This window comes from Lentinula edodes (assembly GCF_021015755.1).
Source record: "Lentinula edodes strain Le(Bin) 0899 ss11 chromosome Unknown C8R40scaffold_28, whole genome shotgun sequence".
Classification (NCBI taxonomy): domain Eukaryota; kingdom Fungi; phylum Basidiomycota; class Agaricomycetes; order Agaricales; family Omphalotaceae; genus Lentinula; species Lentinula edodes.
This window is the reverse complement of record NW_025764334.1, coordinates 67,357-188,458: the sequence shown is the minus strand read 5'-3', so window position 1 is coordinate 188,458 and position 121,102 is coordinate 67,357. Positions and strand designations below refer to the sequence as shown.

General features: G+C 45.9%; 29 protein-coding genes and 1 non-coding gene across 30 annotated transcripts; 14 read left to right on the top strand and 16 right to left on the bottom strand.

Annotated features, from left to right (window-relative positions):
- Positions 1-13,682: 13,682 nt before the first annotated feature.
- On the top strand, positions 13,683-16,625 carry C8R40DRAFT_1254522 (DnaJ-domain-containing protein). The gene is made up of 11 exons (XM_046233745.1): positions 13,683-13,909; positions 13,976-14,081; positions 14,132-14,246; positions 14,294-14,346; positions 14,394-14,480; positions 14,535-14,706; positions 14,759-15,098; positions 15,152-15,475; positions 15,523-15,758; positions 15,807-16,037; positions 16,096-16,625. Exons 1-11 carry the CDS (start codon positions 13,804-13,806, stop codon positions 16,309-16,311), a joined length of 1,986 nt encoding a protein of 661 aa, XP_046084019.1. The 5' UTR covers positions 13,683-13,803; the 3' UTR covers positions 16,312-16,625.
- Positions 16,626-17,177: 552 nt separating this feature from the next.
- On the top strand, positions 17,178-19,091 carry C8R40DRAFT_1199202 (ribosomal family S4e-domain-containing protein; the record flags this gene model as incomplete). Its single annotated transcript, XM_046233108.1, has 6 exons — positions 17,178-17,315; positions 17,587-17,673; positions 17,848-17,925; positions 17,978-18,158; positions 18,212-18,611; positions 18,666-19,091. The coding sequence occupies 6 exons, from the start codon at positions 17,178-17,180 to the stop codon at positions 18,790-18,792; spliced, it is 1,011 nt and encodes a 336-aa protein (XP_046084018.1). The 3' UTR covers positions 18,793-19,091.
- Positions 19,092-19,192: 101 nt separating this feature from the next.
- On the bottom strand, positions 19,193-20,491 carry C8R40DRAFT_1050901 (CRAL/TRIO domain-containing protein; the record flags this gene model as incomplete). The annotated part of the gene is made up of 7 exons (XM_046224671.1): positions 19,193-19,390; positions 19,448-19,545; positions 19,605-19,681; positions 19,739-19,804; positions 19,871-20,029; positions 20,089-20,237; positions 20,309-20,491. The coding sequence occupies 7 exons, from the start codon at positions 20,489-20,491 to the stop codon at positions 19,193-19,195; spliced, it is 930 nt and encodes a 309-aa protein (XP_046084017.1).
- A 124-nt stretch (positions 20,492-20,615) lies between these two features.
- On the top strand, positions 20,616-22,767 carry C8R40DRAFT_406077 (uncharacterized protein). Its single transcript, XM_046234956.1, has 2 exons — positions 20,616-21,044; positions 21,098-22,767. The coding sequence occupies exons 1-2, from the start codon at positions 20,808-20,810 to the stop codon at positions 22,529-22,531; spliced, it is 1,671 nt and encodes a 556-aa protein (XP_046084016.1). The 5' UTR covers positions 20,616-20,807; the 3' UTR covers positions 22,532-22,767.
- Positions 22,768-23,971: 1,204 nt separating this feature from the next.
- C8R40DRAFT_1114835 (triose-phosphate transporter family-domain-containing protein) lies at positions 23,972-25,708 on the top strand. Its single transcript, XM_046228530.1, has 2 exons — positions 23,972-24,352; positions 24,408-25,708. The coding sequence occupies exons 1-2, from the start codon at positions 24,056-24,058 to the stop codon at positions 25,458-25,460; spliced, it is 1,350 nt and encodes a 449-aa protein (XP_046084015.1). The 5' UTR covers positions 23,972-24,055; the 3' UTR covers positions 25,461-25,708.
- A 42-nt stretch (positions 25,709-25,750) lies between these two features.
- C8R40DRAFT_1172986 (armadillo-type protein) lies at positions 25,751-32,678 on the top strand (the record flags this gene model as incomplete). Its single annotated transcript, XM_046231945.1, has 18 exons — positions 25,751-25,789; positions 25,834-25,923; positions 25,983-26,206; positions 26,257-26,305; positions 26,355-26,414; positions 26,471-26,626; positions 26,677-28,455; positions 28,505-28,879; positions 28,942-30,198; positions 30,255-30,486; positions 30,530-30,822; positions 30,873-31,303; positions 31,361-31,464; positions 31,552-31,638; positions 31,694-31,862; positions 31,915-32,071; positions 32,127-32,355; positions 32,410-32,678. The coding sequence occupies 18 exons, from the start codon at positions 25,751-25,753 to the stop codon at positions 32,676-32,678; spliced, it is 6,000 nt and encodes a 1,999-aa protein (XP_046084014.1).
- Positions 32,679-36,022: 3,344 nt separating this feature from the next.
- C8R40DRAFT_1051006 (uncharacterized protein) lies at positions 36,023-36,513 on the bottom strand (the record flags this gene model as incomplete). Its single annotated transcript, XM_046224679.1, has 2 exons — positions 36,023-36,328; positions 36,382-36,513. Coding segments are annotated over 2 exons (438 nt in total), but the record flags the coding sequence as incomplete, so codon positions are not given.
- Positions 36,514-36,517: 4 nt separating this feature from the next.
- C8R40DRAFT_1051204 (uncharacterized protein) lies at positions 36,518-37,230 on the bottom strand (the record flags this gene model as incomplete). The annotated part of the gene is given in 3 exon segments (XM_046224693.1): positions 36,518-36,834; positions 36,853-36,946; positions 37,006-37,230. Coding segments are annotated over 3 exon segments (636 nt in total), but the record flags the coding sequence as incomplete, so codon positions are not given.
- Positions 37,231-37,886: 656 nt separating this feature from the next.
- Positions 37,887-38,978, bottom strand: C8R40DRAFT_1051029 (uncharacterized protein; the record flags this gene model as incomplete). The annotated part of the gene is made up of 2 exons (XM_046224682.1): positions 37,887-38,530; positions 38,585-38,978. 2 exons carry the CDS (start codon positions 38,976-38,978, stop codon positions 37,887-37,889), a joined length of 1,038 nt encoding a protein of 345 aa, XP_046084011.1.
- Positions 38,979-41,457: 2,479 nt separating this feature from the next.
- Positions 41,458-41,831, top strand: C8R40DRAFT_1051196 (PIN domain-like protein; the record flags this gene model as incomplete). The annotated part of the gene is made up of 2 exons (XM_046224692.1): positions 41,458-41,655; positions 41,703-41,831. Coding segments are annotated over 2 exons (327 nt in total), but the record flags the coding sequence as incomplete, so codon positions are not given.
- Positions 41,832-52,029: 10,198 nt separating this feature from the next.
- On the bottom strand, positions 52,030-52,218 carry C8R40DRAFT_1050952 (uncharacterized protein; the record flags this gene model as incomplete). The annotated part of the gene is made up of 1 exon (XM_046224675.1): positions 52,030-52,218. A coding segment is annotated over one exon (189 nt), but the record flags the coding sequence as incomplete, so codon positions are not given.
- Positions 52,219-53,086: 868 nt separating this feature from the next.
- C8R40DRAFT_405771 (uncharacterized protein) lies at positions 53,087-53,648 on the bottom strand. The gene is made up of 2 exons (XM_046234955.1): positions 53,301-53,648; positions 53,087-53,237 (listed from the first exon to the last, which is right to left on the bottom strand). The coding sequence occupies exons 1-2, from the start codon at positions 53,509-53,511 to the stop codon at positions 53,197-53,199; spliced, it is 252 nt and encodes an 83-aa protein (XP_046084008.1). The 5' UTR covers positions 53,512-53,648; the 3' UTR covers positions 53,087-53,196.
- A 373-nt stretch (positions 53,649-54,021) lies between these two features.
- On the bottom strand, positions 54,022-54,524 carry C8R40DRAFT_1161878 (ribosomal protein L37ae; the record flags this gene model as incomplete). The annotated part of the gene is made up of 5 exons (XM_046230179.1): positions 54,022-54,058; positions 54,116-54,225; positions 54,286-54,369; positions 54,426-54,470; positions 54,522-54,524. 5 exons carry the CDS (start codon positions 54,522-54,524, stop codon positions 54,022-54,024), a joined length of 279 nt encoding a protein of 92 aa, XP_046084007.1.
- A 161-nt stretch (positions 54,525-54,685) lies between these two features.
- On the top strand, positions 54,686-56,349 carry C8R40DRAFT_1266550 (short-chain dehydrogenase). Its single transcript, XM_046233938.1, has 6 exons — positions 54,686-55,170; positions 55,227-55,413; positions 55,479-55,682; positions 55,733-55,764; positions 55,826-56,136; positions 56,198-56,349. Exons 1-6 carry the CDS (start codon positions 54,960-54,962, stop codon positions 56,270-56,272), a joined length of 1,020 nt encoding a protein of 339 aa, XP_046084006.1. The 5' UTR covers positions 54,686-54,959; the 3' UTR covers positions 56,273-56,349.
- On the bottom strand, positions 56,350-59,038 carry C8R40DRAFT_1114811 (DNA repair metallo-beta-lactamase-domain-containing protein). Its single transcript, XM_046228529.1, has 7 exons — positions 58,054-59,038; positions 57,668-57,997; positions 57,517-57,598; positions 57,275-57,468; positions 57,188-57,222; positions 56,905-57,133; positions 56,350-56,851 (listed from the first exon to the last, which is right to left on the bottom strand). Exons 1-7 carry the CDS (start codon positions 59,007-59,009, stop codon positions 56,515-56,517), a joined length of 2,163 nt encoding a protein of 720 aa, XP_046084005.1. The 5' UTR covers positions 59,010-59,038; the 3' UTR covers positions 56,350-56,514.
- Positions 59,039-59,141: 103 nt separating this feature from the next.
- On the top strand, positions 59,142-61,951 carry C8R40DRAFT_1150372 (glycoside hydrolase family 47 protein). The gene is made up of 10 exons (XM_046229544.1): positions 59,142-59,763; positions 59,822-59,997; positions 60,053-60,121; positions 60,169-60,214; positions 60,266-60,359; positions 60,410-60,508; positions 60,558-61,084; positions 61,137-61,201; positions 61,273-61,401; positions 61,463-61,951. The coding sequence occupies exons 1-10, from the start codon at positions 59,275-59,277 to the stop codon at positions 61,596-61,598; spliced, it is 1,830 nt and encodes a 609-aa protein (XP_046084004.1). The 5' UTR covers positions 59,142-59,274; the 3' UTR covers positions 61,599-61,951.
- A 99-nt stretch (positions 61,952-62,050) lies between these two features.
- On the top strand, positions 62,051-63,811 carry C8R40DRAFT_1051303 (tRNA-guanine(15) transglycosylase-like protein; the record flags this gene model as incomplete). Its single annotated transcript, XM_046224701.1, has 3 exons — positions 62,051-62,271; positions 62,337-62,529; positions 62,594-63,811. 3 exons carry the CDS (start codon positions 62,051-62,053, stop codon positions 63,809-63,811), a joined length of 1,632 nt encoding a protein of 543 aa, XP_046084003.1.
- A 130-nt stretch (positions 63,812-63,941) lies between these two features.
- On the bottom strand, positions 63,942-65,564 carry C8R40DRAFT_1051226 (uncharacterized protein; the record flags this gene model as incomplete). The annotated part of the gene is made up of 9 exons (XM_046224695.1): positions 63,942-63,995; positions 64,054-64,165; positions 64,230-64,555; positions 64,615-64,636; positions 64,691-64,751; positions 64,802-65,068; positions 65,134-65,155; positions 65,214-65,358; positions 65,479-65,564. 9 exons carry the CDS (start codon positions 65,562-65,564, stop codon positions 63,942-63,944), a joined length of 1,095 nt encoding a protein of 364 aa, XP_046084002.1.
- A 133-nt stretch (positions 65,565-65,697) lies between these two features.
- Positions 65,698-66,243, top strand: C8R40DRAFT_1050959 (ERV/ALR sulfhydryl oxidase domain-containing protein; the record flags this gene model as incomplete). The annotated part of the gene is made up of 1 exon (XM_046224676.1): positions 65,698-66,243. The coding sequence occupies one exon, from the start codon at positions 65,698-65,700 to the stop codon at positions 66,241-66,243; it is 546 nt and encodes a 181-aa protein (XP_046084001.1).
- Positions 66,244-66,485: 242 nt separating this feature from the next.
- Positions 66,486-67,243, bottom strand: C8R40DRAFT_405205 (uncharacterized protein). Its single transcript, XM_046234952.1, has one exon. The coding sequence runs from the start codon at positions 67,051-67,053 to the stop codon at positions 66,862-66,864; it is 192 nt and encodes a 63-aa protein (XP_046084000.1). The 5' UTR covers positions 67,054-67,243; the 3' UTR covers positions 66,486-66,861.
- C8R40DRAFT_404700 (uncharacterized protein) lies at positions 67,105-68,459 on the top strand. The gene has a single exon (XM_046234950.1). The coding sequence runs from the start codon at positions 67,335-67,337 to the stop codon at positions 68,280-68,282; it is 948 nt and encodes a 315-aa protein (XP_046083999.1). The 5' UTR covers positions 67,105-67,334; the 3' UTR covers positions 68,283-68,459.
- A 468-nt stretch (positions 68,460-68,927) lies between these two features.
- On the top strand, positions 68,928-69,920 carry C8R40DRAFT_405077 (DnaJ domain-containing protein). Its single transcript, XM_046234951.1, has 4 exons — positions 68,928-69,162; positions 69,266-69,369; positions 69,423-69,467; positions 69,520-69,920. The coding sequence occupies exons 1-4, from the start codon at positions 69,108-69,110 to the stop codon at positions 69,808-69,810; spliced, it is 495 nt and encodes a 164-aa protein (XP_046083998.1). The 5' UTR covers positions 68,928-69,107; the 3' UTR covers positions 69,811-69,920.
- C8R40DRAFT_405530 (Oxo-4-hydroxy-4-carboxy-5-ureidoimidazoline decarboxylase) lies at positions 69,798-70,858 on the bottom strand. The gene is made up of 2 exons (XM_046234954.1): positions 70,024-70,858; positions 69,798-69,970 (listed from the first exon to the last, which is right to left on the bottom strand). Exon 1 carries the CDS (start codon positions 70,639-70,641, stop codon positions 70,030-70,032), a length of 612 nt encoding a protein of 203 aa, XP_046083997.1. The 5' UTR covers positions 70,642-70,858; the 3' UTR covers positions 69,798-69,970; positions 70,024-70,029.
- On the bottom strand, positions 70,786-74,185 carry C8R40DRAFT_1051083 (glycoside hydrolase family 2 protein; the record flags this gene model as incomplete). The annotated part of the gene is made up of 6 exons (XM_046224683.1): positions 70,786-71,033; positions 71,093-71,306; positions 71,362-72,130; positions 72,196-72,213; positions 72,270-72,487; positions 72,557-74,185. The coding sequence occupies 6 exons, from the start codon at positions 74,183-74,185 to the stop codon at positions 70,786-70,788; spliced, it is 3,096 nt and encodes a 1,031-aa protein (XP_046083996.1).
- A 388-nt stretch (positions 74,186-74,573) lies between these two features.
- Positions 74,574-76,046, bottom strand: C8R40DRAFT_1071260 (Zinc/iron permease; the record flags this gene model as incomplete). The annotated part of the gene is made up of 7 exons (XM_046226318.1): positions 74,574-74,941; positions 75,000-75,070; positions 75,119-75,383; positions 75,440-75,548; positions 75,607-75,690; positions 75,759-75,789; positions 75,889-76,046. 7 exons carry the CDS (start codon positions 76,044-76,046, stop codon positions 74,574-74,576), a joined length of 1,086 nt encoding a protein of 361 aa, XP_046083995.1.
- Positions 76,047-78,413: 2,367 nt separating this feature from the next.
- On the bottom strand, positions 78,414-81,531 carry C8R40DRAFT_405229 (uncharacterized protein). Its single transcript, XM_046234953.1, has 10 exons — positions 80,756-81,531; positions 80,560-80,694; positions 80,330-80,509; positions 80,185-80,269; positions 79,909-80,124; positions 79,749-79,851; positions 79,535-79,693; positions 79,395-79,464; positions 78,886-79,342; positions 78,414-78,829 (listed from the first exon to the last, which is right to left on the bottom strand). Exons 1-10 carry the CDS (start codon positions 81,370-81,372, stop codon positions 78,653-78,655), a joined length of 2,199 nt encoding a protein of 732 aa, XP_046083994.1. The 5' UTR covers positions 81,373-81,531; the 3' UTR covers positions 78,414-78,652.
- Positions 81,532-81,574: 43 nt separating this feature from the next.
- C8R40DRAFT_1114778 (Pkinase-domain-containing protein) lies at positions 81,575-83,779 on the top strand. Its single transcript, XM_046228528.1, has 8 exons — positions 81,575-81,678; positions 81,737-81,786; positions 81,859-81,992; positions 82,059-82,238; positions 82,374-82,492; positions 82,607-82,793; positions 82,865-83,014; positions 83,091-83,779. The coding sequence occupies exons 1-8, from the start codon at positions 81,635-81,637 to the stop codon at positions 83,400-83,402; spliced, it is 1,176 nt and encodes a 391-aa protein (XP_046083993.1). The 5' UTR covers positions 81,575-81,634; the 3' UTR covers positions 83,403-83,779.
- A 694-nt stretch (positions 83,780-84,473) lies between these two features.
- Positions 84,474-90,338, bottom strand: C8R40DRAFT_1238733 (uncharacterized protein; the record flags this gene model as incomplete). The annotated part of the gene is made up of 5 exons (XM_046233471.1): positions 84,474-86,776; positions 87,152-88,977; positions 89,119-89,503; positions 89,639-89,947; positions 90,204-90,338. The coding sequence occupies 5 exons, from the start codon at positions 90,336-90,338 to the stop codon at positions 84,782-84,784; spliced, it is 4,650 nt and encodes a 1,549-aa protein (XP_046083992.1). The 3' UTR covers positions 84,474-84,781.
- A 599-nt stretch (positions 90,339-90,937) lies between these two features.
- Positions 90,938-92,133, top strand: C8R40DRAFT_1051251 (NADH-ubiquinone oxidoreductase complex I, 21 kDa subunit-domain-containing protein; the record flags this gene model as incomplete). The annotated part of the gene is made up of 5 exons (XM_046224698.1): positions 90,938-91,082; positions 91,241-91,345; positions 91,477-91,641; positions 91,877-91,889; positions 92,025-92,133. The coding sequence occupies 5 exons, from the start codon at positions 90,938-90,940 to the stop codon at positions 92,131-92,133; spliced, it is 537 nt and encodes a 178-aa protein (XP_046083991.1).
- An 816-nt stretch (positions 92,134-92,949) lies between these two features.
- C8R40DRAFT_t172 lies at positions 92,950-93,056 on the bottom strand. Its single transcript has one exon. It is a non-coding gene; the product is annotated as a tRNA-Gln (tRNA).
- Positions 93,057-121,102: the final 28,046 nt, after the last annotated feature.

The window sequence follows — 121,102 nt, the reverse complement described above, 5'->3', positions numbered from 1 at the left end:
TGAGGAGGTGGGTCACGAGGAGATTCAGAAGCAGCACAACATTGGGGTTGTTTCCCCGTACGGCGGGCGATGGCTTGGAGAATTGGAGAATCAATTCGAGTAATAGACCGGCCCCGAGCCGGAGCGACCACGGGGGGTTGTCCACGGCGAGGGGTCAGGACTTGGACAGGTTGTCCGTCACCAGTGTACAAGGTACTGTATTCGAATTGTTGTTCCTCTTCCATGGCTTCAGGAAGAGTCGACGTAGTAGGGACTGTAGCTGGACCGAAACTGCGATTACGGCGACGTGGTTGACCAATTGCAGAGATAGAGTCGGAGAATGGGGCAAATGATTGGGCTGTAGTGAAGAAAGTGTTTTCTTCGGAGTTAGCTCTAGATTGAGCTCGAGTTTTCGGAGGCATAAAAAATGATATGTCAGTACGACGTTAACGGATTGAGTTTAATTATACTGTTAAGATCATGTACACCGTGTAACCGTGCCAGAGCCACAGGGTGTCTAAGTGCGGAAGACGAGTGGGACAGTAGTGAAGTTATTAACAACACCGCCGTTACGCCGTTAGTCCCCGGAGATCGAGAGTAGAGAAGGGAGGAACTGAGAAGCAGCCAAGTCGGAGTGGCGGTATCACCGGTGACGAGGAGCGAGCCAGAGGACGTCTAGTCCTAAGGTAGCGTAGAGAGTACTTCAAGGCGTTGAGCCTAAAGACTTAGAGAGCACAGAGTGTAAGAGGGAATCTAAGTCGATCTAAGTCGATAATTAAACTGAGGAACTACAGTAGCGTACAGACAGTATTTATATCTACGGAACGGCGCATCGGTGCGGAGCGCTAGACTAACTACTAGGAGCTATACGAGTAGTACCTGCAGGGTAGAGTAAAAGACAATAAGGAGAGACTAGAACGAAAGAGTAAAAGACAATAATGAGAGACTAGAACGAAAGGATATGTGTAGCGAGAAAGAACAATAGGAGAGAGATTACAATAAAGAGCAGATCTTCGGAGTACCGAGTGGCGGAATGGAGGCCCGCGGCATGGACTTGACAGTTACTTAGCGAAGACTCGATCATGGGCGCTACAGTATGGGGGTGGACACCGTAACGACCTAATCAAAACCCTTGGAATTGATTCCGACATGTTGGCCCTAACTGACGCCGACTGGGGAAGCAATTCCATTGATCGAAAATCAATCTCAGGATTCGGAATCTTTTTATTCGGAGGATTAGTGGCATGGTCTGCTTCGAAGCAGAAGAGTATTGCTCTTTCGTCGACTGAAGCTGAATATATGGGCATGACGCATGTTCTTAAAGAACTCCTTTGGATTCGGCCAATTCCCATTCTGTATCCAACCGATCCAAACATATCGACATTCATTATCATTTTATCCGCTCCCACATTGAAGATGATTCTATTACGACGATTTGGTGTTCTTCACTCGACATGATTGCCGATATTTTCACCAAGTCTTTACCTACCGATCTACACTACAAATATTCACATTCCCTTGGACTGGTCCCACTCCCTGATATACCATGATTTTTCCTTCTTTCATCGGTGGGGGTGTGTTGGGAGATATCTTCCCTTTTGTTGCCGATTCATTCCGGATGCACGTGATTCAACGTACTTATAGTCTTTTTCACACGTTCATCACCCTCAGCTGTTAACACCTTATTGGTTCCACACTGAGGGTGAGTATTTTCTATTTTATACCTATACTCGTTGATACTTACTAGCTAGTTAGACTTGTCTCATTTTGCTCTTCGTACAGGTATAAAACTCAGCTGTTAACACCTTATTGGTTCCACACTGAGGACTTGTCTCGTTTCGCTCTTCGTACAGGATACTTGACCTCTAAGACCTACCTATGTTTGGAGGTATACTAGAATCTTGGAACCAATATGGACCAAATGAGGACAAATTGATTCAAATTAAATGGTGTATGACCTATTGTAGAAGTCTCCTTATGGTTCTGAACATTTATTTTATTAAATTAATTGTACTGTACAATTCTATATTCTGTATGTATAAATAGTGATCAGATGTATCTGGAATACAAGTGATTTTGGGACAATGTTGCAGTGCTAATCCGTAAAAAGGAAAGACACACTCCTGCCAGACTGAAGCCTCTTCGCTAGCAGCCATTCGGGCCCAGCACTTGTGAGTATAGGAACATTGTGTTCTGCTCCTTGTGACTGCAAGAAGTTATATTCAGTTGTTGGGTATTCTTCAAACTTAGGATCAGTTGTTGGTCTTAAGGGCAAATCATACTGTGTGATTGTGCCAGCACATAGTTCTAGCCCTCCTGTTAAGATCATGTACACCGTGTAACCGTGCCAAAGCTACAAGGTGTCTAAGTGCGGAAGACGAATGGGACAGTAGTGAAGTTATTAACAACACCGCCGTTACGCCGTTAGTCCCCGGAGAGCGAGAGTAGAGAGAGAGGAGCTAAGTAGCAGCCAGGTCGGAGCGGCGGTATTGCCGATGACGAGGAGCTTCGCAGAGAACGTTCAAGTCCTAAGGTCGAAGGGAACGTACTTCAAGGCGTTGAGCCTGAAGACTTAGAGAAGAGTTAAGTTGAGAAGGTGTCAAGTCCATGCCGCGGGCCTCCATTCCGCCGCTCGGTATTCCGAAGATCTGCTCTTATTGTAATCCCTTCCTATTGTTCTTTCTCGCTACACATATCCTTTCGTTCTAGTCTCTCATTATTGTCTTTTACTCTTTCGTTCTAGTCTCTCCTTATTGTCTTTTACTCTACCCTGCAGGTACTACTCGTATAGCTCCTAGTAGTTAGTCTAGCGCTCCGCACCGATGCGCCGTTCCGTAGATATAAATACTGTCTGTACGCTACTGTAGTTCCTCAGTTTAATTATCGACTTAGATCGACTTAGATTCCCTCTTACACTCTGTGCTCTCTAAGTCTTTAGGCTCAACGCCTTGGAGTACTCTCTACTATAACCCTAGGACTTAGACGTCCTCTGGTTCGCTCCTCGTCATCGGCGATACCGCCGCTCCGACCTGGCTGCTACTTAGCTCCTCCCTCTCTACTCTCGCTTTCCGGGGACTAACGGCGTAACGGCGGTGTTGTTAATAACTTCACTACTGTCCCACTCGTCTTCCGCACTTAGACACCTTGTGGCCTTGGCACGGTTCCACGGTGTACATGATCTTAACAGTATAATTAAACTCAATCCGTTAACGTCGTACTGACATATCATTTTTTATGCCTCCGAAAACTCGAGCTCAATCTAGAGCTAACTCCGAAGAAAATACTTTCTTCACTACAGCCCAATCATTTGCCCCATTTTCCGACTCTATCTCTGCCATTGGTCAACCACGTCGCCGTAATCGCGGTTTCGGTCCAGCCACTGTTCCTACTACGTCGACTCTTCCTGAAGCCATGGAAGAAGAACAACAATTCGAATACAGTACCTTGTACACTGGGGACGGATAACCTGTCCAAGTCCTGACCCCTCGCCGTGGACAACCCCCCGTGGTCGCTCCGGCTCGGGGCCGGTCTACTACTCGAATTGATTCTCCAATTCTCCAAGCCATCGCCCGCCGTACGGGGAAACAACCCCAATGTCGTGCTGCTTCTGAATCTCCTCGTGACCCACCTCCTCACTTCGATCTGGACGCTGGTGATCACGATGATCAAGACCCTCCTGTCGACCCCGACGATCCGGGTGCCGACAATAACAACGACGATCTGGATGACGATTCCGGCGGTTTACCGCGTGGTGAACCTGGTGACCCCAGTGGTCCCGGCGGTCCCGGCGGTCCCGGTGGACCTGGTGGACCTCGTTCTCCCATATCTCCTGACATTCCCAACGAGCAACGTGCTATGTTGGAACTCCTCTCGGGGTTCAAGGGTTCCATTGAGACCCTTGGTACCGTCCTCGCCGCTCTCGGCCGTCCCTCTGACAGCTCTGAATCCAAGAGCAAGGTCAAGGAGCCAGAGGTATTCGACGGTTCGGATCCCCGAAAACTCAAGACGTTCTTCGTCAATCTCGCCCTGGTCTTTAATGACCGTCCCAAGTACTTCACCGACCAACGGAAGGTGAATTATACTCTTTCTTATCTCAGTGGGTCAGCCAAAGAATGGTTTGTCCCTGATATCCTCGACCCGGACCTCGACTCGCTGCCGGCCTGGACGTTGTCCTTCATGGCCCTTGTAAAGGAGCTACAGGACAACTTCGGCGTTTACGACGCCCAAGGCGAGGCCGAGGACGCCCTTGGTAACCTTAAGATGAAGGAAACCGAGAATATCCGGAAGTACAACATCCGGTTCAACACCCTGGCTGCTAGCACCAACTGGGATTCTGCCGCCCTGAAATGGGCTTATGGACGAGGCCTGGCTGAACGTATCAAGGATGAAATGGCGCGGTTGCCCGAACCGGCGACGCTCACCGCTTATCGTCTGGAAGTTCTTCGCATTGACAACCGTTATTGGAAGCGCGAAGAAACCAAGAAGCGTGAGGCTGGTAAGCCTTTTATTGCTCGGAACCCGAAGAAGGGTTCCTCGGACTTCAAGACTGGTTCTACTAACCAGCACAACAATTCTCAGCCTTCGAGTTCTTCGGCGCCGTTCACGCCGAAACCTAAACCCTTCTCTGGTGGTAAGCCTAACAATAATGGTAAGCCCCAGAACTCTTCGAATTCCGGCCAATCCGGCGGTCAGTGCCCCGCGTTCAACCATCTAGGAGCAGATGGTAAGGTACTTCCCTCCGAACGGGAAAGAAGGATGAAGAACAATCTTTGTCTCTTCTGCGGTGGTAAGCATCAGATTGCTGACTGCAACAAGCGAAAGGCCCGAGAATCGAAGGGCCGCGCTGCCGAGGTTGAAGAAACCCCCGAAGCAACCATTGAGGTTGTTGAAGAGGATTCGGAAAACTAATCCGCAGCTCTTGTTCCCCGGTACGAAACGGGAGCTGCGTTGATCAGGTTCGTACCTCACCTGGGGAGTTATATCTCAACGCGTCCGCTCTTTCTTCCATTGATCGATCTCTTGTAATATCTTTGACTACTGAATTTCCTTTGTCCGATTCGGCCACGCCGGCCGAACCTATCTCTGCTCTTCTCAAATTCCCTACTCTTGTTGATTCTGGTTCTACTGACTCTTTCATCGATACTCGTTATGTTTCACAAAATTCTATTCCTACAACCAAAATCTCTCCTGTTAATCTTCGTCTCTTCGATGGTTCATTATCTTCTAAACCCATTACCGATATGGCGAATATCGCCGTTCGGTTCCCTTCCGGCGAGCTGCTTCTATTACCCTTTTATGTTACACATTTAGATTCATCTTGTAAAGCAGTATTAGGTTACAGTTTCTTATCCCGCTACAATCCGTTAATTGACTGGGCATCTCGAAACATTACGTTCCGTAACACTTCACATCCTGATTCTCCACAGACGTCTGTACCTTCTGCCATCAACCCCATTGTTGCAAAGGTCGCTGTTCCGCTACCGGAACTTTCGCCGTCGGTTTCACCGACAATTCTGGAGACCCCTCCTGGGGACTCACTTCGCTCTCGCTCCCGCTCTCGGACTTTACGGGCCAAGCCCCTTTCGTCCAAATTTCCCTTTGAACCCATCTATTCTTATCCTACGGTCTCTCAATTCGCTGCTCAACTGGAAACTCCCGAGGTCGACATTGCACTCGTCAGTGCTGCAGTCTTTAACAGGGCTTGCAAGGACGCTGGTATGGAACCTATCCTACTTCGTGCTATCCACTCAGAGGTCGCGGCCCGCGCCGCCGACCGCTCTTCCACCACTCCATCCTTCTATCCCAGAAGAGTACGCAGAGTTTGCAGACGTCTTCGACGAGATTGCTGCAGATTCACTTCCTGAACATAGACCTTACGATCTGAAGATTGACTTGGAAGAGGGCGCTTCGCCGCCTCTCGGCCGTATTTACCCTTTGTCTGAAAAGGAGCTAGTCGCCCTTAAAGACTTTATTGACAAACAGCTGGCTACTGGTGCCATCACCCCATCATCCTCTCCTCACGGCGCTCCGGTCCTTTTTGTCCCGAAGAAAGACGGCAAACTTCGCCTTTGCGTCGATTTCCATGGACTCAATCGTATCACCAAAAAGGATCGTTACCCACTCCCACTCATTTCAGATCTTCTCGACGCTCCGAAAAGAGCTAAAATATACACCAAATTGGATCTCGCTCACGCTTATCATCTGGTCAGAATCGCTGAAGGTGATGAATGGAAAACCACCTTTCGGACCCGCTACGGCTCCTACGAATGGAAGGTCATGCCGTTCGGCCTTACGAACGCCCCTGCGGCTTTCCAGCGGTTTGTTAATGACATCTTCTCTGACATGCTCGATGTTTGTGTCATCGTCTATCTTGACGATATTCTAATCTACTCTGATACGCCAGAAGGACACCGAGAACACGTTAAGGAAGTTCTTCGGCGGTTACGGAAACATCGGCTTTACGCCAACCCCGACAAGTGCGAATTCAATATGGATACTGTTGAGTATTTGGGTTATATTCTTTCTCCCGACGGATTGACTATGTCCAAGGAGAAAGTACAGACAGTTCTAGAGTGGCCGGTCCCGAGGAAGGTTAAGGACATTCAGTCCTTCTTGGGTTTTGCAAATTTCTATCGTCGTTTTATCTATAATTATAGTGATATCGTTGTGCCAATGACTCGGCTTACCCGAAAAGGCGCTTCCTGGATCTGGGACAGCAGCTGTCAAGAGGCCTTCGAAAATCTCAAGACTGCTTTCACTTCTGCGCCGATACTGGCCCATTGGGAGCCGAATCGCCCACTTATCGTGGAAACCGACGCTTCCAATTATGCCATTGCGGCTATTCTTTCCATCCAATATGCTGACGGTGAAATTCATCCTCTAGCCTTCCTTTCAAGAACGCTTCATGCGGCGGAACTCAACTACGATACCCATGACAAAGAGCTACTGGCCATCTTCGAGGCCTTTAAAGCTTGGCGTCACTATCTGGAAGGTTCGGGTGATCCGGTGGACGTCGTCACCGATCACAAGAATCTTGAGTATTTCTCTACTACCAAGGTTCTTACACGCTGACAGGTCCGATGGTCTGAATTTTTACATCAATTTAATATGGTCATTCGCTTCCGACCGGGGAAACTCGGCGAGAAACCTGATTCGATAACTAGACGCTGGGACGTCTACCCTAAAGAGGGGGATATCGGCTACGCCCAAGTGAACCCTCATAACTTTCGTCCTATCTTTACTAACGAACAACTCACTGCGTCTCTTCGAGCTACCTTCCTGGAAGGTCCGGCTTTACAAGCCTCGATTATCATGGATATTGAAGCCCTACACCAAGCAATCATCCTCGCCCTTCCCGCCGATCTGAGCTCCGTTGCTGGTTTGGAACTTGCAAAAGATCCTTCCAATGAACGTTGGAGCTTAGGTAGTGACAAGCTACTACGCCTTGATGACCGTATTTATGTTCCGAATCACGGCGATCTGCGCCTTCAAGTCCTCCGTTATTTCCATGATCATCCACTCTCCGGCCATTTCGGCCAGAACCGCACTTTAGAAGCTGTACGTCGTCAATACACCTGGCCCAAGGTCAGAGACTTTGTTCGTGACTACATTACCTCCTGCACTATCTGTGGTCGCAATAAGCCCCGCCGTCACCGGCCTTACGGCTTGTTGAAACCTCTGCCGGTTCCGGTCCGACCATGGGACTCCATCTCTATGGACTTCATTGAGCAACTGCCAATGTCGAATGGCTATACAGCTATCCTCGTCGTCGTGGATCGATCTTCCAAACAAGCTATATTTATTCCAACTCACGACACCATTACTTCCGAACAACTAGCTGAGCTTTTTGTTATTCACGTCTTCTCTAAGCATGGTGTTCCTAATCATGTTACTTCCGATCGTGGTTCCGAATTTGTTTTGGCGTTTTTCCGGGCTCTCGGTAAAGCGCTCTCCATGGAACTTCACTATACCTCTGGATATCATCCGGAAGCCGACGGGCAGTCCGAGCGTGTCAATCAGACTCTCGAACAGTACATCAGGATCTACTGCTCCTACCAACAAGATGACTGGTCGCCTTTACTCCCGATCGCCGAGTTCGCTTATAACAACGCTCCCAATGCTTCCACAGGTATTACTCCATTCTTCGCTAACAAAGGATACCATCCCAACATCACCGTTCGGCCCGAGGTCGACATGAAGTCTGATCTAGCTAGAGACTTCGTCGTCAACCTTGATGAACTCCACGCTTTCCTTCGAGAGGAAATTCTTTTAGCTCAGTCTCGTTACAAGGAACAAGCTGACAGGAAAAGAATCTCGCACCCGGAGTTCCCGATCGGCTCCGAAGTATTTGTTCTTGCTAAGCACATTCGCTCTACCCGTCCTACTGAAAAATTCTCTGAAAAATATCTTGGTCCTTTCAAGGTCATAAGTCGACCTGGTACTTTGTCTTATGAGCTCAAGCTCCCGGATTATCTTCGCCGCATTCACCCGGTTTTCCACGTCTCACAGCTGGAGCCGGTTACGCCGAATCCTTTCCCGAATCGTACTCAATCTCCTCCACCTCCAATTGAAGTTGATGGTGAAGAGGAGTACAACGTTGCCGAAATCCTCAACTCCAAGCTGGACAGAAGGTATAAACGTTGTCCTCTACGTTATTATATTCGGTGGGCCGGTTACGAAGGTACCGACGATGAATTCTCCTGGGTTGCTGCTGATGAACTACATGCTGATGAACTGGTACCCGCATTCCACACTCGATACCCTTTGAAACCTGGACCTTGATCACACAAAATCATTTTATTCCTTTTCCCCGTTTTTCCGCCGCGCTCCGCCGAAGTTTACTTTGTGCGTTTAGAGGGTAAACACGATGATAGTAAATTGAGTGTTTACCCCTCTCTCTTAATTGTTAATCTCATCCTTTTATCTACTATTTCACATATAATTCTTTCACACTTATACTACTTATACTAAACTAATTTACTTCTTATGCCGCCTCGCGGCCCATTCGCTTTTCGACTTCAAAATTGCGTTGAACATTTTTTTTTTATATACAAAAGGTCCAAAAAACAAAAGCATACAACGAAGGCAAGGCAACAAGAAGACTACAAGAAGTACAAGAAGAGGCTGAAGGCCGATTTCCGATGTCCGATGATACACTACTCTACCACCTCCTTTCCCTTCCCCTTCACCGATTGCGCCTCGGTCGGCGCCGTCTCCTCCTCAATTACCTCCTCCTCCTCTCCTTCTCCATCCTTCTCCGTCTCCTTCTCCTCCACTCCTCTATCTTCCTCTTCTTCCCCTTCCTCCTCACTCTCCTCTACGACCCTCCGTCGCTTCAGCGGTCGTCGCCGCTCGGTAGTTCTCCTCGACGGTCCCGCCGTCGCCGGTCCTTCTCCCATGCCCATCATCGTCACCCTAGTGTCCAGTGAGATAAGTCGGGCATGATCATCCTCCTGCCTTCTCAGTAGCTGGCGGAGGTACTGGTGGGACTTTGAGTTGGCCTCTCGCAGAGCCCGATTGTCGGCGAGAACCTGCGCCATCTGACTTTCGAGAACGGCCAGTCGTTCGCCGCTCGGACTTGCGCCTCCCTCCCTCTTGACGGTGTATGGACGACCCGAGTACGAACATCGTACTTTAGAGTCGTGGCAGGGCTTACAGATGACGCTACTCCGCTTGCCAGCCTGCTTCAGGCAAGGGATTTTCTTCGCCTTGCACCTTTCGCAAGGCTCCCGGTCTTCTTCATCATCGTCGTCCTCATCGCCATCATCGCCGTCGTCGGGGTCTTCACCAACAGGCTGGAGGAAACTACGTTAGTAGAATACTCCACGATAAGGAACAAAAAAGACTCACCTGGGCTTTGGCTTTTCCCTTGCCCTTCACCCTTGGAATCTCCACTACCGGCCTCCTCGGTGATACGGAGGTCTCCCCAGTAGAAGTCCCTCCTTGACTCCTGGCAGTGGCAGCCGCCACCAATTTCCTCCTCCGCTCGACGACCCCGTCCTCCTGCTCCTGCGCCCGATTGGCCCTATCCCGAGCATCTTGGGCAGCTTGGCGTCTCGCCGCTGCCGCCTGCGCCGCCGCTCGTTTCTTCCTCTCCGCCTCCTCTGCCGCCTTCCTTGCAGCCGCCTCCTCCGCTGCCTTCTTCTTCGCAGCCTCTGCTGCTTTCCACGCTTTGACTCTCTCGACCCTCGCCAGGGCCTCCCTGATAATCTCGTCTTCGTCCTCGTCGATGGGAGCGCCGGGACTCGGGGGATTGGCGGGGCGGGATGAGGTGCTAGCAGTTGGTTGGGTGGTAGTGGTAGTGGTAGTGCGGCTTGCCGACATGTTGGACTTAAAAAAACTCGAGGAAAAGTTAGGGCCTTAGCGGCAAAACCCTGGGCCTTTTATACGGCAAAACTGCGCACGGACCAGCGAAAATTTTCCTTCGAATTGTACTTGGTGTACGGTGAACCGAAAATTTTCACTGATGACTAACGCCATTTCCCGGTACTAACGGCTTTTGCAAATTTTCCTGCTGACTGATGGGCCAAATTCCCGATCCTGACGGCCTTTGAAATTTTTCCTTGGTGACTAACCAACTCCCGGTATTAATGGCTTTCGAGGGCTCAAGCCTAAGAGGGGGATACTGTCAAGTCCATGCCGCGGGCCTCCATTCCGCCGCTCGGTATTCCGAAGATCTGCTCTTATTGTAATCTCTTCCTATTGTTCTTTCTCGCTACACATATCCTTTCGTTCTAGTCTCTCATTATTGTCTTTTACTCTTTCATTCTAGTCTCTCCTTATTGTCTTTTACTCTACCCTGCAGGTACTACTCGTATAGCTCCTAGTAGTTAGTCTGGCGCTCCGCACCGATGCGCCGTTCCGTAGATATAAATACTGCCTATACGCTACTGTAGTTCCTCAGTTTAATTATCAACTTAGATCTCCCTTCTCAACTCAACTCTTCTCTAAGTCTTCAGGCTCAACGCCTTGGAGTACTCTCTACTATAACCCTAGGACTTAGACGTCCTCTGGTTCGCTCCTCGTCATCGGCGATACCGCCGCTCCGACCTGGCTGCTACTTAGCTCCTCCCTCTCTACTCTCGCTTTCCGGGGACTAACGGCGTAACGGCGGTGTTGTTAATAACTTCACTACTGTCCCACTCGTCTTCCGCACTTAGACACCTTGTGGCCTTGGCACGGTTCCACGGTGTACATGATCTTAACAGAAGGGAGATCTAAGTTGATAATTAAACTGAGGAACTACAGTAGCGTACAGGCAGTATTTATATCTACGGAACGGCGCATCGGTGCGGAGCGCCAGACTAACTACTAGGAGCTATACGAGTAGTACCTGCAGGGTAGAGTAAAAGACAATAAGGAGAGACTAGAACGAAAGAGTAAAAGACAATAATGAGAGATTAGAACGAAAGGATATGTGTAGCGAGAAAGAACAATAGGAAGAGATTACAATAAGGAATGGATCTTCAGAATCCCGAGCGGCGGAATGGAGGCCCGAGGCATGGACTTGACACCTCCGTAGGGGCCTGTGTGTTCCGGTTTTAATTTACTTTGATTCAAAACCCCAATTCTTGATATACCCATATCAATACCACTAAAGCACAGATCGTGCTGAATATACTGAATCCTTGAAATGATTCAAATTGATTGATTGAAGCTTTATGGAACCTTTGATAACACTACCCCTTGCTATTAAATAAATTTGATAGCAGTGAACTCACATATTGTGTATTAGATTGGTTGGTTGGAGTGCCCATTTGATTTCTTCCTTTCTCTTTCACACAAAAACAAGGCAAGCTCATTACCGGGTTCGTCAACTCCTGCCTGTTATTGTCCCAGGGACCTCCCTGTACCTCTCAGGAACCTCCCCAAGGGTCACACCTTACATTCCTGTACTACTACTAAGTCATTTTAGTCCTTGGTCATGGTTCCCATAGCTCCCTTCAAGCTCCAGCTTGCTCCTAGCACTACAATGTAAACTACTTATACCACCTCCACCTTAAGACCAATTCTGACCCAGGTCTTACAGTAGATGTTGTGGAGAGCTTCAACATTACTTAGACTTAAGGTCCCAGTACTTGTGGAACAAGTAGGGAGCTTAGGGGAGGTGTTGAAGAGGTTGGCTCGCAGAATGGTAGATGTTTGGGGAGCTTTAGAATTGGTAAAAGGAGGTTGGGTACTCACCCAGGATGCTTGAACATAGTGTAGAAGCATGTATATTGGATCATTTAGACAATCATAGAGATGAGAGATTGAGACAATGGGACTGAGAGTAGAGAAACAGAGAGTAAAGGAAAATCCATATAGGTAGCAGGTACAAAGGAACAGGGACTGGACCTGTGTTAAAGGGTGTGTGATCAAAATATACCAAGCTAGGGCTGGGGGATATTGCAAGACTACTTAAACAGGTACGGGAAGTGAACAAGAGAACATTAGGAACTCTGATAGTTGGGTTTGGCATAAGATCTCAATCTATGTGTCCATCAAATGTAGACATGTTAATGAAGGTCTTGGGCATGTTGATGGAGGTTCTGATGAGGTGTGGAGGTCCTGGCTGTGTTCTGGCGAGATAGGGGAGGGTTTACTGGGTCCTGGGGAGGTAAAGATTGTGAGACAGGAAGTGCAGGAGCAAGCAGTCAATATTAGGGTTTGGCCTGGTTGTAGTCAAGACATGACAGCAATCCAGTCATTCTCTTTCAGACATGTCAATTTACCATTGAATCAGAGCCTTTGACAAGACTGTGCCTACAGGTCAATAACCATAGAGGTTCTGAGGCCGGATATGGCCCGGGAATGGCCCGGGATAATTCCAAGGTCCAGAACTGAGTATTGGCCTGTAGTACACACTGGGAGTCGCTAATCTATTATATTTTATGTACGTGGGACATCGGTGAAGCTATTAGCAACACCCTTCACACACTGTTGATGTCCCTGGGAATATAATGGCAAGAGTGCAAGATTGGGATGAGCAGCCTAAATGGGGTTCCTGATGATCCAGGAGTCCGGAAGCAAAGGGTAAAGAAGATATTAAAGACTGGGATAAGATGGTACACTTGATTTCAAGCTTGACTACAATGTACAAAGTATTCTAGCTTATATACATCCCAAATACAGTCAGAAGACCTCAATGAAAGCTCGGAACAATAAATAAATACAATGACGGTCACAAGGTTATTATTCTGAAGTCTGGCCGGTCCAGGAAGTGTATCAGGTGAATTGCATGCATATGACAGCCTTGAGGAAGCATTAAGCAAGCACTGTGGGGATGAAACCCTAATGTTGTAGTGAATATGAAGAGATTAGGTACAAAATTCTTCATCAGAGTTTGCTGAGACTTTTCAAAATTTTCTCCATGAAACAATCATCTGCAAAACCTGTATTTTTGGCTTAGGGTCTGAAAGCAGTTGAGAGCACTTCCCAGAAGTGAAAGCACCCAGAGCATGTTGCTTTTGGTGCTTTCAACACTGGGATCTGCTGGGATCTGCTCTCAGCCCTTAGCTGAATATCTAGGTTTTGCAGATGATCATGAACATGGCAGGAAACATGGTTATTTTGAATATTCCTATTTCAGCCTAATCCTTAGCAGATTGTTCCAAAATAATCTCAGCTACAATTTTTTACAAAATTCTCAAAATTCTCAAAATTTTCAACCTATTCTTCGCAAGAAAAGTCCTTTATCCCTGCAGTGAAGCCTAAAACGGGATGGTAAGCTTGCATAAGAATGTCTCGATCCGGCCCGATAAACAGGCGCGTTGCCACGTATAATTATAATCTTTATTCTTTCTTCCATCTGCTACTCCCTGTCGTCGAATACGACGCGCCACAATGGCCAACTACAGCTACGATGAAGGCGGGAATATGGCCGCATACTTTATAATCACCTTCCTCGCCTTGATTCTCATCCCTTTAACACTTTCCATCTCTACTTCTCGTAAGCTGAACCCAGAAAAAATATAAACAATTCGAAACTGACTATGTTCTCTCATTTGAAAAATAGACAAGAAAACCTTAGATGGATGCCAATGCAGTCTCTGTGGTGAACAACGCTTGCGCATTGCCAAACGGGAAAAGGGCTCGATATTCACCCCTAGGTTTTCAGCCAAGTGGGTTTTGGTTTCGTGATCTGGCCACGGTCTTACCCTTCCTACGGCAGAACTATATTTATCATTGGTGGCTGGGCTGTCTTCGCATTCCTTTCCTACAAAGTTGCGAACGCAAAGATGGACAACAAAGTTTACGATCCTTTCGAAATTCTAGGATTATCGATTGTACGTCAGATTTATTCGTGTTATGGGTTAGTCTCATCGATTTCTAGTCAGCCACTGAGAAGGAAATCAAGTCTCACTACAAAAAACTGTCAAAGATCTAGTAAATACTCGTTACAAAGTATAGCGTTCCTTCTAACCTTCTGACAGTCACCCGGACAAAGTCAAAGCCTCGGTCAATCAAACAATCGAGGAGATTCAAAACAAATTTGTCGACCTCACAAAAGCGTACAAGTCGTAAGTTGAATCTCGTTCCGAACTAGAAGCAATCCATAATGCAGTTTTCTACAGGCTTACCGACGAAAGTATCCGAGAGAATCTACGTAAATACGGCAACCCCGATGGTCCACAGCAGACTTCTGTGGGGATTGCTTTACCCAAATGGATTGTAGAGAGTAAGAATAACGTCTGGGTTCTGGGTGTTTATGGTTTGATATTTGGTGGTGCATTGCCGACTTTGGTCGTGAGTGTTCCTCTTCTTGTGCTTTTCTTTCTCTCAAAAACGAAAATTATAGGGACGTTGGTGGTTCGGCTCTCGACAAAAAACCAAGGATGGTGTCAAAACTAGTTCTGCTGCCGCGTTCTTCAAGTCGTTGAAAGAGGACTCCACGATGGATGATGTTGTCGGAACTCTTGGCCAAGCATACAAATGGGAATTCCGATCAAAGACCAAGATGGAGGATGCTGCAGAACTCAACCGTCTAGAAAAGAATATCGCTCTGACTGCGCCAAAACAATGGGAGACGCTGCGAACAGTTATAGATGCCGGGAAAAATGCGAATCAACGCAAAGCCACGATACTGTTATACGCACATCTTCTACGGCTCAATGTGGAAAAACCGAACCTGCAGAAAGGTATGTATTGTTGGTACCGCACACAAATAGCACATTAAATTCCTTTATCATAGAACAAACCCGAATTCTCCTCCAGACGCCTGTACTCTTGAACGCCCTGTTGAATATCTCGATTTCTCGCAACTGGTTGATTCCAACTATTTATGTCATGCGATTACATGCATATCTCGCCCAGGCGCTTCTTCCGCGCGCTTCGCCTGCCAAACAGGACAGAGTTTCGCAACTTCCGGGGATTACGGGCGAGGATACCTTGAAGGCGGATGATCTAGCTGGCGTGGTTGACGAGCTTGAACGAAATGGTGATAGCAGGGCTGAAGATGTGAAGAAGGCAATAGCACGATGGGGTAGGCTTGAACTTGTAGATGCTGCATACAAAGGTGTGGCTGCTGTTATCTGACGTGTCAGTGTCTCATGTATCTTCTAGTTATCGGCGAACGCATCGTAGTTCCATCCTCCATTGTCTATCTCACGGTCAAGCTGCGACTTGTACCTCCTTCATCGAGTTCGGCCGTGATTGCGGAGAAAACCTCGAGTGTAGAGGAGGTCAAAAAGAGCATTAAGGCTAACGACCAAAAGGATGAGGAGTTTCTTATGGGTCGTAATGATGCCGAGCCCATAGAGGGTGAAGGTGCGTGGGCGCACGCTCCTTACTGGCCAGAAGTAAGACTTGCATGTACCTTCTTCTACTTGTATTAATCTTCCTTAAAGAATCGGAAACCAGGCTGGTGGCTTATCCTCGCAGATGACAAGAATTCTAGGGTGGTAGTCCCTCCGATGAAGATTACTAATGTGCCCTTTTCCAATCCTACCGCTGGCGATAGAAATTACAGGACGTACAAACTTCAGTTCCAGGCACCTCAAGCTCCCGGGATGTACACTTGGAAAATATACCTTGTTAGCGACACGTTTGTGGGCGAGGAAGTTTCTAGGAATATGACTGTCTGTGCTATCTGTTTTGATACTTTTTTTCACTGGTTGATATCCATATCTGTTCTAGCTTAAAATCGACGATGTATCTGCATTGAATGCGGACGAACAACCTTCAGAGGATGAGATATCCGATCCTGACGAGGACTCTCTTGCAGGGCAAATGACTGCAATGAGGGGCGGCAAAGTGAAGAAGGGTGCACCGCGGGACGAGGAGAGTGACGAGGAGAGTAGCACGGATGATGACCAAGAGAGTGGAGACGACAGCAGCAGCGATAGCGATTAGTGTCCATCTGTGCGAGCACTTACTGTATCATACTTACTAATGCCGGTTGCTGTTTATTTATGGGCTCGTTTCTGAGACTGGCTAGCTTCAAGGGACATACATATGTCGCTCAAAGTTGGTAGGGGATTGGGCATGACTAACGGGCGAAAAACTTCGAAGGAACAAAGCAACAACCCAAAAAACTGACACTGTTAAACTGATTAAATTGTCCCTCTATAAGGGATACTTCGATAGAGTCTGGGCACATTTTTTCACTGATCATTCCTCCTAGAGGGCTTGGTCATCAAGTTACAGTGCTTTGCGTTATTCTTGAGTCATCATGTATAAGTTTAGACAAAGTTATGAAAGGATTGGGTACCGGTGCATCTGGTTTATTGTAAACGGGTTCTGGCGGGAGGAAGTAGCGACATGACTTGTTTGTGGATATTTCGACGACTTCAGAAAGGACGCTTATATTTTGGTCTGACTCACCTCATTTGAGGCTTGAGCAGGTATCTGGTTGCCGGTGTCAGTTGCAGAGTTTGACTCCCTTGTTTAAGATTGGTTCGGACTCATGCCATTTGGGCTTGGGTGCTGGACATTCACTTAGAAACTGTAAACACACCACAGTTACTGCAGAAGAATACATTTCTGGGTAGAAAGGTATCGACGACAGATTGTTGGTGACGCTGTCGAGCTAGACAATTATGAACTAGAATTATGTGAGGGGATATCATGAAAAAAGGTGCGCCTCACTGCGAGTGATGTTAGGTAGCGGATGAGAGTTTGGGGATATAGTATGTGAAGTAGGAGAGCACACAGGCATGCCATAGTCAGGTCCATAGTGATCATAAGACCATGTTTGAACAACGGGGGCTTGATGAAGTATGTCAGATTGGGACTCTAGCGCCGACTCAGCCATCATTGGCAAAAACTCGACGATCACGAATTGGATAAGGATAGGTATGGAGATCAGATTCCTCTTCAAACGAGCGATAATTATGATTGGTCCAAGGACGATAGAGGTAAGTTCGTTTGGCTACCAGAAGCCACTGGGTCTGGGGCTCTTTCATTTCAAGTTATTCACTGCAAAATATGGAAGTTAAGTGGATATATGATCACGCAGGCGCTACTGAGATACATGCGCCCGCAAGGTTCTGTTTAGAGTTTTTATGTTCGGGATCGCATCGCACGAAATGGCTGTTCTTTATTGAAAGCGTATAAGAGGGTAAAGGGGGAAGGGAAGTAAACAAAGTTGTAGCATTAGCGCCTATAGTGCTTATCTTATCTTATCAGCACACCTCCGATGGGAAAAAACTTGGCCTTCATTTCAAGACCCTTCGCGCAACCCCGCAAGTCCAAGCAAAAGACGATACCAATATGGTCAGTAACATCCCAGAATGCTGCTCAAGGTCCATACCGACGTATATATGATGAATTTTAATGGTTAAATGGGCTGGAATGGGCTGGTTGGATAACTTAGGCTCCGGATGACCTTTTGCGACAGGCGATTTTCTATCTCAGTATCAACGCTGACTTTTCCTATTCTTTTATCAGGCCCGAGGACCCAAAAAGCATTTGAAGCGTCTCGCTGCACCTTCCTCATGGATGCTGGACAAGCTGAGCGGTACCTACGTATGCAACCTCAAAACCATCTAAACAAAATGTCTGATAACGGTGTATTTAGGCTCCCCGTCCATCTCCTGGTCCTCACAAACTTCGTGAATGTCTACCTCTCACAGTTTTTCTTCGAAACCGTCTAAAATATGCCTTGACTGGCCGTGAGGTCACCTCAATCGTCATGCAGCGCTTGATCAAAATCGACGGAAAGGTCCGAACTGATCCCACCTATCCTGCTGGTTTTATGGGTGCGTTGTCTTCGCCTCTGAAGAAACCCGTTGACTTACTCTGGTAATATTAGATGTCATATCTATTGAAAAGTCAGGAGAACATTTCCGTCTCTTATACGACGTCAAAGGTCGATTTGCCATTCACCGTATAACCCCCGAGGAGGCCACATATAAGCTCCTCAAGGTTAAGAAGGTCGCGATCGGTGCTCGCGGTGTTCCTCACGTTGTCACTCACGATGGACGTACCATCCGTTACCCCGATCCCCTCATCAAAGTTAACGATACCATCAAGTTCGACATTGAGCAGGGAAAAATCACCGATTTTGTCAAGTTCGACACTGGTAATCTTGTCATGATCACAGGCGGTCGTAACATGGGTCGTGCAGGTGTCATTGTGCACAGGGAGAAACACATCGGGGACTGGGATATCGTGCACGTCAAGGACTCGTTGGACCGAACTTTTGCTACTCGGTGAGTTTGCATGTCTTTTGCCTTTCCATGGCCGTTACTCATAATTCAACGTAGTATCTCCAACATCTTTGTCATCGGCGAGGGCAGCAAGCCATGGATATCCCTTCCTAAGGGTAAGGGTACCAAGCTTACAATTTCTGAGGAGAGAGATCTTAGGAGAAAACGAGCCGCCGAGCAGTAATTCCATCCACCACTCCGGTATCACTATCTGTTGTCTTTCTATGCATCTATGATTGTATGATGGTCAGCCCAAGTTTCGAAACATTCATGTTATCCAAGCTGTTCAAGACTGAGTCTTTTGCATACCGGTCCTGATAAAACGTGGGATACTAATCGAGTCGTGATCCCCTAAGTACTTCAAATACAGCAGTACTTAGGCAACATCATAAGTGACGACTGGGTAACGACGGATGACTATTATGTATACATAGGTGATTTTCCTGTATAGGGTATGGTTCTACATACTTATTGAACGGACAAATAGCAGAAAAAGTTGATTACATGTGGGTATATGTACACGACAAGATTGACAAGACATTCGCAATGTATACTGGACGACCGATAGTAGGGGGATATCAATATCAGAATGCTTCTGCTTCACCCCCGTAACGGGTCGGAAGTTGCTTGGCATTGACTTCGGCCAAAAGCGCCTTGCCAATAGTCGAAGCTCCGGATCCGACAACTGACATCTTCGCTAACGTAGCTGATGGCATGAGAGGTTTGAATAGCCAAAATATCCAAGTCATATACGAAGGGACGTTGACGAAGTACTTCTTGTGCTGAACGAGTCAATCATCGTCAGTGTCAACAAGTGTGAAGAGGCGAGAAGGGCATACCAAGAGTTCGGGATAATGGCTAGAGAAGATACTACTTGCTTCCGATGCAGCGTTCTTGGAGTTAGTATCGCGACTTGTCATGGAAACTCCTGCGTAGTCTAACGAGAGATTCAAAAAAAGAATTGCATTTTTCAAAGGGCATTCAGTAAGTACTTACCATGCACTTGAATCATCTGATCGGTAGTTTCGAAGTCGAGCAACTCTATGCTCTTCTCCATGAATGCCACACGCCATCTACGGTTGAATATGATTAGACTTGCGTCACAACAAACTTGATATAAGTATTCGCACCTCAAGAAACGCTGTATGTCCCCAAAAACAGCTTTAAGGTCTTGGTTACCGCCATATACATTGTATCTGGAAGAGTGAATATTAGCTAAGACTTTTGGACAAGACAGGCTGAGGATAGCTGAGGATGTTTACACGACTGGTCGCCCTGCCTTGTCCTGTCCATAAATGTGACCTAACTGTCCGAACACGTCTTGAGGAAATTCTTCCTTGCAAGCAGCTTCGACGTTGAACTGGTCCCTCCAGCGCAGCGTAGCAATGAACATAGTTTTCCCTTCGCTCACACTGAGATTTCTACAGGAAACATACATTTGAATATCAAGTACGACGTGGAGTAAACAAACTTTCTATACCTGGCTCGTAGAAATTTCATGAGAACAACACTCACTTTAGCGTCAAGAAGATTAGAGGGCTCTATAGTAACGCCCCATAACTTTACAGCAGCGGTCTTCGCGTTGTTCTTGTCGGGATAAGCAGAAGCCAACGCATCAGGAATTTCAACCTAGGTCAAGTTTGATTAAGGTGAAGAAATTTGAGCTCCTTCATAGCATCGAGGATCATGAATCTACTTACCCGGAAGGCCTTCAAAGCATCCCACTCCTTTGGTGTGAATTGGTCGGTCAAAGCAGTCTTGGGCTCAATTGGTTCGACAGCAAGACCTTCAGGAGCTGATTCTTGTATTACCCCGTACGAAGTCTCTTGAGGCTCCGAGTCCGCAGGAGCAACGGCAGTCTGCGTTGCTTCTGTTTCCGACATGGAGGTCGTGTCGAGTAATGCGGCGACTGCGCGGGTATCTTCACCCTGCCGTCTTATCTAGGCGCCCACAGATATATCTTATCAGATGCATCATTTTCGAGTGGTCGACCAGGTTAAAGCTCGCCACTTGAAGACTTCCTTCAACTCTCCCGACAAATCACGCCGAAAAACTCCTTTGTCCTGGTCCAAGTTCTGAATCTAAGCCAACAATGCTAGAGGTTTCATATAAAAGGCACACTCTCTCCAACCCAACATGCGTCTTCACCTGAAGTCCTTTTCGCTCTACTTTCCTTTCTGTATCTAATAATTTATCGCCATGTCTCAGCAACATACCTCAAAATCCGGTACTTACTTCGCAGCTAACGCACGAAGTACTATTCCGTGTACCAACGCGTTGAAATTGACGAGGAGTCCGCCACCGCCGCTACGTTTTGCTCGCCCCACTCAGTATCAGCACGACCTTGATTCGCAGCAGAATGACGGTTGTGGCAAAGAAAACCACCCATCTGCCTATCTCAAACAGGTTGAGCCCCCTCGAACTCAGATGCTTAAGGTATGTGGTCTTGCATCGTGTCGCGCTCGGCTAAATAATGTCATGTATCGTAGACGGGACCTGCCGTGCTGCAAAACTCGATAGTGAGCAACGTCCATCACGAGGACCCTGTTCCAGCCATTGAAGCAATGGTTGGCCATGTCCCAAAACACCCTACACCTCAAGATTTTGTCTCCGCATCGTCCGATGACAATGCGTGCACGCCGGTCGCACAACGGTTTACTGTACCGGTCCTCAGTTATCAGAGTACCCTTTCTAATTCACGACAAGGCTGCTCTGCATCGATTTCTGGCGCACAGAATCCTAAGACATCTTCAATTCCGTCTTCCACTCAACCGCATGTGTATAGAACCGTTCCACTTGGTGGTAGCATCGGATACGCAGCGCGCGCCACTCACACTCAAGCCAGCGCTGACGCCAATTTGGACCCTCGAAATTCTACACATATTCGTTCATTTCGTGCCTCCGAGTCTCAACTTTCAACAAGTGTCGTCCGACCAAATGCTTCTGGGGCTAATGGGACTTTTCAGGACCACGATCAATCGTATTTGCCTACTGCTTGTCCTCCACCATCGCCGGAGGTACAGTGCTTTGTGTCTCCCGAGGCCTACATACCTTTGATCACTGGAAATACCGCTTCTTCTACCATCTCTTACGCGCCTGGTATGATACCCACAAAGGGCACCCGAGTGACAAGTGTGGTTCCTCGCTCGCCTCTTTGGCGTCCTTCATCTTCTACTGCCAGCGATATTTCAGGCCGACTTCAGTACTCGTCTCACACCGGGGCACGAGGCGATGGTCATTCCAACGGTACTCCAGCTGCTGTCGAATCAGTTGCTCAATTTTCGCCCGACGAGGGCATCACTAATAACACCCTGACGCCGAAGCCACCTGCTTATCGTTATACCTTATCTACTCATCCACATCATCGTGAAGGTAGCATAACACCCACTCAGGCTTCTGTCTCTGCTCAGCAGGAGTCAAAGGAACCCTTCCCTCACTCCATATCAAATGGACTACCCCAAGGCTCATTAGTATATGGTCCTCGACGAGGTGACGCCGTTCCACAGACTCTCTCCAAACATGGTCTTAACCGGAAAATGGTTTCTCAAGTGTGGTTATCGAACGATCATAGCCACAACAGTTGTAGTCCAAAAGAGTTGACCTCACATGCGAGTCATTCCGTTGCTCATATACACCCCTCCAATGAAAGCGAGAGGATTGGATCCCGCCCTCGAGGGAGTTCTCTAAATGAGCACGCTGCTCCATTTATACCTGGCCAAGGTCTTCTTTCAACCCCTTTGCCACCTCCTTGCTTGAAAGAAAACGTGTTAGATTTGAACAGTGGATTCGAGGCCCCTGACGAGGACTTCGATAATGATCTAGAACATTTCCTCGACGCTGTCTTGAATCTGGAAAATATAGCGCAAGAGTCAATACTCCCGGAACCCATAGCTCATGAGGATATCACAACATATTATCGGTAAGTATCAGCTATCCAAACACTTTTGTTTACTTTGATATGGACTTCCTGTAAGCGGGCTTGTACGTCAAGATTTATTGCCCCTTCTGAATTCTGCCGACACCTGTCGTTCAGCTGAAGGCTGCATCAGCTGGCTCGAATTTCAGGAAAATAGCCCCGCGGCCCTCGTATGTCTTTCCAGATACCTGACGGTGTCTTTATGCAAGGCGAATAGCTACTTTCGTGGATTCGAGTCCAAACACTGCTACTACTTGCTCAATTTATTAATCGAGGGCTTGACCGATCACGAAATTCGCGAACGCTTTGGTGCTGACTTGTTTTCGGCGTCTGGGCTTGTTGTTCAAAGGCTCTTAAAATTAGTGAGCGTCGAATATCTTGTTATTGCTGGTTATTGATACCCTAGCCTCGCAGAATATTCCTCCTGGAATTACTGGGTCCAATTTATTGCTCTTCCTTCAAATTGGCCGGGTACAAAGTATCATTATTGGAATTTTGTTCAAGTCGGGCCTTGTACCCGCAATCAAACTAATGGAATTCCTTTGGTCCCTACTCGAAGACAGCCCACACCAGGCTCGTATTACCATCATTTTTGAGTTGATCACAGCAGCCGGAAAAGATATCTGTGGTTCCAGTAACGCTCGTCAAATTGGGGATTTCCTCACAGCTCTGCACAGAAAATATGTGGTGCCCCCACAAGGACGTTTGTTCCCTGATGTGTTCTTAGCACCGAAGGAACACAAGGAACCTATTTTTAATTATGTCCGATCCCTGCTTCAGGTGCGCTCTCCTAATGGCCCTCGCTTTATATGAAATTCACAGATTTTACCCTCAGAAAATCCGAATGCTAACTTCCCAGTGGAGGCTTCTTACAGAACTCAGGCCATGAAGTAAGGAATTGCCACACGAACGATAAGCACCCTCGAAATTGAGGCGAGCGTATGACATGAATGTGACATATGGATGTATGAACTAATGATGATATTTACCGCACTTGTATGTTGAAAACCTAGTTATCTGTATGCCTAGAAATGTATGATAGATAGATAGAGAGAAGTATTTTATCATCCTAAATCTGGCGCGCACCAAGCGTCTACAGCGCCTTCAAGTTGCCGGTTAAACGCCGACGTTTTGAGTGACAACAGGTTCATTCTTACCTTCCAACTCTATCTTTCCATTTTCCCTGAAAAATCCCGACATCGCAAGCTTGGACTTGCGAGTTCAGTATTTGTGGCTAACTGATACTCTATTCGACGGCATGCACAAGGCTTCCACCTCTGACCATCATGCGCTCCACGAAAGTCAAGGGTTTGATTTACCCCCTAGAAATTCCTGGCAACCTGCTTCGATTCTCCCTGTATACGGGAAAGACAGGGATAGCGACGACAAGTATATGCTGAAGAGTGTTGCTTCCTGTGCTCTTGGTGCCTATCGTCAGATAAAGCGATATATCACTCGGTCTTTGACACCACGACCAAGTACTCGACCGCTCACCAGCCTATCTCTCATCGCCGGGATCTCTTCGAACTTCATGTTCATTCTCCTCTGCAGCCTGTGGTACACAACCTCTGCGTTATCTTCTAACACCGGAAAGGCCATTCTCAACGAATTTCGCTATCCCATCACCCTCACCTTTGTACAGTTCGGCTTTGTAGCCTTTTACTGTTTGCTATTGATGTCCCCTGTCCTGCGTTTTTCCAAGCTGCGCGCACCCACGAAAGCCATTTTGAGGGATACACTTCCTATGGGATTTTTCCAGGTTGGAGGCCATGTCTTTTCCAGTATGGCTATCTCCCGTATACCAGTCAGCACGGTGCATACGATCAAGGTGCGTTTTCACGCTTTGAATGACATTGTATAATTGAACTTACACTCCATTGCAGGCATTGTCACCCCTTTTCACCGTGGCGGCTTATGCTCTTCTATTCGGCGTGAGCTACTCTGCGAAAACGTACACCTCTCTGCTGCCGCTTACTTTCGGGGTAATGCTGGCATGTTCGTCCGACTTTTCGTTATCAAACGCTGTCGGTCTACTTTGCGCTTTCGGCTCTGCCGTCGTTTTCGTCTCTTCCAACATATTCTTTAAGAAGATTATGCCCACAAACCATGGAGGCGGATTATCTCAGCCCTCTCAAAAACTGGACAAAATCAACCTACTCCTTTATTCTTCCAGCATGGCATTCATTCTTATGGTTCCGATATGGCTTTACTATGACTTGCCAGTCTTTCTATCTCCATCCGACCGTGTGTTCCACCCCTCGCATGGACATTCAAACCCGCATTCGGTGACCTACTACTTTATCATGAACGGCACGGTTCATTTCGCCCAGAACATCATCGCTTTCGTCATCCTCTCTTCTACCTCTCCAGTCACATACTCGATAGCGTCGCTTATCAAGCGTGTCGCTGTCATCTGTATAGCAATTATGTGGTTCAACCAATCAGTTCATCCTATTCAGGCGTTTGGTATATGTTTGACCTTTGCCGGTCTTTACATGTACAACAACGCCAAAAGCGATGTGGAGAAGGGTGAAAAGAAAATGATGCGGGTGGAAGCTGCGAGGGATTTGAAGCTGCCTACGACTAATGCAGATGCACGCATGATGGCTGGTACGGATAGCCCTCCAGAGTCATATGCTAACACGGCAATGACTTCAGCTACTGGTTTGGGTTCCGCCTCCATTGTCCACGGTCGACCTCGTGCGGCTTCTGCTGTCTCGCACCTCAACGCGCACAATCTGTCCGTGAAAATTACACCTCCATCTTTTAATACCAAAAGGTCACCGAAAGATCGAATAGCTTCTCCCACAGATTCATATCCATCTCCGCCGCCGTCCCTGGACTCCCCGCCATCCTCAACGGTTCCCCTCTCAGGTGCTCAAGTAGGGCTATTTGATTTACCAGAACACTCTCACCGGACGACTACTATTTCATGAATATTTATCTCTACATCTATCACCTCCCTAAGTATTCAAACATATAGACTTTTTGGTCTTATCTGCCTTCGACTTACCAGCTGGAATGGATGTGGAAGTCTACACGTCTCTACGCGTCTCTACGTTCATTCCTACATTACATTCGTTGTACAAGAGCTATACATACATATTTTAGACTTGTAGATTTGATTCCTATGATAAATGGGCTGTTCAAGAATTTCGATGATGGCCGGAATCAGCCCGGCAGCCTTATAGCTTGAACATTTTCTAGCTTTTGCTTTGACATCGATATGGCGTCCGAATCGGATGCTGTTGAACCGTTCCAGGAGGTCAGTCAGCTCAAGTTCGATTGAGCTCGGATACTGAGGCCTAGGTAAAGGAAGAAGTTTCGGGTGATAATGGAACCATGTATATATACCAATGGCTATCTTCAACGGAGAAGAAATTAGCCAGTATCCCAGTCGTTCGTGATGTATCCTCCATCCTCTTGTAGCATACTCATTTGGCCCTATCTGTATTCAGGAACAGCTCAAGGCGCAACAAGCTGACTTGGAAGCAAGCCTTCTAAAGATTGTTCTTGCCGCCGCTCCCTATCCTACGCCTGGACGCGCAACACGCAACGCGGTTGCAAGATGCTTGATTAGAATCTACAGCCGCGGAGAAACCAGGCGATTATTCGACACTCTACAAAGTTTGATGAAAGTCGCAACTGATTTCAAGTCTGTGGACAGAGATATCTACAAGACGTGAGCATGTACCATTCACGATGATATTCGACATTCAGTCTTGCTATTAGTGCAGCCTTATCATGTGTTGGAGATCTTATGGCTGTTTATGGAGCACAGGTGCGCTTGACGGAAGTGCGTGCTGTATTGTGGGCTGATGTTCTTCCAGTACATGTCATTCATGGCCGAAATCACGGTTGTAACCTTGAAAACTTCCAAGTCGTCTAGCGTAAATCTACTCATTTCCCAAGTGAAACCCATATATTCACACCCTCGATTTTGTAGACTGCTCTCCTCCGCTATCATGCTCTATTGGCCCTCAAGAAATCATTGGACACCGCAAAACGGGCTGTTACAGACTCTGCGTTCAAGGATATACTAAAGCAAATGAAATCTTTCCTCAACGACAAATGTTCGCCTGTCAACCGTGCAGCCGCAGAGGTAAATTTTGCGACATATATGTATACCTACTCACACCAAAGATGATCCAGGTTTTGATCTCCCTATTCTCCGGGTCGGATGATGGTCGGAATCTGATCCTTGGGGATGTCGATTCCATCCTGGGACTGGCAGTGAAGAGTATGGAGGGTGCAGATCAAGTCACTCGACAATCCCTTTCTCGCCTTGTAGGCCACGTACTGGGTTCGACCCAGATAGAGCGTGCAGTTTCAGTCCCTGAAATCCCTCACAAGAATAAGAAGGATATGGATGCGAATGACGAGCGTGCTAGTTCGCCTATCCAAGCAGCCGCTGAAGTTACAAAATCGATGCTGACCCCAACAGAGATGCTGAGTCATCTTTCTTCCCATTTCAACAAACCCAACACCACCCGCAAACTACGAATTGGCTTGTTTGACTGTTATGTCGCGCTTTTCAATAATTTAGGAGCGGTTTTTGTGGAAAATAACTATGCCCTCATCGTTTCTCATTTTTTGACCGAGATCGTATCGAACCCACGGAACAACACAACGCGTTATGAAGTATTGCTCATACGCACCCTAGTGGGAATTGTTCTTCGAGATCTCATCGGTGTGAGAATGTTGAGCGAGCAGGGACAAATCGGAGCAATTCGAGAGCTGTCCACATCTTATATCAAGCGGTGGCCTGCGATGATGCCTGGGCAAACTTCTCCAACATCCTCCGTCTTGGTCGTGGTCCTGAGGGAGGTCGCAGGTTTGCTGCAGCAACTTGGGAACGCGCCTCCTCCAGTCCAAGATGCTCTCGCCGAACCATTGATCACACTTTTGGCCCATTCAAGCCACACGACTCGCGTGACCGCGTCCTGGGCTCTCCGTTGCTTCTGTTACTCCACGCCTCTTCGTTTACCAAAAACGATAATCACGGTTATCGAGATGCTACAGCGGGATCTTACTTCTATCCTTTCACCTGCCGCCCCTTCCGATATTGACTCCAGAACATTGGGCCATGCATATGGTTTGGCTGCTCTAGTCTCTATCATCCGCGAACGACCGTTGTATGTTTCATATGATGTCAGTGCGAAAGTCCTGGACATGTCGATTCAACTTCTCAAACGAGCTGGCGAACATGACGTCAAGATTGCCAGTGTGGAGGTCGAGGTCTCTTGGATACTTATTGCGTCCTTAATGTCGCTTGGCCCGAACTTTGTACGGCCACATCTTCCACAACTTCTCGTCCTTTGGCGCAATGCGCTTCCGAAACCCACGACCAAGGATTCCGCCAACAACGCTGGAAGGACGTTGAGCGAATGGATGTTCCTCCTTCAAGTGAGGGAGAGTGCATTAGGTGCTATTCATTGTTTTCTGCAACACAACACAACGCTTGTCAATCTTGATGTTGGGCGACGCATTGCTTCTGTTCTCGGAAATTCATTGTCGTTCGCGAACAATTTCATCACTCTGAACATCGAAGAACCACTTGAACCCCCACTGCCTAGTACATTCAAGAAAGGTCTTTCTTTAAAGGGCAGAGAAGCTTTACTTCGAAGAAGAGTGTATCAATGCTTCTCTATTTTAGGATTTTCTGGCATTACTGATTCCACTCAGTCAACGCTACTTCAATCGGTTGTCAGTCTATTTGCCAGTCCGGAGGGCTACTCTGGGTCCACAGTCCAAGCCGCTATCGCTTCCTCGTCTGGAAGTTTTACAAGCGTGTGGCAGAGTGTCGATGGCTATGCCTATGGAGTAACCTTCACTGAGGTTGCGGATGATAGTGTAGTCGCTAATGATGCTGCCGTGAACGGAGGTGACAAGCTCAATCGAGATACAGTTGAACTTGCGATTGATAAACTGGTATGTGGCGTGCTTTAAATCTTACATCATTCTCTTATTCGGTGCATAGCTGCGGAAGCCGGTCCTTGCTGGGTGCGAACATGATCCTCTCAGTTTATGTCAGATCGATGTATCAAAGACTGAGTATCGAATGGTCGAATCTCCTCCTCCGGCCACTTCTGTTGTGGACTCTGCGATTAATCTTTTCGCTGATTTGCTTCCTTTACAAGACTTGTCGTCCATCATTCGGACAATAACGCATTTACTCGACTCCGTCCGGTCCTCAAAATTGGAGAAAAACGTTGGTCGAAAGGCTGCAGTACTCATTAACGCCGCCATAGCTCTCGTGCTGACCTTGCGGTCTGCGACTACGTCACATTATCGTGAAAGTCGCGACACATTTGGTAGCTCGCAAGTTACAAACCTTGTATCTTTATTCCTGAAGGTTTATACAGTTTTCTCAAGTTTCTAGTTTCGTTTCCCATGTATCTGACTCCTTCCAAATAGGAAACTTTGGTCGATGGTGATCACGTCCTACGGTCGGCAAGTAGCGAATCGATCGGGCGTTTGGCCAGTCTTGCTGGTACCAATTTTCTCACCAGCCAGATGAAATCACTCTATGAAGAAGTTGTAAACAACCGTGACCCGTATGCTCGTTCTGGCTGTGCTCTTGCATTTGGAGCTGTATATGACCATGTAGGGGGACTTGCAGCAGGCGCAGTGCTTAAGACCACTGTCGGTGTTCTCATGTCATTAAGCAACGACCCACATCCCGTTGTGCACTTCTTCGCTCTGAATGCTCTGGCACGTGTTATTAACGCTGCTAGTTTGGCATATTCTCCTTACGTGTCAAAAACCCTTGGTATGTTGCTCCAAGTATACTCAAGCGAGTCGCATGAACCGGAGGGTGGGACTTTGTCCAACGCCAACCTTAGCGGCGACTATCCTGCTTATCCTGTGGTCTGCCAGATAATCGACGCTGTGATTACCGTCCTTGGCCCTGACATACAGGACTCCGTAAAGACAAGAGCGCTACTCTTGGACCTCGTTCATGGCTTCTTCTTGGAGGACGATCAAGGTGTCCTAGTCGAAGCAATCAAATGCCAACAACATTTCCTAATGTTTGCTCCAGAGTATGTCAACATACCGACCCTCGTCAACAGCTTCCGAGGGCATCTTTCGTCTTCTCGACGACCATTGAAGGTTGCATCAATCAATGCCTTTTACCAGCTGGTGCAAAAGGACGCGCTGGTGATGTCTAAATTGGGCGGGGATCGTTTAGTTGAAGATCTTTTTGGTATGCTCGATGATGATTCTTCCGTTGACGGGGTGCGAAACGTTATTACAAGCTGGCTTGAGCAGACCGTCGTCTACAACCCCTCTGCTTGGATCGATTTGTGCCAGCGAATTATGTCGCGAACCACTGCTTCTCAACAAGTTACCGATGCAGCTAACGCAAGAGACGATGAAGGAGAGTCATTGAACCTTGGGAATCAAGAAGATGGAGGCCGAAGCCGCCAGACTTCTCGATGGCGGACCCAATTGTTTGCTTTACAGTGTTTGCACCATATATGTACGGTCGTGTCAAAAAGTGGTAGAAGAGAACATTTGGATATCATTTTTGCCAAGAGTAGGGATATCACAACATCCGGCTTATTGGTTACACGCGTGCCAGACCTCATCAAGATGGCATTCACGGCATCCACTGCGTACGTTACAGAAATTCGCCTTGAAGGTCTGATTGTGCTTCGGGACGTGATACAGGTATGCTCTGTTTAGATATGTCATAGAATAATGCTAATGCTATATTGATTGGTCAGATCTTTGCGAAATCGCCAGACCCAGCTTTTGAAGATGCCCTCTTACTAGAGCAACATCAGGCACCAATAACCGCTGCTCTTACGCCCGCTTTTTCTACGGATTCAACCCCTGAAATTTTGGCATCAGCAGTGCATGCGTGTGCAACATTTGTTGGATGCGGAGTTGTCAAGGATGTATCCAGGATGGGTCGTATCTTGAAACTACTGACCGTGGCTCTGGAACAATCGAAAGGTGTGTGACAATTCTCTTCAGAGGTTTTATTGCTTACAAGCAGCTCCAGATTCAGGCATGGTGTCGCTGGGTGAAACAGGCGAGTTGAGTCCTAACGGTTCTGCCATGCTGCGGATATCCGCCCTTTCCGCTTGGGCACAGTTGGAGGTGGCTAGCTATCAGCAGGCCTACCTCCTTGACGTCGTCAAACCATATCGACCAATATTGGCAACTATGTGGATAGCAGCGTTGCGCGATTACGCCAGCATCCGCGTTGATTCTGAATTTCTTCAGGACACTTCATCTGCTGCGTTGGACTCAACGTACTCAAGCCTTGGTAAAGAGGTGTTGCTCCCGGTATGTTGTTCGGTATTTTGCATTTTGAATGTGTGTCTAACCCTCCTTAGTACTACATTGATGCGTGGTCAATCATCTTACAGGCAGTAGCATCGTCGATGCAAGTGAAAGATCCGTACATCATCGCTGCAATGGATGGACGTGAGCAAGTGACTCCTGCTACTTCCGACAATTTGGGGGGTCCACGAGAGGAGCCTACCACATTTTTCTACACCGTTTTCGGCTTGGTGTATGAGGAACTAGCAGAGGCTTCAACGGACTCATTGGCAAACTCCGCTACGCATCAAGCATCTGTTATTGCTTCGCTTCAAGCTCTAAAATCTCTTATTCGACCAGAATACGCTGGCAAGGCCATTCTGGACCCCACTATATTCGATGAGTTCATTAGCGTATGCTATCGACTAGCAATGACGGAGTCTGCACTTGTTCAAATACATTTGATTGAAGTGTTAACTGTGTTCGCAGCCAGCCAAGGGTCGAGGTAATTTTTCTTCACGTTATGCCTCTAGAATCAATAAACAGCATCTTCTCGTGTCAGGACCTCGGAGAACATGTCGGCTAGCTCTCCTCAGTCTCATTGTTTGAGGATTTGCGCCCATATTTTGCGTCACTCGACTTCGCATTCCAGTGGTCCTATTATTCGTGAGCTCGTTTGGATATTTCTGTTTTCGTGTGCTTAGAGTTTATCAGAAGGGGATGTCGCTGATCGCGTTAAAATGATCCTTGCAGCATTCTCGGCTTTCGCCACGGTAGCGGCTGGTACCTCAACCGCTTTCCGAGAAGACGTTCGGTCGGTCGGTATTCTCCTTTATAGTGGTACAATCCTACGCTATCTGCTTTTCCCATCTTGTTCTCATTTTTTGAGTTGTAGAAATTTTGAAGGATGAGTCAAACGAAATCGATCTAGCCGGACCTACCTTCCCTTCACTCAAAGTGCTCTTGGACCTTCCCCTTGCTTCCAACTCGGACGCCCAGCAAAGATATCAAAGATTGATCCATGGACTCTTGTCTGCATGCCTGCTGAATATTGACGAGATGAGGTATGTTGTAAAATCGTTTGAACGAGACAGCAACGAATTAACTTGCTTGCAGAGGTCGTCAAGGTGCTGCATGCACAAAGAAAGTGAAAAACAATTTATTGGCTGCAGTATTAGTGTTAACTGCCATCTCGTCAACGATTAAAGTTGGTCAGGCTGTGGTGGAACATTGCTGCTTCTTAATTTCCCAAAAACTTCTTGAGACGCACGAGGTATTTACATCTTTGCCGCAATATACACTTTGTTAACTTTTCGCTGTGTTATCAGGTATCCTTGACTGCTGCGCATTGCGCAAGAACTTTGATAGCGGCTTCAGCATCAGGGAATGTTCTGCTCCGCTGTTGTGTAAAATTACTCATGCCTGCGTTGATCGAGTATATTGCCAAGATGGTGCCACTCGTGAACGATGGGTCAATTTCAGAAAATCACGCAACAGCCATCAGTGAAGTATGGAAAGCTTTTGCAATATTCTTCGGGTCATTGACTGAGGGAGCACGTAAGTTCACGGTGAATTTCAAGGTACCTGCAATCCATAATGTCTTTCTCACAGGGACGCGGTTGTTGGGCGTCTTCTTGCCAACAATTAGTCTTCTCCTCGCCAACTCCCAAAATTCCCCTTCCCCTGTTGTCGCGCAAAGCATCAAACAATTGCTATCCTATGCCACGATTTCGCCTGTCGCATTCAAAGAGGCGGCCTCTAAGCTAGATGCCCCTACCCGGGAGCTCCTGGAAATTTCTGTTCGAAGGGCTGTGGGAGGCCCGCAAATAACCTTGGCGCAGAACACTGTGAAACCGCAGATTTCTTTGCGTTCGTTCTAGGCGCGATGGGGCGTATATTCTACACCCGAGTGTAACATTATATTTTTTATTTCTGCATGAAATGGATGGAAATGCAATGCATCTTAAATCATCGTAACAATATTCGGGTTCAGATACAATAGATGTAAAAGCCACTATTCAGAAAATGACCACTCTTTCACTTCGTTGGGATAAGATGGCCAACACTTTGGAGTTAGTATTCATAAGATCGCCTCCGGTGGTTACCACAAGATCCATATTCCGAGCTTCAACTTTTCTAAATTTACGGGAGCCATGCATAGAGCAGTTTCTTTGTTGATTTTTCCATCTGAATCCAGAGCAGCCTGTGTTTACTGTCAGGATACCATGTCGAATGAACATACCCGGGCAGCATGCAATGATAAGTTTCCAATTTCCGGGCGGGACAAATTTCGCCGGAAAACCCACGGGTAATATCCCAACAGTGACGTTGTAGTGTAGGAGGCTGCCAATCGTTCTATCTTTTGAAAGAGGTGGACCAGGTAATCTATAGAAGTTAGGTAAAGGTTGTTTTCTAGATGATGGTGGGACAGCCTCACTTTCGACGAATCTCCCAAGAATCAGGGATGGGATGCACAGGACCAACGACAACTCCTACGCCGGGTTCTGCCAACTCTTTGGCAAGCAAATGTGATTCTGTAGCACCAAAAATGGTCAAATGAATCTTATTTTCGTTAACAGCTTCGAGTTCCTGTTTCAATGAGATCAAAGTCACACCAGAAGGAGAAAAAATTCCGCTCGACGGAATTATCAAAATTTAGTGCAACTGATATATCATGTGACCGGCGATATACCCAATATAGCTTATCCGCGGTCACATGATATATCAGTTACGCTGAATTGTTACGATTCCATCGAGCGGAATTTTTTCTCTTTCTGGTGTGAGTTGTAATTGCGTCTGCACTTCCAACTTCTCTCTGAGTATAGACGGTAAAGTCACGCCCGGATGACAGGCCCGGGAAAATTTGATCGGATTTGGACGATGCACTTTTGGCCGAGATCTGCATCGTCCCTTTCAATAACCATCACGTTACTCTTTATTTCGTTTTCACCATGAATTGGCCGTTTGCTTGGCCGTCGTTTCGCCTGTCCCTCTCAATCTATTTACCTCCGTTCACACTAACACTCGGCGTCGTCCCTTACAGCTCGATTGACAATGGCGCTGCTGCCGCCGGCTATCTCTCTGTCCCGCTCCTCATCTCTGCTCTCGACGACCTCGACCCCGAATCGCTTGCTCTTTTTTACGGTGTCGTGAACGCTCAGGCCGTCGCACTCTCACTACTCACAGTTAGAACACAGCAAATCATTGATGCGATGGATGTTGACAAGCTCGGCAATTTGGGCGAGGCTCCGACTATCGAAAATGAAGATGAAGAACTCGAAGTTGTCTATCCGGCAGACCCTCAACCCGCTGACACGCTTGTGCTTCCAGGAAAGCATGAAAATGGGATATACTATGCTATATATACAAATATGTTCGTACCCTCTCTCCTTAATCTTTGAAACTTCCAGCTTACTTGCCTTTGCCCTTCCTCCAGCAACCAGTTGACAGGTCCAGGACTGAAAGAACTCTGCAAGCAGTATTGTCTTTCAACCACAGGCAACAAGAAAGTTTTAAAGGAGAGGATAGCAGGGTTCAGCCAGGATAAGAGCCGTTGGCAACAGTAGGTTTTTGATAACTGTTCACTCTTCCTACAGCTGATCACATCTCCGTTCCAGCCTCCTTCCCAATGCTCGACGTGCTCATCGTGGTGTTCGTGACGGCGGTATCACAAAGAACAGGCCTCAGACAAACGCAAGCCCCGCGAAAGTCAAGAAGCTCAAGCCCTCGGTGCTGCGACGAAATGAGTTGATGGGTCTCCCTTTGCACACTCCGCTTGGTGCCCAGCTCTTTGCCTCGGAACGCTCGAAGGATATGCGAACTCTAGAGGAGAAGAACTCGCTTCTGCGCTTGGTATGTTATCTGTTTGTTCTTCGTAGATCTAAGCTTATGCAGTTGTCAGGCAAAGGAGTTCGATGACGCTCATCCCTACATCCCCTGTGAGGAGCTTGCCCGCAGAAAGAAAGCTAGAGAGGAGGAACAGGCTAAAGAGAAAGCGGATAGCAAGGTGTGTATCATGGACTTTTTTCTCATTCTGCTGCTGATGTCATTCATTCAGGTAGCGGTAGCAGAGAACTTGCGTTCAATGACCGAGCAAATTGCTACCCTTACGGCTACCATCCAGATACTCAGCGGATTTTCATTACCTCTCAAACCCCCATACTCAGCGCTTGCAACGCTGGCTCCGTTCCCAGTATCCTCATCAAGAAGTGATTCGTTCAATTTCCTCCATAACACTTTGCCCACCTAACTTTTCACAGGTCTACCTCCGAATCCTCTCCAAACTGGACTGACACCAAGCCATATGATCCACCACCACAGCTCTTCTTCCACAACTGGTGAGTACCTTGATCTCTGATCACAGCTCATCTATCTAAGCTTCCTATTTAGGTGTACAAGTTGGCCGCTTCACTCCAAGCCAGTTACTGGTCCCTCCTGTCCCTCCACATATATCTGCCCCAAGCCCATTCGGCCTCTCACAGAATTTCAGTAGCGGGGTTGTAGTGCCACCACCGACTGTAAATGCAGGTGCTGCTACGTCGTCTATGCAGAAAGAGAGGTTCGATGAGCTTACGGTTGGGCATGGGCAAGTAATTTGTTACAAATATAGGGAGGTTCGTGAGCCGCGCCAGATTTCATTTGTCACCGACATCGCTCGGCTAGACCGTGTCTGGGATGATGAGCAGCCCAATTGGGACCCCGTTGACTGTGGTAGCTTGCTGGAAATCAACGGTGCTCCTATTGCTCTCAAATACTGGAAGCAAGTCTTCAGTCGCAAGAATGACGGTGCCTGGTCATGGTTGAAAAGGCTCTGGGTCGAATGGAAGGTGGGAATTGTCTATATACAGCAGCTCTTTATTTATGATTTTTTCTAGTACGTCGCGGAGCGTTATCGGTCTAGCAGCTCTGAGCAGTTCTGGCAAGAGTTCTCCTCCAGTAACGGCGAACGATTCCACTGGAAAGCCATCACTAATCGACTTCGTGACCTTCGGAGTGAGCGCGATCAGCAGTTGGTTGATCAGGCCAAGGCTGAATACGGTGATAATTTTGCAAAGGTCTTTGTCAATAACCGCGGTAATGTACTTACCGATAAACCTACCATTGCTCGACACTACCGCGTTGAGTTAGCGAAGCGTTCTATATAAACCTCTCATTCTTTGCTATAACCTAGTTTATCAACAACTTTATGTATATGGTTGTTAATTTGTTTATAACAAAATAATCTTCAAGCACAATGGCATGTGCGATTACAAGTAGGACAGGCAGTAGTAGGCGCACGGTTCATGTTGAAAAAATCATCGCGATCAACATGAGGGTTGTCGTTCCATGAAATAAGGTATTTCACGATAGTCAGATGTGTGAATTCCTGACTCCATCCACCCCACTCACAGATCTGACGCAAAGGCCAACGGCGTTCTACAGAAAGCCACTGGCACCCACCACGTCGGAACGAGTGTGTTCCATATGGAACGAAGTCAACACCTATGTCAAGAAGATTGTTCCGAAACATCTCAAGAAATTGTTCTGAGGTCTAGAGCACCGTTGAGTAAAAGCAAAGGGAGAGAACGTTACAAAAGATCATACCATGGGCTCATTTTCCTCAGCAAGGCGATCATTGGCTCGAATCTTGCGAAAAAGGTAACCTTCTTTCAAACCTGATACAAGGATCCATTTGACAAAAGCCCGTACAACACATAAGTGTTGATATTCCTCGGGCAACTCATACCAGATGAAAGGCTTGATGTCTAAAGTAATTGATGTCAGAATACATACTACACAATCCCTGTTGCCACTCACCTCCGAACTGACTAGTTTTCCGAAAGGGGAGACGAAGCGTAAGCTTAGTCTGACCAGTCATAGGATTCTTTTCAAACGTTATGTCTTGCAGCTGAATTTTGAGCATTTCATCGACACGGAGTAACCCACAGAATGCAAAGTTATATCCACAATTCATCATCAAACGTGCACGCGGGCCTAAGTGTCCTTTGGTAGTAGGACTCAGAGAGGGTTGTGGCTGACGGTTGAAATGAAACAGGACTTTGAGTAAACCCTAACATAGGTATTGAGCTTTACCGAAAGAGCTAGAGAGCCGAAGTATACATACAGATGTGGCTGCTCGAGCACTTGTGGGTGTATCACCACTCTGTGTCTACAAATATACATCGTCAGATGCAATTTGTATAAAAGGTTGGTAAAGTTGTAACATACCTTACGACGACGAAGACTAAGCATGTAGGTGGAGACAGTCTCAGAGACTGATGGATTACCTAGGGTCTTTCCAGAAATTTCGCTACGGTGCCAGGCTTGCATGCCTAAGCCATGGACTCTGCCAAATCCAAAGGTCGCAGCAGCACGCATCTTCTGGGCATGTGTATATGTTGACCGTTCCCTTGTGGTCGGAATTGCTTTACCATCCAGGTCAATTATATCACAACTAGGAAATAGTTCAGCGACTTATATATAAAATCATCGAGTTACCTACGAATCCATTATCCAAGCCACCAAATATACTGCTGCTTGAGGATGAGGTTTATTGCAGAAGAATTGGGTTCCTTCAGTTATCATCCGTCGATCGACAAGAAATTTATTGCATTGCTTCATTAACCTTGAGTGAATTTAATCCTCAGTAAGATAAATCTAACATTTGATAGATACATACCGGAGATATTCTTGTGATGTCTTCTCAGATACACCTTTTGAAACTTCTCGAATTGCGTCGCTGAGCCCAGACAGGTCAACCTCAACTTGGTCATGGCTTTCTTCCAGATCGTCCAAGATATCTGCGGGACTCAAGTGCTGTTCTTCAGTGATAACTTTGAGCAACCCAGAGTATGAGCTGTTGGTGGTGATGTCGACGGTCATTGTTGAGGGAGGAACGAATCAAGCCCCTATTACTAACTCTGTTTGTGCAGTGCAGTTGCTGAGCTGGTAAGAGAGGAGCTGCAGGGGTTTAAATGCAATGTCTAACGAGCCTCGAGGAAACCTTGATGCTCACTCAAGGGAATATTTATCTCAAAAAACATGAAGAAAGATGCAGGTATATTTGTATGAACACCAATCACAATACAATTATATGCAATTATGCTGCTTCACCGGCGCCGGACACGTTTAGATGGTCGTAATACTGGAAACTCTTCAAGGTCCGAAAGGTCGCTTACTTCGTCCAGGCCAGCAGCAGTACGGATCGTACCCTTCCAATCGCCCCTGCAAATGTCTGCCCATCGCGTAAACTTCTGCAGGCCTAATTTCCAGCGTGATGCCCGCAATGCTTCCCGTTCAGCACGTTCTTCAGCAGTAGCCTTTTCTAGAAAGGATTTGTCTGGTTGAAACCCGTTGTCGCGCCATCGGAAAAGGCCGCCAGAAGAGTACTGTATGATGGCATAGCGGCTTTCGTGTGCTTGGATAGGGATAGTTGAGTGGGTGATAAGTGCAGAGGGAAAGAGGATGGTGGAGCCAGGAGGAAAGCGAATAATGAGCCCAAGGTCCCAGAGCACAAGGTGTCCACCTTTGTCGGGGTCGAAGGGTCCCATGTTGGTGTCGGCACACCAGCTGGAGGCGCGGTTGTCAGGATCCATGTGAGGTGGAGAAAAGGAGCGGGGTCCCAGGTTGAAAGTAGTCGCAGCAAACGCGGTGTTTCGGAAGTTAGCTCGTAGCTCAGGTTGTTTGCGTTGGATTTCCTCGTTTGTATCCCTATATTCAACATAGTTCTTGTGGCAGAATGTGTTGAAGAGAGCTAGAAAGAGTTCCTTTAGTATTCGAACTACTGATTAAAGGAGAAGCTGCGCACCGTTTTGAAAGCCTGAGATACGCCGAATCGCATCGTTTTGAAGAAGCTCTTGCATGGCGTTCTGATTCGCTGTGCCGGAAACTTTGTAGTTCTGCGGTTTGCGCCGCCCGTTACCATAACCGTACCCAACCGTTCGCGAGGCAAAATCTCCACGCCGACCATGTTTTTGTGCTTCAGTGAAGGTGCTCAAATCACGACAAAGCATAGCAGCAGCAGTAGCATCAGCTTCTACTGCCTGCCATTCCATCCCCTTGGACCCATGAGGAACACCGCCAAGGACAGCAATAATGCGGTCATGGCTGTCGACAAGCGTTATGCAGCTCCTGGGAAATATAGACAAAGTTAGCAGCAGAACACAGCATCGGGGGGAAAATGTACGCACTGTCCATCCCATCGAAGGAGCTTCAAGCCAGACGTCGAGGTCAAGGCTTCAAGATTCTTCCACACCCTTTGAAGCCCACGAGACAGTTTTTTACGAGGATTGGCGTTCCAACCGCTAGACGAGACTGGGAGGCTGGAGGCGTCGAAGTCCTCTAGTTCGACCGGCAAGGCTCCTTTAGCTAGTTCCACAACAAAGGGCTTTACACCCCGGTTCGCAGCGCGTTCAACCGCTTCAGCAGCGCGTTTTGCGCGTGAACGCTTTGTTAGCTTCGCGTACTTCTTGTTTTTGCGGGACATTGAGGGAGGATTGTCGGAAAGGTTGATGGGTGGTACTGATTCTCCGTGGGCTTCTTCATCAGCTTCTTCGTCCTCAAATTCTATCTCCCCGTCATCTAAGGATTCTCCGGCATCTTCAGCAGCCATACGTGCTTTGTGGTCGGCCTCGAGAGCGGAAGATAGGTCAAAGGAAGGGAATTTAATGCGAGTGGTGGGGACAGCGTTGTCTGTGAGCAGAAGCGAGTTGAAACCGTGTCAATTGAGAACAGCAAGGGGAGGGGAGTTTTGTTTGAAACAACGGCACGTTAGAACGCAAACCAGAACGAATTTACAGCCAACAGAGCCTTGCCTAGATGATGGGCTGGGCGTCTGTTGGCTGGAGAAATTCGGACTGGGGGGGGGGGAGAATAGAAAGATGTAATTATGAGAGAAGACACTCACCTAAATCGGAGCCCATTTTGTGAGAAAGTTGGTGGTGGTGGGGGGAGCAGGAAGATCAAGATGAGGGAAACACAATCAACAGAGACGCGTGACGGCGGATTCTGTTTAAGCGCGCGCTCTGTCGTGGCTGTGATTTCTGTTCAAGCGCGCGCTCCAGTTCTTTCGCTTCCGTTTGCAGCTATAAATCTATGTTTCTCCCAGCTACCCCAATGCCACCCTCTGCCTGAAAGCTCATGCACAGAATCATGTTGGTAACCTCAGGCTCTATCAAATTTATATTCCTCGCTCATTTCCATCCTACTTATAGCTACCTTTCCGGGATTCTTTTACACCAACTCATCAAACAGCACATGTGCTCTGTTCGATCTCATGCTCACCAGGCTCTTGCATCTCACGCTTGGATCAGGTCGGAATCTTGTAACACTATCCCTCCTGATTCTATCTCTGTCGTCAGCCAAATCTCCCTCTTCAACCTGCTCTGTTTCTCCTTTTTCTTCTGCGAATTCTTCACCAATATCCGCTCTTTCTTGCGATTCGGAGTCGTCCAAACAACGTGCACGAACGCCACAGCCGCGTAGAGACACCCAAGCTCACGACAAGAACGGGCTCCCTTATCAGTGCGTAGACTCTTTCTCGTTGCTTTATCTCAACCTGATGGGTCGTCAGATCAATTAGAAAAATCTCTATGTTCAATTTGGCAAACTTAGGACATCCCTCCAGCTTTCCTTACCACTTTCTGTGCCGCCGTTCCCGCGACAACTCCACCAGTCAACTGCGGAGAAAAACTGTCAAACTCAACCCCCATCCCCATCTCTTTTGCCACAAAAATTCATACCAAACGCGGCTCACTTCTTGGTACCAGCAACTCTGTGCCCATGAAGGGTTTTGTCCACGAAGTTCTTCGGTGCCCGACAGCTTCTGGGAGCATCTTTCGGACGGCGCTTTGTCTTTGGGAAGGTGTTCATCGAGCCCCGAGTGTTGGAAATCATTCAATTGGAATAGACCCCCTTCTATCCGGTGGAAACGGGGAAGATGCTGCCTCCACTCTCAAGAGCAAATGACCATTCTTGGCGCTCGCGCCTCTACCTCATCTTCCTTCACCGCCGTTACGCCCACGCTGCGCTTTTTAGCGCCGCTTATCCTTGTGTCGGAGGTTTACGCAAGACAAGCATTGCTCCCATATTGCAGAACGTCTCACGCCCTTCCATCTCCCGCCCTACGCCTCCCCCTTCCTCTTCATTCCCGCCTACCTTGAACCTATTTGCTACCTGCTCCCTTATTTACGTCCGCCACCCCTTTCTTTAGTTATCTCTCAGTATATACATAGTCTCCATGTCCCTCTGCGTCCCCTCAGCGAAACGGGATCCCGCCATGTACTTATGCTTATGTAGTCAATGCAATACTTGGCCGGCCCGGTCTTTCACAACCCTTTATGAATAGGAGTAGTGTACCGACGTTACTATAACCCATCATAAGCATGGGTGTCCAAAATCTTTGGCCTGTAAGTGACCACATTATTGCTAGTTATTTTACTCATTATATGTCCTATATAGCTGGTGGATGAAACTGGATTTACTTGCAAGCTCAGAAACTTCGTCACAGAGCATGGATTCATTAGAGACCACCACCGTTCCCGTACAGTTGTTATCGGAGTTGATATTAGGTATGTCTTCAACAAAGAATTGCCGAATATCTCACCATCATGCCCTCGACCTAGTTCATTTTTGGATGGTTTCCGTGCTTCGGATAGGATCACCCACACTAGTCACCGCCTTCATACATCAGACTCGACCCTCACACAATTTTTCAAGTTATTGTGTGGTTTATCGAAGGCCGGCGCACACTGCATCTTTGTTTATGATGGTGATGGGCGTCCGGTCATTAAACGAGGGATTCGAGTTGTTTTGCGCGAATCAGACCACTACAAGCGTTCACGAAAGTTAATAAAGTATTTTGGCTACTACAGTCATACAGTAAGTGCTTCTATCTAGTCTTTGGGAAACTTACCTTACAATTACAGGCCCCAGGCGAAGCGGAAGCAGAGCTTTCGGACATGTATAAACAGGGTATCATTGATATTGTACTCTCCAAAGACAGCGATGTTTTCCCCCTTGGGGTTGGATCTATAATGAAACTCATTGTCCCGTAAACAGCTCCTTTGCACTCAATTATATATACAGCTGACATTCAAATAGAAAGGAGCCAAGGAATCTTTGGGGAGATTTAGATGTCCGTGTTTACCACGCCCAATCCACAGGCTACTCTCAGGGAGGTTTTATTCTGATTGCTTTATTGCTTCGGAATGATTTTGCTAGCGGCGTTAATGGCATAGGCCACCATACTGCTCGTGGTCTTGCTCAGAGTGGATTTGGGGACGATCTTCTCAATGCCTATCGGTTGTTCTCAAACATGCCGCAACAGCTCTCTGAAGCATTCCACAAACTGAATCACGATATGACGTATGAAATTCGGCATAACAAACGAGGTAAAATGGGCTCATGTAGTCCTTTTCGGGCGGATATCCTTCGGGACTCTCAGTTTCCTACCCTCAAAGACATCCACGTCATAAATGCGTTTTTAAAACCATTGACAAGCTCTTCACCTGGGTTTGATCCTGTTCCGGTCTCTCTAAGCCTACCTACCCTCCCTGATATCACTGGAATCTCCGAATTTTGTGCAGAACACTTTGCCTGGTCTCCGACACTCGCCCTGAAGCATTTTCACATCCATCTCTGGCCCGGTATCGTGATCCGAATGCTTTCCTCTGTACGTACATTTGATCTGTCTTCGCATACAACGCTAACAAGTTTTTCTCAGAAATATATAGCTTATAACGTACAGAAGGCCGAATTTCTCGTTCCCCGCTTGCAGAGTCAACCTGAGACAAACAGCATGGGGAATTACTATGTACCTACTCTATCAACTACTGTGACGAACCACAAGGCGTTGGATCTCCAAGCAAAGGACGTCAATGAGAGCATTTCCATTACTTTCGATACCGCCTTCTTTGTTCGACTTACAGGTCTCTCCCCCTCAACCATTCAATCCACTCGCAGAGTTGATGTTCCGGTTCCCATGCTTGCAGTGGCTACAAATCAAACAGACAAGGTTGATCATTTGGATGAATTACTCGGTTAGTCCTTCTTTTTTGTCCTTCGATGTGCCATTCACCCCTGAATTTTGCAGGCCCACATCCAAATTCTGAGATATCTGTCCGGATTCAACGCCGTAATGATCTGGGTTTGAACAACGGAGCATCGAGTGAGTACTGGAATCTCTCATCTCCTCCAAACAACCAACTATTTTGCGTAGGTAGCTCGCAATCGCAGGTGTCCGTCAACACACTCAAACGGAAGGATACCCCAGCCTCTGTAGATAGGAGTAGCAAGTATAGTCAGTCCAGCGTTAAATATCTAGGTTACATCGAGCTTACTGATAGTGAAGATGAGCATGTATAGAAATTGCACTTTTATTATTCATTAGCTTTGTAAAATATAATATGAAGTTATCTATCATTTGTGCAAGGCATGCTCTATAAGTAGAGATTGAGTTAGATGGGCAGAAGGTACAAAAATAATCATCTGGTTTGCGTAATGGTACATAGTCTGATATCTCCGTTGACATTGTCTTTTTTACCTGCCCACTAAACTTCGCAACTTTAATGGCAGGGAGAGAAAGCTGAAAAGACAAGATTTCTGGATAACAAGACGATGGTACAGAGATTGGACAGACGATGCACATTACATTGCTTGATATACTTGTTCCGACCTATTTAGTTACAGATCGCCATGTTTCGATGTGAATTAAGTTGCAACCTCCGAAGTTTACATGTAGGCCAACGACTCGGTTGATAGCCAACATCTAAGCAGCAGCGCCCGAAGCTACTGTCATTCACAGCATATACAATTTCGACGTGTTCACTATTACATACGTGCAGTAACTACGTCCCCTCATCATCCCAGCCTCACCCCCTCACAGGTCTCCTCACAGGTTTCCTCACAGGCATACTCACACATCCTCTAAATATCCACAATCTCACTTCATCCAATTCTTCATTGTCCTCTACATAACCCCTCAGATACAATTCCCTTCAGCAAAGATCATGGATTCTCGACTGTGAGTTCTCAACTACTTTGGAGCTCTTTTCACAAGAGTTTGCTGGCACTCTCCGTCCTCTCTCCGAACTAATTTTCATGCACCTTTGTCTCCTGCATGGTGCCCTCTGTTTGCTTTTTTCTGCCAAATACATACAATGAGCTCGAGTTTGACTAAAGGGTTTTGCTCCCGCCGCCGTCGATTGCCCGCTCGTTGGCCGGAGCGCGTGGATCCGTCGGGTGATGCAGTGCAGTCCCTAAAGGGGACCTGTCATTACGCATCAGGTCACATCTCGTTATGATCCGTTACGAGATGTGACCCGCATGGTCTTTTCCGTTGGTCTCAATTGCACTTCTATCACGAGCGGAGTTCCGCCCTGGAGTGATCACCAATGTCGGACGGTATAATTTCGCGTTCCGCCGGTGCGTTCTGCGTTCCGACGGATTTGCGTTCAAGTTCGTTGCGTTCAATTAAGTGCGTTCACGTTCAATATAGCTGCGTTCACGAGGAATATTTATCATATCTACTAAACTATTCCCAAATATTTAATCTATTTTTCTGGAAAGTACATCCATATTATTGCAGTCAAATTTGAGCCCAAAAACATGATCTTGAGATGAATTCTCCACCAAATCATTCAAAAATTAGTGCAGTATAGAGTGATAGAGGGGCTCTAGTGTACCTCATAGTGCTTCCCATAGGTAAGATTGTAAGATTGCTAGTTAGCACAGTCTTAGACACTTCTCTCTTGTTCCACTTCTTATTTTCCAACCAATGTCCAGAGGCCATTAACTATCCAATGATTAAAAAACCATCACATACATGTAAGAGTATACTATATTGTGTTAGTACTTTAGTTTGTTGCAATATACTATGTAGCTCACCTCAGTTGTCTGTAAAGCAACTGAGGGACTTGGAAACATGCCATCAGTGTGATCTATATCTAACTGTACAGTATTCACTAATAATGCTGTCTCTATGTTTGTACATATCTACTTAACCTGTATGTACCATTCCCCATGTACAAAGTATACCTCAACAATACATACCTTCTCAAAACATGGGGTTAGTACATTGTGTTGGAATATACATACAAAATAGTCTTTTCTCTTAACTATACTACACAAACATGGACCAAGTACTGTTGAAGCAAGACTAATGCCACTTTGTGTGATCTAAGTTGAACTGTATAGTTATTAAGTAATACTGTGTTAAGATCATGTACACCGTGTAACCGTGCCAGGGCCACAAGGTATCTAAGGGCAGAAGGTCGAATGGGACAGTGGTGAAGTTATTAACAACACCGCCGTTACGCCATCAGTCCCCGGAGATCGAGAGTATAGAAGGGAGGAGCCAGTAGCAGCCAAGTCGGAGCGGCATATCGCCGGTGACGAGGAGCGAACCAAAGAACGTATAAGTTCTAAGGTAGTAGTAGAGAGTGCTTCAAGGCGATGAGCCTAAAGACTTAGAGGAGAACTAAGTTGAGGAGGGGATCTAAGTTGATAATTAAACTGAGGAACTACAGTAGCGTACAGGCAGTATTTATATCTACAGATCGGTGCATCAGTGCGGAGCGCTAGACTAACTACTAGGAGCTATACGTGTAGTACCTGCAGGGTAAAGTAAAAGACAATAAGGAGAGACTAGAATGAAATGGTATGTGTAGCGAGAAAGAACAATAAGAGTGAGATTACAATAAACAGTTGATCTTTGGAATACCGAGCGGCGGAATGGAGACCCGAGGCATGGGCTTGACATACTGCCATCTCTTGAATAGGCATTTCAAAGCAGTATATCTGACATATGGAGTACTCCCTAACACCCCCCACTACTCTGTACAATCCAGTCTCAGTAGCAATACCAAGTTGGAGTGAGAAGTACCATTGAGAGCTTTCATAAAAATATCTGCTACATTCTCCCCTGACCTGATCCACTGTATCCGAACCTCCCCACTTGCTACCTTTTCCCATATGTAGTGGTGTCGAATCTTGATGTGTTTCACTAGTACATGGTGTTTCCAGTTCTCAGATAGGCTGTAAGACCTGGGTCAGAATTTGGCATTTCATGGTCTTTTACCATACTCATTGCTTTGACCTCGTCGGTCAATGCAACTGTCATGAAGTCTCATGATGCACCCTTTGATGCGCCATCAGCGGTGTGTTTCCATCAATCTCTTTTCACATGTTTATTGTACTTTATTACACGATTATCCCACTAGTTCCATTTGTTTCCATACGCTTCCATACAACTCATCCTTATTCATCGATTAGTTCATTATGATTCATTATTGACTCATTATTACTTGTATATATTGATTCCTCATTCTTGTTCTATATCACAATCGCTTACTCATTAGACAAGAGTAGTATATAAAGGACAGCAGACAGATCCTAGTTCCCCATCTCGACCTCTTGGTCATTGGGCAACTAGGCAAGTACTTGTATCCTTTTAGATACTACCTATCTAACTTGGTCATTGGGCAACTAGATTCCCTTTTGATTACTGGTGTGATTGGCCTCTGATGCTATCCCACTCTTGTTCGAGATCATTATTTCTTTCATATGTGCTTTGTGCTTGTTTCTGTGCCTCTTCGCTCTGCCACTATTGCTCCTTGGCATATTCAGACTTCCCACCTCCCGCTTCCTGCCTTGTCGCGACAGCGACATTTTGTAGTCTATATAAACTTGTACTTATCACAGAGCCACCTCAGACGATTGCCTTCACCTTCGTGCATCTCTGAGGTGAACTACTGATACTTTAGACAGTGTTATGAGTAGGTACTATACAGTTGTAGTTAGATCATGCCAGCAGTGTCTTCAAGTCCCTCAGTTTCTTTACAGCCAACTGAGGTGAGCTAGATATAATAAAACTCACTGTGAGCTCATAGTACTAACATAGCATAGACCCCCACTTAGAAGGTACCTACAACAGGGTTGCTTCACAGCCAATTGAGACTCTCACTTAACTTAACATATGCAGATGCACACCAATCCATGGTGGTGATGCTGTACTCTATAACAGGACTCATAAATCATGCATAAAAATAGATATTAAAGCTGCTTAGAGGAACAGAATATGACATTTTGAAGACTAGTATCTGACAGTAATAGTGCAATGACATGATATCTTATCTCTACGCTCTTCTTACTTGCTTTGCTACTTTCCTCCACTCAATCCAAGTCCAAGTCCAGCTTCCCCGAGAACCTTTAAGTAAGCACTCTTTCGACTCCCGAATGCGTGCATCAACTCCGGCATTCCCGAATCCCAACCCATTTTCGGATGTGTGTGGTATGGTTCAAGGTCATTATACAGGTGAAGAGACTATCAATCAGTGACTCGGTGCGCTCGGCACTTGATCCGTTTCTTGTTTCTTGTTTCTTGTCCAGTTCAACTGTCTTTCTAGTACAGCCCTACATATGTACCACAATAGAACTATTCAACGCAGAAGTGGCTGAGCAGGTGTACCTTCCCTCTTTTCTAATTGCCCCTGCTGCTTCCAGTCTTCCAACCTCTCCCCACGACCCCCCACGAAAGGTAAGTACTCTCGACCTCTTGACTTCGACTTCAACCCTTCAACCCATTCCCAACCCATTTTCGGGTCTGTCCGCGTTCAAGTCTGTCGTCATGCTGCTGAAGAGATACTCGTAGCAGAGAATGCTTGGGTGGGAAGTCATTGGCGGAGGGTCAAAGTGGACACAATTCATGTCCCTTACTTATCATCAACTAGTCACATAAGATGGGACGGTCATCATTTCATTGTTCGTGGTATCTACCAGTAAGTAAGTACTATTTCCACAAGTCTTGGGACCTCAATCTTAGGTAACATCAAAGCTCCCTATGACTTCCACTCGCATCTTGTTTCTCCATTACCACCTCCATCATTAGGAAATGCCCACCAATACCAACCCTCTTCCCGGTAACGAGCTTGCCTCGTTTTTGTGTGAAAGAGAAAGGAAGGAATCTAATGGGCACTCCAACCAACCAATCTAATACACAATATGCGAGTTCACTGCTATCAAATTTATTTAATAGCAAGGGGTAGCGTTGGCAAAGGTTCCGCAAAGCTTTGAGAGCTAAGTACGAAGCTTTGATCAATCAATTTGAATCGTTCTAAGGATTCGATATATTCCTTTGATCAAGGTAGATTTAGCACGATTTGTGCTTTGGTTTGTATCGATTTGGGTATATCAAGAATTGGGGGTTTGAATCAAAGTAAATTAAAACCGAAACACACAGACCCCTACAGAGGGCTAGAACTATGTGCTGGCACAACCACACAGCGTGATTTGCCCTTAAGACCAACAACTGATCCTAAGTTTGGAGAATACCCAACAACTGGATAGACTTCTCGCAGTCACAAGGAGCAGAACACGATGTTCCTATACTCACAAGTGCCGGGCCCGAATGGCTGCTAGCGAAGAGGTTTCAGTCTGGCGGGAGTGTGTCTTTCCTTTTTACGGATTAGCACTGCAACGTCGTCCCAAAATCACTTGTATTCCAGATACATCGGATCGCTATTTATACATACAGAATATAGAGTCGCATAGTACAATTAATTTAATACAATCAACGTTCGGAACCGCAAGGAAACTTCTACACTCAGTCAGATACCATTTAATTTGAATCTACATGTCCTTATTTGGTCCATATTGGTTCCAAGATTCTAGTATACCTCCAAACATAGGCAGGTACTTCAATATTCATTTAATTTAATTGTTTTTTGGAGGATGACTCGAATGGTGTCCAACTGTCATTGCTGTTCAACACTTACTTCGATCGTTTGTCACCTCGTCCGGAGGCAAATCAGCTCTCCTCGATTCTAATCCTATCAATCTGATTCATCTGGATTAAACTAATTGCTTCTCTCTTTTAATAGACACCCATTGTGCCTATACTCAATCAAGGGAGTTACGCATAGTATTCATTTAATTGCATTCTTCAATATTTTCTACGTCAGGACTCTTTGACATTCATTTGATATGTCTTCGGAGCCTCGCAGTCTTTCGATCGTTCTTCTAGTCATTTTACTCAACCATGCAACTTGATTGGTCTATTAGACTAAATCGCAGTCTTTTAGATTAATGCATGATCTCGTTCTAGAAGGAGTATTTGATAATTCCTGAGTTCTAGAAAGTCATTTCGAGTCAATCCTCGGTTCATGGTCACTTGAGTAAGTTCTTCCAAACTCCTGCCAGTGTAAGGTCCAATAAGAATACCCTTGGTATGTCATACGTGAATGGTCATCCTTTGGATGTAGTCCGAGTCTGGTATAATCCTGCTTGACAAACAGGTAAACTGCTATCTGTAGGTAGTATCGGGGATGGGTAAACTAACCAACTTGTAGTAGTATAGGTATATGGTCCCTTCAACTTATTAGACTGATTCAGTATTGACTTTGACTGTCAATCTGGGTCTCAATTACAGTCCTCTCGATACAAATCTATACGTGAAAATGTCACAATTCACAGCATAGACGTCTAGCCAAAATTTAGGCGTGTCACCGGGACCTCCTTCCCAGGCTCACACTCCATTGGGAGCTCTCACGTTTGAAGCTCACATCATCTACTAGCTATAACAATCCTATGTTGACGTTCTTAGCTACTACAATTCGTACTATGCAACCCTCCTATGTCTCCTAACTTCTGGTTATATCCATCTTCTCTGGATTATTGTCCTAGGGACCTCCCTGGACCTTCTAGGAACCCCTTCAAGGGTCACATCTTGCAATCAGTACTAGTACTAGGTCATTCCTGTCCTCATTTGCGGTTCCTGTAGCTCCCTTCGAGCTCCAGCTTGCTCCTAGCATGCTACAATGTAAACCATTCATACCAAACCCACCCCTAAGACCAATTCTGACCCAGGTCTTACATAATAGTTGAGAATGATAAGCCTTGTATTTTTCCTTGATTATGCTGTCAAGGAAGTACTCCATACATTTGAAGAACTTGGGCATTTCCCTTTCTGTAAACAGTATTATGAGTAGGTACTATACAGTTGTAGTTATATCATGCCAGCAGTGTCTTCAAGTCCCTCAGTTTCTTTACAGTCAACTGAGGTGAGCTAGATATAATAAAACTCACTGTGAGCTCATAGTACTAACATAGCAGAGACTCTCACTTAACATATGCAGATGCATACCAATCCATGGTGGTGATGCTGTACTCTATAACAGGACTCATAAATTATGCATAAAAATAGATAATAAAGCCACTCAGAGGAACAGGATATGACATTTTGAAGACTAATGTCTGATAGTAATAGTGCAATGACAAAGCTAAAAATATCAGAACAGTAAGCTTTATCAATAAGATGCAACCAGTTCCTCTCAGAGTATAATCACACTGAGGACCTGGCCAACAATTATTAATGCAGTCATTAATATTCAAATATACAACTGAAGAGTCAAAAATTGCAATCCAATCTTGAGTGGAGCCGGAACGCATCCGGAACGCACCTGAACGCATGGAATGCAGGTGAACGCCAAGATTAAAAATGAACGCATATAAGGTGAACGCACCTGAACGCATATGGACGCAACATCAATTTATCAAATTTGCATTCATAAATTGATTGCGTTCCGAGTTTACATAAATATTGTTAAATTTCGATATTTTGACTGAAATGTTACTATTGTTCCACTAATCTACTACATATTGTACAGTTTATGCACACATTATGTATAGTACAATCGAAGTAATCAATAATTGAACACTAAAATCATATTATTGTACATAATATAATAAATATATGAACGCATATGAACGCATATGAACGCACGAAACGCGAACGTGAACGCAGAACGCACCGACGGAACGCAAAATTCTACCTACCGCACCAATGTTATACTCTGACAATCTAAGAAGGAAAGACACTCACGGCAGCAACCTTCTTGAAAGCCAGGGGGGTTTCAACTAAGTTTCCTTGCCAAAAGAACAGACGTCTCAATACTGCTGTCTGAGTGCTAAGACTTGAAGTTGCATTAAGTAGGTCGTCGTATATAAGGCGGTAACTCCCTGTGGCAATGCACCTAACTCGAGCTTATGGAACGCTCCGGTGGAAAAACAAGTTCGGCCAAAGTAAAATGGACCATGTTCTGGAGCTGTGATTGCAGTAGTAACACCAGACCTGTAGGCCATGCTGAAAGGCGTGTGACTTTGAGTAATAAGTCTGGAGTTGAACCACGTTCACAAGTACATCCCTGGTGCCATACTGCAGGCCATCCGCAGCTCATATGAGCCGGCCATCACCTAGCATTGAGGGGGCGCTAGACGACAAAGGGTCAAAGATTAGACCATCTGTAGTCGACGGTTCAAGGGTGATATGCTGCAGTCCTATCGGGAACCCATAGAATACAAGTGCGGGGATGATCGAGCCACCTTGTAGATCGAGTACAAGTTTCATTGATATCCCAGCATAGTGGCTTCCCGTCTCGAGCAACGAGAACACCTGAAGCGTCCCCGCTATCGGCAACAAAATCTTGTATTATACTCGAAGTAGATCTAATAAAAATGTCTTGGACGTTAACGAAGATGACAAATTCTGAAAATGATCTTGTTGGGGCTAAAGGCAGCAAACCATCGCATTCAACCGCTTTAGGCTCTTCCTCGTCGTAGTTTGGAATTTTGGGAGCGTCTTGCGATTCGTCCGCCGATCTGCAAAACCTGTATTTTCGGCTAAGGGTCCGAAAGCAATTGGGAGCACTTCCCAGCAGTGAAAGCACTCAGAGCATATTGCTTTCAGTGCTTTCAGCACTGGGATCTGCTGGGATCTGCTCTCAGACCTTAGCCGAATATCCAGGTTTTGCAGATGCGGTTTCTTTATCACTACAAGATCCTCCAGCTGCGCAACCCCATCGATGAAAACTTATCTGCAAAACATGGATATTCGGCTAAGGGCTGAGAGCAGATCCCAGCAGATCCCAGTACCGAAAGCACTGAGAGCAGGCTGCTCTGAGTGCTTTCACTGCTGGGAAATGCTTTCAACTGCTTTCGGACCCTTAGCCGAATATCCAGGTTTTGCAGATTTGAACTTGTACGGGAGTTGCGCACAAGGCCAATGGATGGCTATCTCACACAACCAGATCTGATAGTATGGGACGGGAATGAGTAGCATAAGTATTCCGTATGCTTACAGCCAGGGCCATGGTATATAGGGAAATCTCATCGGCCTCCCATCATTTGCGATTTATAGTAGTCAGTGAGCGAAGGTATTCCAGGTGCTGGCCAGTACAGCGATAGAATACGTGCCTTTCTTTACATTCCTGGAATTGTGTAGCAGTGAGTCGCAGAAATCATGAAGTTGTTAAAGAAATCATCACCCATCGCTTCTGCAGTATTACTGGTTACAGAGGAAATGGCTGTATTTCTAGGCAAACCATGATAATACTCTTGCTGAGCCTCGTGTAAGAGATATCGTGAGTCGATAGTAGTATGGTCACTCTGATGGCCATATTGACGGGAAGAACAAACTCAAAGGTTTAGTTCGAGCCTTCATCACCACGTTTTCAGTGAAGATCTTTGCGGCGAGTCCCGAGAAGAGATACGACTCTCTCTTGTACCTAGGGAATACAAATTGAACGATTGCACTGCGTTGCGATAACATGCGAGCGAACCTACTGAATCCCCAGAATATGGCTGAGACGGTAGGTTTACTTATAAAAGTAAAACAGACCAAGAATTATTGAACGCATCGATGGAAAGCAAATTTGACTCAGAATTCGTTGAAAATTTCAGGTCTCCATAAACATCACACAAAGGAAAACACTGCGAGTGAAGGCCCACACTTACACGAACGGAGGCATCTATGGCAATGCGTATTGTCTTTGACACGGCCTCGAAGGACATCCACAAGTGCCTCCCATTGTGGGTCATCGGGAAAATTCCCCAGCTCTTCGAGAAGGCGAAAATGTCCTGCTTCAGCTTTTGAACAGAAATCGTCTTGTTTTTTCTTCAACTTGACTTGGCTGCTTCGTGGTAGCCGCAAATTCATACTAGTCAGATGAAAGGGAGAAAAATACTTTGCACACGATTTACGAAATGCCCAAAGTTTATCCTGAGAAATAGCTCAATGAATGTACATACCATTCTCGTTCCATCATAGACACGGCCTTTTCAAAGAGCCCAGCCCCAAGTGCTTGTCTATGCATTATACATATTCAGAACGTACTCAAATTCTCTCCTGCCAGCGAAGTAAGCCTACGCACCACATGTATGTCTGCAGTGCATATCAATAAGACGTTCAATACTATACAATAACACATGCCCACTTGATGTGCCGCCAAGGAGGAGGCGAAGACGGATCGGGAGAAGACGAAGTTAGACGAAGAATTTGATACCGTGGTTCCAGAATCATCGGTCGAATGTTTCGCTGTTTTGCCAAGTTTGATAACATATGCTTGACCGCCTGAGTAATCAACGATATCAGGTCCTGTTGAAGTAGATTATTATTGCATTCGCAGATCCTGAAAGTATGAGAGCTGTTGTCAGCCCTCCTGCAATCGACGGCTGATAATGGGTGTTGATACCATCAAGGGAGCGCAACCACGGTTGGGCAATTCCTTTGAAGGAATTACCATCGTCTGACCCGCTCAGGTTGGGAGACGGCGAATCACCCATGTGTGAATGTAGGTCCATAATCCCAGGCGTCACCCACCACCCCCGAGCAACCAAAACTACTGGTTCGTTACCGTAGGTTTGTAGCAAAGTTGAATTGATCCTTCCAACTTTCAGAATCATTCCCCTCTCCAACAAAAGATATCCCCATAGATGACTTGAGTTCCATTATAAGCTCCAGTCCAAATCGTAACATTTCGTATCAAAGTAGGCGGAGTTCCAGCAGCAAATCTGTTCGTTCGTGGAATGTAATGTCGGTAGCGGACCAGCAAGAAGCCTCAAGGAACGGCATTTGTCAAGAATGCCAGTGGTTGCATATTAGATTGAAGAAAATTGTGTAAGATGGGTGGTATGAATTTGATCAATGAAAGACAGGTCAGTATAACAAGAAAGACGATCAACCAGCGATGAAGCCTGTCAGATATTGCGTGAAAGTTAAACGCAAGGTGCTAAACTATACTAGAGCGCAAAGATATATGTTTCCATCTCATGACCAAGCTTTTTGAGGCTCATAAGAGACTTACAATCGAACATCAGCATCCCGATTTTTAAGTTTGACGAGCGATCATGATTTGGGAAAAGGACGTGGGGATACATAGATCATATATGCAGTACAACGAAGAATGGAACAGTCTATGCCTCTGTAAGTTCGCGCAGACGACGGACAGTGCTATAGAGGATGAATGGGTCAACAAAGATTTGATAATTGGGCATAGCGACGACGTACGATCTGACCGTTGCAGCTGCTGTCGTTGATACACTCCAGGCTCCTCCAGCAATAACTTTCCTGCATGACCCGCACGACCAAATTCCGACGGCTTGTCTCTTCACAGAGTCCTACAATGGATAAAATATGGTTAAAGAAAACAAAACTGGGACAAAAATACCACAACTCACCTTTCCACAGAAGGGGCAGGTGTACCTCGCGTGTTGTGAGATTTCCATTTTTTTGACCTGTTTTCGCAGAGAGGCACCATATCGCTACAATCGATATTGATTCCAGCTCCAGTCCGTCGCATGAAGTTTTGTTCACTTACAGTACCGTATTTACCGGTGATTCCGACCTTCTTGGTGCGTTTGGTCTAGCAAAACAGTGAGGTCAGCATCTTTTGGTAACATAGTGAGGTGCGGACCATAGTTTCTTGAAGATGAGGACGGCCTTGCTTGAGCTTAACAGGGCTTTGACCTAGTGAGTAGAAGTTTGAGTGTGAGAATTGATTGCATAAACTAGCTGCCCAGCACGTGCAGCTGCGTGCGTTATCATGGTTAAGTCACGCTCTGCTTTGCATACGCAACGCGCGGATGTCCGGATCCGGACATAAACAGTGTCCACGCCAGTCCCCTCGACTACAAGTCTGTGCAAGTATGTTAACTAGGCTTAATCGATGACATTTAAACGATGACAAGTCTGCATCTACAACTACTCCGTTGGGAATCCGACGCTCCTCAGGCTGAGTCATTATTTATAATATTCAGTACTTGCCAAAGGATGGGTACAAAAGGTTGCGAGGCTTTTATCAATCTTGCCAGACCCCCATCGCTATTCACCTGCACCGACACTAACGAATACTATGGGCCAACGAAGTTACCAGGAGATGGTGGAAGAACAAAAGAAGGGGATGCCTCCTGTGACTACAGGCGATCTCACTGGCAAGACCGTCATGATTACCGGCGCCAACAGTGGCATTGGATTCGAGGCTGCCAAGCACTTCGCAACCATGAATCCTACAAGATTGATTGTTGTTTGTCGGAGTGTCGAAAAAGCCCAAGACAGTATCGCCAGTGAGTATCCGGCGAGTTTCGATATCGGTTCGTGTTTTTCTAACGGATGATTGAAGAGATCGAAGCAGATACTGGATACAAGGGTGCAGAGCCAATGGCTCTTGAGCTGAGCAGCTTCCGCTCGGTCTCCGAGTTTGTTACTCAAGTCAACAAAACTTTGGATCGCCTTGACATCATCGTTGAAAATGCTGCTATATCTACTAATTACGAATATATTGCAACCGATGATGGCTGGGAATCGATGTGAGTACATACATGGACTTCAGCCTCAGGCTTTAGTTTCAACTACTAATCACCTTGGAATCCAGGCTCCAGGTTAACTCATTGGGACCTGCTCTGCACACCATACTCTTGCTTCCTATCATTTCAAACACGGCTAAGCAACATTCAGTGGTTCCGCGGATCGTAGTGGTTTCAAGCGAAACGATATTCATGGCCAACATCGGTTCAGACGCTATCGCTGCAGCGAATACTCTTCAAACGCTCTCATCAAAGGATTATTGTACCCCAGAGTAAGTTAATACTTTAAGCCAACTCGGTTCCCCTATTCATCTTCGTAAAGGATCATGCGCGCTCGTTATGTACACTCAAAGAGTAAGTCTCTTCTACTAATCCTCGAAGTACTCAAATATTTATCACATAAGACGACTCATAGTTTTGAATATCATGTTGGTAAATAAACTTGCAGCACTTCTGCCTCAAAATATCGTACCTGTTGCTCTCAACCCCGGATTCTGCGTTTCCGGCCTACGTCGGAAGTCTCGCGGAGAAGATGCAGAAAGATTCAAAAAGATGGAAGATGAATTCGCGTACACGTCGGAAGAGGGCAGTCGTCAAATCATTTACGCTGCCATTGGTGGAAAGGACGAGGAGTTGCGCGGCAAATTCACGTCGTACTCGCAAGTTCTTGAAGTTTCGGATTGGATGTTGAGTGAGGAGGGTAAGAAAGCCGAGGATAAGACTTGGGTATGTTTTTGCGTTTTGCTATGTGAACGATGGTATTGTGTAAAGCTGACATTCCACTTAGAATGAGATGCTTGAAATTTTTGGAAAGCTCGACGAAAGAGTTCCTCAGATTGTCGCTGAATACCTGAAGGTTTAGTTAATTTTCAGGAATAGAGAAAAGAGTTGTGTAACATATGCAAACTGTACGCTCGATGAATTGTACCTTGGAAATTGATCTTCTACGTATTTGTACAAGGAATCCCTCAGTTAGAATGTCGCGAACGCGTTACCACCTATGTACAAGGGGGTGTATTAAGTCTAGATGCGAGTATGAATTGGATTAGAATAGGGAGCATGGTTGCCTTTAACAAGACATTGGTGGTGGGTTGAGTATATATCCTACCAGTAATCGTCTTTCCGGCTCGGGACAATATAGTTCTTCCCTTGCTTCTTTCTCTCCTTCTCCCATCTCTCAACCCACTTAGCCATTTTCCCCCTTGAAGCTTCACTTCCTACATTCACCGTCGCGATCATCTTGCCCCATTCGAATGACATGGCGAAACACGTCAACTCAAAGAACGACGAATGCTCAGAATAAGGTACAGGATACACCTGCAACGTCGAGGAGGAGCCGCGGCCTTGACGAAGATCTGTGTAGGTAAATGTATTCCGTTGAGCCCGCGAGATGATAGTCGGAATTGAAGGAACTTGATCGGTTCCTGCTGGTTGGACGTATCTGGAAGCAGTGTGATGAGCGAATGCCGAGTGACCGGTTTAATGTGTGCTTACGTCCATCCTGTTGGCCTGAAACCTACGACCTTCTTGAAATGATTCTTGTACTTTTCACTATATTCCTTTAACTTGTCCAGGTTGACATGTCCAAGAGGGACGATATGCACTTGTGCGTCCAATGGATTTTTGGTCAGAAGAGATTCAAGCTCTGGGTCAGCTTGACAGCGAAGAATTGCAGTTTTACGAGAGTCACAGTAGATTTTGGATTGGAGAGCTCTAGCGATGGCTGGGAATAAAAATTAACATTGATCAACGAAAAGATAGGAGTGTTGCCGCTTACCTTTGACGATACGTTCCTTCCCAATTGAATATGTGCTGTGAATCCATTTTCAACGTTCGATGCGTGATAGATCAGAATTCATATTACCCTACGATCATAAGAACGTTATTGGCCTTTGCTGTGTCCTTCTGCTTTCCCTTGACATCTGCGTTGGATGTTGTGGTGACCCACGCACTCATGGTTCCTGGCTGAGCCGGATATAACAGCGAGTCGCCGTGCTGTATGCGTTTGGCGAGTTCTGCACAGGCAGAAATGACCAGAGGTTGAGGAGGGAACGTATACTATACCAAACTCAGCTGAAGGGAACCCAACGTCGAAGATAGACAGACCTTGGGATCTAAATAAGTCGTGTCTAGATAAACGTGATCTATTCTCTTGCCCTTCACCTCCGGATGTTCTATATGAGCAGGACTACGATTGGCATTCAAAGTCAGAGATACAAGGATACAAAGAAGAGAATATGATTCACACAACACATACCTTGCTCTGAAATCGCCACAATGAAGAAATCTGAATGTCCTTGTCGTACCCACATAAGGCGATTTGAACGTGCTATCCCCTGCGTCGACTGTTTGCTTGCCTTCGAAGAAGAACAAACATGAGCCAGGACAGTGATTTGCTTCTATGAGGGTGACGCGAACACCCCCAGTATTGGGTATTTCTGTAGGTACGTTCATTGGCAAAGGATGGACCCAGCTAGGGTGCACTCTGAGCATGTGTTTGATAAGGTTGGCAGTCCCCTCGGAGCAATAGATGGGTCCGCTATTCCAGGTGTTACTAAGAGCAGTGTAATGGTCGCTGTGCGCATGACTGTCAAAGAGATCAAGAAATAAGCCGTATGATGGGGATGCTTTGAGCGAACTTACGTCAAAAAATACGCGGTCACACTAGGTATTGTTCCATACTTGAACGCGTCGACAGCAATAGGCATGCCCTGCAAGACTTTGTAGAAAGGTGCCTTACGTCGTCCGCCATTAGACTTGGAGGGACGAAATCCACGGTCCTCTGCCACCGCTGCCTCCTTCCATGCATCATTCTCTTTGCGGGAGGACAAGAGGACAGAGTATAAATCACTGGTAGTACTAGAAGGCGTAGGAGAGGTCTTAATAATATCAAACGACGAAAGTGGTCGTTGAGACTTGGGTGCAGGGGTACTGCGGGATTTAGATACTTCTGCAGACGGTGTAGCAGTTGTTGATTGATCCGGCGCCACTTCCCGCACTTCATCCTCTAGTTCATCATCCAGCACAATTTGCGCGACCTCGTCGTCTCCTGTGTCCCAATCTTCGATGTCCAATACTTCTGGAAAGGTTTCTTCCGTACTTGTGCCTGCCTCATTCTCCAGAGATATGTTGTCCTTGGATGATCGCAAAAGTACGGTGGGTTTTCCAAAGGGAGCTGGAGCTATGGTCGGAGAGGGTGTTTTGCTCACTTTAGGCGACGACGAGGGATCTAGCAGGAGCGAGGTCGGTTTGCCAAATGGTACATATGACTCGCTCGATTTCGCAGAGGGAGCGACAGTTTTATGCTCAACAAATTCAATGTCTGATGAATTATCCACAGCCCTCCGTTCCCTTTTCGACTCAGTCTTCCTCTTCTTCCTGAGCATCGGTCCTGATGGATCGTCTTCGTCTGAATCAGAGTCAATGACTATAATTTCATGCTGATTTGGTAAAACATTGACTGAAGGTGTTCGACGCTTCTTCTTTTGGGCTACTGAAGTGATTGTTGATTTAGAAGAAGAGGCCCCAGGAGTAAAGAAGGTGAGAATGGTCGTAGATTGGGTAGTAAGGATTTTATTCCTTCGAGGTCCAACAGCCATTGGGATTTTCAGACAAGCTGGTTGAGACAAAGGTATGAATTGATTAGGCAAATTCAAATTCGGATTAGCCGGTGCCCGTCTCGGCATTTCCACGAATCGGGAGTCTTTCCACGAACTCATTTAACAACTTCCAGGTGACCCAGAGGTGACCGGTGACTAGTGACTACCCAGCATTCGCCGCCGAAATCAGTGAAATACACCTGTCTTCCTTCCTTCCTTCATCCGCCACGTAAAATTCGTACATGATTCATCTTTTGCGTTAACTATGCTGTCGAGTCTACTGGCAAGAAATCAGTACTCTTCACGAATTCCTTCCTTTCGTGAAGCGTTTTCCCTGCTGGCAGGTCGACCTTTGCGATGGGTCCCCCAACTACTTGGTTTTCTTGTCGTGATTTGGTATTTCGGACCCATAATTCGTGGTGGTCCTCCAGATGACTACATCTATGAATTACCACTTCCCATTCAGCATCCACATCTTCCACCTTTGTACAAGCCTCCCACGGCCTCAGCGAACGATTGGAAACTAAGGTCTCATCAAGTACGAGAGGCCTTCGTTCACTCGTACAAGGGTTACAGAGATCATGCATTCCCTGCAGATGAGCTTGCACCTATGTCCGGAAAGATTCACAACAATTTCAATGGCTGGGGAGTTACCATCTACGACGCGCTGGATACGATGTGGATCATGGGTCTTACGGAATACTTTGAGGAAGCAGTGAAGGTTATTGGAGAAGCTAGTTACACAACTAAACCGGTAAGCTTATGTGTCCCAGTCTGCTTCAGACTTTGCGTACCAAGTTACACACCTTCAGAAACAATACGTTCCCTTCTTTGAGACTATTATCCGACATCTTGGAGGCTTACTATCTGCCTATGCGCTTTCCAAAGATCCCATATTGCTTCAGCAAGCTGACAGAATGGGAGAGATGCTTCTCCCTGCATTCAACTCTGAATCAGGCTTACCTGCGTACGCCATTAGCACTCGGACGTAAGCTCTATTCCCTTTCAATTACGGCTATCCCTAATCCCTAATCCGGCCCCAGAAACGCGACACGGGGAGGATGGACCGGGAATACATTATGGGCGGAGGCGTTAAGCAATCAATTAGAATAGTAGGTATGCGACATATTTCTCTTGTCCTTGTCTGAATCCAAGTCAGCAAATACCTTGCACATATTACTGGAAAACCCGAATACTTCGAAAAGGTGTTGATCATCCTATGCTTATGACTTAGAGGGTACTGATTTTGTTTCAAGGCGGAGCGTTGCATGCAACTCATGTATGAAGCTAACGTAACAGACGGTATATTCCCTACCCAATGGAACACCAAAACTGGAGCTCCTTCAAATAGTACGACTTCCCTACTCCCGTTCTTGCATTCTATTAACCAAATCACGAAGATAAGTTCTCTGTAGGCGCTTTTGCTGACAGCGCTCACGAATATCTGCTTAAACAGTGGTTGATGACAAGTCGTTCGGAGACGAAAATCAAAGATCTATGTATGTTTACTTGCATCATAATACTTGTCCTTCGTTGAATTTTGTCTAGATCTAAACGCTTCGAAGTCTATCATTGAACATCTTCTCTATATCACCCCCAACCGTGAAATGCTCTATGTCACTGACGCCGACATGCTCAAACCTTCCCCGCCAAAACCTAACGCATCGCCCGAATCTCCTAGAACCACCACCCAAGGCGCTACCTCTACACCGTCTAGCGTTCCCTCAGGAACATTCGAACACTTATCCTGCTTCCTTCCTGGACTTCTTGCGCTTGGTGTTCAAACTCTTGATCTTCCCGAATCGGAAAAGGAAATACATTCATGGGCGGCAGAAGGCCTGGCGTACTCTTGCTGGTTGACCTACGCTGATATGAAGACAGGGCTGGGTCCGGATGTCATGTCGATGAAGATGTATCCGAAAAATGAAGATGGTCTGTGGCTTCCCAGAGTGGAGAAGTGGAAACAACAGGGAAGGTCCGGGCGACCGCCGGGGTTGAGGGAGCCAGGTGCAGCATCGGAAAAAGCTGGTAGAGATTATACGATCTATAATAGGTCGTATTTGCTGAGGCCTGAAGTTAGGCTCTTTCTTTGAACCTTGGCTTTGGTTATTATTTATTGCGTCACAGGCTCTTGAAAGCTTCTACATCATGTGGAGAACGACAGGCAACCCAGTGTGGCGTGAACGAGGCTGGTGAGTCTAGGTCCTCCTTCCGTCATTTCGGGTTCGAGAATAATTATTGCTTCGTTGTAAATCCTCTATAGGACTATTTTCCAAGCCATTGAAAAATATGCCAAGACAGAAATAGGTTATGCCAGTATCGTGGATGTAGATAAATCTTCTACAAAAGCGCCCGTTAAAGATGAGATGCCCAGTTACTTCCTGGCTGAAACGTACGTCCCTGCACCCAACCTGCAGCCCTCTTGCTTTTCTTAAAAGTACTTGCCTTCTCAGACTCAAATACCTATATCTTCTCTTTACCGATGAAGAAATTATACCCCTGGACAGGTGGGTGTTCAACACGGAGGCACATCCAATACCAATATTCGAATGGACGGAGACAGAGAAGAAACTTTTCAACATAAGCTAGCTGTTGTTTTCTCGCATTGTCAAACTTGCTATCGATGCTTTCATTCTATTCGTACATACTTCCCGCTGCTATAATCTCTAATCATTCCATCGTTGTACCACTTAGGACTACGTGACTGAAGTCTACACGTGAAGTGTCCATTAAGTGGTCCGTCACTGAGAGGAAACTTGTGGTCAAGCAAGTGTATAAGTGGTGTATAATTCACAACTTCTTCGATCTCTGAGCATCTATTGCTGAATCCCGAGTCTAGCTCCTTTCGCCAACTAATATATCATATGTGCAGAAAAGGGCTACAGCGTCGCATTGAAAAGAAGAGAAGTTAAGGAAGTAAGCGCTACCTGAGCGCTACAAAGAAAAGGACACGCTTCCTTGTTTGGCTAGCTTTGAGCTGTGAGAAATTTCATCAACTTAAAGTTGTGACTTGCGATCTCTTGCGATGTGTAGAAAATTACATGTCTTCCCCCTCACTTTCGTTCGAAATCTCTTCAAGCGAAGCCTATCCCCATGACTCCAGATTTGCGCCTCGAGTGGCAAAACTACTAATTAGAAAAGTCGCAATCGACACGCCAGGACTTTTAGCATGCACCTCGAGAGGTGTCGTTCCTCATCTCTCCCGAGATAATGTGATCAGAACAAAAGGAATACGATGGATCCACGTCCCTTTCGAGACATTGTCAGTTTAGCTTCACTCCATCTCTCACATAGATATCTTCAGTTTACCTAACAAATTATAGGTAGCCTAGAGCATAAGCCACCAGTGCCGACTCTACAACCGCAACAAGGACAATCGCCCAAGATCAACTCATTCCTCCGATTTCCGGAAGATGAATACGTGCTCTCGATGTCGCTAAGAGATCCCGCTGATCGGAGGGAAATGCCTGCTAACACAAACGTGTATGTTACTGCCAATTGCATTCGTGGAGTGAAAAAGGTACGGGCAGTATATAATATTGTCCTTTCGTTCAGCAACTTAAACTCACGGTTTTCTTGTTTAGGTCACGCCTAGTGACTGGCGATCGTATATGATTTCTTGCAATCCCGATATTATCTTTTCATTATCTGACATCCCGTTCACAACTCCTCCATACTCTCAAAAACGCCTCACGAAGAGCATAGAGAGATCGGCCCTATGGCTAGCGCATATGTTACATTCTGGACCAGACTCGACTTCGACTCCATCGAATGTTTTTGTTCAAATGGTTGGTGGGGCAAGCGCGCCAGCTCGTACTACGTTTGCAGAGTCTTTAGTGGAAGTGTTACATGGCAAAGAGGCAGATGCCATCCAACCGCGGAAGTGCCTTGACGAGGGAGTTGCAGGCTATGCGTTCGATATGGTCCCTCTTCGCCTGGCTATTGAAGGAGTTCAAGGCCTTTCACCGAATCATTCAACCATCGTATCCCTAATTCAAGCTTCCCTTCTTGTTTTACCTCCTAATAAACCCCGGTTAGTGACGTCCGCCCGCGGGCCTCATGAAATGCTTCTCTTGATTCGGGAAGTAGGTATTGATCTTTTCGACACGTATTGGGCCCAACGAGCAGCAAATATTGGAGTCGCGCTTGATTTTTCGTTCCCGGCTCATATTGTAACCGGGAAACGCGATCTAGGACACAACCTGTACGATACCAAATATACACGAGATTTCACTTCTATGATGGGGAATCATGACAAGGATTCTCCAGGGATCTGTTTGTGTGCCGCCTGTTCACCATATTCCACTCCTTCACCGGAAATTTTACGACATAGTTCCATGGATGAACCTGATAAGCACCGGGATTCGTCCGATTCCCCCAATCCTCCGTATACAAAAGCATTCCTCCATCACCTTCTACATACGCACGAGATGTCTGCACATAGCTTACTCGCGCTGCACAATATCACTGTCATGGATGCATTCTTTGCCGGAATCAGGGGCTTGATATCGCATAATAGCGCATCTATCTTTGAGGCGGAGATTCGAAGGTTCTTCGAAACATATATGGAGGACACTGATGATATGTCACGTATGGAACCCAACGTATTTGAGAGAGCTGAAAAAGCGTGGGGCGAAGTAGAGCTCCTTAGGGGCAAAGGAAGGATTGCAAGGGAAACTGAGAGGGTCAAAGCGGAGTCCGCTGTGGCTGCAAACGAGGTGTTAAAGAAGGAGATGGAGGAGAAAGGTGCTGAGGGTGCTGTCAATGTACCATTGGCTTCAAATGGGGAAGTCATGATGTAGTAGGTCTGCAAGCTACGTCGTAGGTAGGTTTAAGATATTTAGATACAGTTGGTTTGGTTTAGATTACTCGTACAGAATACAACAAACTCTCCGTGAATACGATATCGTTACGCAATACACATTGATTCCATTAGACGACTTTCTCGACACCTGGGGGAAGTTCATACCCGCCTTGCTTACGAACCTTATGAATCGAGAGTTAATGAAGTGTTGGAATGATCAAATCTAAAGCAAGTGCTTACCTCGTCGAAAATGAGCATTTCAAGCAAGCTCTTCTCGTGACTCCAGAGTGTGCTCTCCTTTTTGCCATCTCGAATACATCTAGCTACCTCATCGGCCTGGAAGTGCATCCCTCTATGTAGATATGAAATGAATCAAGACCAAGATAAAATTTTCCAAGTTCAAAATGAACACTGACCGTCCCACATATTCAAAGAACTTCTTCTCTTCCTTCGCAAGTGCACCATGTTCATCAAGGTATTGTACCACGAATGATTTGGGAACATATATCGGAGACGCGATCTTGATTGTTCCTCTCTCGTATCGGATAGTGACGCCAGGATCCAAGGCATCGGTATTGATGCTGCAGCTCAGTACTGCTTGGGCCGCGAGCTTCGATTGGCTGAAGTTGAGCGTGAACGAGGTGTTACAATCAACTCCGGTGATTGGAGTTTTGAGGATACTTCCTGTGATGGTGGGATTGGTCGCGCCATTCGCTGGGGCTTCATACAAAGCCATGATGGCCTGGGTATGTGACATCAGAATAACGACCATCTTGCGATTTCTGTCAGTAGAATGCATACCCAGACAAGCGGATAAGGACCACTAAACGGAATTCCCCGTCAGTAGGCATTCATTGACTGCACCAAAAGGACTAACAGATCCAACAAAGCACCACCTCCCAGTTTTGGATCCAAAATCCGATGGGTGTTAGGTATATCTGGCAAGCTATGAGATTATCGCTGAACTGGAAAGGGAATATCATCTTACTGTGGATATCAAAATTCCCCGAAAGATCAGCATGCACAGAGATAGGAAGCCCTAGTTGGCCACTATCTGAAATCTTCTTAAATTCCAGACTCAAGGGCTGAAACCTCGTCCACATCGCTTCCATGAAGAATATATCATTCTCCTTCGCAGCGTCAAGAAGAGATTGAAGCTCTGCGCGGTTTGATGTAACAGGCTTTTCGCATAGGACATGTTTCTTTGCCTTGATGGCGTCCAAGGAGTTTTCGTAGTGGTAAGTGTGAGGTGTAGCTAAATGGTTCGGAGTTACGACATTTAGCAAAGGATTGTCAGAATGGGGTCTGAGCATTTCTGACCTACATAAATTACGTCTACATCCTGTATATGGAGTTATATCATCTCTGGTCAGAGTTTGTAACTGAAGATGACAACTCACAGCGTCATTATAGACCTCCGCATAACTTCCAAACGCCTTGATAGTCTTATCACCTCCGAGGGAAGTATCGATGAATTGTTGTGCCTTGTCCACGGAGCGCGATCCCACAGCGACGATCTTGTGAGCTACATCGTTGACGTTTCGACTGCGAGTTGAGGTTTAGCTAGCAAGAATTTCCCCGTGGGGGATTAATATTGTTAACGCACGTCTTTGGATCGACAAGCAGATCCTAAAACGGGTTTGAGCGCTAAACAAATGTCAAAACTGGAAGCTCGCCTTGGAAAAAGCTGAAGCAATTCCTCCAGTAGAAATTATTCCCCAGCGTAACGTTACTGGTTGAACAGAACCCATAGTGCCAGTGGAAGTTAGGGAAAAGTGGCGTCGTCGTCACACGCGACTTCGGAATCGGATCACAGTTCCGTCCCAATGAGGCATCGGGGAAGTCCGGCAATTGGACCTCTTCCTCTTACTCAGATACTGTTCCATGCCAGAGCCAACGACTGGGAAACCTCTTCCACCTGGAATGATTTTGGGTCCAGACGGGAAGCCGTGTAAAGTTTGTACCTCCTTTAGGCACTGGAAGCCTGCTGTAGCGACCAGGGAACAGGCTCGAAGTAAAACAGCTGCTTCAGGTGCTGCTACTACTCTCGCAGCTTCTTCCACTTCAGCTTCATCGGAAATTCGACGAGCCGATTGTCCACCAGACTCTGAAGAGCTTGGTCGCGCTACTTGGACGTTCTTACACACCACGGCGGCGTACTACCCCGAACGACCTTCACCTGCACAACGCGCAAATATGCTAACTCTGATACGCTCTTTACCTGTACTTTATCCCTGCACACATTGTGCAGATGACTTTGGTCAAGATATCAAAGTGAACGCGCCCGATGTCAGTGGGAGGGTTGGATTAAGTAAGTGGTTGTGCGAGAGACACAACGAGGTGAACAAGAAACTAGGGAAGGCAACTTTTGATTGCGCGAAGACGGACGAAAGATGGAAGGATGGTCCAGCTGATGGAAGTTGTGATTGAGATGAGACTGACGTTAAACTTGTGAGTTCCTTCAAAGTGACCTCGAGGTGTCTATTCAACTTCTACAGTACTCTCTTATCATAAACAATATACTTTGACCTAACTGTATCATTGCGTGAATATCAAGACACCCAGCAGACAACTCAATAATCTCTTCAAGAGTCGTGCAAAAAAACCTCCAACATTCTTCATTCATTCTGGTACTAGTTCCTTGATTCACCTCGAGGTGCATATGAAGAATTTAAGTACACACTATGTACAAGAACCAGAAGGAATACATTTGCAAAACATGATGTCTCGACTGACCCAGTAACGAGTAAATAGAAAGTTGTTCAACTCGATTTTATTAGGAACACCCAAATTTCAATCTTCCACACTTCATGGGGGACTATGGCATGACTAGCCAAGTCCCTGATAAGTGTGTGGATTGCTGAGGTAGCTCGAATTGCAGAAGCTGAGAGAAAGCAGAGAATATATTGTCAACAAGCGAGGGCAAAGCCTGGTCAAAGCTACCGATACGAGTACAGAAACGGAGCCCTAAATTAGGGTTAGGACGACGGACCAGCAAAGAAAAAGAGCCCACCCAGCCAGAGTGGCCAGAGAGGGACAGGAAAATATTTAGACGGTGCATAAGCCTGAGCCTATACAAGCCGCAGACACCCTTTGAATGGACAAGGTCGCCGTGCTATGAAGGATCTCCACGGCCCACAAACCCGGGTACATGAAGGGGCTTGTGCCATCAAGGTAAGTATGAGGTGTTAGGACGCAAGAAGGTTCGCTTTTATACCACTGTGACGGCGCACGGACCATTTGAGTCACGTGTGTGTCCCTTCTCTGAAAAGCACTGTGCCAGGGAATTGAGCGCTAACTTGATCCGGATGTTTGGCAATAGAAGGGCTTCTCTGGGTCTTCTTTACCTTACTGTGCTGGCCTTCAATAGGATAGGACCTCGGCTCGTTACTTTCTCTCTCAACGAAAGTATATAAAGCTTCCAGGCCGGGAAGCACCGAACACACTAGACTACAAATGTCCCCACACAACTTGATGATGATCAATCTAGAAGCTTCTGAAGGATAACCACCATCTGACCCATGGTGGCGCTCCTTCCTTATGAGCTTTACGAGCTCATCATTGACGAACTCCGGTACTCCTTCCCTGACCTCAAAGCATGTAGTCTCGTTTGTAAAGCATGGCTGCCTCGCTGTCGATATCATCTTTATCGTGTTATACGAATAGGTCCTCGAAGGGTACATGGGATCGAAAAGGAACGAATGGCATTTTTTCTCAAAAAGTTCACAGCGTCGTTCACCCATACCTTCAACCTACCCGAAATCACCTCTTGTGTTCAAGGTCTCTCCCTTGAATCCCACATCCGCGACGTCATGTACAGCCCACCTGGTTTGATGCCTCCGCCTACTCTCCACTCATTACCAAAAGGAAAAGCTGTTATCCAGCCATCCATTTTCTCCGTCGACCTTCCGTTTCAATCGCCGCTCAGGTTCTTACGCACACACTGGAGACTCATCGATATGCTCGATAAACAGCATGATAGTATGAACGACATTCAAATGTTTGAGCGGATTTTAGACCGAAGCCACTCCCTCGAACATCTGGTCATCGAGAACTATTGGCAATTCCATGCACGTCGAGATATTCTGTGCTCCATTGCGGTACACGCTCCGAATTTGAAAACCCTCTGTCTATCAGAATTCAGATGGTTTCCTTCGTTTAACCACCTTATCCTTGAAGATATATTCGATGAGTGGTTGGTCAAATTTGTTTCGACGGGTGTAGCCCCTCTGCAGTTAGATCGTCTGTGTCTTCGGAATTTCTCGTCAAAGGGTACCAACTTGATTCAATTGGTTATCCTGCCTTCTCCATGTTTGAACCTGTGCTCGTTGCGTTATTTAGCCATGTCGGCGAAGGACCTATGTGCAGCTCTCGGTGGACAGTTCCCTGAGCTCGGAAAAGAGCTTGTACATCTTACAGTGTTGAATCTCAATACTTCGAGTGCGTATACTCGACTTTATGTTGCATGAATCAATACTAATATTCCCGTCTTGTGGCAGGCTTCCGACTTCTCTCCAAAACGTTTCCGAAACTCTCAGAGTTGCAACTCTTCGTAAAAGACGAATACCATTTGTTGCGTTTTGTCCAGGACCTCACATTTCATTGGTCCCATGTGTCGACCTCACTGGATCTTCACATTAACTTCGAAATTGAACGAGATCCCGAGCCAAACCTTGCGGAATTATCGGAAGCATTCAGTATTTCTACTGTCGATTCAGCGCTTTATACATTCATAAAGAATCGGATGTGTAATACGTCTGAGATGTCCGAAAGTGCTCAGCGCACTTTCAGACCATTGATCAGTATGGACTTCATACAAGCAGATGGGTTGGAGATGCAGCGGAAGTGCATGCGACGGGCGTTCCCGCAGAGTTTCGCGACAGGATGCCTTCATTGGAGGGATAGGAGATCCCTCGAATGGTGGTTTGAGTAAACGGTTACAAGGATGTCTGCCTATTCTGCATTCAAGTGACCGCGAGGTCCACGGAGGAGACCAATGGCATGCTTAACAATGCACCGGAGCTCAACCTTTATACTACCACGAATCAGCGTTGTACAAAATGAATCTATCGGTATATGCAATTCGTAGACTTTGACCTATACAGATATCGTGCGGGCAGTGATAAATATCTTCAGACTTCAGTCGGGATTCGGCCCCACAATCACCGACCCGCGCGTGCGCACGGGCCATGTGCTTCGAGATTTCATTATACCATTCCCCATTAAGAAGGTCCAACCTTGGTTGAATTTGAACGTCCTCGAACTGGATTTCTCATCTTTTCAGAGGTTGCTTTATGCCAACTCTTTATCAGATATTGGGAATTCGCCCCTCGGCTACTGCTGAAGAAGGTGAGTAGGGTACATAATTAATACGTATATTCGCCGTTCCGCCCTCGGTTCACTGACAGAAGTCACCTTCTCACGTGTGATTCGCGTCTCTCTTGCGCTTTAGTCCGGCGAGCATACAAACAAAGAGCCCTTGAAACTCATCCTGACAAACTTGAACCTGGGGCATCTATCAAAGAGAAGGAGCGCGCGGAACGAAGCTTTCGTGAGGTGCGGAGAACATTGAAGAAATTGAATCATGTATAATGAAATTGTATTTGCAGGTGCACGAAGCCTTTGTCGTCCTAGGAGACGTCGAGAAGCGCAAGGTATGAAGCCCTGGGATATCTTCTCGTGACAGAACTTGACCTTCCGAATCAGGCGTACGACATCCGAACACATATCCCAAGTTCACTTTCGTATCAGAAAGCCTCGGACGAAGCAAAACGAAAGATGGAGGATAGAGCTGAGTGGCAACGCCAGCAACAGGAGCGGCGCAAAGCTAGTATGGCCGAGATACGAGAGCAAAATAGAATCGCAATGCAGAAGGCGCGGGAGCGCAGATTTAAGGCAGCAGAACAGGCGACGTTGGTGAAGAATATGGTTGATGAATTGTTACAGTTGACACCAGAGTGGGAACAAAGAAGACTTCATGTACAACAGGTGAACTGAACGAGACTATTCTTTGGAATGCCTTGACTTAATCTCCATGCAGCGCAGGGCCAGTCGATTGAATACCGGAAATCCACGATGGAGTACTGTTCAATAACGCTTCACGGGCTACCTGCGGTATTTATTACCTAGTTTAAATTGTACCACTGTATGATGTACTCTGCATCGGACTATGAGAACATTATAGAAAAAGAGAATCTTTACATCCCTCACCTTATCTCAGTCGACGCCCAAAGACCTCAATCGACTCTTCGCTATCAGCCCAACATCCATCACTGCTCTATGAAGCTCATCCAGCCATGTCTGGCTCCCGACCTCCACAGGAACTGCAGCGTCCAAAGACGGTCCATCTATGGATAGCGAATGCTCTAATCCGAGATGATCCTCTAACACACAAACAATTTCTGCTCTGCTCCTTCCATTGACAAAGATAATATACACCAATTTCGGGTAACGCCGCTCGTAGTAGGCATTTAGATGCGCTAATCGCGCCAGTACCTTTGGAGGTGTCGGCGTGGCAGTGGGATGAGTGGCGCCTTGTTCCTTCGCGCTAAATGTCGACAAGTTTTTTGTTTCGCCGATGCGCGGATGTCCTGAAATGAACTGGGCTTGTAGGTCCTTATCCCAAGTTCTAACTTGGTTGATTGCCAGCTCTATCAATTGGGCATAAGACTCGAGCGGCGAAGGTAAATTCTGGAGTTTATCGTGAAGTTGTGGTACGAGCGTCTGGAATAGAACGGACGACGATTCGAGAAGAGAACCAAGCGTGTCAGCAAGAGGCTGGGCACTGGCAGAAGATCTGATCCTCTCCAGCGAAGAGAGTGGTTCCATGAAAAGAATATAGACGCGCAAGCACTGATCGTGATTCGGTCCGAATGTACCTCAGGAACAACCAACGACAACAAGTATCTGTTTAACTACAAATATAACTACACAATGAGAAGTACAAATCTTATAGTGACAAGCTACAGCAGTTCAGGGTGGAACCACAGGAATCTGCCCGTCGTGTCCATGGCCAGGGAAATGAGGTTTAGCGGGGGCATGGCCAATGGTATCAACAGTTGAAGTCGAATCAGAATTAACTTGTACTTCGTCCACCACAACCTCTGTTTCAACCTTTGACCCAGTGTCGAGGATCGTGTTGTTGAACAACGACCTTACGACAAAGTCAATCGGACGTGGGTCCTGTACAGTCGACAAAGCCGTGTTCGGAATGAACCTCACTAAAAAATCATGGACATGGGCATTTATTCAACGACGTTGAGTTAAACAGAGTGCTCACCGATCTTTTGAATACCTGGAATCAAGTAGAAAGCATTCGACGGAGATCCTGTATAAGCATCGATAAACATTCCAACGGTTCCAGCAGGGTGCTCAATCCACGTCCATGGCGCGACACCACCCTTGGCTTCCAAGACAAACTCGTAACTATAGCCTGTGTTGACAGTGATTTCCGGATCAACGAGAGTAACATTTCCAAGTGAGGTGGGTGTGAACTAGAACAAATTTTATCAGATGACATATACAAAAAGAAGATTGAAAAAGACTCACGTAGTTTTCGTTGGTCACTGTTCCTCCTCCCGGAACCTCCGCGGTCACATTGACCAACATCCACACATCCTGTACTCCTTTTCCAGGGGGCAATATAGTGTCTAGCCCGGTCTGGTTGAGTACCGCAGTAAAGTTCAAGCTGGGTACCGTGAATTTTACAGCGGGAAGCGCAAGAACAACTTTACCACTCCAATCATACCAAGTCATCTGCGCGGTGCCCTGGACATCACTTCCTAGTATATCACTCATTACAGAGACCTCTAGATTTTCTGCCTCCGGGATCCAGAAAGGATGAATCGTTATTGGTCGATAAGCTCTCTCCTCGGCGTATGCCAAAACCTTCCATCTTCCGTCAAACTCTATCGAGCTCCAGCTTGGAGCCTGCCAGATATCGTTCAGCTGCCATACGATTCCACCAAGGTTGTTTTCTGGTAGCCCTGCACCCCGACGGTAGAAGTTGATCTCAGACGCAATGGTCAGGGCTTGGAAGACCTGCGTGGTGTAGCACCAAGCTGCAAAGGTGGCGTTGTCCTGAGCGGAACCAGAGGTAATGGAGGAGTTGCTGCCCAAAAACGGAGGCACAGGTAACCATTGCTCAGCCGCGAGGGTCATTTCCGCTTGACCTTCGGGTGCATTGGGGTTAGGGAAAGCGAGGCTTCCAGCGGGGTTGTGGTGCTCTCTTGATACGACTACGGTTGAGTTAAAGGCAAAGTCTTCAGGAGAAAGGAGAGCTTGTTCCCAGGCGTAAATGGAAGGCATAGAATGGAATCTGTAGTACATATAGCCAGATTCGAACCATTACTAAACATGTCTTAAACAAGCGTATCCACATACCCAAATTCATTCACAAATCTGTGTAATGCGAAGAGTCAATCTTGGTGTTGAACTGTTCGAGAAATACTGCTTACCGTGCAATCGGGTAAGTCGAATAGTCAAATGCGTCAGTTGCAGTATAGTCGAACCTTTCCGAGTTGCCATAGATGTCTCCAGAAGTACCGTTATCGAATCTCAAAATGTATGGATCCAGGCTCAAGAATCCCTTCGTTGTCGAACAGTCAGTGTAAGGCACAGACCGAGATTCAGACGTTTCGAGGTCGTGAAGGAAGTCTTGGAACATCGTTACGAACTAGAATAGACGGAAGTCAATGTAGTTTCTTTGGCGAGAGGTTTACTGGAGAGCGTAAGTGTAAGTCACCTGATCGAGATAGATCGTTCCATTTGGCAAACTTTGGTTTGTACTAATCACAATCCCCTCAATTTCATTCCCGCCTGCCCATTGCGCCACACTCGGATGACGATTGAGTCTCCGTACGTTCTCGCGAATCTCTGGCTCGACGGATTCGAGAAAGAATGGGTTGATAGGAGAGAGCGCATCTGAGAACAGGAATTCGGACCAGGCAAGAATTCCGAGTTCATCACAGAGATCGTAGAACGCGTATACACCACCGGCAGTACCAGCATTGGAGGGCTGCAAAATGCCGCCTCCCCAAACGCGCACCATATTCTGCCCGCTCGTAACGGCACTTTGTAGCACCCACTGTACACGATCTGTGGTGATTCTGCTGTAGAACGGATCGAACGGGACCAGGTTCGATCCTTTGCTCCAAAACTCTTTGCCATTGACCTCGAAATGGTATTGGTCGCCTGGCGTTAGACCGCGCTCTGTGACGTCTGACTGAGGAACAGGAAGTTGGACGAGCCGTATAGTGCGGAAGCCCGTACGAGTGGTAAAGCTTACTTTGTGAGGTTCTGAAGTCGGAGATGAAGTGGGAAGGCTAAGAGTCGCAGTAAGGTTGTATAGTTGTGGTGTACCGAGGTTATGAGGATACCACCGCTGAGGCACCGCATCAGGTATTTGCCATTGGACAATGGCCCAAACAGTCTCGTTGGCATGCCCATTTAACGTAGGAATTGTAAAAGCTTCCGACGAGACGTCAAGCTCTGGGAGTGCAAGTTGGACAGTAGGCGCTTCAACAGAGGCTCCAGCGCGAATTGCAAGGCTGACGTTGACTACCCAGTCGGCAGATTGATCGGGTAAAACATTGAAAGATGAACCGAGCTTGTATATGTCTACAGCCACCTCCTCGATGAAGATGACGTCGGAGGTATTGGTAGACCCAGAAGGTGAGAGCGGTGGTGTAGACGAGAGAGTGATGGAAGAAGCATCCGACTCGTTTGCAAGGGTGACCAGATAAGCAGGTTTGTATATCCCTGTCGGAACGAAAGCTGGGCTCCAGTCCCACCCAAAGTCAATCTGCTGTTTACGAATGTAATGTCTGGCAGCAGGAACTTCGAAAACACCATTACCACCCGGAAAGAATTCGGCGTCAGGGCGAGAGCTGACGTTTAAGCCATACCAAAAAGCGGATTCGAATTCGACGGTCAGATTTCCTCCAGAAGCAGCAGCAGCAGGAATATGGGGTGTCAGGTCATAGACATACTGCCTGAACTGGTTATTGACCCAGGCAATAGGAATTCCGGCAAAGGTGATGTTTGCAATAGTGTCGAGGCCGTAAAACACTAGAAGAGTTTGATCCGAAGAGGCAGGTTGGATGGTATCAAAAAATTTAGACAAATCAGCTGTATAAGTCCAGTTGTCCATCCAAACCCATCGTTGTGTGAAATCATTGATTTCTAGCAGTGGCTCTGTGATAACTCCTGCTTTCAGTAAGTCGATATGCGCCTGTGAAGGGACAGTTCCTGGTACAACAATTGATCCATTTTCGTTTTTTAATGACCAAGAAAGCTCTGAAAGGTCAAAAATCGCGGCGAACGCGCAGTGGAAGAGGCTGAGGCCTAGCAGAAGAGCCCTAAGAAGAGCCATGAAAGAAAATTTAATTCTTGCCAGCTCATTTTATAGAGTTTTTCGACATTTACTTCACCTGACAACGCTTCGAGAAGAAGGAGAACGGTGATGACATCATGATCTGATCACATGGGATGTCAGGACGCGTCCGACGTTTATACAACAACTTCGGCGACTCGCAACATTCCTCACCATTCTATCTCACATGAAAACGGCAGAACCTGGGCTATACTGCTGGCTAACAGTGTTGCATACATTTGGGAGCACGAGTAAGAAAGAATCATATTATTACTAGAATACTTGACAATACTAAGTACAGCGGATTCTCGTCAAAAGTCAAGAGGTACACCGGGCTATAACAGGCTACGTTGGGCGTTCTGCTAATCAGCAGTTACGTGGCATGTGCCTAAGCCCATTTACCAAGAAGTGCCATTAACCCACAACCCAAGAGCATCGTACATACACACCGCGCCAGCCTTGTATTTGAGCTTTTTCGCATCTCGTCACTGAACAGGAACTCGTGTGCAAGCAACTCAACCATTCCTGTGTAGATCAAGATTCCCGCGCTCAGCGAGTCCATCACTCCACTGACTATCGAAGCCGTTGTGCTATCAGGGTTGTATGTCGTGCGTACGCCCAGCCCGGCAGCAATTCCAACGGGCGTGGTTATTCCGTACAACAAGGCACCATAGACGGATACATTTCGATACGCCTGAGGAAGATGTTTTTGCATGTAGGCCAGACGTGATCCAACTCCGAGGCCTTCAAATGTTTCTAACGGATACAAGAATCAAGACTTGCGTGTATAAAAAAGAGTAAGATCGTTGCTTACGATGGAAAACCAAAACCACAAAGAGGACCTTGAAGTCTGGATCGACAGCCAAAGTCAGTCCCACGAGGACACTAAAAGAACTCAGACATCGAAACTCCTTCATATATTAGGATCCTCACCTATGAAGAACAACACCAAATTCCAAAATAGCCACACCCAGGATTTGCGTCAAAGGAGAGTCCAGGACTGCATCATTGCCCCGACTGGTTTCCTTTAAATCAGACTCATCCTCTCGATTCAAAGAGCGAGAAGATCGAGACCCAGCACGAGCCTCTTCCATGACACGACTCAGGTCTCGAACATCTTTTTCGCCTTCGATATTGTCTTGAGCAAGTGTCTCGGGACCGGGGGCAGCATGGGCGCCAGCTTCATGCCCATGAGCATCTATAGGATCAGTCAGAATTTTTCTTCCTATCATTCATATCGAGGAACTGCCGTACCGTAGACAAACCCAAGTTTTTCCAACTTCGCGGTTCCCCACCGAAAAGCGATGAGCTCCACAATGAAGATGCCGAAAATGCTGAGCAGACACAAAGCGAGAGCGTATGGCTATATGATTCAAATATTTGTCAGTTCAATGTCTTTGGCGAATTGAAAGTGTACTAACATATCCTTGCCATGCATCAGAAAGGCAAGGACTACTCAACTCGTCGATGGCGGGTGAGAGAAGATGGATGAAAGCTGTCGCAATCTATGTATGTGGAATTTTTGAATAGATCATCAGTTCCTAAATCACCTCTTACGAGAATCGATACATACGATGACACCGGACCCAAACCATTTAGCAAACCTACACAAGACGATGATCATGAGCATCCATATGTCATGGAAGAAGAAACATGAATCCTACTCGAATATTCCATTCGGAACCTTCACATATTTCGAATACCTCATCGCAATTACCGGAAACAGAGATCCAAACATGGAACCGACGAGGATGATGAAGATCGATGCGATCCTCAGTCCAAAAAAAGTATCAGCGCCGCCGCCAGAGCCACAATCATCTGTGTCGTCTCGAATGGCGAGGGAGGCAGTACGGACGGTCATGATAGCGTAAGTCGTAAGGTGTTTGTTGTTGAAGGTACCAGAAGTCGGAGCTGCGGAGGGGGGGGAAACAGTAGAACTCGCAGAACTCAAGAGACGGAGCAAAACCGACAACTTCTCTGTTTGACAGTTGTCAAGTGTTTTATATGTAGATACCTTATGCCGCATACTGCCCCATGTCCGGGTGTTCTCCCAGTTCCAAAAACAAACAATGATGACTGGTGAGGTCCTCATTTTACATCTATGCACGATTTCATTGGCTAGTTAGATTTCAGCATGTTGTCGAAGCGCATTGAGTACCCTCACGATATGATGCGGCGGGTTTGCAAGGTTTGATTGCTGTACGATTGCGGTATGAAGGTTTGATTGCTAGATGTGCATAGGTACACAGATACAGAAACAAGGGTTCGTGCTCATTTAAAGATCCGTTTTTTCAATGATAACTAACTCATGTCAACAAGTACAGGCGGCAAAAAGAGACGAGGCTCTCTTCTTCAGGATCCCGACTTTTCAATCCTAAGGGGTTATGTACAGCAGTCGACCCATGTCACTAGTACATTTGGCAACCGAAAAAAGACGGGGCTCTTTCTGGCTCTTTTCACGGGAAGAACACCGGCAAAGCTATTGAAAGGAAGAAAATGAAATCTGCATAGTACCTTAAATTTACACATAGAAGATAGGGGTAACGTTCTAACTCCTTCATTTAAGCTCCAGTCATACAGTAGACCCTGATAGCCTATAGGCCAGATTGCTTCCTACGTCCATTCTTAAGTCTTTTTCTCATCGCTGTATTCTCATCGCTGTCATCTATCACAGAAGATGTATCCTTCTACCGCAACACTGCATAATTTATAACCACCGTGTTCATGCCTCTTCTGGATTCAGATAGTCCAACAATCCACGGGCCCAAACTGCAGTACGTGGTCGACTGCCACCTCGGATATCATTTTGAAGATGTAGGCTACTGCCCTGGCCCTGTAAAAAATCCTAATGGATAGATATCATTCAAATAGACTAGAAAGCTTGACTAGAACTCACAATTAGTAGTTAGATTGACATAGACGGGCGGGATCGTTTTGTAACCGTCATGGTAGAGAGGTATTAGTACTACTTCAGAGGTACCTGTCAAATTCACTAGATATACCACCTATGACTGAGTGTATAGTGCTAATTGTTATAGACAGTGGTGGAAGCAATGTTGAAAAAAACTTAGGACAGGAGTGTAAAATTCAGTCGTAGTATCCTCGGTATTATAGACCGTTTTTTTCTATGCACATTGACTAGGAAAGGCTGCCTGATTTGACTGAAGATGAAGCGGACATACTTCGCGATTTTGGCACCATGATGCCCAATGGCGGGAAGAGTCGATAGATGAAACACTGTCGTTCTTCCTAACACTACACGAGTGCAGGGAGCGACACCATAGCGCAGACTCGGGTACTCCTGAACAACACGAACGGTGGAAGACGAGAAGCTGCATCCAACAAGATAAAAAATGCTAACTTGAACCATTGAAAAATCATAACCCTGTCGAAATGCGCTTGGCGGGGTCTCTTATTTGAAGTACTAGTTTTGGAGATTAGCTCAATTTGTGCTGGCTAAAATCCTAGTACTAAGGCACGCATAAGCCCATTTAGCAGTCGATTGCCATTGTCAAGGGGAAGCCCAGGCTCAATTGAGATTTTGAGTATTCATGTGCTGAGGCAATCGCGATAGCAAGAGGTGAACTACATGAATTTGGCAGGTTTGTCTGCCGGTAAGAAAGGAAAGTATGTACCACTGTCTCGGACGGCACCTTGAAGGGTTCAAGATGAAACTCAGACTCCGTGACATACAATTGGCTCGTACCTCCTGTCACCTGGACTTGAGTAAAGACGATAGAAAATAAAGCAAAGGAGTCACTCGCGTTGGAGTTGAAGTGAGCTTGAGGATGAGGAGCGTGAAACTGGTTTTATTAATGACATAGCCTTGAGAAAGGATAACAGATCCATCGATATCGCTTCGTACTACCTCTTCGTAGATGATGATTAAGTTGTTGGAGATCACTTGAGAACAAATATGAATGATTTCAACGGCGTGAGTTGCAACTGTTCTTGTTTTCAGCCCGAATGACCTTACAAGGTTGGAGTAGCTCATTATGCCACGATCGGGTGGTGGTATACACGCTCAAATCCTTCTTTGGGTCCTTCCTAGTCTGCCATCTCACAACAATGACATTTAAGTACTACGTGAATACTGATGTCTAGAACCATTGAAACGGGGCCTTAGCTACCTCAACATTAAATCAACAAAGCAAGCGAAATATCATACCTGACATCCGAAAAATGCCGTCCTTTGAGACTATTATTTTCCATAGTCTACGTACTTCAATCTTCATCCTGATCACTGTCATCTATCATCGCCTTAGGAAGTGTTGAAGCTTGCCACCCTTTTACCATAACGAACATAGCATAAATGACAAACGCTGCGTCCGCGCCCCCTCGTGATTCAGGTAGCCCAACAATCCACGGCACAAGTTGCAGTATATCGAGTGCCACCGACACCATTTTGAAGATAGCTGCTATCCTGTACGTCCCGGCGAAAAATCCTGAAGAGTTATTTGAAAGAAGTTAGAAAAGACTGCCAGAGATGAAAAGTGGATCGACGATGCTCTGCTTCATGACCATGTCCTTGTAAAGCATTCTTGCTTCAAGGATGGAAGAATCGGGTTCTGGATGTAACGGATCGAGAATTTGAGGAACATGAGGAAGCATGAAATGATATGTCAAAAAAAGTCCTAGAACGATCTTCGAAAAGAACGGATTTATGAGCATTAACAAAAAATGGATTTACTCCAACTCACCGCTACACGGTATTTCCCCTGTACAAGACTCCTTTCTAGCCGTTCAGTAGCCCGCTCGCGATGATTAGGATGCATCCTTCGTATAGTAGGAAGAGTCCTTCTCAAAAATGTCTCTTCCGATCCCGAAGGCCATATCAACTCGATTCTCGCTACCGTCATTAGCATCCATATAGTTTGCAGTGGAAGAAATACGACGAAGATAAATCGCGAAATCCTGAGCAGCGAGCGCAAGCGCTGAGACCTTTGATTTCCTTGATAGGGTTTCCAGTGCCAATTATCGCTCGGGAGTAGCTGCCGGTATTCTGACCAGGCGGCTTGTCCATGAATGATGAATTCACAATCGACAACATTGGCCAAGGCAAGTAGAACCGTTCCTGGTTGAGAGATAAAAGTTGTACCGCTTCGGGTGTACCAGTACAGTGCATCGAATGCACCAGCTATAATTGAGAACGTCATGCTAATTACTAGGGTCACTATTATAACGGTGAGGGCGCCTTTAGGAAACTTACGATAAGGCTGTGAGAACCAGTCGTCGACCCGGATACGAGCTGCTTTCTCTATGTACACCGAAGAGACTGTCTGATTGGATAGAATGTATGAAATGGCTGAGCATCCGTGTGATATATCAAGTATAATAAATAGCACATACTTCGCTGCTCAATCCAGTCTTGAGTCTTTACTCGTTCATAATCACTTTCCGCACTAGGCCCGTTTTCAGGAATAGTAAATGAATGTAACGAATCTGCTATCGTTCTTTCCAACACGGAAACTCCCGAATACGTGAGGTGCCAGCTCATGTTCAACAACGCTAACGTTCAAAGATAAGTAACCGGAACTGATCACCACTAGACATGAACACGAACCGGAAGTATTAACAAAGATTACATTCGTGTTCCATGCATTCAATTTCGAACTGTTATTTGAAGTGATGTTGCATTTTAACTCTACTGGAAGAGGGGTAAAATCCTGGTATAATGCAATGCTATCAGATTCAATAGCTTTAAGACTTGTATATAATCGCACTTTAGGACCGAGACCATATTGACTGGCCTCCATATAAGGCGCATAAGCCCACTCAGTACGATTTAGGCCATTGTCGAGAGGAACTCCAAGTTCGAATAAAGTCTCGAGTATTCCGGTATTATAATAATCGCGACGGCAGGTTGTGACCCACATAGACCCAGGGTCTCCTTGGAAGAAACGCAAGCCCGGCTTGGGTGGCTCCTCGAATTTCCCGCACTTCAATGGACGTTCAACAGGGGAATCAGTCAAAGACTCGGACACACAGCATACTCATACCTCTTGGGCCTTGAGAGCGTCATGGGATTCATTGAACAAGGCAAAATTCATAATCTCGAACTCTTTGAGTATACGTATATGTGTGCTAAATTTCGGATGTCAGTCGATAACGAAGAATTGTTGGCACTAAAAAATGTGTACATACCGAGAAGTGACATACGGAATTGCAGAAAAGGGTGATAGGGATGTTGCAGAGGATTCACTCGCGTTAAGACAAGGATTAGGTGTCTCAAACAATCGAATTAACGGCATAACGAATGATAAGAGATCGGTGGCTTCATCTGTGATGGTTTTGTTCGAGGTCGTTAGTGAACCCATCGGGAAACTGTGAAGGGAATTAAGACCCAAAGGGGTGCCAGATCCTGACAAACTTACGGCCATGCACGCTTAGGAGTTATACCGTCTGCATGGATCCAGCTTGAGAAGGATCGAACGTGATTCAAAGGAGAAGGGTTTGTCGGTAGGATCGTAAAAGCAGCTTGCAACCCTTCCCCCTCCTCCCAATCTCGACTACATAAAATTATAAAGTAAACTTTGGAAGGGTACCTATCCTTCGAGCATACAAACTCACAAATATTCTGAAGGAACAGAGAAATTGATTGTAGAATGTTTGACATCCGAGATACGGAGTTGTCGAAAAGCAACATCAGAGTGAATGATCTTGAAGAGCCCATTATCAAAAGGCCATAGTTGTTTCCGGAACTCGGATTTAGAGAATAGAATGTCCCAATCATTGGAATAGCCGAGCCTGACTAACTCAAAAGGACCTCCGCCAGTGGGGAATGGGTGCGTAGTATGCCTTTTCAACGCGTCCTTCCCTAAGCGTTCCTTCCACTCCGTTTCTTCCTCCTTAGATGCCCGAGCCCAAATCGTCACGCCAATATCGAAGAGCTGATTCTCCCTTATGAGCGGCTGAACGACCTGACTCCGATCTATGATTGCCTCTAGGCTCTGATTTTGATACAGCGCTTGGTTGCGGTTCCACATCAACGACTTGGTCTCCAGTTTCACATGTGTGAGCATCTGCGAAAGGCTACGTGCAATGACTGACAATCCGACGAGAAACACTACGCGGGTGGTGAGGATATACAGCCATTTGGGAATCAGACGAAGCTGGACTTGATGCTTTTGGCGGATATGAACAGTATGGATTGGAGAAGAGGATCCGGGATCTTCGCTGGAGGACATGGAGTAGGAGAGAGAGAGAGGGAAGAACAGCCATTTAAATACTCAAGCGGTACCGTTGAAGCGGGAGCGTAATCAGCAGATAACCAGTGGAGAACTTTAGTCTATTGGAGTCAGTTGGACTGCTGAAGCGCTGATGCAGATGGGGGGGATCAGACCGTCTGGCGCTTATTGTCCACCACGCGCGGCACGTGTTCAATATATTATCGGGTAGCCTCAATTCAAAAATCCCTCACATTCGAACTCCTCCCCTTATGAACTGCATATGGACGCCGTAGAAAGAGAGAACTTGGACAGACAAAAACGCTGGCGAGCTTGCACCTGTATTCTCTATGACCTTCTCCTGATGCTGGAGGTCACCTTGTAGGGCGAAGGAGCAAAAGGTTGGAGAAGGAGCTTATGCAGTGGTATACCGAGGTGAGGGAGCACTGGTTATTGTTTAGAGAAACACGGAATTTTGGGATTGACAAGGCATGATGTACTTAATAGGAAGAGAATTCTCTACTGGTCGGAGAGTGGCTATCAAGAAGATCAAGGTCGGGCAGTTTAAGGATGGGCTGGATATGTCTGCGATCCGTGAAGTCAAGTATCTACGTGAACTGAAACATCGGAATGTTATTGAGGTGCGTTCTGGTAGTGCTCTTTTTGAATACCCGGTATAATAACTAATATCCTAAACTTATATTCAGCTATTGGACGTCTTCTCAAATAAAACAAACCTCAATCTCGTCTTGGAATTCCTTGATTCGGATTTAGAAATGATAATCAAAGACCGCTCACTTGTGTTTCTTCCTGCGGATATTAAGAGTTGGATGGCGATGACTTTCAGGGGACTGGAATTCTGCCACCGGAATTTCATCCTGCATAGGGTGTGTTTTATATCCCTTCCTTCCTCCTTCCTTCCTCCCTTCTTCCTTCCTTCCTTCCCCCCTCCTCCTCCTCATCATCATCATCATTCAACCGAAAACGGAACCTCCTCACTCACTCCTTACCCCGCACTCAAGGATCTCAAACCAAACAACCTCCTCATCGCCTCCGACGGCCACCTCAAAATCGCAGATTTCGGTCTCGCCCGCGATTTCGCCGACCCAGGTTTCAAAATGACTTGTCAAGTAATCACTCGGTAAGCGCACCTCTCGCAATCTCATTTGGGGATTACTTTATTCACTAATTGTGTACTAATAATAATAATAACCGTTTTCCTTTCCTTTTCTCCCTTTCCTTTCCTCTCTCCCAGATGGTACCGCCCCCCAGAACTGTTATTCGGAGCACGATACTACAGCTCCGCCGTCGATATATGGTCGGTTGGTTGTATATTCGCGGAACTCATGTTGCGCACGCCTTATCTCGCGGGAGAAAGCGATATGGATCAGCTGAAGACGATATTTCGGGCGTTGGGGACACCGACTGAGCAGGAGTGGCCGGTAATTTGATTTTGATTTTCTTTGTGGTTCCCTCCCTGGTTGTGCTAATGAAAAATTCCTTACCTTAACAGGGTCATACGAAACTACCAGACTACGTCCCGGTGGGGCAATTCCCCAAAACACCTCTACGAGATCTGTTCACGGCCGCGTCAACGGATACTTTGAATTTGTTAAGCAAATGTTTGTTGTATGAACCCCGGAAGCGGGTTTCTGCTGCAGAGGTGGGTTGAGAATTTCTTTGATTCGTTCCTATATTTTTCCTGGTTCTCACACATTTCCCTCATTTCCTACACCAAGGCTCTCCAACACCCCTACTTCTACGCCATCCCCCACCCTACCCATCCTTTGAAATTACCGAAATGCACGACACAGATGGCGCCGCGGCCTTTAGGCGAGGTCGATGGCAATGTTGATGTGGATATGACGGGTTCCGGTGGTACCTCTGGTGCAGGCGTCAAATCAGGTGCACCCAACAACACGAACAAAGGGAGGCTGAAACGCAAGATAACCTCACCGATGGAGGGGGCAGACGGGGATATGAGTGCGCGGACGAGGTCGATTGCGCGGAAGTTGGATTTTACGAAGGAGAGGTATGTGAAGAGTCCGTAGTTTGTGGTTTGAGAGTCTGTGGTTTGTGGTTTGAGAGTCCGTAGTCCGTGGTTCGAGGGCACTGGGAGGGTTTGGGGGGTTCGTGGGCCCTGGGAAGCCCTGGGAGTGGTAGGGGAGATTTTTTAAAATGATACTCATAATGGAAGGGATCATGAATTGTGTTTATGGGCTTTGGAATTGTCGCGTCTTCGGCTCTTTGTTCATGTACATATGTGTACATCATAGTTCGTGCTACTTGCATGCAATACGCAATATGCGACATGCAATATAAATCAAGCTTGAAACCTTGAAACCCTTGAAACCTCAGAAACCTTCAACCTTGAACCTTCAACCCGAAATTCCCTCCTTCCCTCCTTCCCTCCTTCCCTCCTTCTCTCCTTCCCCCCTCCCTCCTCTCCCCCTCCTTCCCTGTTGGGGCACGAAATTCAAACTTACATAAATTTTCTTCGGCATCGACATCGTGTGGTTATAGGTACAGTAATTGTTCTCCTGTCTTCCTGACTGTACTTGCAAGGTCTTGGTATATACTGTGTAACACTTATGCATGGGAGGATCTGGAGGTGTTTGGGCTGAGTGATATACGTTACGCGGTTGTTTGGGCTAAACGCTAGACGCTATGCAGTACCTTATACTACAAATGCAATTGCAAATGCAAATGCAAAACGTACGAACGTATGAACGTATGAACTTCAATGATTTGGATTTTGGATCGAATAACTTGGAGTTGGAAATTGAGTTTGAACTGGAGAATGATAAACGCTAGGCAGTTGTTTGGGCTAGACGCTAGATGCTATGCAGTACATACTACAAACGCAATTGCAAATGCAAAACGTACGAACGTATGAACGTATGAACTTCAATGATTTGGATTTTGGATCGAGTAACTTGGAGATTGAGTTTGAATTGGAGAATTGATTGATTGATTAAAGAAAAGAAAAAAACGATCCTTGGGACTTTGATGTAAGGAATGCGGATGATGTAAAGGATGCGGAGGATGTGAAGGATGCGGAGGATGTGAAGGATGCGGAGGATGTAAAGGAAACAGGAGAAAGGAAACCAGAACAGCAACACAAGACACAAGCCAGAAGGAGGAAGGAAGACAAAAAACAGAAGGAGGAAGGAAGACAAAAAACAGAAGGAAGAAGGAAGACAGAAAAAAAGAAAAACAGAAAACAGAAGAAAAAAAAGAAAAAAAAACAAACACAGGCTTATCGTATTCGATTATTCGATTGGTTGGTTGAAAAAAAGGAAAAAAAGAACTATCAGCTATGAACTATCAACTGTCTGGTACTACCCATTCACTAAGGCGTCCCACCCTCCCCCATCCACACCACCCACTACTAAGGCTTCACTCCCTCACCCATCCACACCACCCACTACTAAGGCTTCGCACCATCACACGCCGGACACCTCCCCACCTCCATCCCATTCATACACATACACGCCGGACACTCCCATTTGCCTTCCGGTTTCTTCATCCCTACTGCTTCCCAGTTGAAGCTTTGCACTGGCGCTGGCGCTGGTGCGGGTGCGGGGGGTGCTTTTGCTGCGGGGGGTGCTGTTGTTTGTGCTTGTGCTTGGGCAGGTGTTTGTGCTGTTGCTTGTGCTGCGGGGGGTGTTTGTGCTTGTGCTTGTGCAGAAAAGGCAGAGGGTCCAGGCTTCGCACCATCACACGCCACACACCTCCCCGCAGCCGGCTTATTCTGCACCGCACACGAGGGACACACCCATTGGGAGGCGTCCGGGGGGTGGAGGCCTGCTGCGGCCCAGTCGAAGGATGGGGCTAGGGATTTTTGGGATTTTGGGGGAGGTTGGGGATGCGGTGCATCGCGTTTCGAGGAAGAGGGGAGGGAAGAGGTGGAGGAAGAGGAAGAGGTGGAAGCGACCGGGACCGGGTCGGAATCGAAATCAAAGTGGGGAAGGTCGGAGAGAGGGATTTGGTTGGCTGTTTGTTTCGCTTTGGTACTTCCACTTCCCCTACTTCCACTACTTCCACTTCCACTGGCACTTGCACTACTTCCACTTCCACTTCCACCAAATCCACTAGTACTTCCACCAAATCCACTAGTACTTCCACTAATACCACTACTAATACCACTTCCCCCTTCGATCTTCGCCAACAACCCACCCGCACCCTCAGTCTTGTCGATATTAACACCAACACCAACACCAAGATCGACATCGACATCGAAAGAAAACACCGGAAGATCAGCGACGGGGAGGGATTGCACGAGGTGTTTGGGGTCGGATACAACGGATATCGGTGCAGGCACAAATGTCCGTGCAGGAGCAGGTGCAGATACAGGCGAAGGAGTAGGAGCAGACGAAGGAGCTGGTTTCGAAACGAAATTCGTGAACGCACTGGGAGCTGTTACCGCCGTACTCGTCGTACTCGTAGTGCTCTTAGACGTCTTACTCGAATCCGCACCGAACACAGAACCAGCACCCGCATCCGCACCTCCACGAGGGTCACCAAAAACTCCCTCACCTCTCTCAGAAACTCCCAAACCTCCTTCAAAACCACCCTGCGAACCACCCTCAAAACCTCCCGAAGTCAAAGGAGGAATCACAGTCGGAGGAGGCTGGTGCGCCTCCGAGTCCGGTTTATAGCTGAACCGGAGCTTGGACGGTTCTCGGGGGATGGTGGGGTTTTTTTGGGTGGGTCCTGTGATTCCACCGTGGATGCTGAGGTTGGTGCTTGGGTTGGTGGTGGGGTTGGTGGTGGTGCGGGGGTTAGAAGAGGAAGAGGTAGAGGGAGAAAAGGCAGGGAAAGCAGAGGAGGATGGTTTATCCTTTACTTCATTTCTACTGGTAACATCTCCACTCATCTCATCGTCCTCATCCTCGTCCCCAACCTCCTCCACCACCGACGCACCGACCGCAGCGAATGGGGAGGAGGAAGGGTTCTTAGTATTGGTATTGCTACTACTGCTACTACTGCTGTGTCCGTGTCCGTTTGGTACAGCAGGAGTGTAAGTGCGTGTTGGGTGTGTTGGGTGTGTTGGGTGTGAAGCTTTCGATTTCTTATTCGAGCGGGATTGTTCGTCGGGGTCGTCTTCTGTGTCTTCTCTTTCTCTTTCCTTTCCTCGTTCTCCTTGTCGTTCACCTCCTCGTTCACCTTCCTTAGTCTCAGTCCGAGTCTGAGTCTGAATCTGAGTCGGAGTCGGAGTCGGAGTCTGCTCTCCCCTCGCCTTCGGGTTCGCATTCGGAGACGGCGACCGCATCGACTTTCCACTACTCCCACCATTCCCACCGTTCAAACCGTTCCCACCGTTCAAACCGTTCCCACCGTTCAACCCGTTCGCACCGTTCAACCCGTGAGGAAGCCCCTTCCCGATCCCGAGGTTGACGGGGGCTCTGGAGCGTTTGCTGCCCTGGATAGAGATGTATGGTTAGTTTTGATGAGTGAAGGGGAGGGGATAAAGGGAATGGGGTAGGGGGAAGGGGATAAAGGGAGGGAGTTGGGTGAAAGGGGAAGGGAAGGGAAGGGGAAAGGGAAGGGGGAATGGAGGGAGGGGGAAGGGAATGGGGGAAGGGGGTGAAAGGGAAGGGGATTTGGAAGAAAGATAATTTATATGAAGGAAAGGGAACAAAGGTCGTTTCACATAAAACGGAATAGATCATAAAACGGAAGGGAATAATATATAGATGAAAGAAAACTCAAAACCAAAACCAAAACCAAAAACCAAAAACCGAAACGAAAAACCAAAAACCAAAAGAAACCCAAAAACCCAAAACCCAAAACTCACCTTAGGCAACGTAGCCTCGATAACAGCCTGTGCGGAGTATTTCTCTAATGATACATCTCTTTCTTTCTCTCTTTCCCTCACACTCTCTCTTTCCTTCTCTTTTTCTTTTTCGTCTTGTTTTTGTTTCTCGTTCTCGAAATCCTGGATTTTCTCTTTCACCGTCCCGTTTCCGTTTCCCTTCCCGTTCCCAGCCCCATTTCCAATTCCGTTTCCCTTCCCAATCCCATTCCCATTCTCCACTTTATTCGTATCCCTTCCTTCTTCTTCTCCTTCTCCATCTCCGTCTTTCTTCCCCCTACTTTCCCTACTCCCCTTTCCCATCCTTCTCGACCCCTCTCTCGCACCCACCCCCTCCTTCACCCTCGCACCATCTCTCAAGGACCTCGACCCCTCTCTCAACCTCCCAGACCTCCGCGCACCCACCGCAGCACCCACCGGACTCGCCGCCTGATACGGGTTCCTCACATCCAGGTTCCGCACGGGCGTGACTTCCTTGATGAGGGTGCTCATGTAGGTTGCTGTTTGGGTTGGGGTGGGTGGTTTGGTTTGAGTGGTTTGAGTGGTTTGAGTGGGAGTGGGGGGGAGAGTGAGGGTGGGATTAGAGGGGGAAGTGGATTTAGGGGGTTTTGGGGGGTTGGTGAGGGAGAGGGAATGGGAAAGGGAATTGGGGGAATGGGAAAGGAGGGAATGAGGTTCGTCCTCGGACGACCTCGAACTGGGACTGGGAGTAGGAGACGAGGGCTGACCCCATGCTTGACGCAGCGGGGAAGGAACTACGGGGGTGGTGGGTTTTAACGGGGTTCGGAGGACTGATGTGTTCCGAGTTGTGTTCCGAGTTGTGTTCCTTGTCGTCGAAGTCGTCGTTGTTGTTGTTGTTGTAGCCGTAGTTTTCCCATTCCCCGCACCCCTCGAAGCGGGTGGAGTAGGACTCAACACCGGGATCCTCACCGCCTCCGCTGCACGCGTGGGGGAGGGTTCTGGGGCAGGGGAGCGTCCCACTGTTCCACTACCTGTTCCACCACTGGGAGTTCCACCACTGAGAGTCCCACTAGGTCGATACCCCACCGCCGTCTCCCCGACTCTGCGTCTTTTCGTATCAGCCTTCCCTTCCCCACCCTTCCCAACACCCTTCATCCCACTCCCCTCTCCACCCTTCATCTCACCCCTAATCCCACTGATCCCACTCCGCGCCTCACCCTCCCGTATCACCAACCGCCCATTCGCATTCGCACTCGCACTCGCCGCCCGCGGTGTCGGTCCAAACGCCGGAGAGTGGTATCGGTTGCGCGAGCGACGGGGGGGTTGGGATTGGGAGGTATTCTGAGAGTTACTCTGAGAGTTACTATGAGAGTTATTCTGAGAGAGGGGTTGGGAGTTATTCTGAGAGTTATTCTGAGAGTAGGGAGAGCGGGAAGAGCGGGAAGTAGAAGTAGTAGGGTGGGGATAAGACTGTTTAGCAGCGCGCGCGCTCCCACCGCCTTCCCAGCGATATATCCCGTTGGGGTTGTGTTTTAGGAGTTTGGGGGTGCTTGGAATTGGGGAGGGGGTGGGGTTGTTGGAGTTGGAGTTGTTGGGGGAGAAGGCGTTGTTGGGGTGAAGGAAGGGGTTGGAGTTGTTGGAGTTGAGGAAAGGGGAAGGGGAAGGAGAAGGGAGGTGGTACGAAGGGGAGAAGGAGAATGGGATGGTGTTGATTTTCGTATTCGTGTTCGTGTTGGTGGTGGTGGTGGTGGTGGGTGTACGAAACAAAGGAGACGTTCCTCTCATCGGTGTTGAGTGATAATTGTTGGTAGTGTTGTTGGAAAACCGAAACGTCTCGTGTTCTTCCACTACAAGCAAATAAGAACAAGTCAGTATTCATTTCGTATCATTTCGTATCACTCCCTCCTCCTCACTCCTCCAGTTCACTTTCAATCCAAAAAACCACAAAAACCAAAAACCAAACCAAAAAACAAAAAAACCCAACTCACCCGGTGTACTCCCCTTAATAATCATAATCATCTCCTCCGCCTCCGACGTCGTGAGCGGCTCGTCCCGCGGGCGCTCGTTGATGTATTTGGAGAGGTACGCGAGGCCTTGGGTGGTTGAGGTTTGGTGCTGGGTGGATGGGGATGTGGATTGGTGCTGGGAGGATGAGGATGAGGATGTGGAGGAGGTTGGGGGGTGTTGTTGGTCTCCCCTTGGAGTGGGAGTGAGGCGGAAGGGAGCGGCGTTGGGTGATGACACAGATGTCACAGATGTCACAGAGTTGTGAGAGTGTGGTGGAAGGGGTGGGGGTGGGGGTGTACCCCGAGAAAACGAAAACGGCGAAACAGCTGGAGGTGGGGTGGGGGTTGTGAGGAGGGAGGTGGTGATCTGTTAATGGGGTCAGATCGTGAAGGGAAAGGGAAAGGTGAATAGTTTGGTCTGGGGGGTAGGACGGAGAGACGGAGTAGACGAATAGAGCAATGGAAATGAAGGAATAAAATAAGATAAGAAGTAGATAATCACCTGATGCCCTCTCGCAGCCAACGAGTGCGCAGCCGTCGTCGTCGTTCCTGCTCCGTCTATTTTTATACCCACTTCTTCTTCTCTTTCCACATCTTCTCCTTCACTACCTCCTTCGCTTCCTGCTCCTTCGTTTTCACCTTCTCCATCTTCACCTTCTCCAAGTCCACTACCTCTTCCTCCTCGCCGTTGAGATTTTTGGCCTTGTTGGCCTTGTTGGGAGGGTTGTGAGGGGGATTGGCCTTGCGGAGGCTGCGCATACCGCCCCCGCAGCGGATTGAGGTAGTTGAGGATGCCGGAGAGGGACCAGGACTATATTTGATGTATGAGTGAAAAAAGTAAGCCGAACGTTAGAAAAACATGATGTATGAGTGAAAAAACAGAACGTTAGAAAAATAGACGAAAGATCAAATGGAGATTATTTTGTTGGGTAGTGAGGGAGGGAGGGAGGGAGGGATAGGGAATGTTGGAGGAAACGACGAAACGACGAAGGTGAATAAGAGCGAGGAAGAGGACGAAGGAACAACGACGAAGAACAGGAACAGTAACAAGCGAAACCCTCACTCACCGATGAACTCCCTTTCTCACCTCCTCCTCCTCCATTCCTACTACTCTTATTGGTCTTGGGCACAGCACGCGCATACGGCGACGCGACCGCCGAACGCGCAGCGGAGCGACTGCCCCGGCGAGCGGGTCCACTCATCGTTGGGTTCCGGTACGGTACGGTAGGGGATTGGATAGGATAGGATTGGATTGGATTGGATTGGATTGGTGTCCTGGGTGTGGTGTTATGTTGAGTGTGAGAGGTCTAGTGAGGAGTGAGGAGTGAGAGAGGCCTTGTTTTGAAGATTGAGGTGGAGGGCTTGAAGCCTCGAAGACCCGGTGCGAGGTGCGACGTGAGTGAAGAGTCGGTGTGAGAGTGATGCGGAGGATACACACAAAAAGAACAAGAACAAGAACAAGAACAAGAACCACCACAAGGAGCGCCAAAAAAAAAAAACGTCAGCCGGGGAGGTTTCGCCGGCCCTTAATTATAATTATATAAGGCCATGTGGTTGGGTGACTGGTGACTGGTCACATGTGATTATAGGTGGTTACATGTGGTTATCTGTGGTTATAGGTAGTCACACTTGGTGACGAGTGACGAGCGTCACATTACTCTTTCATCTTTCATCTTTCTCGAGGTCCTTCGAGTCTCTCATACCTCCTGCAAGCTCTCAACTCAACTCACAACTTCCAAATCCCAGCCTCTAGCTACTCACAACACCCAACTCGCAACTCAACTCAACTCACCAACAAACCATGCCCGAAAAAGTCCTCAACACACCATACCCCGTGATCGACATCGACCCGCACTTTACGCGCGTTGTGCGGTATTTCCGGGCGAGCGACTATGCGACGTGGGGCGCGACGACGGTGGGTGTTCCAGGCGCTTTGTTGGTTTGGGGTGAGTGGTTTATGTTATACGTTGAATTAGTATCCCACCCTCTCTCATACCTCCATCCACATCCTCTCTCATAGAAATCCTCGACCCCAACGGCCTCAAAATCAACCGCATCACCCTCTCCCCAGGCGAAAAACTCCCCGCCGGGCGTATCGCACTAGGCAACGCCATCCAGATCGTCACCCGCAGAATGGTGGCTGGGATGCGCGTGGCGGCGTTCTTAGGCGCGTGTGGCGGGTTTTTGTTGGCGTATCAGAATTCTAGTAGTATGTGATGTGTGGAGTTGTTTTGTTTTGTTTTGTCTAACCTCCCCTCTCCCTTCCTCCTCCCCCACCTCTCCCCCACCCCCTCTCCTCTCCCCCACTCCCACTCCCACCCACCCCCCACACAACAACAGTGCGTTTCCTCGGCTTCACCGAAAACGCGCGCGAAGCCCAGATGGATCTTATCGAGCTCTCCCAGCGCGCGAGGGAGGGCAAACCCCTCTACGGAGAATCCCACCAGAGCCCCTGGGTACAGGGCGCGGCACATAGGAATTCGGTTTTTTCGATGTTGAAGTTTTGTGAGTGGGTTTTCTTTTGTTTGTTTGTTTTTGGGGGGTTTTTGGGGGGCTTTTCTTGGGGGTTTTTGGGGGTTTTGGGTTCGCTGTTGCGGCTGTTACGACTGTGTCCACTGTTTACCGTCGTTCGTGTGCTTTGCTTTACTTTGGCGTATTGTGTTGTTCTGGTGGTGTGTCGGAGATAAACTGATACTGACAATTGGTTGGTTGGTTGGTTGGTTGTTGATCTATGAATTAGCTGCGTTCCCGATGTGCGTATAATCAATCAATGACTATTCTAACTGGATTCTCATAAACCCCTCCTCCCTTGCTTCTCCCTTCTCCCCTCCCCTCCCCTCCCCACTTTCCTCATTCTTCCCTTATCCCACTCCTCATCCCTCACACAGGTTCAACTTCGTCAACCACCCCCATCACGGCGTCGACACGTCGAAATACGGCGTCGGAGTCGGGGCGAAGGAGGTGGAGGTTGGGGATGCGAAGGAGGCGGAGGTGTAGATTGATGGTGGGGGAAGAAGAGGAGGAGGAAGAGGAGGAGGAATGGATTGAGAATGGGTTGAGAAGGGAGAATGGAGAATGGGAAGAAGAATAGTCGTCGTTATCGTTATCGGAAGAATGAATCGACGGGGAGCGGATTGAGAATGGATCGATAGAATATGAAGAAGAAGGATGGAACGATGGAATAGTACAAGCTGGCGGTGGTAGCGGTGGTGGTATAAAGTGGAACGGTAGCAGTAACGGTGGTGACGAAGGCCCAATGGATAACACACTGCACACTGCACGTATAACTACACTCTACAAATACGAAAGCAGAGCCAAACTTTTCTCTCTCTCTATATATATATATATATATATATACTCTCCTCTCCTCTTTCTAAAACCTCTCCTCGTTCTAAAACCTCGCTCTAGAACCCTCTCACCGAGCTTCTCCGCAAGCACGACGCTGGGTAATAATTAATTAAATAAACGCGTTACTTAAACGTTACTTAAACGTTACTTACTTGGACGTTTCGAAAATCCAGACCATCCAAACCCAACCACAAACTATGTTGTGTGAACGTCGGTGCTGTGTGAACGTCGGTCTCCGGCAGGTCGCTCCAACAACAAAATCACAATATCAACCCAAACCCAAACCCCCCTTCCCCCCTCTCCAAAAAAGAAAAATTAAAAAATTGAAAAATTAAAAAAAAGGACACAAGAAAAAAAGTACATAAGAAAAAAGGACATAAGAAAAAAAGTACATAACAAAGAAAGTACATAAGAAAAAAAGATACATCATCATAAGAAAAAAGAGATACATAAGAAGGCATCACAAGGTCTAACCAGGACTCGAACCTGGGTTACGGGAAGGTGATAATTTAGAGAAGACTTGGTGGAATTTCAATCAAAATCCCGTGTGATAACCTCTACACTATTAGACCATGTATATATGACAATGGGTGAGGGGGGTGTAGAGGTATGAATAGGTGTGGGTGTGGGTGGGTGAATGGGTGTGGGTGTGTGGATGTGGGTGATATAAGGGTATGAGGGGTGTGTGTGGTTTACAAAGGGTGTATCAGGGCTGTGTATCCTACCTGGCAGGCCATATCCTGAAGGGACATCATCATTATTGATATAAACCTTAGTGTTTAGTCTTCCCTTAATGCTTAGTCTTCTCAGAATTGACTTGTCTTTCCAGCACAATAATGGGCAGTGGGTGATATAAAAGGTGATAAATGACTAAATGTTGAATGTGTTACATGTTAAATATTCAAACCACTGATATTTAAACCACTGACATTCTGTCACTCCATGGCTCCATGGCTCTGGGGGTGGGTCTGTGTAGCTCTGTGTGGTATACACATGTACATCTCTTTTTACACACACCTACATGTACACAGTCTCACACACAAATCTCACTCCACCTCCTTCTCCAACTTTAACTCCTTCTCCTTCTCCTTCTCCTTCTCCTTCTCCTTCTCCTTCTCCTTCTCCTTCTCCTTCTCCTTCTCCTTCTCCTTCTCCTTCTCCTTCTCCTTCTCCTTCTCCTTCTCCTTCTCCTTCTCCTTCTCCTTCTCCTTCTCCTTCTCCTTCTCCAACCCCAACTTCTACTCCCACCCCCAACTTCTACTCCCACCTGAAAATAACCCTCAGCAGCAATTTCTTAACACCAATCTATGTAGAGCAAGTTTTCCTGTTAACTTGGCAAGGGTTTTTTTGTTAAGGCAAGGGTTTTCTGTTAACTTGGCAAGGGTTTTCAAATTTTTTTGACTCTAGGTTGTTTGTTCTTATTGGCTTGGAAGTGGAGTCTAGTGGAGTGGTGTTCAGGCAGATAAGGATCCTTGTTCTGGTGAATGTCCAGGAGGAATTGGAGCAGCTTGGTGAAGAAGAGAAGAGTGACTTGTTAAGCAACCTTGGTAAAGCCACAAAGAACTCAAGCTACATAATATCCTTAGCACTGCGCTAGCACGGCAAATCCCCGACTCTGAACGTCTCATTTGCTTTCACAATAATATCTATTAATCTGTACGTCTATCATGAATTTCAAATTACTGTATGTTATGGCTACTTGAGTATATTCCTGACTACTTAAGCAGAATCGGTGTGTAGTTTCTGAATAACTTGAACACCCAAGCCAGGTGCTTTAGTGTGTATGTAGAGCTGTTGAAAATATATCTCCTCTCTTCTATGTATACAAGGCAGTACATGCTGCAATGCAGCAGAATATTATCTTCTTCAACTATGCTTGCCATGCCCGATATTATCTCTCTGGATCATCTCTATATCATCAATGCCAACAACCTCTGGAAATAAAAATATAAAAATGCTTCCCCTCTGACAACAGCAAAGTCATCTGCAAAGCCTGCCTTTTCGGCTAATTCTCCGAGAGCAGCTGAGAGCACTTCCCAGCAGCCAAAGCACCCAGAGCAAGTTTAAAACTTTGCTCTTGGTGCTTTGGGTGCTGAAGAGCACTCTCCAGCCAGTACCCTTGCTCTGGCAAACATACAGGTTTTGCATATGAAACTTATTACTGGAAATTGCATCATTGTATATGATGTTGATCTCAAGGATGGAAAGTACAGTGTAAACTGTGACATCTGTGGCCAGCCAATTGTTGTTGGAAAAGGTGAAGAGTTAACTATTGGGTACAGAGATAGGTATGGCATTCCAATGTCTGATGACCTTCAAGAAGAGATTTTGGCATGGAAATGGGCTCTTTCAGTTGGAGAAAGTAGTGGCCATGTATCAAATGTAGATAGCAGGATAGATCACTACACAAGACATGGCGCTGATTGGCAACATGGCAATATGGTTACTAAAGCTGTTGCCAAACAACCTCCAATGGGTATTGTGATCTCAGCACTTTTATCCTGCGGTGCCCCCTGACCCAAACACTGTCCTTCACATGTGTGCTTCAGATGTTATGACATACCAACGGAAATTGCCATTTGTCAAGAGTACAAAAGTTGGTGGGAGGTTATTTTCTGGAGTATGTTGCACATTATATTTCTGACAAAGTCACTAATCATGTGCATTCAGATCTCTATTTTAAACAGGCTTTGCCTTCAGATCTTGCTGACAGGTTCAGTGTGTTATTCTTTTGTGATTCATTTCACTTCAACTAACTCCAATATCCACTTGAAAATGTGCATGCAACACACTAACAACTTTAAAACACACTGATTATGTACCTCTCAATATAAACAAACACCTTCTGTTCCAACCACAAAACTTCTACTTGCAAAACACAATAATGCCTGAGCCTCAATGACACCATCCACTGCAACATTATGTTTAACCTGCCTGGTATTATTGATCAACTTCCTTGTTGACATTGGGAGCAACTCTGTACATACAGCAATACACAGCTGCTTTGACCTCCCATTCTCTAGTACGTATATGCCGAGATTTATAAACTGTACAGTTCTAGGTATATCACACATCGCGAGTATCCAAACTCCCTCAGTTGTTTTGCTATCAACTGAGGTGAGCTCAATAATGACTACATTGGAATATCATATACTAACATACCATAGTTCAACCTTCATTAACAGGTACATACTTAATGCAGTTGTTTTGCTATCAACTGAGTTTAACCTTCATTAACAGTTGAAAGCTTGCTCAAATGAATCGAACAATTATTGATATGTTCTGGTAACAACCAGAGAGGGAGGGACATTCCCACTTAAAGATATAACAGTATCAGACAATGACTGCATACTCACGAAGCAAATATCTAATGACCAGCTATGCAACAAAACCTATTATACTGACCTCACAACATACTATCACACTGAAACAGCAAACATCAATGTGGATGAAAAGCGGGTACTACTATAAATCCTGAGAACTGTCGAAAAAATAATATACATTGTATGCTATCTTCGGCCATATAAATAAACAAAACAGGTAATGTTACTTCTATTGGTAACGAGCTTGCCTTGTTTTTGTGTGAAAGAGAAAGGAAGGAATCTAATGGGCACTCCAACCAACCAATCTAATACACAATATGCGAGTTCACTGCTATCAAATTTATTTAATAGCAAGGGGTAGCGTTGGCAAAGGTTCCGCAAAGCTTTGATCAATCAATTTGAATCATTCTAAGGATTCGATATATTCCTTTGATCAAGGTAGATTCAGCACAATTTGTGCTTTGGTTTGTATTGATATGGGTATATCTGTTACGATCACTTCTTTTTCATCTTGACACCTGGTGACACCCATTACTAGAACCGGTTGCTGACAATATCAAGAATTGGGGGTTTGAATCGAAGTAAATTAAAACCGAAACACACAGACCCCTCGGAGGGCTAGAACTATGTGCTGGCACAACCACACAGTGTGATTTGCCCTTAAGACCAACAACTGATCCTAAGTTCGAAGAATACCCAACAACTGGATATACTTCTCGCAGTCACGAGGAGCAGAACACAACGTTCCTATACTCACAAGTGCCGGGCCCGAATGGCTGCTAGCGAAGAGGTTTCAGTCTGGCGGGAGTGTGTCTTTCCTTTTTACGGATTAGCACTGCAACGTTGACACGCCAAAATTTTGGCTAGACGTCTATGCTGTGAATTGTGACATTTTCACGTATAGATTTGTATCAAGAGGACTGTAATTGAGACCCAGATTGACAGTCAAAGTCGATACTGAATCAGTCTAATAAGTTGAAGGGACCATATACCCATACTACCACAAGTTGGTTAGTTTACCCATCCCCGATACTACCTACGGATAGCAGTCTACCTGTTCGTCAAGCAGGATTATACCAGACTCAGACTACATCCGAAGGATGACCATTCACATATGACATACCAAGGGTATTCTTATTGGACCTTACACTGGCAGGAGTTTGGAAGAACTTACTCAAGTGACCATGAACCGAGGATTGACTCGAAATGACTTTCTAGAACTCAGGAATTATCAAATACTCCTTCTAGAACGAGATCATGCATTAATCTAAAAGACTGCGATTTAGTCTAATAGACCAATCAAGTTGCATGGTTGAGTAAAATGACTAGAAGAACGATCGAAGTACTGCGAGGCTCCGAAGGCATATCAAATGAATGTCAAAGAGTCCTGACGTAGAAAATATTGAAGAATACAATTAAATGAATACTATGCGTAACTCCCTTGATAGAGTATAGGCACAATGGGTGTCTATTGAAAGAGAGAAGCAATTAGTTTAATCCAGATGAATCAGATTGATAGGATTAGGATCGAGGAGAGCTGATTTGCCTCCGGACGAGGTGACAAACGATCGAAGTAAGTGTTGAACAGCAATGACAGTTGAACACCATTCGAGTCATCCTCCAAAAACAATTAAATTAAATGAATATTGAAGTACCTACCTATGTTTGGAGGTATACTAGAATCTTGGAACCAATATGGACCAAATAAGGACATGTAGATTCAAATTAAATGGTATCTGACTGAGTGTAGAAGTTTCCTTGCGGTTCCGAACGTTTATTGTATTAAATTAATTGTACTATGCGACTCTATATTCTGTATGTATAAATAGCGATCCAATGTATCTGGAATACAAGTGATTTTGGGACAACGTTGCAGTGCTAATCCGTAAAAAGGAAAGACACACTCCCGCCAGACTGAAACCTCTTCGCTAGCAGCCATTCGGGCCCGGCACTTGTGAGTATAGGAACATTGTGTTCTGCTCCTTGTGACTGCGAGAAGTATATCCAGTTGTTGGATATTCTTCGAACTTAGGATCAGTCGTTGGTCTTAAGGGCAAATCACACTGTGTGGTTGTGCCAGCACATAGTTCTAGCCCTCCGTAGGGGTCTGTGTGTTTCGGTTTTAATTTACTTTGATTCAAACCCCCAATTCTTGATATACCCAAATCAATACAAACCACAGCACAAATCGTGTTGAATCTACCTTGATCAAAGGAATATATCAAATCCTTAGAACAATTCAAATTGATTGATCAAAGCTTCTTACTTAGCTCTCAAAGCTTTGCGGAACCTTTGCCAACGCTACCCCTTGCTATTAAATAAATTTGATAGCAGTGAACTCGCATATTGTGTATTAGATTGGTTGGTTGGAGTACACATTAGATTCCTTCCTTTCTCTTTCACACAAAAACGAGGCAAGCTCGTTATATGGAGCCCACCGCGAGGGGTGGTTTTGAAGCTACAATTAGCTTGATAAATTAAATTGAACGTTTGTTTGGATTATATTCGATTATTTGGTAGAAGTGTGTTAATCTTTGTGATACCATTTCTGTGAACTGTCAACATTAGTTCATCAGGAAAACCGCGTACTTCGAAGAATTCGGAGAAAGCAGGAGTATTTACACCGGAAGAATATCGTAAAGCAGGAGTTGTATTTGGGAGATCTACGTTCGGCACATCAGCTCGAACATCCCTATTAAATCCTACGAATGAATCCAGTCGTCCATCCTCTTCTCAAATACCGACAGAAGAATCGCGTGGAAGTTCTGTTTCTAGAGGAACAGGATCATCTATATCTCGAGGAAGACTTACATCTTTGCCGAGGAATTTGAAGAAATCTAATCTCGATCCGAAAAGGAAGAGAAAAGAAATTAATCTGATTGATATTGAAGAAGATATAATTGAATTGATTGCTCCAGAGTCAATTTCAACATCTTCTACGTCAATTGAATCAACTAGATTGATAGATACGTTAAATCAGACTATCTCTCAAGCAAGTAATACGATTGAACCAGTCAAAATGACTACCAATAATTATGGAATGCCTGCGTTGTCAGCTGAAGCTAAGGCTGAGATTGATAAAGCCAGTGCGAAACTTCCAAGAAAGTATAAGACAGCACCATTATTTGATATAACTGATCCAAGTCAAATGATACCATGGTTCGAAGCTACTGAAAGCATATTTGAACATGGAGGAATTACATCTGACGAGGCTAAAGTGAGATTAGCTTTAGAATGGACGTCTTATAAAACGAGACAAGCATTAAGAGTCTTTGATTCGGTGAAGAAACCGAATTGGGATCAATTTAAAAAGGATCTAAAGAATATGTTTCCGCAATCTGTAGGAGACGAAAGAGGATCTAGATTATTGCTTGAACAATTGGTCCATCAATTTAATCCAATTGATGCAGGTGAACAGGAGAAGATGAGAATCTTCAGACTCCTCTTCGATGCTGAAATGAAAAAGCTGATGGACGAACCGAAAATGATCACAAATAGTGATGCAGTAAGATTGTTCTTGGCACCTATGACTCCCGAAGTAAGGAGAGGCAGTGCTAGAAACAGTTGTGAAAGATGTATCAGTTACTTCTATGTCAGATAGACGAAAGGAAGACCCTTTCAAGATTGACGAAGTAATGAATGCGGCTGAGAAGTATATGATTGGGAGTTCATTTGATAACTACTATCAAACACTTTCCATTGCTTCTTCGAGCCCACCAATTAATAACCCTAATTCATTTAGTAGGGGACACATTAATTTGCCGTTTGCTGCAGATGTTCCCAAGACAGATAGGAACTATCTTCAAGCATTGAAACCCAAAGTAGAAGACGAATTTAAGGATCTTCTGGGAATTAAATTAGAAAGTTTGATCCCAAGGGAATTGACGGAAGAACAACAGCAGATGGTTGCATTGAATAAAGACCTCATGGAGGCAAACATGAAAGAAATTAGAGCTGTGAAGTCATTACAGTCGCACTTCAAAGAAGGAGCAGACATTATGACGCAGTTAACAGCAGTAATGGCACAGATGGCCAAAGAAAATGCTAAAGGAATGATTAATTCGATACCACCGAGTGGTCCCTCGAATCAATCTAATAGATTTGAAAGAAATACGACACCGAGAAGTTCGAATGGAACTCAGTGGGCATGTTTCTTGTGCAAGTCGACAGATCATTTTATGAATGAATGTCCACACTTGCTGGAATTTACGAAAAGAGGTTGGATGATGCCTGAAGGAGGTGACTCGAAGCGTTACAAATTAAGAGACAACGCTAGAATGCCTCGAGACGATCCAAACGTACCTCGATACAAGAAAATTGAACAAATGGCGAAAGACTTGGGATGGGATCGTGCTGAATCCTATTTTGCAAACATGGAAGATGACGAAGATGATAAAGTCATGGACCAGCAGATGAATCCTAACGTCAATCTAGCTGTTTGGATGACAAGAATAGAGGAACTATCAGATAGACTTGGGAATTTGGAAGCACACCGAGAAGATGATGTCCGTGTGTTCAACCAAGATAGTTCAAATGGAAAAAAATAAGTACTCCAATGAAGGAGCAGGATCGGTCCATGAGAACTTTAAGATCCAATGCTGTAGCTCCGGAGGAAAGTGAGAAAGCAAAACGAAATCAATTTAATGAAAATACGAAAAGATTAGTATTTGATGGGGTGCATATACCCAAGAAACCAGGTTTAATACCAGGGAAATTGGTTGAAACGACCAATGGAAATCAGAAAACAGTGAGATTTGAGGCTCCAAAGTCCATAGATCGGCCTTTGAAGAAGCCTTCAGTCACGATTGAAGATGTTGATGAATCTGATGACGAGGATGCTATTAAATTAATTCCTTCGTCAAGACCAACGAATCAAATTAATAGCGAACATAGACCATATGATCATGTTCAACCTAGGACGTATCGTCCTATTCAAATTAATACACCTACGAAGGTACCAAGAGACCAGACGAATCAAATTGATAGTCATGGATATACTCCAGCCTATAAAATTAGGAATGAAGTCTCGAGACCAGGTGTAGAAGAAGATATAGCAAAGAAGATATTCGATGCTAAAGTTGATTTGAGTACAGAAGAATTAGCAGCTTTATCACCTGCTATCAGAAAGATTATTATGCGCAAGATACGCAATAGGAGAGTCCGTCCAAGGACTAAAACGAATAACTACGTATCAACTTTATCCGAAGATGGAGAAACTGAAATTTTGGACGATCCATCTAGGGTACAGATGATTGATACATGCATTAGAATTGAAGATCTTTGGCAGGATCAGACGGATATGTTTGAAGTCCTGACTGAGAGTCGTAATGACATTCCTGTGGGATCTATAGTGCAGAAAGACATTGTGGAAAGTTTTCTACGAGACCTTTCCATTGATGATGAACGAAGGAACATTGCCATAGTTGCTAATCAAAGCGTGGCATATGAAGACCATAGTGATCATCCAGTGGTAGTAGCAAATCAATCAAATGGATTACGTGCTGTTACTCCTGAAATCAATAATAAAGATGAAGAGATTGAAAGTGTATTGGACCAAGGTTCACAGATTGTTGTGATAGACCGATTGATAGCTATAGGTCTAGGAATTACTTGGGATCCAGAATTCACGATCAGAATGCAAGATGCAAGTGGAAAATTAAACCAAACTCTTGGTTTAGCAAGAAATATTCCATTTAAATTTGGTGAAGTTACGGTGTACTTACAACTACACGTACAGAATAAAGCGCCATTTCAAGTGTTATTAGGGAGACCTTTTGACGTCTTGGTGGAAAGTGAAATTAAGACCTTTGGAAACGGAGATTCCGAGATAACAATCAGCAATCCGAACTCACACAAGAGGGTTACTGTAGGAACCTATCCTCGTGGCCAGAAAGGTCGAAACATTCAAATTAATACCTCACGATATAATGAACCAAAGAATGTTACACCTGATAATGAAAAATCGACAGGTGAAAATGATTCAAAGGGAAATTTTCATTCCTCGATGAGTTGAGTAGCGACCAAGGAGAGGATGAATACGCTATAAGCTTCCACTTTGATGAAAAGCAAAACATCGTATTAGATGGATACAAACAATGTGAACAAGAAACGTTCTCTAAGAAAGAGCTTTCTGAGGCATATGTTCTTGCATCTAGAGAACATTTGAAGTCTCAAGATGATCAAGCTGAAGAAATAATTGATTGTTACCTTAATCAAAAGACGATTGGGGATAAACAAGTATTCTGTGTATGGAGAGATGGTGTTTTAGGCGAATTTGACGATCAATTGAATAATGACCAATTCAACTTAAATCCTATAAAGTCGTTCTTCCTTCAAAATGGAAGGATCAAGCCTAAACCCGTACGAAAGAAAGTTCAGAAGAGGCGATTTGTTGAACCTATACTACAAAATTTTAGTTTGGGGGAGAATTGCGATAAATCTGAATCCACAGAGACCACACAGAATCAATGTAATAACGAAAATACCTCTGAAACGATCAGAGATGATAATTGGAATAAACCTAAAAACTCTCAAAGAACTAGGAAGAGAATGGTTCGATATGAAATACTCAAAAGAGGAACTGAATTGTTCCAAAGATCCAACCGAGTTTTGAGAAAGTAAGATATGAGTCGAGGCAACGAAAGAAAGGAAAAGCCCAGGACTCGAAGGACAGAAGGAGAATGTTCAGCCAGACTTATTGAATGAACCTCCAACAAATAAACTTGAAGAACGTATTAAATTGAATCAGCAGGATAGATCTCCTATCAATTTAATAGATGAAACGAATAAACAAGTGGTTAATGAAGCCATAGGAGTCGAGAAACCAATCAACTTGAATACAGAAGAAGTGTTTACGAAGTATAAACCAGTTGACAAGAAGGTTAACCCTATAAAGGCAACGTTACCAGATGAATTTCGAATTGAAAGACACATTCATGGTGATCCGTTATTGGAACTACCTGAATTGTCGAAACATCCTAAACCGTTTGTTCCTACGGGAAGATATACGGAAGAGAGGAAAGAGATTATAGACAAGAATCATCCTGAAGGATTTTTGTGGGAACAAGAAAGAGATCTTATGCACGAAATGATGTGTAAACAGGAAGCAGGTTTTGCTTGGGAACCAAGTGAAGCTGGAACCTTTAAAAATGAGTTCTTTCCACCTGTGAAAGTACCTGTAATTCCACATGAACCGTGGGTTGAAAGGAATATACCAATTCCGCCAGGTATCTTCGAGGATGTGTGCAAAATAATTAAAAGTAAAATTGACTCAGGAATATACAAACCATCGAATGCTAGTTATCGTTCGAAATGGTTCTGTGTCATTAAGAAAGATGGCAAGAGTCTACGATTAGTACATAGTTTGGAACCTTTGAATAAGGTTACCATCCAACACTCAGGTGTACCTCCTGCAACTGCAGATCTAGCAAGATCCTTCAGTGGAAGATCTTGTGGAGGAACCTTAGATTTATATGTTGGATATGATGAACGAGAATTAGATCAATTGTCTAGAGACATGACGACGTTTCAAACGCCGTATGGACCACATAGGTTAGTAAAACTACCTATGGGGTGGACGAATTCTGTACCTATATTTCACGATGATGTGACATATATTCTACGAGATGAAATACCACACGTAACAATTCCTTACATTGATGATGTACCTGTAAAGGACCATCAACTCGATATGAATTACCAGAAGGAGGTTACGAAACTATTCCAGAGAATCCTGGAATTAGACGATTTGTTTGGGAACATTTCCAAAACATGAATAGAGTAATACAACGAATGAAATATGCAGGAGGAACCTTCAGTGGAACCAAAGCATTTCTTTGTTGTGAGGAAACAATTGTCGTAGGACATAGATGTACCTATGAAGGCAGTATGCCCGAAGAACATATTGCTCAAGTAGTCCTAGAATGGCCTTCATGTCGTGATAAGACTGAGGTTCGAGCATTCTTAGGGACTGCAAGTCAATTGAGAATGTTCATTGCGAACTTTGCTAAGAAAGCAGCTCCTTTGACTAAGTTGACAAGTAATGTTCCATTTGAATGGAATGAAAAATGTGACAAAGCAATGGACGAATTAAAGGATGGAATCCGAGACTGTCCAGCTTTGAGACCAATTAATTTTGATTGGGATGTTTACTTAGCGGTGGATACCTCTTACAAAGCTGTGGGATGGTATATCTATCAAATTGATCCGACTGAAAAGAAGAAGTTCTTCAATTACTTTGGATCAATGACTTTGAATGAACGTGAAGCACGATTCTCGCAATCTAAGAGAGAATTGTATGGCTTAAAATTAGCATTGGAAGCTAGTTATTATCATGTCTATGGATGTAGACGTTTAACAGTTGAAACCGATGCAAGTTATATTAAAGGCATGTTAGACAATCCTAGTTGTGGTCCTAATGCAACCATAAACCGTTGGATTGAGCATGTACGAAACTATCACTTTACATTAATCCATGTAAAAGGTGCAACCCATGGTCCTGATGGATTATCACGAATCACACCTGGTGGATGGCAAACAAAGCGTCCAGAAGTAAATCCAGAAGATTACGTTGATGAGGATGGTGGGGAACCAATTAATTTTATTATGGGAGATGGGGAAACGGAAGAGCCGTATCAATTTGATGACTTCAAAGATCAAATTGACCCTAGAAGTGGTTACTTATACGAAACAGCTCAAGAAGCTGATGATATTGAATTAGATGTACAAGAAGCTCTAGATGAAGAGCGCAGCTACGAGATTCGTAGGAACCACATGTTAGAATCCAAAGACGCAACATGTGAAGTCTTCAGTAGGAATTTGTTCCCTACTTTTGACGAAGAATTTGTACAAAATAATCCGTACCCAGAAGCACATAGATCTTCTGAGGGTAATAGATTAGACGAATTAATTCCTTTGATTGGGAAGTACTTGTCGAACCCATCAGATGAATCCCTGAGTGAAATGTCAAAAGATGAACGGATTAAATTTATTAGATTGATTAAGAAGTTTCAAGTGGACGACCAGGAAGGTTGTACCATAGGAATACTGATCAACCTGATCAACCACAATTAGTGGTGGAAAAAGAAAAGCGTATGCACATGTTGAATAGTGCACATGATTGTTTAGGACATAAAGGAGTCTTTGCAACGAATGATTTCTTGCAGAAACGATTCTGGTGGCCTGACATATATAAAGACGTGGAATGGTATGTGAGATCATGTAAGGAGTGTCAAAATAGACAGATGAAGCTGTTGAAAGCACCTCCTACTTTGATGCATACACCTTCATTGTTTCAGAAGGTACATGTCGATACAATGATAATGTCGATTCCATCTAATGGATGTAAATACATCATCCATGGAAGGGATTCACTGTCTTCGTGGTCGGAGGCCCGAGCAGTAAAACATGAAAATGCTAGAACTTTAGGAGAATGGTTCTTTGACGATATAATTTGTCGTTGGGGATGTCCTGAAGAAGTGGTGACCGATAATGCAGGTCAAATGAAAAACATGCTAGCTTGGTTAGAAGAGAAGTATGGAATTAAAGGAATAAGAATTTCCGCCTACAACTCTCAAGCTAATGGAAAGATTGAAAGAGCGCATTTGGACATACGCCAGGCTTTAATTAAAGCAACTGGTGGAGATGTATCTAAATGGTTCTACTTTTTGAAAATGATACTATGGGCGGATAGAGTAACACCGAGACGTGGTCTAGGTTGTTCTCCATATTTCCTGGTAACAGGAGCTGAACCGTTGCTTCCCTTTGATATAGTGGAATCAACTTGGTTGGTGAATCCACCTAATAGAATCTTAACTAGAGATGAATTAATTGGATATCGTGCTCAAGCTCTGTCGAAACATAACTCATTCATTGAGAAAGTACGACGTAGAGTAGATGCAAACAAAGTTGCAGAGCTACGAAGATTTGAACGAAAATATAGACATACAATTAAAGATTGGGATTTCAAACCAGGTCAATTAGTCCAGGTTAGGAATTCTGGAATTGAAAAGAGTTTGGATAGAAAGATGTATCCAAGATATAGAGGACCTATGGTCGTAATCAGACGAACTAAGGGTGGCTCTTATATCATTGCTGAAATGGATGGAACAGTACTCAAAGAGAAGGTCGGAGCCTTCAGAGTATTGCCGCATTTACACGCGAATGAACCAATTGAATTGCCAAACAATATTCACGAACTTATCGACTTAACTGCCGAACAATTAGATTTAATGGTAGAAGACGAAGATGAATATTGGATGACACCAGAAAATGATTACATATTCGATGCCATACCGCATTTGAGACTCTCAGATACTAACTCTGACGAAGAACTCAGTGAGGAGAGGATCAATAATTAGATTGAAACTCTGATGATATACTGTTACAAACTAACATCATGAAATGAATGGCGATGGTAAGATGATGCATCTACTATACAGCTGTGATGGCGTAAAGACAGTAGGCATGGAATGAACTGAATACGAATAGAAGAAACCATGTAAAGACAGTGGGTCAACACGAACAACTGTTTTTATAATATTTATGGGTTTTAAACGAATGCATCTAAATGATGATGTATAAGTTTAAATGAAAATCAATTAGATGGAATGCAGACCTAGGCAGAGACGTGTCCTTTGTCTTCCATCATAGGAGTAACACCACGAGTGAATGGAGTAGTGGCTCGTTCGACGGTCTTAAGGACTGGAACAGCCATCTCTGTAGGAGTGACGACGGTGTCCTCAGAACCAGTGGTGGGAATACTCTGAGCAGTAGCGAAACTTGCGTCAGAAGCAGAAGAGTCTGAACCAGAATCTTGGCGACTTTTCAAAATGCTGCAGGCTTCGTCCGCAATTACCTTGGCAATACGTGCACGAGTTGCATAAGTCTTGACCAGGTTTGCGTTAAATTCGAATTCAGCTGCCTGAAAGTTGAGTGTAGCAGCAATGAATTTGGTACTTTGCGACTCAAGAGGAGCTGGGGGAGTATCGAGATTAGAAGATACGACTTGAGCAAGAGCATGATTGATATGCTTGCTATGGGTCACTAAATCATGAAATAAGAATCCATTTGAAACGGATTTGAATTAAATTGATCACCTTTATCTTCAGCGAGGCACGACATACAGTTAGAAGAAACATGACTGTCAGTGTGGCAATGAACCTTGCTGAGACGAGGAGAAACATCGTTCACAGCAGACTTTTCATCCTTATTGGAACCTTTGTTGGAACCAGTGGTGGGATAGGGAGTGCTGCGACGATTCTACGACATGGAATGAGTCGTGGATACAGAACATGATAACATTTTAACTCACCTTGATGAAAGAGAGAGTAGGCTTCTGTTTGAAACTGCGTTCAGTTCCAGACACCAACTCGTCCTTGGAGGCTGAGTTCATCTGAACGAAATTGATAAATCAAATTAATTGAGATTAGATCTGAGAATTTACCTCGACATCAGAGTCGAAACGAACAGATCTAGGTTCACGTTTGACGTCACGAGAGGAAGCAAATCTAGTAGCTTTCTTCTTGGACTTCCTGATAAAACGAGAATTATCGGCACGAGTAGACGCCTCGTGATCCGAATGAACAGAACGAGCACGATCGAGGAGGCGATTCCTGACAAAAGTGTTCTGAAAAGACTATTAATGTAAATAGTCACGAATGAAATTGATACATACACGAGCATTATTGGCAAAAGCCATGAACTTAAGATGTTGCTCGAAGTAAGAATCACTGATGATGTCAGGAAATAGTTTGTGCCCGAGACACAAAGTATCGATAATGCTCTGACGAGCAGTCAAGTTAGAGACCTGTCTAACGTGACTACGAAGGGTCACAGGCTTTTCCTGAGAATAAACAATTTAAATTGATACGTATCAATTAAATTGAATGAAGAATACATACCAAGAGATCATGAAGATACTCGGTAGACCGACGAAGGACAGAAATTGTTGCCTTGTCGGGATTGTTCGTCTTCTTGCCTTTGTACGAAGCAAGTAGCTGCTGCAAAGCACCCAAGTGGGGCTCAGCAACTCGAGCAATGTCAAGATCCTTCTTGTGATGGATAGGCATGCTAGGATGAACGATAATAGATGTTGATGGAACTTTATATGGAATGAGAGCTCGAGTAAGTTCGACTAATGCAAGTCGACTTGGAACGAATGGCATATTGAAAGTCAATTGGCCTGAGCTTTTATACCAAAACAGTGAAATCAAGCTCCTGACCAAATTAGGACAACTGAGGACAGTTGAATTCTTTAGTTTGGGGGAGGAGGATATCAATTTGATTGAAAATTTACAAAATTTCAATTAGACTAATAGTTTTGCAATTAGATTGAATGGTATTGCGAACGCAGTGACCCAGAATTGATCAAAGCGATCATACAGAAGGTCAAAATAAGCGGAATGAGTAAAGAAACTGCACTTAGAACCTGAAAGTGGAGTTGAGAATACCTCCCGACGTTGTTATGATCAATGGCAAATGGAGATCGACTTGAGCACTCAGGACAATGAAGACAGTAAAGTCTTGCGGTCCTGATCTCGCATGAAAATTCATGCCAGGATCCGGAATGGAGTCTTACTTTGAACCCCTATTCAAAGGTGGAACTCAGAATTGGCTCGATAATTCGCAAGCACTCATTCAGATTAAAACATGAATTGAGTGAACAATGTATGGAGAGAAGAGAAAATATATCTACTCATTCAAATTAATAAGAATGAACAAGTGCAGCTCTTCAATCAAAGTAAATGGGACAAACAAAGTATTTGTCTAGAACTTAGTCTCACTCATTCAAATTAAATATGAAAATGAGCATGAAAGCTCGTAAATTGATATATACAGGATAGCAATAGCTATCCACAACAAAGAGTAATAGGTAAATCTACCTACAAGAAATACAAAAAACAAGAATAATACAAGATATAATTAGATTAATTAATCTAATTAGAACAAACTGGTCGCGATTGACCGATGGTCCTGAAAAGGTCCATAATGAGATTTTTGGGTCTGAAGACCCGTAAAAACGACATGACCGCGAGTGGTCAGCTATGATGAAATATTGGGCATGAGAGCCCGTCTGTCCATGTATGACTAAATGTAAAATAAAAAATAAAAATAAAAATAAAAAAATGAACGCCCCGAAGACCCCAAGATCCAAGCTTTGAAAGCCTGAGCAAACTCAGATCCCCTTTTCAGGAGCTAGAGTCGACTCAGTCAAACTTTCAATCTGGGGAAGGTCCAATTCAGTTTGAATCGGACTTCCCTCAGATAGGCTTGCAAGATCTTCGACCCCTGAAGCCTTCTCAACTACAGTATTTGGAAGGGAGCCTTGAGGGTCAAGGGCCTCCGAAACCTCGACAGCAGCTTCTGGGGGCTGAGAGGTGTCTACCAGATGTCCGTCCACGGTTACTGTTGCAGAGGTAGCGCCAGAATGGATGCTACGGAGTAGATCGATCCATTCGGCGGGCGTCCGGTTGTCAAACTTCAACCCATTCAGATTGAATGGGCTGGACCATTGAAAAAGGGTGGCCAGGAGAGTCCAATCTTCAACGGAAATAGATTCACGTTGAGGCTCGGCAGCCTTAAGGGCCTCGAGGACGACAATTGGATCTTGACCAGCCTGTTGTAGATCCAGGAAAGACCGAAGGAAGGACTGGCGGGCCTGATCGAATAAGGCACCTAGCCCGTCCAGCTGCATACGAAGTTCCTGTGTACGTCGGAGGGAGCTCGTCAAGTCTGCATGAATAAAATTAAAAGGAAAGAATTAATAAATAAATCATAAGAAAAACAACTTACTGAGAGTGCTGCTTGTGGTGGCAACATGAAGCGCATTGAGTGCGTTCATAGCCAGGTCCACATCCAGCGAGCACATACACTTGAGGCTCCGAGAGGAGCATGACTCGCATTTGAGCCCTGGCAAGCGAGAAGCGTTCGGATTGAACTCTCCTCGGGACAAGGCAGAAACACAAGCTTGAGCCGGAATTGAAGGCTACAAAACACAATTAAATTGATTAAATGAATATAAAAGAATAAAGATCTTACATCACGAATGGAACGGTTAATTTGCAGTAAATCCTGCATCGTAAAGCTGGCCTTTTGGGTAGTCAAAATAACACCTAAATCGAGGAACTCGGGGTTCACATCGAATATAGGGTTTTGACGCTGCAAAGGCACGCTATTCTATTCAAATTAATACGAATGAATTAGATTAAATAAGATAAGAATAAGTTGGAAACTCACTCGGGCGTGTTCAATCCGTTTGAAAGGAGTAAAGCCTTCCACCGAGTCTCCTGGCAATTTCAGACGACCCTGCTCATCGATGAGCAGGGCGGGACGGAAATTTGATGCTTTGGGAGGGGCGGGGGCGGATTTCGAAGATTTAAGACATTTTGAGGGTGGAGGTACCACCTCCTCCTCTGTATCGGACTCTTCGACATCCAAGACCTCCATCTGACGTGCTTTTCCTTTTGCGGCCTGACGAAGGCGAGGGGGGAGACGAACACGTTTGATTTGATAAGAGGGTGTTGCCGATTCTTCTGACTCAGGGGACGCCCGGGATTCCTCTACCACTTTAACAGTGGTTTTGGACCGAGCTGTTGCTTTGGGTGTAGGAAGAGGCTTCTCCACCTTCTTCTTCTTTGAAGAAGCTTTGGGAGTATCAGAAAGATCTTCCTTGCGAGGAGTTTTAGTAGCGGAGCGACGATCCACTGGAAAACAAAGAAAGAATAAATTAAATAGAATTGAAGTGATAAAAAATGATACGCACGAATTGATGAGGCATCAGCCATAAGGCTAGCCAATTCCCGTTTGCGTTTATTCTGTTTAGGAGGACCCACTGAATGATGATCTCCCGAAGGAGAAGGGGAATCCTCTACAGGAGAAAGATTGCGAGGACGAGGACCTTTTGTTGACGAACGAATTGATATAAAGGGATCTAGGTCCTTGGGAGGCACCAGACGCATCATGGCACTTCCCTCGTGGAAACGTAAACAGAAAGGAATAGGAATTGCCGGAAATCATTCGAATTTCGAGGAATCCTATAAAACCAAATTAGGAGAAAAGGATATTAAAGGCGGAATGGCACACTTACCAAAACCTGAGATCGATGATCGGGGGGAATGCCTCATTGTTGTTCTAAATTATCACGAAGGAACACGGGAAGACCTTGGGATAAAAATGTAGCAGTCACAAGGACGTGCTCCGCGAATAAAGGGCAATTGGCCCGACCAATCCAGAAATCATGAATATAAATCTAGATGGAAGGCATTTTAGTTGGATTGAAATAAGAGAGGAAATCCGTTTACGCACTAAAAACGGAGCAGCCTCCTCGAATACATCGTAAACCTCCGATGACTCTGTTGGAGGCGAATCGTCCGTTAAAACTTGCAACGTTCGGACTGCCATTTGGGCAGAACAGAACAAGTCTAGGCCAGAGGCCACAGACAATGGAAGTAAACTCTCGGGAGGAAAGCAAAAAGGGACCAAAGAACGAGGATACGAGAAAGCAGGAAGAGAACTAGGACCACTGTAATCGGGAGAGTTTGTGGAATCAATTACTGGAGGGGAATAATCACCTTGTTGAAGTCGTTGAAACACAGCGCTTTCGAAGAAAAGAGGCAGAGTAGATTTAAACGAGAGACCCGCAAGCAACACTTGAGCCTCCATTAGAGAGCATGGTAGACGCGTGGAAGAGGCCGAAGCTCGAGTTTGACTCGAGGTCGAAGCCATTTTGACGAACGAGATGAAAGAAAGGAATAAAGAGGGAAAACGGACTTCAACGAAAAATTTCATTGAACCCCGTGCCCCGAACCAAATAAAGGTACACACTGAATCAGTGTGTACGTCAGAGCAGTTCTCCATGAAATGGAAGCTCGTTCTGTGATTAGATGATAAAAAGATTGTGAATTAAAATTTCGAAATGTGATACGAATACCGAAAAAGTATTCAATTCAAATTGAGCGCTAAACTGTTACGATTCGTAGCAGGCGTGTGAATAAACTGATAAGATGAGCGCTAGAAACCCATTTGAGGGCATCCAAATTGATTGGAGAGCACAGAGAAGTAGAGATCCAAACCCAGTGAATTACATTAAAAGGAGATATAGTCTTGTCAAATCAATCTAATAACAGATTGGGTATCCTTTCCCTATACAAAACTACAAATGACCGAGGACGGTCAAATTCTTTAGTTTGGGGGGGATGACATGCCAAAATTTTGGCTAGACGTCTATGCTGTGAATTGTGACATTTTCACGTATAGATTTGTATCAAGAGGACTGTAATTGAGACCCAGATTGACAGTCAAAGTCGATACTGAATCAGTCTAATAAGTTGAAGGGACCATATACCCATACTACCACAAGTTGGTTAGTTTACCCATCCCCGATACTACCTACGGATAGCAGTCTACCTGTTCGTCAAGCAGGATTATACCAGACTCAGACTACATCCGAAGGATGACCATTCACATATGACATACCAAGGGTATTCTTATTGGACCTTACACTGGCAGGAGTTTGGAAGAACTTACTCAAGTGACCATGAACCGAGGATTGACTCGAAATGACTTTCTAGAACTCAGGAATTATCAAATACTCCTTCTAGAACGAGATCATGCATTAATCTAAAAGACTGCGATTTAGTCTAATAGACCAATCAAGTTGCATGGTTGAGTAAAATGACTAGAAGAACGATCGAAGTACTGCGAGGCTCCGAAGGCATATCAAATGAATGTCAAAGAGTCCTGACGTAGAAAATATTGAAGAATACAATTAAATGAATACTATGCGTAACTCCCTTGATAGAGTATAGGCACAATGGGTGTCTATTGAAAGAGAGAAGCAATTAGTTTAATCCAGATGAATCAGATTGATAGGATTAGGATCGAGGAGAGCTGATTTGCCTCCGGACGAGGTGACAAACGATCGAAGTAAGTGTTGAACAGCAATGACAGTTGAACACCATTCGAGTCATCCTCCAAAAACAATTAAATTAAATGAATATTGAAGTACCTACCTATGTTTGGAGGTATACTAGAATCTTGGAACCAATATGGACCAAATAAGGACATGTAGATTCAAATTAAATGGTATCTGACTGAGTGTAGAAGTTTCCTTGCGGTTCCGAACGTTTATTGTATTAAATTAATTGTACTATGCGACTCTATATTCTGTATGTATAAATAGCGATCCAATGTATCTGGAATACAAGTGATTTTGGGACAACGTTGCAGTGCTAATCCGTAAAAAGGAAAGACACACTCCCGCCAGACTGAAACCTCTTCGCTAGCAGCCATTCGGGCCCGGCACTTGTGAGTATAGGAACATTGTGTTCTGCTCCTTGTGACTGCGAGAAGTATATCCAGTTGTTGGATATTCTTCGAACTTAGGATCAGTCGTTGGTCTTAAGGGCAAATCACACTGTGTGGTTGTGCCAGCACATAGTTCTAGCCCTCCGTAGGGGTCTGTGTGTTTCGGTTTTAATTTACTTTGATTCAAACCCCCAATTCTTGATATACCCAAATCAATACAAACCACAGCACAAATCGTGTTGAATCTACCTTGATCAAAGGAATATATCAAATCCTTAGAACAATTCAAATTGATTGATCAAAGCTTCTTACTTAGCTCTCAAAGCTTTGCGGAACCTTTGCCAACGCTACCCCTTGCTATTAAATAAATTTGATAGCAGTGAACTCGCATATTGTGTATTAGATTGGTTGGTTGGAGTACACATTAGATTCCTTCCTTTCTCTTTCACACAAAAACGAGGCAAGCTCGTTAACGTCATCCCAAAATCACTTGTATTCCAGATACATCGGATCACTATTTATACCTACAGAGGATAGAATCGCACAGTACAATTAATTTAATACAATAAACGTTCGGAACCGCAAGGAAACTTCTACAATCGGTCAGATACCATTTAATTTGAATCTACAGGTCCCTATTTGGTCCGTATTGGTTCCAAGATTCTAGTATACCTCCAAACATAGGTAGGTACTTCGATATTCATTTAATTTAATTGTTTTAGAGAATGACTCGAATGGTGTTCAACTGTCATTGCTGTTCAACACTTACTTCGATCGTTTGTCACCTCGTCCGGAGGCAAATCAGCTCTCCTCGATCCTAATCCTATCAATCTGATTCATCTGGATTAAACTAATTGCTTCTCTCTTTCAATAGACACCCATTGTGCCTATACTCTATCAAGGGAGTTACGCATAGTATTCATTTAATTGTATTCTTCAATATTTTCTACGTCAGGACTCTTTGACATTCATTTGATATGTCTTCGGAGCCTCGCAGTACTTTGATCGTTCTTCTAGTCATTTTCCTCAACCATGCAACTTGATTGGTCTATTAGACTAAATCGCAGTCTTTTAGATTAATGCATGATCTCGTTCTAGAAGGAGTATTTGATAATTCCTGAGTTCTAGAAAGTCATTTCGAGTCAATCCTCGGCTCATGGTCACTTGAGTAAGTTCTTCCAAACTCCTGCCAGTGTAAGGTCCAAAAAGAATACCCTTGGTATGTCATACGTGAATGGTCATCCTTCGGATGTAGTCCGAGTCTGGTATAATCCCGCTTGACAAACAGGTAGACTGCTATCCGAAGGTAGTATCGGGGATGGGTAAACTAACCAACTTGTGGTAGTATGGGTATATGGTCCCTTCAACTTATTAGACTGATTCAGTATTGACTTTGAGTGTCAATCTGGGTCTCAATTACAGTCCTCTCGATACAAATCTATACGTGAAAATGTCACAATTCACAGCATAGACGTCTAGCCAAAATTTAGGCGTGTCAGCGCGTTTGCCCGAGCTGGCGACGCTCACCGATTATCGTCAAGAAGTTCTTCGCATTGACAATCGTTATTGGAAGCGCGAAGAAACTCGAAAGCATGAGGCTGGTAAGCCTTTCATTGCTCGGAACCCGAAGAAGGGTTCCTCGGACTTTAAGACTGGTTCTACTAACCAGCAAAACAACTCTCAGCCATCTGGCTCTTCGGCGCCGTTCACGCCAAAGCCTAAACCCTGCTCTGGTGGTAAGCCTAACAACAATGGTAAGCCCCAGAACTCTTCGAATTCCGGCCAATCCGGCGGTCAGCGCCCCGCATTCAACCATCTTGGTGCAGATGGGAAAGTCCTTCCCTCCGAGAAGGAAAGAAGGATGAAGAACAATCTCTGTCTCTTCTGCGGTGGTAAGCATCAGATTGCTGACTGCAATAAGCGAAAGGCCCGAGAATCGAAGGGCCGTGCTGCCGAGGTTGAAGAAACCCCCGAAGCAACCATTGAGGTTGTTGAAGAGGAATCGGAAAACTAGTCCACAGCTCTTGTTCCCCGGTACGAAACGGGAGCTGCGTTGATCAGGTTCGTACCTCACCTGGGGAGTTATATCTCAACGTGTCCGCTCTTTCTTCCATTGAACGATCTCTTGTAATATCTTTGACTACTGAATTTTCTTTATCCGATTCGGCCGCGCCGGCCGAACCCATTTCTGCTCTTCTTAAATTTCCTACTCTTGTTAATTCTGGTTCTACTGACTCTTTCATCGATACTCGTTATGTTTCACAAAATTCTATTCCTACGACCAAAATCTCTCCTGTTAATCTTCGTCTCTTTGATGGTTCATTATCTTCTAAACCCATTACTGATATGGCGAATATCGCCGTTCGGTTCCCTTCTGGCGAGCTGCTCCTATTACCCTTTTATGTTACTCATTTAGATTCATCTTGTAAAGCAGTATTAGGTTACAGTTTCTGATCCCGCTACAATCCGTTGATTGACTGGGCATCTCGAAACATTACGTTCCGTAACACTTCACACTTTGATTCTCCACAGACGTCTGTGCCTTCTGCCATCAACCCCGTTGTTGCAAAGGTTGCTGTTCCGCTACCGGAACTTTCGCCGTTGGCTTCACCGACAATTCTGGAGACCCCTCCTGGGGACTCACTTCACTCTCGCTCTTGCTCCTGCTCTCGGACGTTACGGGCCAAGCCCCTTTCGTCTAAATTTCCCTTTGAACCCATCTATTCTTACCCTACGGTCTCTCAATTCGCTGCTCAACTGGAAACTCCTGAGGTCGACATTGCACTCATCAGTGCTGCAGTCTTTAACAGGGCTTGCAAGGACGCTGGTATGGAACCCATTCTTCTTCGTGCTATCCACTCAGAGGTCGCAGCCCGCGCCGCCGACCGCTCTTCCACCACTCCTACTGTCCCTCCACTCCATCCTTCTATCCCAGAAGAGTACACCGAGTTTGCAGACGTCTTCGACGAGATTGCTGCAGATTCATTACCTGAACACAGACCCTACGACTTGAAGATTGACTTGGAAGAAGGCGCTTCGCCGCCTCTCGGCCGTATTTATCCTTTGTCTGAAAAGGAGCTAGTCGCCCTTAAAGACTTTATTGACAAACAGCTGGCTACTGGTGCCATCACCCCATCATCCTCTCCTCACGGCGCTCCGGTCCTTTTTGTCCCGAAGAAAGACGGCAAACTTCGCCTTTTCGTCGATTTCCGTGGACTCAATTGTATCACCAAAAAGGATCATTACCCACTCCCACTCATATCAGATCTTCTCGACGCTCCGAAAAGAGCTAAAATATACACCAAATTGGATCTCGCTCACGCTTATCATCTGGTTAGAATCGCTGAAGGTGATGAATGGAAAACCACCTTTCGGACCCGTTACGGCTCCTACGAATGGAAGGTTATGCCGTTCAGCCTTACGAACGCCCCTGCGGCTTTCCAGTGGTTTGTTAATGACATCTTCTCTGACATGCTCGATGTTTGTGTCATCATCTATCTTGATGATATTCTGATCTACTCTGATACGCCAGAAGAACACCGAGAACACGTCAAGGAGGTTCTTTGGCGACTATGGAAACATTGGCTTTACGCCAACCCCGAGAAGTGCGAATTCAATATGGATACTGTTGAGTATTTGGGTTATATTCTTTCTCCCGACGGATTGACTATGTCCAAGGAGAAAGTGCAGACAGTTCTAGAGTGGCCAGTTCCGAGGAAGGTTAAGGACATTCAGTCCTTCCTGGGTTTCGCAAAGTTCTACCAAGGTTCTTACACGCCAACAGGTCTGATGGTCAGAATTTTTACATCAATTTAATATGGTCATTCGCTTCCGACCGGGGAAACTCGGCGAGAAACCTGATTCGATAACTAGACGCTGGGACGTCTACCCTAAAGAGGGGGATATCGGCTACGCCCAAGTGAACCCTCATAACTTTCGTCCTATCTTTACTAACGAACAACTCACTGCGTCTCTTCGAGCTACCTTCCTGGAAGGCCCGGTATTACGAGCCTCGATTATCATGGATATCGAAGCCCTACACCAGGCTATCATTCTCACCCTTCCCGCCGATCCGAGCTCCGTTGTTGGTTTGGAACTTGCTAAAGATCCTTCCAATAAATGTTGGAGCTTAGGTAGTGACAAGCTACTATGCCTTGACGACCGTATTTATGTCCCTAATCACGGCAATCTTCGCCTTCAAGTCCTCCGCTATTTCCATGATCATCCACTCTCAGGCCATTTCGGCCAGAACTGCACTCTAGAAGCTGTACGTCGTCAATACACCTGGCCCAAGGTCAGAGACTTTGTTCGTGACTACGTTATCTCTTGCACTATCTGTGGTCGCAATAAGCCCCGCCATCATCGGCCTTACGGCTTGTTGAAACCTTTGCCGGTTCCGGTCCGACCATGGGATTCCATCTCCATGGACTTCATTGAGCAACTGCCAATGTCGAATGGCTACACAGCTATCCTAGTCGTTGTGGATCAATCTTCCAAGCAAGCTATATTTATTCCAACTCACGACACCATTACTTCCGAACAACTAGCAGAGCTTTTTGTTATTCACGTTTTCTCTAAGCATGGTGTTCCTAATCATGTCACTTCTGATCGTGGTTCCGAATTTGTTTCGGCATTCTTCCGGGCCCTTGGTAAAGCGCTATCTATGGAACTTCACTATACCTCTGGATATCATCCGGAAGCCGATGGGCAGACTGAGCGTGTCAATCAGACTCTCAAGCAGTACATCAGGATCTATTGCTCCTACCAACAAGATGACTGGTCGCCTTTACTCCCGATCGCCAAGTTCGCCTATAACAACGCTCCCAATGCTTCCACTGGTATTACTCCATTCTTCGCTAACAAAGGATACCATCCCAATATCACCATTCGGCCCGAGGTCGACATGAAGTCTGATCTAGCCAGAGACTTCGTCGTCAATCTCGATGAACTCCACGCTTTCCTTTGAGAGGAAATCCTCTTAGCTCAATCTCGTTACAAGGAACAAGCTGACAGGAAAAGAATCTCGCATCCGGAGTTCCCGATCGGCTCTGAAGTATTTGTTCTTGCCAAGCATATTCGCTCTACTTGTTCTACTGAAAAATTCTCTGAAAAATATCTTGGTCCTTTCAAGGTCATCAGTTGACCTAGTACTTTGTCTTACGAGCTCAAGCTCCCGGACTATCTTCGCCGTATTCACCCGGTTTTCCACGTCTCACAGCTGGAGCCGGTTACGCCGAATCCATTCCCGAATCGTACTCAATCTCCTCCACCTCCAATTGAAGTTGATGGTGAAGAGGAGTACAACGTTGCCGAAATCCTTGACTCCAAACTGGACAGAAGGTATAAGCGTTGTCCTCTGCGTTATTACATTCGGTGGGCCGGTTACGAAGGTACCGACGATGAGTTCTCTTGGGTTGCTGCTGATGAACTACATGCTGATGAACTTGTACCGGCATTCCATGCCCGATACCCTCACAAACCTGGATCTTGATCACAAAAAACATTTTATTCCTTTTCCCCGTTTTCGCCATGCTCCGCCGAAGTTTACTTCGTGTGTTTAGAGGGTAAACACGATAATAGCAAATTGAGTGTTTACCTCTCTTTCTCAATTGCTTATTTTGTTCTTTAGTTACAGTCTCTTATTCTTCCTACACACTTAAGCTACCTATACTTCAAACTAATTAATTCTTACGCCGCTTCGCGGCCCATTCGCTTTCCGATTTCAAAATCGCGTTAACATTTTTTATATACAAAGAGCAAAAGAAAAATATGTAGAAGGGCAGGAGACTACAAGAAGAAGATTACAAGAAAGGGCCGGAGGGCCGATGTCCAATGTCCAATGCTACTCTACTCCGCCCTCTCCTTCCCTTTCTCCGACCGGGCCTTCTTCGGCGCCGGTTCTCCCCCTTCCTCTTCCTCTACTTCCTCGTCTCCTTCTCCATCCTCATCTTCTCCTTCCTCCTCGCTATCCACGGTCCTTCTTCTCTTCTTTGGCAGTCGCGATGGTCCTGGTTCCGGCATCTCCGGCAGCGAATTCCTCCTCCTTGCGGCGTCCATCATCAACCAGTCCAACTTGCGGTTGATGTGGCGGTTGTAGGTATTGTCCTTCAACTGGCCCTCTCGAAGCTGCCGGTTGTCTGCCAGCAGCTGAGCCATCAGGCTCTCCAAGATCGCCAGGCGCTCGCCGATCGGTTGTCCTCCCCCCTCCCGCTTCACTGTCGAGGGCCATCCGGAGTACGAGCATCTGACCTTAGCATCGTGGCAGGGTTTGCAAATAATTGAACTCCTCTTGCCAGCCTGCATCTGGCAAGGGATTTTCTTGTTCCTGCATCGCTCGCAGGGAGCCCGTTCGTCTTCTTCGTCGTCATCGTCGTCGCCGCCGCCGCCGCCGTCATTGGGGTCCCCGCCAACAGGCTACAAACAGGAGCAGGAATGTTAGTAAAAGGTTATTGTCGAGATCTTCAGTTACTCACCTGGGCCTTGGCCTTGCCTTTCCCCTTTTCCTTTCGAATTTCCACCACCGGTCATCATGGGGAAACCGAACTTTCTCCTGGAGAAGAACCCCGCTGACTACGAGCGATGGCCGCCTCCGCCATCACTCTCCGGTGCTCCTCCAACTCCCGTGCTGCTGCCTCCTTCTTTCTCTGCGCCTCCTCTGTGGCCTTTCTGGCCACCTCTTCCTCGGCTTTCTTCTTAGCTGCCGCCGCCGCCTTCCTTGCCTTCATCCGGCGGACCTTCTCCTCCGCCTGCCGGATGGCCTCGTCGTCGTCTTCGTCCACTCTGGGCTCGTCGGGAATGGTGAGGTCAATGGGCAAAGGAGGGGCAGGCCGTGACCTCGAAGGTCCGGCGGTCGAAGATGATTGGCTGGTAGTAGTGATAGTTCGGCTGGTCGACATGATGGTGGACTTAGCAGATTTTGGGAAAGTTAGGGCCTTAGCGGCAAAACCCTGGGCCTTTTATAGGGCAAAACTGCGCACGGACCAGCGAAAATTTTCCAGCGAATTGTACTCGGTTTACGGTGAACCAACAAAATTTTCCTGATGACTAAAAAGGATAATTGCCGGTGCTAACGGGATATAAAATTTTTTCTCTGGTGACTAATAGTATTGCCCAATACTAACGGCTTTCAAGGGCTCAAGCCTAAGAGGGGGATACTGTCAAGTCCATGCCGCGGGCCTCCATTCCGCCACTCGGGATTCCGAAGATCCATTCCTTATTGTAATCTCTTCCTATTGTTCTTTCTCGCTACAAAGTAGCAGCCAGGTCGGAGCGGCGGTATCGCCGGTGACGAGGAGCGAACCAGAGAACGTCTAAGTCCTAAGGTTATAGTAGAGAGTACTTCAAGGCGGAGAGCCTGAAGACTTAGAGGAGCTAGTCTTGCAGTCATTTTTTGTTCCTCTTTTCTCTTTTTTTTTGATAGTATTGTCCGCTACCCTACCGAATATCAACTGGTTTTCGTCTTTCTGATATGATTAATGAGTTGTGTGATAAGTGCTTGAATGGAAGAAAGTTTGTAAGGGAAATTGTAGTGTTCATCGTGTCGTGTTGTCTTGTTGTTAAGTCGTTAACCGTGTTCCCCTGATCCTTCGATGGGTTTCCCTTGTATGGTGGGGTCCAATTTTCATTCCACCACATGGGCACCCGCTATGAGCTGCTTTCTTCAGAAGTTGTTGCGTCTTATTGAACCCTTGGGAGTCAGACCTGACCTTGAAGGAATCTTGGGTATGTTCAGGCTTTCGATGTCTAAGGTGGGGAGGTCGGGATAAGGTCCATGTTCCCTCCTTTTCTTCCTCCACCGGACTTTTTGGTTAGCTCCAGGCCAGGAGGAGGATCGTTCCGTGTCCCTACTCTTCCACTTTTGATAGGCCTCCTCTGAATCCTTCGCTGGTTGCGGGATTACGTTCTCCCTGGCGGATCGTCTAGCCTCGAGGATTTCCTCCACCTCTTCTTCCGTGCTTTCGCTCGCGAACACTAGCCATTCGTTGATCCCC

Excerpts from the sequence above, each read along its gene's own strand:
- C8R40DRAFT_404700 (XM_046234950.1), top strand. The coding sequence starts at position 67,335 with ATGGTGGCGCTCCTTCCTTATGAGCTTTACGAGCTCATCATTGACGAA.
- C8R40DRAFT_1114778 (XM_046228528.1), top strand. The coding sequence starts at position 81,635 with ATGGACGCCGTAGAAAGAGAGAACTTGGACAGACAAAAACGCTG. Across the intron at positions 81,787-81,858 it reads TTATGCAGTGGTATACCGAG|GAAGAGAATTCTCTACTGGT; the intron begins GTGAGGGAGCAC and ends TGTACTTAATAG. Across the intron at positions 82,239-82,373 it reads GGAATTTCATCCTGCATAGG|GATCTCAAACCAAACAACCT; the intron begins GTGTGTTTTATA and ends CCCGCACTCAAG.
- C8R40DRAFT_405771 (XM_046234955.1), bottom strand. The coding sequence starts at position 53,511 with ATGATTCTGAAAGTTGGAAGGATCAATTCAACTTTGCTACAAACCTAC. Across the intron at positions 53,238-53,300 it reads GTGGTTGCGCTCCCTTGATG|GATCTGCGAATGCAATAATA; the intron begins GTATCAACACCC and ends TCATACTTTCAG.
- C8R40DRAFT_1254522 (XM_046233745.1), top strand. The coding sequence starts at position 13,804 with ATGGCCAACTACAGCTACGATGAAGGCGGGAATATGGCCGCATACTTT. Across the intron at positions 15,099-15,151 it reads AAAACCGAACCTGCAGAAAG|AACAAACCCGAATTCTCCTC; the intron begins GTATGTATTGTT and ends CCTTTATCATAG. Across the intron at positions 15,759-15,806 it reads ACGCTCCTTACTGGCCAGAA|AATCGGAAACCAGGCTGGTG; the intron begins GTAAGACTTGCA and ends TCTTCCTTAAAG.
- C8R40DRAFT_405229 (XM_046234953.1), bottom strand. The coding sequence starts at position 81,372 with ATGTCCTCCAGCGAAGATCCCGGATCCTCTTCTCCAATCCATACTGTT. Across the intron at positions 80,270-80,329 it reads ATTCCGTATGTCACTTCTCG|CACACATATACGTATACTCA; the intron begins GTATGTACACAT and ends TCCGAAATTTAG. Across the intron at positions 80,125-80,184 it reads ACGCTCTCAAGGCCCAAGAG|TGCGGGAAATTCGAGGAGCC; the intron begins GTATGAGTATGC and ends CGTCCATTGAAG.
- C8R40DRAFT_1266550 (XM_046233938.1), top strand. The coding sequence starts at position 54,960 with ATGGGCCAACGAAGTTACCAGGAGATGGTGGAAGAACAAAAGAAGGGG. Across the intron at positions 55,414-55,478 it reads GATGATGGCTGGGAATCGAT|GCTCCAGGTTAACTCATTGG; the intron begins GTGAGTACATAC and ends CTTGGAATCCAG. Across the intron at positions 55,683-55,732 it reads AAGGATTATTGTACCCCAGA|GATCATGCGCGCTCGTTATG; the intron begins GTAAGTTAATAC and ends ATCTTCGTAAAG.
- C8R40DRAFT_406077 (XM_046234956.1), top strand. The coding sequence starts at position 20,808 with ATGTCTCAGCAACATACCTCAAAATCCGGTACTTACTTCGCAGCTAAC. Across the intron at positions 21,045-21,097 it reads CTCGAACTCAGATGCTTAAG|ACGGGACCTGCCGTGCTGCA; the intron begins GTATGTGGTCTT and ends CATGTATCGTAG.
- C8R40DRAFT_1114811 (XM_046228529.1), bottom strand. The coding sequence starts at position 59,009 with ATGGCTGTTGGACCTCGAAGGAATAAAATCCTTACTACCCAATCTACG. Across the intron at positions 57,599-57,667 it reads TGTGGCGATTTCAGAGCAAG|TCCTGCTCATATAGAACATC; the intron begins GTATGTGTTGTG and ends TGCCAATCGTAG. Across the intron at positions 57,469-57,516 it reads CGACTTATTTAGATCCCAAG|TATACGTTCCCTCCTCAACC; the intron begins GTCTGTCTATCT and ends AGTTTGGTATAG.
- C8R40DRAFT_405205 (XM_046234952.1), bottom strand. The coding sequence starts at position 67,053 with ATGGTCCGTGCGCCGTCACAGTGGTATAAAAGCGAACCTTCTTGCGTC.
- C8R40DRAFT_1150372 (XM_046229544.1), top strand. The coding sequence starts at position 59,275 with ATGCTGTCGAGTCTACTGGCAAGAAATCAGTACTCTTCACGAATTCCT. Across the intron at positions 59,764-59,821 it reads CTAGTTACACAACTAAACCG|AAACAATACGTTCCCTTCTT; the intron begins GTAAGCTTATGT and ends ACACACCTTCAG. Across the intron at positions 60,215-60,265 it reads AACCCGAATACTTCGAAAAG|GCGGAGCGTTGCATGCAACT; the intron begins GTGTTGATCATC and ends TTTTGTTTCAAG.
- C8R40DRAFT_1114835 (XM_046228530.1), top strand. The coding sequence starts at position 24,056 with ATGTTCATTCTCCTCTGCAGCCTGTGGTACACAACCTCTGCGTTATCT. Across the intron at positions 24,353-24,407 it reads GCACGGTGCATACGATCAAG|GCATTGTCACCCCTTTTCAC; the intron begins GTGCGTTTTCAC and ends ACTCCATTGCAG.
- C8R40DRAFT_405077 (XM_046234951.1), top strand. The coding sequence starts at position 69,108 with ATGCCAACTCTTTATCAGATATTGGGAATTCGCCCCTCGGCTACTGCT. Across the intron at positions 69,370-69,422 it reads CGGAACGAAGCTTTCGTGAG|GTGCACGAAGCCTTTGTCGT; the intron begins GTGCGGAGAACA and ends TTGTATTTGCAG. Across the intron at positions 69,468-69,519 it reads GAGACGTCGAGAAGCGCAAG|GCGTACGACATCCGAACACA; the intron begins GTATGAAGCCCT and ends CTTCCGAATCAG.
- C8R40DRAFT_405530 (XM_046234954.1), bottom strand. The coding sequence starts at position 70,641 with ATGGAACCACTCTCTTCGCTGGAGAGGATCAGATCTTCTGCCAGTGCC.